This window comes from Conger conger, chromosome 4, assembly GCF_963514075.1.
Source record: "Conger conger chromosome 4, fConCon1.1, whole genome shotgun sequence".
Lineage (NCBI taxonomy): Eukaryota > Metazoa > Chordata > Actinopteri > Anguilliformes > Congridae > Conger > Conger conger.
The window spans coordinates 35,367,273-35,511,451 of NC_083763.1; the positions used below are offsets into that span (position 1 = coordinate 35,367,273).

Here is a 144,179-nt window from a genome sequence, read left to right on the forward strand (position 1 = left end):
ACTAATGTTCTCCCAGCAACGCCAGAAGGACAAGCACGCAAAACCCCCTTCGGCCCCCGCTAAATTCCGTCATTGGGTTAGCTGTGGGGTTTTACACTTCCAATGGATACATAAACCCAGGGCTGAGCCGGTGTGGGTTTTTTTGCATTAATTCCGTTTTTAACGCAGCAATTTTCAATCATTATAACATGGTATACCACTTGAAAGAGTTACAACTCATCTAATTTAAGATGCCATTGCTTTAGCGACAGCAGTTCCTTATTTGATGGGTGGCAAAACAAACATGAGGGGACCTCACTGCATTTCTGCATTTTGGAAATCCATATACTACACAAAATAAGGTAATGTCAGTGTCCTTTTCACAGCAAGGGTCCAGCAAACCAAATGCATAATGATGCAAATCTAAAAACTTGGAGAAATGTCAATAGAAAATCCATTGTTTACTTAAGATTTATCTGGAGGAATTATTATTGTAGTCTGTTTCGCTGCTGCATACTTCTATAAAAGTACTTGTACATATGAATGCTATTATCTGTTTTGTATAGGCTCTCTGGAACAAGAAGAGCCCTCGTACGAACTTCTCTTGTATAGCAGTATCATGTCAAAGTCTTTTTGTAAGAGACCTGTGTAAACAAACTGCCAAACAAGGAGCCCTTCCAACTGCATCGCCAAGTAAAATGTATTCTCGCCCTTGAGACGACATAATTTGGACATTGAGTCTTAACATTTCAAAGACGAGAGCCGTAGTGGTGCAACAGGCTAAGATGCAGCGGACTTGCGGTTGCAGTTGCACACCTGCCAAAAGCTGTAATAATTGGCTTGCAGCTCCAGAGCGAGGGACTTAGCAGGGTTAGTGAATCGCCACGTACAACACCACCCTGGGTGCCTCGGAATCATGGTCACGAGCATGAGGCAAGACGGCCTTTCATTTAAAATTTTAATTAAAAATACAACCTTTTAATGCATTCAGTTCTGATTATCTGCTTATACAAGTACACATATCACAATGAAATATTACATTTATGCAGTTTAAAGCATTTTTAATCAGGAAGAACCTGGTGTTAGGTTGATATTACCCTATACATTTTTTTTAGATAAACTACCTTGATATATTCTAACAATTAGGGAGAAACTAGAATTATTTTATTTCAAACCATGTATGGATTTGCTAATTATATTATTTCCATAATACCTTAATGGTCCTATCATGTGTACATACAAGGCTATGTCGCATAAATGTTTTGGTCACTTATGAGTACCACCATTTCTAGTAATCGTATACCTCGGAAAAACATCAGGCAGGATTAATAGCCGTCCATAAGCACAATTAGCACTTAAAATTATCAAAATGAAATGTTTTCTTTACACCAGTTTTTTCATCACGTGTGGGATTTCTTGTTTTCAGCTTGTGTGAGGTCCACTTTTTTGTATATATATACAAGGACTAATGGTTGTTCTCGGGACAGTAGACAGAACTAACTGAAGGAATACAGGCTTGCTATGTTAGCCCATCACTTAGCAGTCAGAGAGCATGGGCATATTCTATAAAGGTATAACATTTAACAAGGCCCTGTTAGTACCATTTAAAAATGTTGGCCTGTGGTAGTTTACTAGTGCTGTTATATTGTTCAACCCTGCATCTGATAAGAAAGCAGAGGTACAAGACATGTATCACCCTGCTGTGAATGGTTCACAGACATACCATTCACCCATCCATTATCTAACCCACTTATTCCTGGTCAGGGTCATGGGGGCTACTGGAGTGAGCTACTGGATCTGAATGAGAGGACACCCCCAGGACAGGTCGCCAATCCATGGCAGGGAACACACACTCAAACACTCTCACATAGGAGCAATTTAGACTCTCCAATTAGCATAAGCTGCATGTCTTTGGACTGTGGGAGGAACAAGGGGAGAACATGCAAACTCCATGCAAAAGGCCTCAACAGTGCTTCCCATTTGCACCACATTCCTCATCTGGCATGTCTGTATCGATATGAATCATCTCTGATTTTAAGTGTTGGTTTGATAGAACAAGATTATTACCTCTATCTGGCAAGTACAAACATGTATACAGACCTAGTTTAAATGACTAAGATTATTAGCAGTTAAAGTGAAGCAGTATATTTCCAGAAAACTCCTCCACATACATTGGCAAGCACTGACACCTCATGACATTTCCATTCTGTATGCTGACACAGAAGCAGCTTATAGAGAACCCATGTGTTTGTTCATTACTTTGGATTTAAAAGATTCACATTTACATTCAGATCACCTCTCTTCACAGAGCTTTCATTCGAAAACACGGCATACAAATGTCTGGTTGGTTCTTCCATTGAGACCTTTTGGCCCATTGACTTATAGGCTCACAAAGTTCACAGAGGCGGCACTAGCTCCACTGCGTCAATGGGGTGCAAGCACTGAAATACTCTCAAGAAGTGCAAACCCTACCTTCTGGTCCTCTTGGTTGTTCAATCGAGCACAGAAAATTATTTGAATTCAAACTAATTACTTATTTGACACAGGTCTGATGAGCAGCACAGGTCTTTACTGGGTAACACACAGGATACAAACAGCACAGGTCTTTTCTGGGTAAACATACAGGTTATGAACAGTGCTTAGACAGGTTGGTTTAGAGCCACAACCCTCAGTAACAGGGCATGTTCCTTCCTGTGCATCAGATGTCCCACATGCACCGAGTTACAAAGCTGAAAAGAAGAGAATGGAGAGTGTTCAGGTACTGTCTCTGAGCAGACAATCATTTAAATAATTTTATTCTAAAACTAGACATTCCACATAATGACTTTGAATGTCTAGTCATCTTCATGTGTGGCTTGCTTTTTGGTCCCCATATCAGAATTGTGTAACCAGAACTATTTTATTTATTAGAAATGGCTTGGCACTGAGAAACAGTAAATGGACACACATTTTGCTTCTCCTAAATCATGTCAAGCTGTTCTTTTCTATCTTAGACCACGGATACCCAGCTCCCTACCTCACGCCAGCAATAGAAAAATATTCTCTTCCAATGACTGCATGTAAGCCCTTTTGCTTTAATACACTGTCACGAACAGTTCTGTTATACAGTCAGGTCCGTATTTTATATGAGCTATATTTTATGTCCAAACATATGGGAAAACTATATACTTTTATCCTAATACATCCATCCATCCATCCATTATCTGAACCCGCTTATCCTGATCAGGGTCGCAGGGGGGCTGGAGCCTATCCCAGCATACATTGGGCGAAAGGCAGGAATACACCCTGGACAGGTCGCCAGTCCATCGCAGGGCACACGCACCATTCACTCACACACTCATGCCTACGGGCAATTTAGACTCTCCAATCGGCCTAACCTGCATGTCTTTGGACTGTGGGAGGAAACCGGAGTACCCGGAGGAAACCCACGCAGACACGGGGAGAACATGCAAACTCCGCACAGAGAGGCCCCGGCCGACGGGGATTCGAACCCAGGACCTCCTTGCTGTGAGGCGGCAGTGCCACCCACTGCACCATCCGTGCCGCCTATCCTAATACAATTAATCTATTTATTATTTTATTTTTATTGAGTAATACAATTTTTTATGAAAAATGTAGGTATAAAAATTATTGGCACCCTTAAAGATTATTTTAAATAAAACCAAAATTAAGTTAAATCTGCAGTAAAATTCTACTTATTTAACTTAATCTCACTCTTAAGGAACTGTATTGTGGCCTTCCATCACTTCCTGTAACCCTAGGGCAGGGGTCGGCAACCCTGGTCCTGGAGAGCCGCAGGGTGTGCTGGCTTTTGTCGTTACACAGGACCAGGGTTGCCGACCCCTGCCCTAGGGTATAGAAATTAGGTAACACACATGTAAAATCCCTTTGCCTTCCATCACTATGGGGAAAGTCAAAGAACTGTCAAATCAAAAGAGACAGATGGTGGTTGACCTACACAAGTCAGGTAATGGGTACAAAAAAAATACATAAAGGGTTGTAGGGTCCTCGCACGGGCCGCCAAATAACGTTGGGATTTTACTCTCTACGAAACCGGGGCGCCAATTAATGTAGTGTAGCAGTATAACTGCAAAAAGTAATCAGTCTCATGACATTACTGTCATCAGAAATATCTAACCACAAATTTAGTATTTTAATTAAGGTTGGAAGTTCTTTGAAAGACTGCTTTAACTCGACGCCAAAACAGACACCGGATTTAATAAAGTATATTTATTAAACAAACATACAAACACAGAACAGATAAACTAACGGGAAGTTAGTAGGGTAAGTTAGTAGGGTGTGTGTCAGTGTTGGGGTTAGCTGTGAGAAGAGACTACTTAGTAGTAGTTTGTAGTTTACTCTATATATGCGCGAAAGACGGCAAATCAATTCATGTACATATATATAGCTAACAAATACATTCCAATGAATGAGTCTCGGAGCAGTTGAACTGAAGCGAATGGCCAAAAAGGGTGCGTCGAAAAGTTGGGGATAAGAAAGAAGAGGAGGGATCCCGAGAACATGTCTTGCTCTTATACGGGAAAGTTTATTGCTCCCGCCATTACGGGATTGGCTGAACCGAGCTGGACGTCATGCGGGGTGCGGAACTGTCCTGTGGGACTGTGGGAAATGTGGATCCGACACGGTTAAACATACCACTAACCACAATAATCAAAAAGTTTCAAACATCTGGAACAGTTGCAACCTTGCCAGGAAGAGGACACAAGTGCACGTTGCCCCCACGCACAGTGAGGAAGATGGTGAGGGAGGCAAAGAAGAACCCAAGGACCACAGTTCAAGAACTGCAGACTTTAGTTTCATCTTGGGGTCACAAAGTCTCAAAATCAACCATAAGACGCCACCTCCGTACCAACAGGCTCTTTGAAAGGGTTGCATGAAGGAAGCCCTTACTGAGAGCAACCAACAAATTCAAGCGTCTGGAGTTTGCGAAACGTCATTGGAACTATAACTGGAACAGGGTGCTATGGTCAGATGAGACCAAAATTGAACTTTTTGGCCATGTACACCGTCGTCATGTTTGGCGTCAAAAAAGAGATGCATACAAGAAAAAGCGCAGTCCATAAGCGCAAACCTAAGGATATGAATGGTCTTTTTAGCTCATTTTCATCAAGGGTGCCAATAATTCTGGACGTGACTGTACACCAACAGTGGGAATGTGTAAATCAGAGATTTTTTAGAGTGAGACTCACAGAGAACGTGCTTTTCATCCGCAGACTGGCAGAAACCTGCAAAATAAAGCCTGTCAACCAGAAACCTGAAAAATATTGCTTTCAACAGTGTTATCAGCATTTTGGCAAGTTTGGAGACGGAGGCATGTGGAATGATCTCAGCTCTAAAACAGGTCCAGAATGACAGCAGTTGAGCAGTAAATGTTAAGTTACTGACAGGAGTATCCTGCTGTAGTTAGTGTTCACACAGACTGTGAACAATAACTACTGTTTATTCACTTCACTGTAACTCATTTATTTTTGCTCTTCCTCCCTAGCTGATTTCACTACCAAAACTAATTACATCATTCAGCAAATTATAAGAAATAGACACTTGACATTGGACAACATACACAGGCATTTTCCCAGCAATCTTTGGATATCAGAAAGGTAGAAAATACTACTTTCAAAGACAGAGATAATTACCAGATAATTTCATTCATATTGTTGGCAATACCATACTCTGCACATTTAAATAGTGAGTAAACAAGGTTTGTCGAATTGATGGTATATAATAAGCTTGTTAAGCATGTAGACACTGTTCACATGTGCCTGTCTCTCATACATTGACATACTAAAAGAGACTATTAAACAAAATAACAAACTTTTGACTTTTCTGTGTATTTTTTACTTAAACTTACTTTTGGACTTAAAATTCCACAAAAAAATTGTGCTCCACAAATTAAACAAAATGGCATGTCTAAGACTTAATGATCTGCACAGCTTACTGCAAAGTACAACCCAACTTCCCACAGGATTGTCTGTTACAGTCAGCTTCGATCTACCTGTTTACAAACCCCGACTATATATTTAAAATTCTTCATTTTCTCATGCTGTGTTCGCATTTGGTTGTGAATGTCGAGACGTTTGATCTCTGCAGTTTGGGGGAAAAGGGGCACAGCACTCTGCATCTGGTCCAGTCTCAATGTAGTTTCATGTCCTCTGTGGGAATTACACCTATGTGTAGGGTCCTTGTGCTGAGGCCAGCCAAGTTAACCTTGTTTTCTAAGTGAAATGACACAATAGAGCTGTGTAAAATTGCATTCCTGTGTTCCTCATTTACCCAGGATGATAGTGTATTTTCTGTAAGATGCACAAACATTCATAGGTATGTGTGACACATTAGCACAGGTGTGAGGGCATTCATTCCCAGTAACTTTTTTACAGCGTGGAAACTGAATAAAATAGAGCTCACCATATTTGGGAAAGGGGAAAACAAAGTCAATTCCTAAGTTCTGCTTTTCGGCAAGCTGCTCAAACTTGTCAAGGATGTGGTCCTCAAGTCTCTCAGACCTTCCTGCACAAACAATAAACTTAACTCAGTCACAGCAAAAGGAAAAGAATACACAGAACAGAAGTGATATATTATGGGGCTTGATTCATGCAAAAAATCTGATGTATGAGATGCCGAGGGCAGCTACTCGCAAACAGCAACTGATGAGCAAGCATTGGCAAATGACACAGTGCAAGCAGCACTCACTTGCCTGAACTAGCAACTCACCCTCCAAGACTAACAACTCCCAATCAAAGACTAGTCATCCCACCGTCCTAGACTAGCTACCTAGCCTGCTATGCTGGCTGCTCCCTATCCTAGGCACGCAACCTAGCCTCCTAGGTTGGCTAATCCCTAGCAAAGTGCACAGGACCCTATTGCTTTTCTAAGGATTATTTATGAGGGCCCAAGCACCAAGGGTGTGCAGGACCCTATTGTAATTTTAAGGATTATTTATTATTATTAGGACCCAAGCACCAAGGAACCTATTGTAATAGTAAGGTTTTTTTTTCCAGGTAAATATGCATTTCTGAGGTGCTTGGCATACGTGAACAAAATTTTGCACACATTAGAAGTGATGGTCATCAGGATCATGCCATGGCCTAGGGAATCCACAGCGCCCCCTATCGCGTTTGTTTTATACTATGGGCATATACTTTCACAGGGCTTAAAGCAAGAAAAAAGTCTGTGCCTGAAATGTATTGTCCACAATAAGCTGGTCTTGCTTATTGACTGAATTGAAATACTATAAATAGACGCTAATCTACTTATAAATGTTGACAAACAGACGTACAGAAGTCATAGTTTTGCATCACCATGACAAAACAATTAGGTTAATAATTAGCTAAATCTTAGACAAGTTATGCTGGTATTTTATGGAGTTACGATTAGTCAATTTCCAATTTCATAACGATTCAATGACAAACTGCACAATGTTATTTTAAACCACCAAATGCCGCTGTCCGATGTCGGATTTCTTATTTCGGATTTTTCTTTTTAATCTATAAGAATTTTTTTAATCCAACATTAGTTAAGGCGGGGCTGTTTTTTGTTAAGGCGGCCCTCCTTAACTATAAATCACTGCGGGAAACACTGAATATGCTAGATTCTGTGTTATAACTCTGCCAAGATCATCATCATAATAGCTAACTAGGACATTAAGAATTCTATCCATGTTCAGGCTTGTAGACTCATCACCATTTAAGGAAAACATTCCTTTTTTCAGCTTGTTAGATAAACATGGCTGCTGCCGTGTATAAGTTTCCTGTCACACATCATGCAGAAACAACAAGCAGCTTAACGGAGTTTCTTGCCCCAAGTGTTAAGCGGTTGCCCGTCAACTTTGCTTCCATGTTTCAGCGAATAATTTGAATTTCATGCACAGCACAAATACTGACACGGTACTGACAGTAGCTCCCTACTCATTTGATGAAAAATGCCTTACTCACACACCATTGGTAATTGAAGAATAAATGCTTGCAAGACTGAACATGATTGGATAGGAAGCATCCAGAACAAAAACAAAGACATGCATTTATACACATACATACACAACCATTTTAATACTCCTTCTAGTAGGTTCATCGCATTCACACCAAATGAATGTAATCATATACCAATAAAATAATCACAACCATATACCAATAACGGCTCACAGTCATGGCACCACCAACTGGCAACAGGAAATGTGGGTTATATAATTATATTGAGCGTGGGAGTTGTATCACCTCGTTTCAATTTGAATAAGATGGGCCAGAATTTGCACTGAGCAAAACTCACATATTAATGAGTAAAAATTAAGAAATTGCAGTGAAAGATCCCTAGATCATATTAGTGGTTATCACACGTCCTGTGGGTAATTTTCACTTCTTGGTCGCGTCTGGTTCTCCATCCCCTTTATATTTTGTGGTAGGAAAAGGCGAGTTCGCCATTATGTTATGTCATATTATGTTATAATCTGACTTGGTAGTACACCCCCTGGAAAAGTCACTAAATCTCATTACAAAGTTATATCATATCACCAAGTTGGTAACTCACTCACAGCAGAAGTGAGCAGAACACACAGAACTCAATCAGTCTGTACCAGGGTATTTCGGGCAGGTGGGAATTTAAAGTGGAATTGCACTGTAAAATGAACATGTGCTTGTAAGCGAGTAGATGTCCTCCTGATTAAAATGCGTTAGTTCTACCTGTAGCTAGTGCAGAGATGTAGCCCCAAACAACTGTGCATGTACCACGTACCTGCTTTACTAAGGACTAATGGTTTACAGATAGGCTTCCACATGTTTCAAGAACTGGTTCATATGATGTGTTGTCTGACCACGTCGGACAGTGTAGTTCCAATGTTTTCCAAAATAGCTAAACTCGAAGGTGGGGCGAGATGCTGTCCATCTTCTAAACTGTCCATAAATTCAAATTACATGGCCAACTGTAGGTCTTCAAAAATGAGGAAGGGTAGAGGTATTCATTATTATGAGGTACAGTCATAGCAGGAGTGAGCAGAACACACACATAAATCAGATTGAACTGGATACTAACAGAGCTCAGACAGACTGAAAAATGATTTAGTGGAATCTGGAATCTGAAAAACACATCCAAAAAAGATTTTTTAGGAACCTAAAAGAAAATATTTACACGGCAAATCTGGAGTTACTGTACAAATGATATGCAATAAAAGTACCTTCTAATTTAATGTTTATTTGAGGAAACAGGTGTTGCTTGGATCACTAATGTCCTCAATGAGCTTCAGCAACAGGGAGACTTGATGTTAAGTTTTAATAAAGCGAATGGCCTCATTGAGCTTGTAAACATACCGTACAGTTTAATGGAGATCTTCCCACGTTTCTGGTAGTACAAGATGGAATATGAGTTGTAATCCGTCTCTCCAATGACGACATCAATGTCATTTTTCTTATTTCCTTGACGACAAGAGATTACATTATGGTATGACAGAGCATATTCCCATAACATTCATAGCATTTGCTTTAAGTTCTTAGAATGTTACAGTAGAATGTTTTGATGGCAATTTTCTTAGAGCTTTTAGGGTAGAGGACATAGTTACAGTACACTTTTTAAAAGAATGTCTAAGATAGTATACATTCTGACTGCAACATTTTTGCAACATTGATGATGGCTGGTTACAAAACGGTTCTGAAGAATGTTTCAGTAACATCAAACATTAAAAAAAAAATGTATGAATACAATCTAAGTTGGCTTTGCTTTAATCACAAGGATGTCAGAAGTTCATGGTACAAGGACACAGTCAAAGCAAAAAGTAACCATCATGGAGTCCTCCTTACTCTCTCCTATCTCCTCCTAATTAAACCAACATATTTTTTCTGGTGGTGACAGTCATATGAACAGTGTAGATGCTGCTAAAGATAAGTATTCTTGCCCCCGCTCCCCTGAAACATAACTCTCTCGTATAAAAATGTAGTTTTCTTTCCATGCTGACTACAACCAGAGACTGTTGTTCCAATAATACATCTGCCTAATTTGTGAACTTGGCTGTCACCACCTTGAATTTCACTCGTCTCAAAACACTGAAAAGCTACAGCGTGCAATGCGTAATATCCATATCTACATCTACCAATCTACAAATATTTACATCAGTATAGATGTAGTTAGCCTACACAGAAGTTGCCATCATTGAGTTGCAGGTTGGCAATTGTTTTTTTCTTGAATCCATCAAACTTTGACAACGTGCCTACTTTTTCTGCAGGTGCGTCTTCTCTACAGATCCACTTTTGTGTTTTAAGGCATTTTAATTTGCTTCACTGTAGGCTACTAACTGCATATAAGACCATTTAAATTGATCTCAGAAGAAATTGATAAGAGCGAGTGCTAAATCAAACTGAATGAATGAATACCTGGAATATACAATGTTGCATTAAAGGCTATTGTGGCTGATGCATTTATAACAGGTGGGGCATGTTGGAACACCCCGGATGCGCTAGTTGTACTCACGATACTGTGGATATTGTCACTGAATTGTAAGCGGCTGGCCAAGTTTGTAGCATATTCCCTAAAGTAGTATCTATTTGTGTTCCATACTGATTCAAGTGAAACAATTGAGATTTTGCAATTATTTTGTTTTTTTATAAATTTATTTAAGATTTTCCATTTTTCTCCCAATTTGGTAGCCAATCTTCAAGCCGTCTCATGACCGTGATTCCGAGGCGCTTGGGGTGCTGTTGTGCACAGCGATCCGCTAACCCTGCCAAGTCCCTCCCTCTAGAGCAGTGAGCCAATTATTCCACTCCATGAGAGCCAGCTTTTGGCAGGACTGAGAATCGAATCCTGGTCCTCGGTGTGCAACTGCAAAGAACCGCAAGTCCGCTGCATCTTAGCCTGTTGCGCCACCACGGTTCCCATCACAGTGCACTTTTCAATCACTATGGTAACACGACATACCATACTCAAAAGGGAATATGGTTCTGGACAAAAAGTGATCACATTACCTCATCCCTTGTTGGTCAAATTGATTACAATGAACTGATTGTATCAAATGTCCATGGTCTCTAAAAACAGACTGAAACAGTAGTATTGTTAAGGAATGTGTTACACTTACGACTTTTGAGTAGAAAGCGACCACTGGTCTTGGTGGAAAGATACTTCTGCCTAATTTCCCAACACTGCATATTACTGTGTGCAAGAGAGAGAGAGAGATAAAGAGAAAGAGAGTTATGTGGCACATTCGCTACCAAAATAGGGCTCATTCCCTACGTATAGGGATTCGCTACACTGATGAGGCACATTCGCTACATATAGGGCACACTGGCTCCCTTTGTTAAGAAAAGGGCACATCTGCTACCTAATACTTACTACACTGCTCAAAGAAATTAAGGGAACACTTAAGGGACAGATCTTGATGAACGATTTATTCAAGTTTACTGATGTACATTGTATAATTTGTTGAGAAAAAAATGACGTAAAATGCCAATGCCTTCCTCATCCAGGAACTGCCTCATCTGTGAAGAGAACAGGGCGCCAATGGTGGACCTGCCAATTCTGGTGGCCGTCATGCCACCCTCATTGAGTCTGTTTCTGACAGGTTGGTCAGAAACATGCACACCAGTAGCCTGCTGGAGGTCATTTTGTAGGGCTCTGGCAGTGCTCCTCCTGTTCCTTCTCGCACAATGGAGCACATAGGAGCAACCCTGCTGCTGGGTTGATGCCCTTCTACGGCCCTATCCAGCTCTCCTTGTGTAACGGCCAGTCTCCTGGTATCTCCTCCATGCTCTTGAGACTGTGCTGGGAGAAACAGCAAACCTTCTTGCGACCACACATATGGATGCACCATCCTGGAGGAGCTGGACTACCTACCTACTCATGCTACTCAGTATTGACAAGGACACTAGCAGAACACAAAACTAGAGAGGAATCATCATAATTCAACTGTATAATTGGATATTCATGTACTTTTATTAATCCGGTTTTCTGTTTAAAACCATTCTTTCTACAAACCGGTGTCAACCAGCAGCAGATGGGTTCCCCTACTGAGTCATTTCATTTCATTTTCATTTTAGTCATTTGGCAGACGCTTTTAATCCAAAGCGATTTACAAGTGCATAGGTTCTACCATAAGTCAGAGCATCACATCCAGAAACTAGCAAAATACACAGGAAATGCTGTTCTAAACATAGTTGTCATCAGAAGTTTTTTTTTTTTTTTGGGGGGGGGGGGGGGTTAGACAAGAATAGGGATATCAGAAAGGAGGGGCAGGGGAAATCAGGAGGGAGGACTAAGGTAGAGTTTGAAAAGGTGGGTTTTGAGTCTGTGTCGAAATAGGGGGAGGGATTCTGCTGTTCTGACAGTGGTAGGCAGGTCACTCCACCACTGAGGAACCAGAACGGAAACCAGGCGTGAACATGCAGCTCGACCGCCAGGTGCACGTAGAGAGGGAACCGTAAGGCGACCAGAGCTGGCAGACCGGAGTCAGGTTCTGCTCAAGGTTTCTTCCTGTTGCCAGGGAGTTTTTCCTTGCCACTGTTGCCCTAGGCATACTCTTGTGGCCCACATTCTCTGTAAAGCTGCTTTGTGACTTTTGTAAAAAGCACTATATAAATAAAAATTGAATTGAATTGAATCAGTCAGGAAGGATAAGGAGAAAGAAATTGTCTGTGGCAACCACATGCAAAACCATTAGCTTTTGGGGGGTTGTCTTGCTTTTGCATCTCCATTACATCTGTTGTCACTTTCATTTGCACCAAAGCAGGTGAAAGTGATTCACAATCACTTGTGCATCTTAAATGGACAGATTGACATCCCTGAAGTTTAACTTACTTGGTGTTACACTGTGATGATTAAGTGTTCCCTTAATTTTTTTGAGCAGTGTACTTTTGAGCAGTGTCCAGTATAATGGCTTGGTTTTCTCAGCTTATGATCAAGGCAGAGTCTTACCATTTAACATACACCATCAGAGTCCGACTAATGGTAAAATATAGCAAGGTGACCTCTATGTCCAACCCAACCAACATTTAAAACGGGGATGAGAGGTCACCCCCATGCGATTTATTTTTTATCTTCTATGCAGCAATGAAAGCATAGTTATTCAGAACGCATCCTCCTTTTATCAGACAGCTGAAGTGCACTGAAATAAAGGGTGCTTTACAGATGTGTACCCCCCTGCTATTTTAGATTTTAGATTATTTGATGATCTGGGGTCTTTTTATTTATCTTAGTGGATACAGGGGGGAAAGTGGAATAGTTCTGAGACTTGTCACTATGGTCTCCTGCATGCTGTAGGGACAATAGGACTACAAGTCCCTGCATTCCACAGAACATTCAACTACAACACCCATGATGCAAGATAACAGCCAGCTGCAACTTCCTGTTGTACTGTAATTCCATACTGTGCTAAGGACGGGTGTAGTTGGCATTCCAGTTATAAAAGGGTGAAACATACGCCACTCTCTCTTCTTCCTCAAACATTCTTCCTAAAACACTCCTCTGCAAACCCGCGTCCTGAAATTAACAAACTTTCCCTGGACCAGCGTCTCGCATAGAGCACTGGGAAGGCCGCAAGACTGAGCAACACATGCTCGCACAGGCCTAGTAATGTTGCAACTATGGGCATATATAGCTAGCTTAAACTCAGCCGTAACTCCTGTGATTGAATGTAGAGATGCTCCGATTCCATTTTTTCCTTCCCGATACCAATTGCGACACCTGAACTTGTGTATCTGCCGATACCGAGTACTGATCCGATACCTGTGCATTAATTTAAAAAAATGAAGGACTTAATTAGCCAAATTGCAGTGTAGCATCACAGTTGCAGAAATCTGTAGTTAATCTCTGTGTCATTTATTTTTAAATGCATCAGTTAAAATGATAATTCTTTATGTTTTCATCCCTCTTCCCTATGGCTTCTGCCTGATAGACTTAATTGGCATGAAATCTGTTAATGTTCTACAGCGTAGTGGAAAGCTGCGTTTAGTTTGCCGGTAGTTTGAATTTGCATGTCAACGAATTAACAGGGATCTTTGTTTATAAACCAACAGCTTCATAAATCCTTTGATTACTATAATACTGTAGCATTAAATTCCCTGTGGTGCTTGCATTTTAAATCCCCTGAAATTGCCAGATTGCTTCCTAGAAGCTTGTTGATTATTCATTCATTCATTATCCTAACCCGCTTATCCTGAACAGGGTCGCAGGAGCCTATCCCAGCATACGTTGGGCGAAAGGAATACACCCTGGACAGGTCGCCAGTCCATCGCAGGGCGCACACACACCAATCACTCACACACTCATACCTACGGGCAATTTAGACTCTCCAATCAGCCTAACCTGCATGTCTTTGGACTGTGGGAGGAAACCGGAGTACCCGGAGGAAACCCATGCAGACACGGGGAGAACATGCAAACTCCGCACAGAGAGGCCCCGGCCAACGGGGATTCGAACCCAGGACCTCCTTGCTGTGAGGCGGCAGTGCTACCCACTGCACCATCCGTGCCGCCAGCTTGTCGATTATAATATAATAAACCTTTATTATTATTGATTAATTTGTCCTCTGCATTTGACCCATCCTAGTCAAATGCTACTTGAATATAGGATTGTTTAGGTGATTGTTTGAAAAGGCCTAATTTCAAATCAGAGGACAACAAATGACTTCAACAAAATCAAGGTTCCATAACTATTGGCACCCCTGGTTTAGTACTTTGTGCATCCACCTCTCGCAAGGATAACAGCATGGAGTCTGTAATGCTTGAAGGTTAAGGAACACATTTTGGATGGATTTTGGACCATTCCTCTATGTAGATCCTTCCTTGAAAGATCCTTCACATTATTGGGTTTGAGTTTATCAACTACCCCACAGGTTTTCAGTTGGATTGATGTCTGGTGCGTGAGATGGCCACTGCAGAACAATCCTTTTGTTGTCACAGAACCATTTTTTGTGTGGTTTTTGTGGTATGCTTTGGGTCATTGTCTTAATGGAAAGTCCACACCTACAGCCAAGTCTCAGTCTTGTGGTAGAGGCAACCAAATTGTCAGACAAAATTACCTGATACTTTGTGTAATCCATTATACTGTTGATTTTGACCAGTGCCCCTGGACCTTTGGAATTAAAGACTTAACTCCCGAAACATCAGTAACCCACCATATTTCACCGTGGGTATGATGCTCATCTCCTTTTATGCATCTATGCTTCAATGCCAAACATGCCGATGCTGTTTCTGGCCAGAACGTTCAATTTGGTCTCATCAAGACGGTTGCTGTGCTCAGTCTTGCCATGGTGTATGACTTCAGACATTAAACTGTCTTCAGCACCCTCACTTTGGAAGCAGAGTTTGGCTGTTCCTCACCCAATTTTAACCCTCCTACACAGCTGTTTCTGTTTCAGTTAATGATTGTGTTTCAACCAACATATTAAATTGATAATCATTAGCTCCTGTTCGGTATAATTTGTTAATCACACACCGGACTATATGCCTACAAAATCCCTGACTTTGTGCAAGTGTACCTAGAAGAATTGATGCTGGTTTGAAGGCAAAGGGTGGTAACACCAAATATTTTTATATTTTTATATCTTTCTTCTGTTCACTCAATTAGCATTTTGTTAATTGATCAAAATGAACTATTAACATTTCTATTTTTGAAAGCATTCTTACTTTTTTCAGAATTTTTTCCACACCTGCCTAAAACTTTTGCACAGTACTGTATAACAGGAGAGGCTTGTGGGTCAGTGATGTTTTGGGACCGCTGTTTAAGAATTGCAGAGATTGGTTGCGTCTTGGGGTCACCAAATCCCAAAAAGAACCATAAAATGACACCTCCATACCAACAAATTATTAGAAAGGGTTGCTCAAAGACAGTTCTTACTGAGAACAATAAACAAAACCAAGCATCGTCAGTTTACCAAACCTCAGTGGAGTTATGGCTGGAAGAGAGTGCTATGGTTAGATGAGACCAAAATTGAATGTTCAGACCAACATGTTTGGTGGCAAAATGGAATGCATTCAAAGAGAAACACCTCATACCTACTGTCAAATATGGCGGTGGGACATGGGTGTTTGAGATGTATTGCTGCCAGCGGTCCAGGGGCACTATTTAAGAATGTACATCAAAAAACAAAGTACCAGGAAATACTGACAGATAATCTGGTTGCCTCTGCTAGGAAACTGAGATTTGCTCATGGATGGATTGTCCAGGAGGAGAAAGACTCCAAACATACATCAAAATCCACACAGAAATGGTGAGAAACCAGGAGACACACTCACACACGCATGGATGCAGACACATGTACGTGCACACACACACACGGATGGTGTTGCTGTTTATGTAAGAGAAAATCTTAGTGTGCAAGAGATTCCAGAAATTGACCAACACATGCCTAGTGAGGATATTTGGATTAAGTTTATTTGGGAGTGTGTTACCGAGTGTGTTACCGACCACCAGCTTCAGATAGTAGTGTAAATATAATGCTCTTTAAAAATATAAAAGAAGCTTGCCAGGGAGGCGAGACAATTATCATGGGAGACTTCAATTACCTACATATTAACTGGAATTTGGTGACTGGACAAGGAAAAAGGAGGAATTTTGGGATGTTGTAAATGACCTTTTTTTGAAACAGTATGTCAGTCAGCCTACAAGAGGGCAATCGATTTTAGATGAGGTAATATATAATGATTCAGACAGAATTTGCAGGATAGAGGCAAGTAAGTTTTGATGTATTTTGGCAAATTAAGAGGGGTTCCTCCAAGTCCAGGATTTTTATTTTTATTTTAGGCAGGCCAACTTTAAAAAGATGCGATCAAATTTAAGTAATGTAGACTGGGAGCAAGTTCTTGATTGCAGGACTGTGAATGACAAGTGGAGCATGTTCAAAGGATTATACTTGATGCAGTGTAAATTTATTCCTAAAGTGCAAAAATGTAAATTGAGAAAATCTCCACAGTGGATGAATACAGCTATACGTAAGTTTTGCGAAGTTGCGAGTTTGCGAAAAAAATAATAAACTTTGTCAGATATATAAAAATGACAGCACTAAGAGTAATAAAGCTGAATATTGTAATATGCGGAATAAGGTTAAAAAAGAACTAAGGTAAGCCGAAAGGCAAATTGCAGATGATGCTAAATGCAATCCAAAACGCTTCTTTCAATACTGCAGTAGGAAAAGGAAAATTAAAGAGGAGGTCAAATATATTGGATAAATTACATAAACTAAAGACAAATAAGGCAGTAGGCCCAGATGGCATATTCCCAAGGGTACTCAAAGAGTTAAGTGAGATCATTTCTAAACCACCGGCAAGTATTTTTAGACAGTCCTTAGAAACTGGAGAAATACCGGATGACTGGAAACAAGGTAATACAATACTAATATATAAGAAAGGGGACCGTACCGATCTAGGAAACTACAGGCCTGTCAGTCTAAATTGTATCACATGTAAAATACTGGAAATTATTAATGAACCTTTTGGCATTCTTTGAGGAAGCTACCAAGTGTTTTGATGATAGCAGGGCTTATGATATTGTATACCTAGATTTCCAAAAAGCATTTCATAAGGTACCACATGACTAACTCATTATCAAAATGAGGACGGTAAGAATTGTAGGAGCTATTTCGAAATGGGTTCGGCATTGGCTATGGGAAAGGACACAAAGAGTAGTAGTAAGACGGGCCTTATCCGAGTGGGGTACTATGGGAAGTGGAGTCCCACAGGGATTGGTTCTGGGGCCACTGCTCTTCCTCATTTACATAAATGACCCAGACATGGGCAATAAAGTAAATTAGTTAAATTTGCAGATGATAAAAAAACTCTGAGGTTTAGCTAATAGTACAGACTCTACTAAAATAATCCAGGAAGATTTAAGCAGAATCTAGAAGTGGGCGGAAAACTGGCAAATTAAATTAAATACAACTAAATGTAAACTGCTACCTGTGGGAAATAAAAATATAAAGCAGGATTACTTTCAGGCTCTAGTCAATGTGCAGTAGCAGAAGGCTAATAGGATGTTAGGATACATAGCCAGGAGTATTGTATTGGAAGTTATACTCACCTTATACAATACTCTTGTTAGACCACAGTACTCTTTGCAGTCCTGGGACCGCACTATAAGAAGGACATAGAGGCACTAGAAAAGGTTCAGAGAAGGGCAAACAGATTGATTCCATGTATAAAAGATAAGAGTTATGAGGATAGACTTAATCTCTTTAAGCTTAGTAAAAGGAGGCTAAGGGGGATTTGATTGAGGCTTTTCAATTCATTAAATGGATTAAGAAAGTGAAGTATAGGGGATTCTTCAGGTTGAGTTCGGTTAGCAGAACAAGAGGACACAATGTGTGGAATAGTCAATGTGGTCAATGTGTGGAATAGCTTGCCAACGCATGTAGTGGAGGCAGTAACACTGGGGGTTTTCAAGACCAGTCTTGATACGGTGTTAGATTTTACTTCGCTTTTAGGCAATTTAGGCAGTAGGTACACTTAGGGGTAGGAAAAGGCAAGCATTGCTGGGCTGATCGGCCTTATGTTATGTTAATGATCATGTTAATGAATTCATTTTTAGCTCTTAAAATGGTGAAGTAGGTGAATTGAAATAAGCCGGCTTATTGTAACGTTAACCTTCGGTGGTGGTTGGTAGCCTAGCTGGGTGACTGTACTGTAGCGTTTGTCAAACGTCACCCGATAGCAAGGTATGGGGCAGTTTAGTTCCAACATTACTTATTTTGAAACGTACCAATAATCCATGAGAGTCCAGTGTATTGAATGAGGTATGTTGCCTCTGTGACAGATTGCTGTGAGAGTTCAGGTTAGTGATCCGAGCATCTGGACAGGAGTGTGGTTGGTCACAAGTGTTATTTGTGACTTGTGGTATGTTATTTGAGTGATTTTTATCTGTATTTTTAAATTATGTAACAAACTGTGATGGATGTGTTGCTGAAGAGTATAGTGCTTTAAAAGTAAGTGACAGCAACGGGAATAGCCAAAAGTGTTCCTTGTACAACTGTTCATGCACATATGTCACTATATAGATGGTTCCTTTTTTAAATTTGAGTTAAGATTAACAAGATAAAGATTTAATAGAGATTTACCTGCATAACAGTGCAAAATTGTAGTAGTTGTGCCTCAGGTGAAAATCTTGGTTTCAATGTACTGCAAATCGCAATGTAGTACAGGGGCTTGTTTAAACACCATTTCTCGGTTACGCCACGCCCACTTCCGAGTATCAGTGACAAATGCGTAACAAAGTTAACACTTTTGATAGGCCAGTTCCTCCCCCTTAGATCATGAAAAATGACTGCCAGCTACTATTTTCCTCACTTCTCTCTTGTGCATGTCAAAAAGGTAGAACAGAAATGGCCACCAACGGGGAAAACGCAGAGAGAACGAAAGTTTGGCTCAATTATTTGGCTCTTATAATACACTTCAATTAATGTAATATTTGTTCCTACCTTCAAAAATAAATCACAGATAAGCAACAAATCAGCTAGCTGGCATTGTTATATCTAAGTCACATCCATTTGTATTCAAAATGCATTGGTGGCAAACTAAATGGAATATTCCTTTAAAATCGTTCAACAGTAACAGTTTGCTGCTAACATACCGTATATCCTCAAATTGTGTCCAGGATTCTATTTGAAGCCGGGCCTCGGATAATAGCCAGGGGCGTGGTCGATTGGGACAAATAAAGGCCGGCCCCCAAATACAAGCCGGGGTAATATTGCCAGTAGGGATATCAGTCCATGAGCACTAGAAGACATTGTTTCAATTTAACTCAATGAAATAAAAGAGCTCTTCTTAATATTTTATATTGTTGGTTGGCTTAATACTGTTGCCAATGAAAAGTCGTTGTCCTACACCATGGGTCTCCAACACGTTGCTCTCAAGCTACCAGTCGCTCCCTTCTGAGTAGCTTGCCAAAGGCTGAAGCAGTATACATTTAAACACAATTATTGTAATTTTCAACAGGCCTATTTTCAAATCAAGGGTCAAGTATTGCTTTTGCTAGTTGCTAGTTATCTGCTAATGAAACTAGTGAGCTTCAGTTTAGTTCTAGCACATAATCAAATGCATTTACATTACCAGCAAGCATAGCAATGAAAGAAAAATAACAATCGTGAAGATAACATTCACAGATAGTATTCACAGTTCAGCAATTCAAGAATAACATTCAGCCGTAGTAAATGCATTCGAGCTTAAATTCAAGTTCAAGTTACACTGTAGTCGGTGCAATCAACCTATGCTAACAGCTGACCACGTTGTGCAGTCCATCCGTGTATTGAGTGAATGAGTCCACCCTTACCGCGATATATCTCAAAAGAAAAATAATTTCGTTCGTAGTCGAGATAATGATGATGGCATCTAGCAGTCCTACCACAACTTTTATTTGAACAGTGTGTGTGTCCTTCTCCGGAATGCAGATGAAGCTGGGAGATGCCAACGATTGTCCGTGGTTCTTCTCCTACTGGGAATAGGGAGGACAACCGAAAAATGTATTTCCGGAAATCAACATGAATATTATGATTATTATCTCAGTTTAACCTTAAATTAACGTGTGGTGGACAATAATTCTGCTTAGGTTGAATTTTATAAAATGACCAGCATTTTACCAGCATTCCATCAATGTTAAATGCTGGACCCCGACGGCACCGAAAAACAGCCAGATTTCACTGCCATTCCATTCTTTACGTACATGGAGCTCGAAAATGGTGACACAACAATAGCTTTTGCTGGTTTACTTCACGCGCTCATACATGGCAGTTGGTGGCAGTTCGAACTGTCAAAAGTGTGACTGTAGCCAGGTCAATATTTTTGCTGGGTACTCGGTATGTCCAGCCTTATAAGTCCAAAGTCCCTGGTTACTTTTTCATAGTTTCAGTGGATTTTGACAATAGACATGTCAGACTTGTTAACACTCTCGAGCCTGCGTCAAAGTTTAGGTAGCAAATAACAGTGCTGTATCCTTCTGACGTCATTTACATAGCTACAGAACTGTCCGATCACGCCGAATCACTGATAGAAACAAGATGAATTAATGACGATTCAGAAAATGTATAACTTTTAAAGATTTAAATAAATCCTATGGTGGGACTTTTGCCATTTATGGACGGTACGACAGAAAATTCCGGTGCCGTCAAACTTAATCGAATGCTTTTATTTATATCGTTCTAATGACCAAGTGCCGTTAAAAAGCAAATTGTATGGCTTTGTGCTATTCGCGTATGCTAGCTACATCATGCTAACATCGTACAGGGACCAGTAAAGGCTTAGAACACACTAGCACTTAGTTATTGTAAGTTTGATCACCTCTACTGTAAAGTAAAAAAGTGGACAAATTACGTTTTCTGTGAGAAATCTATTGGCGAGCTCACGTGCACACACAGCGGTCTACATTCTAAAGCTCCACTTTGCCCTCCCTACTGGGAAAGGCTCGCCATCTTCTCTCGTTGAGCACAACGCGGCTTCAGCAATTCTAGGCTACTCAACGATTCTTCAGTCAAACAAACAATATCGTAATTCAAATAAAACACGGTCTACCTCTATAGACGGAACTGTATCGTGAAACACTTCCAAAAATGGAAAATAAAGGTTTACAACAATCAGGTTCTTTTCAGGTCTTAACTTTTTGTTGCTCACTGGTTCGACTTCAATGGCGTCTTTCTTTTTTACCAAAGATCTCGTCAGTTTTTGAATTCACGCGAACATTACAGCCATTCTGATTGGCTGGGACAATTGCACTTTGTTAAAGTGACAGGATATCTATTTTAACATGGTAACGTCCAGGTTGAACTAATAAAAATGAAATATTTATTTTAATCCTATTTATCTGACGGAATTAACTTTGCAGTCAATATAATGAAATTTGTTCAGATGTATTTTATTATTATTAGTTCAAGTATGTATTTATTTAACCTATTTTCACCTAGGTTACAAAGGCGTGTCTGTTAAGACTGACGCTATGACTTACCAAACGGTGTTCCTGATTAGCCTACAATAATTGATTTCGGAATGGATACAGGAAGTGTTGAACAGTGTTGGCCCACTTTAAGTGTAGCCTTTTACTTTATTTCTAAGAATAAAATTCTACAACAGAAGCCTAATAAGAAATAAAGGCCTGCCTTGAATACAAGCCTGCCCCAAATAAAAGCCTGTGCTTTGTGCAGCCTAATAAAATAAAATAAAATAAAATAAAAGACCCCGGCCACAATTTGAGGATTTACGGTGGTTTAGCGTGAACATTCGCTATCTTGAACGCACCTCTGGTAGGACTATAGTCACTGGGTGTTCCTGACCAAACATTATCAGCCCCAACAAAATATAGCTAAATGTTTATTCAACCCTTGTGTATTCTTAACATTCTGTATACTCCCCTTGTCCTCAAGGACAGGGTTTCACCCGCCTTCACTAAGCCCATAAAATAAAGCAGCTTAATTCAATTTTAACCCACAAATGTGATCTAATTCGCTACAACATGGAATGGAAAATGGCTATTGTTTTTAATATCTTAGCTAGATGCAACATGTTACATATAGCTAAGCAGTATTTAGCCTATTTAGTTGAAAAAAATATTAGCGTAGGCCTATCTATCGCTAGATTAAAAATGACACTGCATGCTTGCCTTCTGGCTTCACTATCCCGATAGCCTGTATGTTGTGATATATTATTGTGAAATTACGTGTTATGTTTTTGGTTATTGTTATTCAGCTTGGTAGCTAGCTTATAAATAAGGAGCTGACCCATAATATAATTTAGTTTCCATCTAAACGTCCTTTTTGGAAAACTCCCTAGACATACAGTGGTGTGGAAAAGTGTTTGCCCCCTTCCTGATTTCTTATTTTTTTGCATGTTTGTCACTCTTCACGTTTCAGATCATCAAACAAATTTAAATATTAGTCAGACAACACAAGTAAACACAAAATGCAGTTTTTAAATGAAGGTTTTCATTATTAAGGGAGAAAAAAAATCCAAACCTACATGGCCCTGTCTGAAAAAGTGATTGCACCCTAAACCTAATAACTGGTTGGGCCACCCTTAGCAGCAACAACTGCAATCAAGCGTTTGCGATAACTTGCAATGAGTCTTATAGCGCTGTGGAGGAATTTTGGCCTACTCATCTTTGCAGAATTGTTGTAATTCAGCCACATTGGAGGGTTTTCGAGCATGAACCGCCTTTTTAAGGTCATGCCACAGCATCTCAATAGGATTCAGGTCAGGACTTTGACTAGGCCACTCCAGAGTCTTCATTTTGTTTTTCTTCAGCCATTCAGAGGTGGACTTGCTGGTGTGTTTTGGATCATTGTCCTGCTGCAGAACCCAAGTTCGTTTCAGCTTGAGGTCATGAACAGATGGCCGGACATTCTCCTTCAGGATTTTTTGGTAGACAGCAGAATTCATGGTTCCATTTATCACAGCAAGTCTTCCAGGTCCTGAAGCAGCAAAACAGCCCCAGACCATCACACTACCACCACCATATTTTACTGTTGGTATGATGTTCTTTTTCTGAAATGCGGTGTTACTTTTACGCCAGATGTAATGGGACACACACCTTCCAAAAAGTTCAACTTTTGTCTCGTCAGACCACAGAGTATTTCCCCAAAAGTCTTGGGGAACATCAAGATGTTTTCTGGCAAAATTGAGACGAGCCTTAATGTTCTTTTTGCTCAGCAGTGGTTTTCGTCTTGGAACTCTGCCATGCAGGCCATTTTTGCCCAGTCTCTTTCTTATGGTGGAGTCATGAACACTGACCTTAACTGAGGCAAGTGAGGCCTGCAGTTCTTTGGATGTTGTTGTGGGGTCTTTTGTGACCTCTTGGATGAGTCGTCGCTGCGCTCTTGGGGTAATTTTGGTCGGCCGGCCACTCCTGGGAAGGTTCACCACTATTCCATGTTTTCGCCATTTGTGGCATCCCAAAGCTTTAGAAATGGCTTTATAGCCTTTTCCAGACTGATAGATCTCAATTACTTTCTTTCTCATTTGTTCCTGAATTTCTTTAGATCTCGGCATGATGTCTAGCTTTTGAGGATAATTTGGTTTACTTCACTTTGTCAGGCAGGTCCTATTTAAGTGATTTCTTGATTGAGAACAGGTGTCGCAGTAATCAGGCCTGGGTGTGGCTAGAGAAATTGAACTCAGGTTTGATAAGCCACAGTTAAGTTATGTTTTAACAGGGGGGGCAATCACTTTTTCACACAGGGTCATGTAGGTTTGGATTTTCTTTCTCCCTTAATAATAAAAACCTTCATTTTAAAACTGCATTTTGTGTTTACTTGTGATGTCTTTGACTAATATTTAAATTTGTTTGATGATCTGAAACATTTAAGTGTGACAAACATGCAAAAAAAATAAGAAATCAGGAAGGGGGCAAACACTTTTTCACACCACTGTAGATAAGAAAAAACTTTCTCATTAATTTTGACTTGGCTCCATTGTGTTTCTAAGTGCATCAGCCATAGCTACATTAATCTGTATCCAGTCAAACACAGAACACTGGGGAAAAAAACGTTAAACTTTCACTGTGTTAGAGCTTCTGTAACTTAGTAATATTTTGAGTAATTCTGACTCTTGGGAAACAACCCCCAAATGGTTACCTTTCAGAGGAGATTATGGATTATGCATGTAGTCAAAAGGGTTCAAGAATAGTAACCAATTTAGGCCAGGATATGATATGGATTAGTTGGTAGGTGCTATTGCTTGAGAAAAATATTATTCGCAATATAAAAAATAGGTGAAATTATATAATTTAATGTTTTCATTAAAATATTAACATTGCTTTTCAGTGTAGTTTTTGTTCTTGGGAAATGTGTACTGTATATTTCATGAGCAGAGATAAAAACCTTAGCCAAGGCTTTGTTGTCTTATGTCCTGTATTGCAAATTCAAAATTTAATTTGGATGCTATTTTCTGAATGTTTGAAAGTGGTGAAAAAGGAACAATATGGTGACATAGTGTACTATTAGCAAAATTCCATTAGGTTGCACATGTCATAAGGTTGCACTGGTGCTACAGCTCTCTAATGTTTCCATCTGATAACAGCTAAACAATTGCTAAAGCAACCACACATGTATAGTTATTATTATACTCACAGCTTCCTTAGTGTGCTGACAGATAGTGGGGAGGTAGGGGAGGGGTCAACAGTCAGGATAATAGTGGTGCCCTCCAACCGCAAGTTGTTCTCTCGGAGATACTGGCACTTGGATGCAACACTCACAAGGAACCACTTTCCATTCATCTGGGGAGAAAAAAATGTGTACTGAATTATCTTTAAATCCATACTAAGTAGGGTATTTTAATTGAGGTATCAGGTGGTCAGTTTTCCAAGTAAAATTCATTATTGACGGTGTTGGGCAGATTACTTTTCACAGAATGCTACACAAAAAGATCTACAGAGGCTACGCTGCGAGATGTAAACCGCTATTTGGCTGCAAAAATATGATGGCCAGGTTACAGTTACCAAGATTGACTTGTATCAGAGTGATGGCAAGAGCAATGGGCATGCAAGAACAATTTCGTCTTCTAATCATAAATATCTCATACAAGTGTGCTCCATCAGATTCAACAAATCCTCCTAACTTCAGAAAACTCACACACTCACCTCCAACCTTTATAATATAATATAATTACAAATGAAAGAAAACAATGCCAATACTATATACACAAATATTATTTTAACAATGTTAATATCGGAGGCTTAATAAACTGTATTGGGTTAATAAAAATAATCCAGAGCAACTCACAATAAGTACAATGCAAGTTCATCTGAATATAGCCGTCTAATGCATTTGCTAACATTCCCTGGCCAGTGTGTAAGGAAGGGGAGCAGTGTTAAAACAGTTGCAGGTTAGCTACAGTAACAAACAAAGAACCAAAGAACAGATTCCTAATATACACCCATTATATGGATTATATTTTGCACTGAAGGATACTGGTTTTGTGAAGCTATGCGTATTATCATTGCTTTGGTGCTTTTTATAATAGATTTTTTATTATTAACAATGCATAAGAACTTCATTAGGACTGTGTTTCTAAAGCCTAATAAAAATGGGACGACAGTAGATCAGGAGGTAAGAATGGTCGTCTGGCAGTCAGAAGGTTGCCAGTTCACTTGCTTGCTCTGGGTGTGTCCAAGTATCCCTGAGCAAGACAACTAACCCCCAATTGCTCCCGACAAGCTGATTGGTATCTTGCATGGCAGCCTATGACCGTTGATGTCTGTGAGTGGGTGAATGAGAGACATCAATTGTAGAGCGCTTTGGATAAAAGCACTATATCAATGCAGTCTGTAATGCAGTCCAAAATAGTTTGACCTGCTCATAAGGTTGAAGCTTGTTTTTGGTACCTAAAAACGAAACTAAAAATGCTTACAGGTTGTGGAAAATAAACGTGTTATATGTATGCTACAGTACGCTACAAGAGTGCAAGATCTAACATTAGCTATTCTGGTCTTTTTCTTTTTCTTATTTAATGGTTTCTTATATTGTTTCTTATTTAATTGTGTATTTTGTTGTTTTTACTGGGTTTTCCTCCAGGGGGCAAGGGATTGCCATTCTCAGAGAAGCTTGCATGCTCCGGCGCCAAAAAGCAAATTTCCCCATTGAAGTTAATTGAAAACTCTAAAATATTTGTCAGACTCTGACTCTTCCCAGGCCATGTCAGACAACAATGCTCTGCTAAGCTCCTCTCAGAGACTCGGAACTAATGTTGTTTATTAGGGCATGGGCTTCTTCCTCCTCTATCTCTGCACTGCATGGAGGCTCTCTGTGAGGCTGGTATTGGGGCACTCTGTGGGCCTGTCTGTGAGGCTGATTGGGGACTGACTGGCTCTGGTGTGGAGGCTGAAAATAATTTACTTGTTGATGTAGTAGTGTAATAGAAAAAAGGCTCACTATGGGACAGTACCAAAAAAATATGTTGGATCGACTCATCTTGGCATAATCTACAAGCTGGAGAATATTCAATACCCCATCTATGTAGCATTTCTTTGGTGGCTAAAATTCTATACAATAGTTTCAACTGGAAGGCTTGCATAAAGGAATCAATAGTTATTTTATAAAAAGATTCATATATTATATTCCATGGGAGGGGTTCATTAAAAAGCTGTTCCCATTTGTACTGAATTTTATATGGTATATCAAAAGCGCCTTTACTTTTTAAATAAAATAGACATATTTCTTTATTAATATTACTCGTTTTTGTCCATTTATTATTTTTTATACAGGGTCTGCAGACCATTAGTTTCCCAGACACCTTAACCAGTTCCCATTTCCAAATCTGTGGTAGGGATGCGAGTAATTGATTAACTTTGCATGGAACCAACCTGTCCATACACTTTAGTAGTTTGTTCATATTACATAATTTGACCTTCTTCAGTAAAAATATCATTTACAAGGATAATTCTACTCTCAAACAATTGTTTCATAAATATAGGTTTATTACCTATTACTATACTTGAATTGAACCATATAATCTGAGCATTTGTTTTTTTAAACCATTTGAAATGGACAGGATTAAGCTGTAAATATGCCAGAAGGCCACCCTTAAACAAGGGATGAGCCCGTCCAAGTAACCTACTACTGAACCAGTATTTGAGCACAGTTTCCCAATTAGTGAGGATTTCAAATAAGAATTTAATACTTTAATATTCAATAATTCTACTCCTCCACAGTCATATGCATTATATAGGTATGTCCGCTTGATTTTATCTGGTTTCCCATTGCAGATAAACTTAGATATCTAGGTCTTCTAAAAGTCTCTTTAGGGAGTTTGGACATGGAGAGAGAAGGAAGCTTGTGTCATCTGAATACATGGATATCTTGGTGCGTATGCCACAGATATCAAGACCATTAATTTCTGTATTGTCTCTGATCTTAATTGCTAACATTTCAATGGCAATTATGAATACACTGCGTTCCAAATTATTATGCAAATTATATTTTTCACTGATTTTCCTAAATAGTCGATGCAAATGACAGTCAGCATAATTTTAAAGTCATCAACTGTTAGGGTATAATTCGAATGTTATTGAACAAACCTCCCAATGATAACAGTATTTTTTTCAAAAATAAAAAACTTAAAATGCACTGTTCCAAATTATTACGCACAACAGAGTTTCAAAACATTTTATAGGTTGTAAAGAACTGAAAATGGTAATTTGTTGAATTTGCAGCATTTGGAGGTCATATTTAGTGAAATCAAAAGCTATTTCAATCAAAAACATCTTAACAGGTCAAGTTACATTTTAACATAGGACCCCTTATTTGATAGCAGCTTCACAATTCTTGCATCCATTGAACTTGTGAGTTTTTGGAGAGTTTCTGCTTGAATTTCTTTGCAGGATGTCAGAATAGCCTCCCAGAGCTGCTGTTTGGATGTGAACTGCCTCCCACCCTCATAGATCTTTTGCTTGAGGATACTCCAAAGGTTCTCAATCGGGTTGAGGTCAGGGGAGGATGGGGGCCACACTATGAGTTTCTCTCCTTTTATGCCCATAGCAGCCAATGATGCAGAGGTATTCCTTGCAGCATGAGATGGTGCATTGTCATGCATGAAGATGATTTTGTTACGGAAAGCACGGTTCTTCTTTTTGTACCATGGAAAAAAGTGGTCAGTCACAAACTCCACATACTCTTCAGTGGTCATTTTCACACCTTCAGGGACCCTAAAGGGGCCGACCAGCTCTCTCCCCATGATTCCGGCCCAAAACATGACTCCGCCACCTCCTTCCTGACGTCACAGCCTTGTTGGGACATGGTGGCCGTCCACCAACCATCCACTACTCCATCCATCTGGACCATCCAGGGTTGCACGGCACTCATCAGTGAACAAGACTTGAAAATTAGTCTTCATGTATCTCTGGGCCCACTGCAGCCGTTTCTACTTGTGAGCATTGGTTAGGAGTGGCAGAATATAAGGTTTATGCATAACTGCAAGCCTCTGGAGGATCCTACACCTTGATGTTCGCGGGACTCCAGAGGCACCAGCAGCTTCAAATACCTGTTTGCTGCTTTGTAATGGCATTTTAACAGCTGCTCTCTTAATCCGATGTTTTTGTCTGGTAGAAACATTCCTCATTGTGCCTTTATCTGCACGAACCCATGTGTGCTCTGAATCAGCCACAAATCTCTTAACAGTATGATGATCACGCTTAAGTTTTCGTGAAATATCTAAGGTTTTCATACCTTGTCCAAGGCATTGAACTATTTCACGTTTTTCGGCAGCAGAGAGATCCTTTTTCTTTCCCATATTACTTGAAAATGGTGGTCTGCTTAATAATGTGGAACGTCCTTCTTAAGTTGTTTCCCTTTGCTTGATACGTACCTCTCATCTAGTGGTGACTTTGACAGAGCACCAACAGCGCAAGCAGTAGTCAGCCATTTAGTGAAGTTAAGAACTAAATTCAGTGTGTACATCCCCGATATTGAGAATAAATCAGCTAGGCTTGAGTGGGTGCGGAATCTGTTTGTGAACAATATTAGTGACAGGAAGCTACCTGCCAATCTGGACACATGGGCCCCCATGATGTTGAAGCGCACAAATTTCACACTGATGCTAAGACGTATCTAGTTTACCAGCTAGTTTAATACCCGAACTGTTACCATCTCAACTATAATCAGTAGTTGATTATAACCTATTATCAGGTACCTCCCGAGATTCCTTTCTGGCCACTGTTTTTCTCCCACGTTTCTCATTTACCTCATATGCTATTTGGGGCTTTAGGGCTGGTATTTCCCATCCTTCCCAAATCAATTTTGGGACAGTCTTCTGTGAAAAGTGCTATACATTTAAAATTGAATTGAATTGAATCATTTAATAAAAGCTTTTTACAATAACCAAGCAAAACACACTCAGATAAGAGTCAGGTTTTTTTGTATTGATTCTTAGCAAGAGAAATCACTGTGCCTACCCGGTTTGATTTGTTTGGTGCGTTGAAACAAGTGAAATGTCATCAATTGAAGAAATTGGTTCACATTCAAAAAAGCGCTACAAAGCTTCCTTACATCTTTTTTTTGCTTTGTTTTCTTCAACGCGGGATCATGCACAAATGTTTAGGTATCATTGTGAGACAATTAAGGCTGAAGGGCAATCATTGTAAAACAAATAAATACATAGTTAAACAATCAAGAAGAATAGTAGAATGCTGAATGTATCCACGAGTAACCACAATGGAAGATATCAGGCCAGACTGTTCATAAGTCACCCCCATACGCAGAGATCTACAGAGGCAACAAATAAGGTCCAGCTCCTCATTAAGGCCCCCTGGTGACAACGATTTTAGTCTGTATATCCAGAAGGCCTGTCTTTGAAGTATTTTCCTCTCAAAGTCCCCTCCCCTGTGGGCTGGTATTACCTTTTCAATCCCCATACACTGAAGGTCTTTAATTGAGTTTTCCGGTTCTATAAAGTGCCTTGCCACTGGTGAGATGATAGCACATGTTCTTACAGATTAAAGTACAGTACTGTGCAAAAGTCTTAGGCACCTGTATAATATTCTGTACAGATAAGATTCTTTCAAAAATAATTCAATGAAAGGTAATTTGGCAAAATAGTTAAAAACTAAATCAAATAAATATTTTTTGTGGCCACCTTTCGGCGTTAAAACTGCATCACTTCTCTGAGATATAGAACTACAGGACACCGTTGGCTAAGACAATCAGCAGGGAGGTTGCTCCAAGCATGTTGGAGAACTCCGCACAGTAGTTGGGTGTACCTGGGTCCCACTGGTTTCTGCCAATTCTGAGCACTGCTGGACATCTTCCAATTGTGAAGGGAAGTAAGCATGATGTGTCTTTCATCCCTGTCTGCCTTGAAATTTCTGCCTGGGAGAGACCTTGCTGATGCAGTATAACTACCTTGTGTCTTTTTGCTGTGCTCAGTCTTGCCATGGTGTATGACTTCTGATATTAAACTGTCTTCAGCAACCTCACCTTGGAAGCAGAATTTGGCTGTTCCTCACCCAGTGTTAACCCTCCTACACAGCTGTTTCTGATCATTAGCTCCTGTTTGGTATAATTGGTTGTCACGCACCTTATTATATGCCTACAAAATCCCAGACTTTGTGCAAGTATACCAAGAAGAATTGATGCTGGTTTGAAGGCAAGGGGTGGTCACACCAAATATTGATTTGATTTAGATTTTTCTTCTGTTCACTCACTTTGCATTTAGTTAATTGATTTAAAAAAAAGCATTCTTACTTTACAGCATTTTTTCACACCTGCCTAAAACTTTTGCACAGTACTGTATATACACTCACCGAGCACTTTATTAGGTATTTATTACGCTACAGCAGTAGAAGCCTAAAAAATAAGTCCATCTAACTTAGAGTTATGATGCGTTGTGTGTTCAGAGATGCTCTTCTGCACACCACTGTTGAAATGTGTGGTTATTTGCGTTGCAGTCACCTTCCTGTAAGCTTTGACCAGTCTGGCCATTCTCCTCTGACGTCTCTCATTAACAAGGTGTTTTTTGCAGCATTCATTGCAAAATCTAGAGACTAGTGTGCGTGAAAATCCTAGGAGATCAGCAGTTTCTGAGATACTCAAACCTGCCACCAACAATCATTCCACGGTCAAAGTCACTTAGATCACATTTTTTTTCCACATTCTGATGTGAACATTAACTGAAGCTCCTGACCCATATTTTCATGATTGTATGCATTGTACTGCTACCACACAATTGGCTGATTAGATAATGGCATGAATAAGTAGGTGTAATAAAGTAAAAATGTTCCTAATAAAGTGCTCAGGGAGTGTACATATGTAAAACTAAATGTACATTAAAACAATGGCTTGAGAAACATAAATCGCTATATGTGATATCACCTCAACAATGGCAAGGCACTTTATAGAACAGGAACACTCTATTAAAGACCTTCAGTGTATTGGGGATAGAAAGGTAAAGCCAGCACGCACAACTTTGAGAAGAAAATACTCCAAAGAGAGGCCTTCTGGATATACAGACTTGAATGTCTGCCAGGGGTGATATAAGGAGGGGATAATAAGGAGATGACAAGGAGAAAGGAGCCCCCCAGTTCACATCATTTTTTAGATTCCTAGTTGTGGTGGTCTGCGCCCAGGTCTCTAGAAGCTATAGCTTCAGCTTCTGATAGACACAGTCCGAATGCCGTCGCCAGACACACCCATCCTTTCTCTGTTCAGACCCCTCTCAGAGCACAGACCCTCTCTCCTTTAACATGTCTGTCCTCTGCTGTCTCCTTCAATCTTCAATCTCTCTGTATTGGATTGCACCATTTCCTCCTGCTGTATGTCTCACACTGCAAGCAGATAACTTTGCCACACAGACAGTGGTTCAGGGGTTGGTGTCTGCTCAGTGAGTATATGATTAATCCTGTCACTTTACTTGAAGTGAGTTCAGATCTTCCTTACCTATTTGGATTGTTTTTACAATGTCTGTCAGCAGTATTTACACACTTCATATGATCCTGAAAATTATGTTACAGTGCTGTGAAAAAGTATCTGCCCCCTTCCTAATTTCCTCTGTTATTGCATATTTGTCATGCTGAATGGTTTCAGAGCTATAGACAACGTAATATGTGACCTGTTCAATCAAAATCAGTCGTAGTGACCCCAAAACATATTTAGATTTTTAGAAACTAATGGAAAGAGGAGAGAATGTAAGCTTTCTTAAGATACCGTTTTATTTGGAGTGCCACCACAGTGATAAAAACGGCTTCAAAGTTTCATCGCAGGGGTTACGTGAGACTGGAAGACTATCGGCACTGGGCTAAAGAAACTCCGGGGCTACAACTATTCTGTATTCTTATGTATAAACCCTTTTAAACTATACTTTTATACTACATTTACTCTTCACATAAAGACAAACTGACCATGAAAGCAAATGAACATGTAGTGACGGATGCAGCTGATATGGTTATTTGTGACAAGCTCCAAACAAAATACAACTCTGGTGTTACTTTCACTTTGATATCTTTAATAGCTTAAAAACTATATTTTACTCTGAATTTGGCATTAAGACATTCATATAATGAAAGCCAAGATATTGTTCTACAAAATGATGACTAAAGCTTAAAAGAGTACATTTTAACTAAACATTGATCTATATGAATTTGAATGACATAGCTGATTATGATAGAGCGGGTCATCACAGAATGACACAGGTTTCTTATTTATTTTGTGATTGGATTTTTTTGAACTTGCTGTGAGAAGGCCTTAAAAGTTTTAGACAGGTGAATTTTACCTAAACACAATGGTTAATATTTTTTAACAGCAGTCAACAAGTTACAGTACCCACCAAAAGTATAAAAGCAAGGGTAAGTATTTTGTTTTTGTTGTACACTGAAGACAATTGAGTTTGAGTTCAAAAGATGTAGAATATTTAACCTTTTGTATCAGATCACCCAATTTATAGGTGAGAAAAAGTATTGGACATGTGACTGACCGGTGATTTTTGTTTCCCAGATGTATCCTGTTAGATTGAATGGATAAACAATAAATAGTTCTGAATATTGTAACGGTCCGGTTTAAACGGAGGCAGAAACGTGAGCTTGTGGTTATCTTTTTAAACTTTATTGTCGAGAGCCACACAAATAAGCGCACACTGAAGATCACCCAGAACAACAACAACTCGACTTACGCCGACCTGGAAATACCTCCCCTTGGCTGGCAGTGCTTATGCAAGTCCCAACCAGGGACACTACACTACCCCCCGCCGTACAAAGTTCCTCGTCCTCGAGGAATAGCCCATAACAGGAATTATTATTATTATTATTATTATTATTGTTTATATACAACAGACAGAAGGACAGAAAACCCTGAGATGATGCAGTGAACCAGAAAACCACCAAATCACAATCCCACACCCCAATACAATTTTTTTTTTCCACATAGTTTCTTCCAGTCCAGCACCCCAGAGGGACACCACAAAGTCTCCTAAACGGGCCGGGGGCCTCCTCCGCCTCCTCGATTGGGGCCCCCTGGGAGACAGGGGCAACGGGACAGGGGCAGAGGAGGCGGACCCCGGGGCAGGGCCAGAGGGAGCATGGGGCAGGGGTGATGGGGAATGGGAGGGGGACCCGGGTATACACACCCCTTGTGGCACACGCAGAGAATCGGATGGGGGCGGTGCGCCCTGAGGGGAGGGAGAGGCTACCTGTGCACCCATGTCAGGGAGAGGGGGGGCCCCCCGGTAGGGGGCCAGTCTGTCCCTATGGAGCGCCACCTTCCTTCCCCGAGGAGGCATCTGCACACGGTATACGACCTCTCCCAGTTTCTCCAGTACCTTGCAGGGCCCCGTCCACTTGCTGTCGAGTCTAGGGGACCGACCCTTCTTTAGTTTTTGGTCGTAGACCCAGACCAGTTCTCCCGGTGCAAGGTTCCGGCCCCGAGTCTTAACGTCGTAGTTGCGTTTTTGCTTCATGCCGGCCTCCTCCAACCGACCCCGGGCGAAGCTGTGGGCTGAGTCGAGGCGGTCCTGCAGCTTCCTGGCGTAGGCCGGCCCTGCAGGGGCAGTCGGGGCATCGGGCGGCCGACCAAAAGCCAGCTCTGCCGGGGTGCGCAGCTCCCTTCCAAGCATGAGGAGAGCTGGCGTGCACTCTGTGGACTCCTGTACAGCAGAGCGGCACACCATAAGCACCATGGGCAGGTGTTGGTCCCAATCCCACTGGTGTTGGGAGGTGACAATGGCCAGCTGATCCTCCAGGTTGCGGTGGAACCTCTCCACCAATCCGTCACTCTGTGGGTGTAAGGGGGTGGTGCGGGTCTTATGTACACCTAGGCGCTCACACATGGCGGAGAACACCCGGGACTCGAAGTTCGTACCTCGGTCACTGTGGATGGACTCAGGCACCCCGAAACGGCTGATCATGCCCCCCACTAGGGCATCGACAATCGTCTCGGCCTCCTGGTCTGGGATGGCATATGCCTCCGGCCACTTTGTAAAGTAGTCGATGGCAGAAAGGACGAAGCGGTTACCCCCGTCGGAACGCGGGTACGGCCCCACAATGTCCACCCCGACCCTTTCCATGGGGCACCCTACGGGGAACTGTTGCAGTGGGGCATGTGAGCGCCCGGTTGGGCCTTTGCGCGCCACACAGACGTTGCAGCGGCAGCAGAAGTCGTTGACGTCTCTCTTTTGACGCCCCCAGTAAAAGCTTTGTCGGAGGCGGCGAAGAGTCTTAGTAACCCCGAAGTGCCCCGACCCTTCTACCCCATGCATGGCTTTCAGCACCGCCTCCTGAAGGCCCTTTGGGACCACCACCTGCCACTGTTCCTCCCCGGTAGCTGATACCTTGAATGCCCGCTGCAACACCCCTTCGGTCAGCCGCAGCGAGTCAAACATGGCATCTCCGATGTCTGAATAGACCTAGCGGGGGGCAAGGGGCTGGGGCGTGCAGCTAGGGGGCCCATGGCAACGGTAGGACCCCCCGGAAAGCTAAGCGTACCCCTTCCCATGTCAAGCAGGCACCCTATGTCCTGGAGGAAGTCCAACCCCAATATGCAGGGGTCTTGCACATCTGCCACCCACACCAGGTGGCGAACACTCCTGCCCCCCACGCACAACCACAGCAGCCCCTTCCCCACCATAGGAGCCAGCTCGCCTGTCACTGTACGGGTGTGGGCTGCAGTTGTGTCCAGCTGGGCAGAATGTCCGGCCTCACCAGCGTCACTGAGGACCCAGTATCCACCAGGCCTGCATTGGGCACCCCCTGGACAGAAACAGGCATGCGGCAGGAGCCCCCACCCCCGGCGCTCCCGCGGACCCACCCTACTACTACAGGTGGTGTAGCGCCATCATCAACTTCTGGGGGGGACAGAGCCCCTCCCCCCTGGCTGTGCTGCTGGCCTCCACATGCCAGGGGACAGGCCTGGGCTGGTGCAGCCGGGGCAGCAGGGATGGGGGTCCACACATCCCCAACTATGCGGACCCCAGGGCATTTCCCTGAGCCTGGTGTAAAGCAGGGCACCTCCTACGTATGTGCCCAGGCTGGCCGCACTCCCAGCAGACCACAGGGCCTGAGTGTGGCCCCCGTGGCCCCTGCAGATTCGCCGCTCTCAGCAGCTGCTCTCAGCAGCTGAACTCCGCCGCCCATGCCGGCACCTCCTCCCCGACTGGACGTCCTGACGCAGCCCTCACTGCATGGGGACCCGCCACATGACCATCCTTGGCAGCCACGCTTTCCAGGCTCTCCCTCTCTATGGCTGCCTCTAGCGCCTCCTGTAGCGACTTCGGGTGTAGAAGTTGAACTTGCACACACAGACCAGGGGGAGAGATGGCCCCGATGAACAGATCAGTAGCCAACTCACTCCGTGCATCGGCAGGCAGGTGACCGTATGCCCGCCGCACCTGGCTCTCAATGTCGTTAGCCAGCCCCCTGAGCGACTCATCAGGTTTCCTGCATCTGCCTCTCAATTCATTTTTCACCAGTGCTGGCTGTGACCACGTTCCAAACCGTCTTTTAAGCGCCCCCACCAGGGCATCATAGCAACGCCTCTGCTCAGAGTCCAGCAACAGGAGACATGACAGGGCATCTCCCTCTAGGCACAGAGCTAGCTGCAGTGCTCTGTCCCCCACTGACCAACTCTTAGCATCTGCTAGCAGTTCGAATTGAGCATGAAATGCCTCCCAGTTTGACCCACCAGAGTATCTGGGCGTCTTCATAGAAGCCGTGGTCGCTGGAGCGGTGTAGGCGTTGCCATGGTTACTCCCTGACGCGGCAAAAGTGGTGGGAGAGGGGGACTGCAATGGCTGCGTGCTGCCCGTGGCTACAGCAGTATGTCCGCGCTGGCGGTCATCATTCGGCCCCGAAACGAACTGTAACTGTGGCATGGCCCTCTCATCCACAGGGATGTCTTCCGTCTCACCCCGCAGCTCAAATTTTATCTTCGGTACAACGCCGTTGTCCATTGTACTCGCCTAAGCTATCTAACTAACACTGAAACTAAACTAACTAGCTAACGTTATCATCCGACCAAAACCCCGTCTCCTTACCGCAATTGTTTCTTCTGACACCAGTGTAACGGTCCGGTTTAAACGGAGGCAGAGACGTGAGCTTGTGGTTATCTTTCTAAACTTTATTGTTGAGAGCCACACAAATAAGCGCACACTGAAGATCACCCAGAACAACAACAACTCGACTTACGCCGACCCGGAAACACATCCCCTTGGCTGGCAGCGCTTATGCTGCAAGTCCCAACCAGGGACGCTACAATATCTATAATATTTTAGCCTTGTGTTAGAAAAGATAAACCAAAATTAAGACCAGAGAGCTGTCTTTGAGAGAAAAGCAAGGAGCTCAGAGAAGAGGGGAAATCCATTGCACAAGCTTTAGGGATAGCTTGTACTACAATGTCCTGAAAAATAAAGAAACCGCTGGTGTACTGAGCAACAGACATCAAAGAGACATCGACCAAGGAAAACAACAGCAGTTGATGACAGAAACATTGTGAGAGCTGTGAAGAACAAACCCAAAACATTAGTCAGTGACATAACAAACAAACAGGGCAGGGGTGAAGGTATCTCAGTCAACCGTTCAAAGAAGACTTAGAGAGCAGCCATATAGAGGCTGTACCACAAGATGCAAACCACTCAGACCCTAGAGGGAAGTACAGTTTCAAGTGCTAATAGTACAGCAAGGATAAGGACTAGGGCCTATTTGATAAATCTGACAATGGATTATATATAAAACTATTTCAGCACAACGCAATAGAACAATAAACACTTCCATTGGAAAAATTAAAAGCTTACATCGCAAAACTAGCAAAAATATAATCATAGCAAACAAGCTATTACACAAGTAATGACACACTATTGAGAAGTGAAAAACAACAACTACCAATCAGTTAAAAATTACAGGGAGGTAGGTAGGGGTGGGGAGAGGTGCATCTTGAAGAGGTGAGCTTCAGTCTCTGCTGTTCTGACCTCCATGCGGAGGTTGTTCCACCACCTTGGAGCCAGAACAGACAGTAGTCGTGACCGGGAGGCAGAAGTGTAGAGAGGGGGAGGCGCCAAGCATCCTGTCATCGCTGAACAAAGAGGTTTGGTAGGCGTGTAGGGTCTAATGATCTTTTGGAGGTAGGCTGGGGCTGACCCCTTAACTGCTTGGAAAGCTAGAACCAATGTTTTGAATTTGATGCAAGCCATGACAGGCAGCCAGTGGAGGGAAGTAAGCAGGAGGGTGACGTGAGAGTGTCTGGGAAGGTTGAAGACCAGACGAGCTGCTGCATTTTGGATGAGTTTGAGGGGTCTGGTGGCAGATACCAGAAGACCAGCCAAGAGAGAGTTGCAGTAGTTGCGGGGCAGCCTGCAGTGTAGTGGTTAAGGTACATGACTGGGACACGCAAGGTTGGTAGCTCTAATCCCGGTGTAGCCACAATAAGATCTGCACAGCTGTTGAGTCCTTGAGCAAGGCCCTTAACCCTGCATTGCTCCAGGGGAGGATTGTCTCCTGCTTAGTCTAATCAACTGTACGTCGTTCTGGATAAGAGCGTCTGCCAAAATGCCAATAATGTAATGTAATGTAGTTCAGGCGGGACAAAACTATCGCTTCTACCAGGAGCTGGGTCGAGTAGGGGGTGAGAAAGGGGCGGATTCTCCGGATATTGAATAGTTTGGTGATGTGAATGGGTCACATACTACAAAATACACTACAAAATATTAAGTGTTATTTACGTAAACACTCTCTGTTCACATACTTTTGCTCACCTCAAAATTAGGTGGTCTGATACCAAATGTGTTATGTAGTTTAACACATCTAGGTGTAAATACCAGGAAATAAAAGCTGAAAAATCAGAACTCTTGTCTCAACCCCAAATGTATTCTCTGTATTGTAAAAAGCTTCTTCTTTTTTGTTGTTTTTCTTTATATCATTGTTGGAATATAAATGTGTTGGTGACAGTAGGTACATGAATTAGGTTGGTGAATTAGGTCAGTTATACGTGAACTGTTGGAAACCCTGTGTACAGTATGGTTTAGACCAGTTATGTGTGAGGTGTTGGTCACAATGCTTCTAATATGAATTAAATCAGTTGTGTCTGAGGAATTGTTGATAGTACATATACCTTGGGCAGGTCAATGTCCAATACCGCTGGAATCTTGTCAATAGGGTTTTCAGCTTCTGATAGACACAGTCCTAGTGCCATCGCCATGCAGACCCAGAGCCACACCCGTCCCATCTCTGTTCAGAAGTCTCAGGGCACAGACCCTCTCTCCTTTAACACCTCCTGTGTCCTCTTCTTGACTACTTCAGTCCTTCTCTTAATGCCCCAACCTTCTCTCTTTATTTATCTTTCTGTTACTCCGTCAAGCCTTTCCTCTCACTCACGCCTTCTGTCTGTCCCAATCTTTCCCTCTGTATTGGATTGCGACTTTTGTTCCTGCTGTATGTCTCACATTAGAAGCAGACAGCTTTGCCACACAGGCAGGGGCTGATGTCCACTGTGTGAGTATATCATTAACCCTGGAACTTTACTGGAAATGAGCAGGTAAGTGGATATTGGATATTTCGACATTTGGATCGCCTATTTGGATTGTTTCACAATGTCTGTAGGCAGTATTTACACACTCCACATGATCCTGAAAATTATGTTACGGTGCCATGAAAAAGTAATTGCCCCCTTCATAATTTCCTCTATTATGGCATATTTGTCAAACTGCATGTTTTCAGATCTTTAGACAACATGTGATATTAGACAAAGGAAAACTGAGTAAACACAAAACAGATTTTTTTAATTATTGGCCCATATTTTCTGGAAACAACTTCACACAGCACATTTGCGCAGTCACCTGCCGAGGTATGTGGCATACTGGGCATGGCTACTGAATCTTGCCTTTTTCTAAAGACAAAAGTACCCAGTACCCCTCGCCGGGTGACTGCGCCAATGTGCCATGTGAAGTTGATTCGTGGAAAAAGGGCAGGTGGAAAATGGGCTGGATTATGCTCACTATATTATTAGTGAGTGTGATAATATTGCCTACATGTAGCTCAATGTAGCTCAATACTTTAAACACGCTATAACTAAGAAATACCACATTTTCCAAGTATTTCTTGAGATTTACTTAACAAAATTAATGTATGATCTTCCCTGGTTTTATTACATATTACTTAATATCGACTTTAGAGAAGTTTAGAAATGCGGTCTATCCTAAATTTATGCCAGTAAGCGCTAATGTAGCTATCATTTTAACTACGGTCATGTAATTAAAATGAAAAGATTGTTCAAGTTGTGTTATGCCAATCTTCTCATTATAGACGGGTGTAAGAAAAACAATGAAATACCATACCCAAGCGATCACAGTCTACAATGAAAATAGCCACAATTCATTAAAAACAGAAATAAATACCGGAATTAAAATTATAAAGAAGATGATTGCAATAAATAACTATAATAAATAAATAACTGATCCTTTTCCTGCTTGTGGGATTAAGCAATATCAATGACAAACTGAACAGCATACTATCGACTGTTAATTACTGGTTAACGGTTGTGGAAAAAGGATGAAATGACCAGAAAATTGCATTAAGCTACACCAAATTGGCAATTAGCTGCTCACTCTTGACTGACACACCCCAAACAGTGGATTTCCTCCCACTTTGTGTCCCGAAATGACCAGAGGCACGTAGATTGTCAGAAAAATGCTAATCATGCCAGCTCACAACATGCCAGAGAATTTTGTTTCTTTTCAGCCATTCGTATGTGCACTTGCTTTTGTGCTTTGGATCATTGTCTTACTGCATAATGCAATTACAGGTATTTTTCAGCTTCAGCTCATGGACAGATGACTGAACATTCTCCTTCAGAATTTTCTGGCACAGAACAGAATTGATAGTTCCTTAAATAATTCTCCAGGTCCCAAGGCAGCAAAGCATTCCTGCAACATCACATCCCAAAGCATCCCCACTACCACCACCATATTTGAGTGTTGGTATGATGTTCTTATTATGTCTGGCATAAAGCAAATACAGCATTTTACAATGAGACCCATGTCATCCAAAAAGTACCAATTTGACTAATTTACTGTTTGGTAAATTACCACACAATTCCTCAAAAACTTTTCCTGAATTTTCCCCGATCTTTACAACCCTAATTCTCAGCACAATAAATTTTAGGAAGGAATTGGAGTTTTACATAGTATGAGATTTGCACTGTGCTTTACTCAAATGAATAGAATATATGAAAAGGAAGACATCAATCATAATTCAAATTCAATATTGATTCAGTGGTAAAAATTAGCACATTCTATTCCTCTGCCAATCTTTGTATGTCCTTTCAGCATTCTATGACTTCAACATAGAGAGTTGCTCTCTCTATTGTTTTATATCAAAGGTAGTATCGATAATGTAATAAGTTTCATCCTCACATACTCGACTGACAAGTTACCATTTGCATTTGAAAGTCTGGAGGACTAATGTAAGGTAAATCCTTCGTATTGTTCTTAGAGAATGGTGTGGGGTATATTTACATTACACGAATGTGTCAGGTTAATGTGTTTCGACCTGTTTTGTTTTAGACCTCCGTCTTGTGTTTGGACTGTGTTTGGTTATTCTGTTTTTGATTTTGGAATCTTGGTGCAGTGTGTAGCACTGCCGCCTCACAGCAAGGAGGTCCTTGATTCGAATCCCCGTTGGCCGGGGCCTCTCTGTGCAGAGTTTGCATGTTCTCCCTGTGTCTGCGTGGGTTTCCTCCGGGTACTCCGGTTTCCTCCCACAGTCCAAAGACATGCAGGTTAGGCTGATTGGAGAGTCTAAATCGCCCGTAGGTATGAGTGTGTGAGTGAATGGTGTGTGTGCCCTGCGATGGACTGGCAACCTGTCCAGGGTGTATTCCTGCCTTTCGCCCAATGTATGCTGGGATAGGCTCCAGCCCCCTGTGACCCTGTTCAGGATAAGCGGGTTTGGATAATGAATGAATGAATTAATGAATTTTGGAATCTCCTTTTGTTTGGACTGCCTGTGTTATTGACCCTTTGCTTGTTTCATCGACCACTTATTGGATTATCCCTGACATATCTGTTTGCTGGTGTTCTGACCCATTGCCTGGACTTTAATTTACAAACTGCCTGTTCTCTGCTGATTCTGTTTGCTGGTTATCGACCCATGCCTGTTTACTCTGCTGCAAGTTTAATAAAGACTTTAAACTTACTCCTGTGGTCTTGCAACTGGGTCTATTGTTCTGGACTCTGACAGAATGGTTGGAGGAGTAACTGGAAGGACTACATGGAGAAAGGTGGAGGGATTTACCATGCCTAGTTAAAATGTAATCAAAGAATGCTTAAAAAAGCAAAAAAATTTTGAAAATGTGTGACTGTTGACTGTTTGAAATTGCAGTATAATTCTAAACTTACTATCACTTACTATAAAATAATTTCTGGTCATGGGACAGAATATTTATTCTACTTAGCCTTTGTTAGAGGAGATTTAGCCCATTCCTATAATGCCATGTGTATTACTTACGGGGATGTTGGTGTCCAGACGGTTCTTCGCCTGGTTGCGAGTGATGGTCATATGCGATTTTGTTTTTTCCTGTATGTCAAATTGTGATGCAAGATGGGTGTCTCTGGGAAGAGGGATATGGCAACTGCGGGGGTGGGTTTTGGGCTTCGGCTGCAGATTCTTATTTTGGAATCATACAGGGAGGCAGATTGTCAGTATTAAAAACAATTATACATGGTGAAAATCTTGCTTTTGCCTTGGTATATGCTCCTACTTGATGCCAATTTTCACAGCTTGACGAACCTCATACTAGAACTAACCAATTTCACTTTAATAATTGGTAATACATGAATGCCGTCATAATTCAACTATGGACCAGTTGACCGCGCTTGGAACGGGATCACAGACACTCGTCAGTCCCATTACAACATTTTGTTGCTGACAAAAGTTCTAATGGTGCAATTTTAACCCATCCTTTTTAACCCAAGTACAAAGAATGTACTTTCTCACTTAGACACAAAACCTATTCAAGCATAGACTATATATTTACATCTAAAGTGCTCTGTTATGAAATGAGCAATGCTGGGATCTGGCCAAATGTGATCTCAGACTATTCAGTTGCATACTGCAAACTTACCACCTCCGCCATACCATGTAGACCCAACAAACCGGTGTCAACCAGGGGCAGATGGGTTCCCCCATTGAGTCGGGTTCTGCTCAAGGTTTCTTCCTATAAGCCAGGGAGTTTTTCCTTGCCGCTGTTGCCATAGGTGTACTCTTTTGGGGCCAGTTCTCTGTAAAGCTGCTTTGAGACAAAGCCCCTTTCTTAAAAGCGCTTTTTGTCACTTTGTTAGAAAAGAGTTTTGCACCATGTAAATGATCCTCAGATACTGTGGAATATAGACTTCACAAAGGACATTTCTGCTTGTTATTTTAATAATTGGCTCAGGCGGTAAGAGCAGTTGCCCGTACGATCCCACCCTGGGTGTCGAAGTGTCCCTGAGCAAGTCACCTAACCCCAAAATGCACCTGACGAGCTGGTTCATGCCTTGCATGGAAGCGAATCGCCGTTGGTGTGTGTGTGTATGAATGGGTGAATGAGAAGCACAAATTGTACAGCACTTTGGATAAAGGCGCTGTATAAATTCCAACCATTTACCATAAAACCAGAATGGGGAAAATTGAGGCACTGGAAGCCAATTTTAGAACATAACATTTACATTTTTACATTTTAGTCATTTGGCAGACGCTTTTAATCCAAAGCGACTTACAAGTGCATAGGTTCTACCACAAGTCAAAGCATCACATCCAGAACTAGAAAAATACACCTGGACTGCTGTTCTAAACATATAGTCGTCATCATAAGTGCAGTTTTAAATTTTTTTTTTATTTTTTTATTTTTTATTTTTTATTTTTATTAATCAACAGATTTATTTCTCTGGTTCTATTGCACATGATATGGATGAAGTAGAAACTTAGAAGCAGAGCAACATGGCTCAGGCAGTAAGAGCAGTCGTCTGGCAGTCGGAGGGTTGCCGGTTCGATCCCCCGCCCGGGCTGTGTCGAAGTGAGCAAGATACCTAACTCCGAAATGCTCCTGACGAGCTGGTCGGCACCTTGCATGGCAGCCAATCGCCGTTGGTGTGTGTGTGTGTGTGTGTGTGTGTGTGTGTGTGTGTGTGTGTGTGTGTGTGTGTGTGTGTGTGTGTGTGTGTGTGTGTGTGTGTGTGTGTGTGTGTGTGTGTGTGTGAATGAGAAGCATCAATTGTACAGCACTTTGGATAAAGGCGCTATATAAATGCCTACCATTTAGAGCCTAATTTTTTGCTCCTGGCTCTCAAGCTCTGTGGAAATACAGCTTCGTCAATATAGCTTCAATTAGATCACCACAGGACAACCTATTCATGTGAAACTTTTTTTGCGAAACTACACAATTTTGAAATTCCGTTTTGATAACAACAAATGTAAATCCCTCCTTTGCAATCTGAATCTCCCTGCTCTCTCCGACGAGGGCAATTCACCTTAAACACCGCACCTGGAAGGGATGGTATCCATCCTGAACTTTCTTAAATTTGGAATAAAGGGGCTAAATTGGGCCCCTTCCTTCTTGATCAAATTGATTAATTTCATGATGACTCAAATTTGGCCATAAATAAAGATTCCACATTCTGTGCAAACTACAGACCAATTTCAGAGGTTATTGCTAATCGCATTGATAAATGTATGACTAAACTTATACATCATGACCAAATAGGTTTCATAAAATCCCACATATCTGACAATATCCAAATACTTTTTGCTCTGTCCATCAAACCGATAAATGTTAACAACACCCAACATAAAATATCCTTGTATGGTGATGATGCCCTGTTATTTGTTAATGTTGTAACCGCTTTACCCCCACATATTCTATCCACTTTTAATGAGTTTTGTGCTGTATCGGGATCAAAAAATATTTGGAAAAAATCTGCAATCCCCTTAACACAGGAATAAGTAAAAATGCCTTGCCCTCACATACAATCCCTTCAAAAAGTATTGGAACAGCAAGGTAAATTTCTTTGTTTTTTCTGTACACTGAAGACAACTGAGTTTGAGGTCAAAAGATGTATATGAGATGACACATTTCAGCTTTTATTTCCTGGTATTTTTATAGACTTGTTAAAAAAACTTAGAACATATCACCTTTTGTATCAGACCACCCAATTTTTAGGTGAGCCAAAGTAGTGGAACATGTGACGGACAGGTGTTTGTTGCCCAGATGTGTCCGGTTATATTGATTGGTTAAACAATGAATAGTTCTGAATATTGTAATAGAAATAGTATGTACGACGTCCACCATGCATAACGTCTAGCTCGGTTCAGCCAATCTCGTAATGGCGGGAGCAATAGACTTTCCCGTATAAGAGCAAGACATGTTCTCGGGATCCCGCTCTTCTTCTCTTCTTCCCACTTATTTTCGACGCACCCCTTTTGGCCATTCACTTCAGCTCATCTGCTCCGAGACTCGGACAGAGGCTGAATGCTGCACAGCGCACTACCAGGCCTACGGACACACCTAGCTCACCAACGAACAACAGCAACAAACTTTTCCACCTGGAAAAAGGACCAGCGAACACCCTTCCAGCAACCGAGCCGACCAGACGACAACGCGCGGCTAAGACGGGGAACACCCCAGCTTATAATATTAAAATTAAAAACAAAGTTTGAAATGCAGATATTTAGAAATCTGGGTTTTCAGAATAGTGTGCAATCACAACTTAAGTTTACATGTTGTATTTTATTACATATCAGAGTAACTAAACACTATTACAACATACTTCAGAACTTTAGATTCTTGTTGGACTGGAAGAATTAAAATTGTATACATTTTAGTGTGTCTGACGGAGTTGACACAAATCAAGTTCTAAAGGGAAACATGTTTATTTGTTCAAAATTTGTTTTTATTTAGAACCTGTTCCTTTACATGGTTAAATAGCTAAGACCTTTCTCTACAGAAACACATAACTCTAATGAATATAGTGTGCATTTAAAAAAAAAGACTTTTAAAACATGTTTTGTCCCAACTCTCAAGAATCAGTGATATATGTACGTGAATTGATTCGCCGTCTTTTGCGCATATATAGAGTAAACTACGCAAGTAGTCTTCTCACAGCTAACAATAACTAACACGCCCACTTTTACTTTCCTTTGTTCAAGGGACACGTGCGCACACACACACACACACACACACACACACTCCTAACTTACCCTACTAACTTCCTGTTAGTTTATCTGTTCTGTGTTTGTACGTTTGTTTAATAAATATATTTTATTAAACCCCTTGTCTGTTTTGGCGTCACAAAGACATGAGAGCCGAGTTAAAGCAGTCTTTCGAATAACTTCCAACCTTCAGGTTATCGGTATGTTTAATCATTAATATTGGTTATTTTAATTTAATAATTAATTAAAATACTAAATTTGTGGTTAGATATTTCTGATAACAGTAATTTTATGAGACTGATTACTTTTTGCAGTTATACTGCTACATAACATTAATTGGCGCCCCGGTTTCGTAGAGTAAAATCCCTACGTTATTTGGCGGCCCGTGCGAGGACCCTACACTATTATCAGTTAATCACTATGTATTAATTATTCATTCATTAATTATATTTATTTGCTGGTGTGTATCAATATATGTAAAACACATGCTGAAAAGTTGTGTACTTGCAGAAAACGTATCCAAAAGCCTGTCAAAATTACTGCCAGTGTCAAATGGTCATGGCTTCTCCTGATTAAAAACAGCTGTGTGTGTGTGTACCCACACAAATACCTGCAGGCTGATTCATTAGAAAGCCAAAGTTAAATTAGAACACCAAATAATTTTGCAACATGGCCCTGACCATTTTGCTCAAAATATTGACTACTGCCTTGCCCATTGATATCCAATTTCAAGACTGCCTCTAAAAACCTGGGTGTTATTTTTGATCCACATATTAAGTTTGACCAACATGTCACTAGTTCAGTAATGTTTTGCCCTACTGTGAACCATTGCCAAAATTAAATCTTCATTGTCATTAAAGGACATGGAGCGTATCATCCATACTCTTATTAAGTCATGCCTGGACTATTGTAACACATGATTTTCTTGTCTCAGACAAGAAGCTTTGGCACAGCTGCAACTGGTTCAGAATGCAGCCGCAAGGCTCCTAACCAAGACCAGGCATAGATCTCATGTCACACCAGTTTCGGCCTCCCTGCATTGGTTGCTGGGGGCCCATTGGATAGGATTTTAATATGCTTTTAAGAGCATTGATTTCAATGGGACTAATATATCAATTTCAGCATACACCGCTTCGTATTAGATCACCGCCGGCAGAATCCCTACGCAAACAGTGCTCTTACCACTGCGCTTGTCGCACCAACTACTTTCAAACAAAGAGTGGCTGCCCGGCATACTATTCTACCTGCATTACTTCTGGTCACATGAGGAGAAAGCATCAGGTGACTCATTAAACCTGATCATGTGAAATGAAACCAGGTGCATCTCTGGCTTATCCCCCTCCCACCCGTCACACATGTTATAGTGTCACATTGTATCAGGCAAATATTGCACTCCCAAGGGAGTGCATAACACCGTCTGTAAGTTCTTACAGCAGCAGATTTCATGCCAATCAAGTCTGTCTGGCAGAAGCCATAGGGAAGAGTGATGTAAACATGAGGAATTCTTATTTTAACTGATGTATTTAAAAAAAAAAGACACCTGATCGACCAGCATGCCTGGATCGAACTAGCCTAGACTGCTGTAACTGTGAGGTTACACTGCACCATGTCAATGCACATGTAAATCTTTAATTTGGCAATTAGGGTATTATCTAACTGACAATGTGGACGTGTAACTATTCAGATGGCCCAAAATAAAGTTGAAATTCAATTAAATTTCTCAGTACAGTTTTTGAAAAAAGGAAAAGATAAAACTGGCATTTGGAAGACGCTCTTATCCAGAGCGACGTACAGTTGATTAGACAAAGCAGGAGACAATCCTCCCCTGGAGCAATGCAGGGTTTAGGGCCTTGCTCAAGGGCCCAACGGCTGTGCCATTGGGGCTACACCAAGATTAGAACCACTGGCCTTGTGTGTCCTAGTCATTTACCTTAACCACTACGCTACAGGCCGCAATGGTATCTCCTCATAAAAATCAAGAAGAAGATATAAATATTTTTAAAATGGCTATTTTTATGTATTAGAATTGAGAAAGTTTTATCAATGGAAAAAAAGTGTATAGTCTCCCCAAAATACCTGTCTTTTTGCTTCACATCCATAACGCAAGTTATTTGCCACATTTTCTCTGGCCTAACATGATTTTTTTGGCCCTCCCCCTGAGTGCTATGATAATATGCATTAAGATTTTTTATCATGTAAGAAGAATTATTTTTCTGAGGGATTTAGTTTTTTCTGTTTTGTGTCGAAATGTTGCATCCATAACGCTAGAATTGCTCATATGCAACACATTAGAAAGCGTTGATCTTCCGGTGGCTAATATTTAAACTAAGTCTGGGAAAGTCTGGATGTTGATTTTAGAGTTTATTTTCAATGTTGCTGTGATGTGTTTGTTTTATGTGAAGCAGTGCAAGTGTGAGAGATTATATCGTTAATTCGGTTGTTGTTCTGAGTATTAATTTATAAATGAATCGATGCTATCGGCCAATGCAGGCTATGGTTTGCAATGCTGATAATCCAAGTTCACATTTTAAATGCGATTTATCGGCTCGCGCATTTTCAATGGTCGGATACTTTCGCCTCCAGAACAGGATACCTTGAGCAGGCTCCGAGTCATTCCGACAGGCACTTGCCACTCAGGGTCACCTGTTTCGCAGCTGGATTCCCTCGGCTTCATTTCTGACGTTTAAATAGACATGTGGGCAGCTTTTTGAAGTGAAAACTTAAAAGCTAACTGTGGTCCGTTGATGATTTAATTTGTGAACGGCTGTATACTACTGGCTGTCATGGACAACGAGCGCGGCTGCCCAGGCACAAATGAAGCCGAGAACGGAGGCGCGAATGTAAGTACCGTATTACGCGTCTCCCACTAGCCTAGCCCTTTTTAGTCTACATTTAATAATAGCCTATGCACGTAGAATTTTATTCGGGTAGGCTATAGCATATGCCATAAGACGATGTTTAAGTTTAATTAAAACAATTCATGTTGAAAACTTACGGTGCTTTTCAAATTGATGTATCTAATTTATACTTCTGCTTAGGAATTACACGGCATTAAAACGGCGGCTCTGTGCGGAATATGCGGCTTTTGCTATGGTTGCAGACCACTCCGCATTTATGTGGCCTACCTCCTCAAAAAATGTAAAGCGCGTACTTAGCAACGACTGTCCGCATACGCCGCACGGGTGATGATTAGTTAACTGGTGATGTAACTTGGTATAACGGTCATTCGTATATTATAAACAACATACTGTATTTGGAGCAATTTAATTTGTCAAGTTTTTATTTTATATCAGATAAGCGGCGTGATGCACACGTATAAATGCCCTCTCTGCATGTTCGCAAAAAGGCACAAACTCTTGTTTGTTTGCTCACGGTAGCTTGGCTAACTAGCTAGCGAGTTTAGCAGAACAACGTTAGTTGTTTACTAAGTTTACTAAGGTTGCATAGCAACCACCTGGCACTACTTTCAAGCATACTTCCTTGTAAATTATTATTGTAATGAAGCTGTTAATAAAAAAACTGTTTTAATAAGATTGTGTCAATAATATCTTTATTATTATGTTTGGTAACTGTTTTATAAAAGCAATAACTCACTCCAGGCCATGGTATATAGAAATCTTATCAGACCTAAGGGGTATTGTTCAGCTTGAAGTACATCTGAGCTATTCTATTTTTTTTGTTCACCCCAGAATTTTAACAAGCTGTTTATTTTTCTTTATTACTTTTTTTCATGTTTTGAGAGATGGTTACCCAAAGCCACATTATGTATACGAAGAAGAATTGGGACGACTGGGATTTGTAGACAGAGGCAAATCAATAGGCTCTCAATTAGTGAAAGTGTGGGCAACTGGCCATTAATAGAACCAGTTGGTTTGAAGGATTCCTCCCACAGTCCAAATACATGGTTGTTCGGTAAATTGGAGAGTCCCCTAGGACTGTGCGAGTGACTGCAACCTATCAAGGGTGTATTCCTCCTTCTCACCCACTGCATGCTCTAGCACCCCCACTACCCTGACCAGGAATAAGCAGGTTAGAAAATGGATGAAAGATTAAAAGACAAAAATGTTAGCAAGCCAAACTTGCATCGTGTTAGCCTGGATTTCTTAAGAAAAAAAAACTGCATACACAACCAATTTTGAGAACCACTGCTGTGGAGTCCACTATGTACACTCCCAAGTTATGTTACATTGGAATAGATTAACTACAGCAAACTGGATGGACTGCCAAAACATGCATTATTTATGTCAGTGTAACTCAAAATAGCTCCAATTGCAGAGAAGCAGGTTAAGGTTACAGCATTGTCAAATGTCCCGCAATGACCACATATAGGCAGGCCCAGGCGGAATCTGCTGTCTTTTTTGGGATTTCTGCGGAAATTTCTGATTTCTGTAAAATCTGCGGAAAATCTGCGGTGTGAATTTTCACTATAGAACATTCACTACATTAATTAACGTGTTTTGAGCACATTTGGGCATGCATGCAGTGTTAATTCAAGCTGAGAGGACCACAGTGTTACTGGAAGGAAACAAATTTAAATAAATTATATACCACAAATTGCACATGTGTGAAAATGTCAAAGATTGGGACACACATAAAACTATAATTGAACTTGAAAACTGACTGAAAAAATGCACATGGAGTCAGCCATGAACATATTAAGAATAAATGTGCCCAGAGATGGTTACAAACAGCTGGCAGTTTAACACTAGAAAGGCCATCGGGCATTTTTGCTCAATTTAGTCAATTCTTCATGACCATACGAACTGTATGTATTCCAAAAGTATATAGTATAGTATATATTCCAAAAACATAATAACACTGTAATACTTGTGTATTTTCACACTAATGTTTTTCCATCAACTTTCGGGAAGACAAGATTTTACAAGATTTGGCATCATTGTGTACCAGCGGGCGTGTATTTAGTTGAAATTAATATAAATTTTCCGTTCCTCTCCAATCAATGTCCTTTCATGCAGTGGGGCGTATATTAAAATTAGTCCAATACAGTCAATGCAATATGCTCTTCTTTCCATGACTTTTCCTAAAATCTGTATGGAATTGAAATTCCCATTAGGTATTTGACAGTGTGATCTTGCCAATCGCACAATATGGGTGTGAAGCATACTGAGTCCACTCAGTAAACTCGAGTACACTATATGGGATAAACACCCAACAGAGACCTAATTCTGTAGAAATAGTCTATATTGGAAATCTTCCCCAATAGTCTATATTGGAAAAAACCCCAATAAAGCACGACAGAATTAGGCTCACTGTATTAATTGCAACAGCCTCTTGCAGCTGGTTCTGAAATTACCCAACCTTCAGGTTGAGACAGAGATGCACTTTTTCCTCAAAACAACCAGAGAAAATTATTTTGAGAAATTTGAGACTACATGCCCTAATCCAGTGGTTCCCAATCTTTAGTACGATGGTTTTCATTCCAAGCATAGAATTTGTATCCTTTATTTATTTTCTTAATGCTTATTTTTTAAATATTTTTCTTAATTTGAAGCTTTTCATGCCTAGAGGGTCTTTTTAACCCTCTTAAGCCATGTCACGTAAGAAATATCCAAGCACTCCATGAAGGATAAGAGTTTGATGTCCATGTTGTTCTCATTATGCTATATTGCAAACAATTACTACTTAGAGGTAACAACATCAAATGAAAGACTAGGTTGAATCAATGGGCTACACTAATAATTTGGTAGAGCCAAATATGCATTGTTTTAATAGGTTTAAGGAAAAATATGATCAGACTGAAACAAGTGTTGAACAACTTAATTAGGAGCCTATTAATTATTCTAATTTAATCAGTTCATTGTGTTACCCTTCTTAGATAATTGTTTGCAATATTGCACAATAAGCACAGCATAGGATATGTATTCTTCATGCCACACATAGCTATTTCTGACATATGTTTTAAGAGGGTAAATAATCCAAGTAACACTAGGGATTGCAACTTTGTTTGGAACATAAACTAGCATAAACAGGACCAAGGTTGGGAACCACTGCCCTAATCTACCCCAAACACACTCTATAAGGTTCTATTTACTTGTGTTTTTCCTTTTGATCATTTTGTTTTATTAATCTTCCTTTCTGAATTCCTTTGACATGTCTTATTGTTATGCTTAATGCTTAATTAATAACAGCTGGTAATCCTAACCCCCCCCCCCCCCCCCCAATCTTTATACAGGTAAGAAAACTGTTTACAACTTTAAAGACTAAGTTGTGTCACGTTATTATAAGACAATGGTCTCTAGGGCTTTTTATCCATTAAAGTTTTAAAATTGTATTACACAAAGAAGCAATCATTTTAATAACAACATCAAAGGCTTGGCTCAATGCTGTTATACCTTAAGAGATGTGTGTGGCCTATGTGATAAAATCATGGTGTGCATATACACTCAGTGAGCACTTTCATGTATTTATTAGACTTATTTCTTAGACTTCTACTGCTGTGGCTCATCCACTTAGAGTTATGATGTGTTGTGGGTTCAGAGATGCTCTTCTGCATACCACTGTTGTAATGTGTTCTTTTTGCGTTACTGTCAGCTTCCTGTCAACTTTGAACAGTCTGGTCATTCTCCTCTGACGTCTCTCATTAACAAGGTGTTTCTATCTGCAGAACTGCTGCTCACTTTTTTTATGTTCAGAACAATTTCTTCTGCACAGTATTGGCCTTATCGGCAAATAACATAGGGATTTTACTCTCTACGAAAACGGGGCGCCAATTAACGTTATGTAGAAGTATAACTGCAAAAAGTAATCAATCTCATAAAATTACTGTTATCTGAAATATCTAACCACAAAATTGTATTTTAATGAATAATTAAAATAACCAATATCAATGATTGAACATAGAGATAACCTGAAAGTTGGAAGTTCTTAGAAAGACTGATTTGACTTTGCTCTCATGTCTATGTGACACCAAAACAGACACCAGGTCTAATAAAATAAATGTATTAAACAGACATACAAACACAGAACATAAATGTGGTGATGAGCTAACGGGAAGTATAAGGTAGGTATATGTGTGGGTGTGTGTCTGTGTGTGTGTGCGCCATAAGCACACGCGTCCCTTGAACAAAGGAAAGGTGAAAGTAGGAGTGTTAGAGTGTTAGCTGTGGAAAGAGAGGGACTATTTGCATAGTTTTACTCTATAATTACATAAGCGAAAGACAGCGAATCTCACGTACATATACGGCTAACAGAATGCATTCAAACGATAACACAAAGACAAATAGAAAACCACAGATTCACAATTTCAGTTAAGACTAAGCTAAACACTGGCTATGCCTGAATTTTTGTTGTCTTACTGAGTCCATATGCATTGCTGGATCCAAAAGACGTGCTGTCCTTGTAGGAGCGGCGATGGTAATGTGAATGATGTACTGGAGAGATGCGCAGAGCTGCGATGTTCCCGTGGGCTGCACATCTGTTCGGTTCTGGAGAAAATGTTCGCTGGTCCTTTTTCCGGGTGGAAAAGTTTGTTGCTGTGGTTTGCAATGGTAAACTGATGTAGCGTTCCGCGTACACCAGTTTCCACTCGCTATAGGCCACTAAGTTACCGCAAGGTAAACTAGGTGTGTCCGTAGGCCTGAAGCGAATGGCTAAAAAGGGTGTGTCGAAGTGGGAAGTGGGAAGAAGGGAGAAGAGGGGGGATTCTGAGAACATGTCTCGCTCTTATACGGGAAAGTTTATTGCTCCCGCCATTACGGGATTGGCTGAATCGAGCTAGACGTCATGCGGGGTGGATGTCACGGAATTGTCCTGTGGGATTGTGGGAAATGTGGATCCTACACTTGGCTGCAATCATTAATTAATATTTACTATTAATAATCTGTTTTACGATTTCTTGCTCAGGGAGTTTGAACTAGTGTTATTTTAGTGCATCTTCAGAGCCTACACCTCTGTCACTGTCTCACTTATGCCTGCTTCTTAGCGGAGGAGAAATTTCATGCACAAAGTTTAGTTCACTGCTCACCCAATATGGATGTTTTGGCTAGCCATTGTTTTATTTCAAATTCAATGTGCTGGAGTACAGTGCAACAACAAAGAATGTGTCACTGTCCAAATACTTACGGACTGCACTGTGCATGAAAAATATACTGGCAAAATATGTTTTCTGGAAAATCTTGTTGCTATGAAGGAATACACATTTTTGTTGGTGAAGTGTTCATATGTATTGAGTTTATGCTCCAAATTAGACACCATTGTCCAATGTGTCACACTATGTGACAATGGTGGAAGCCATTTGATTTAGTTGTAGTTGACAGATTTTTGACGTAGTATTTGATTTAGCTGAATATATGTAGCTGTCCGTATATGTGACAGTGCTCTGATCTCATTTGACAATATTGCAGGTTGCTGACATCTCTGTAGAGGTGGCCACTGTGGATGCCATACTGGACAAGCTCTGCAGGAAGTACAGTCGAAGGAGACAGAGGGACCGGAAAAAAGAGAAAAAAAAGAGAGATCCTCTGTGGAACCTGCAGAACTTGGCCATTCTCATCATTGTGGTGATTTTCATTATAGTGGTGATCATGTGGTCATTGCTGTGGATTTTCATATGTAAGTTCAATACAGGCTCTACACACACCCCCCACACCCCCCCGCCCACATTAATTTAATCAACATCAGGCTGCGACATCAGTGCTGGCCATAGATGGATTTAACACACCTCAGGTGTTGAAACATTGAAATTAAATTGCATGTCCCAATATTCAAGAAAACTATCAGGGTTCTGATTTTGGCTGGCACAATGCATGTGTGTGGTGGTTAATGTTAATGTTCATGTTAATGTTTTCTCGGCCTATTTTTGACATACTATATATCAAACATATTTAGCAGTGGCGTGGTAGAAAAACCTGATTGCCTGCTTCCTTCCAATTTTGATTATCAGTCAAGCAATTAAATAACTGAAAAATATCAATAAATATAGTGATTTGTGTACTAGGGATGTGGCATATCAGCAGTTTTTGTAAACATTTACCAATTCCATTTTGTAAATGTCTAACTGTGTAACCGATACTGCTTATGACCGCTAGGGACTGTATCTTAGTTTGCATTTATTATATTTCAACATTGTAAGTCAGGTAAGTGCTAAGAACTATCAGGCGCTAATGTTAAATCAAGAATTGCCTTAGCCTTGCTGCTTAACATAGTACTGATTGACTCATACCAACATAGTCACAAGGAAACATATCCATCTTATCACTGAAAAGGTGTCAGTAACATGACCACTGAAACCATGGTGAGCGGCTATGGCAAGTGCAATGGTACATGGTGAAGACCAGGTAGCTGCAGTGCATGTTTCAGTGGTACATCATCCAAGTCCCGGGGGTAGATATACCCTGGTCAGAATGGCCTGTAATTCTCTCAGGTTCAGGATGGCCTTACATGTAGGCATGTGCGGGGGGGGGGCTAGGGGGGCTGGGGTCAAGGGCCGCAAGTCCAATCTAAATACCACGTGGTTGGAGGCAGATTCTGCTGTTGAGCCCCTTTAGGATACGAGAGACCTGATCACTGTCTGGTTGCCCACTTTGCGTGATGTACCAAAATGGCAGCCATTACACCATAACATTCAGCAGGAACTGCAGAAACTAGCACTGAATTGAGCTCTGGACTTCACTACGTGACTCACAACGTTTGAGTAGAGAGTGGTGTCAGAGAGTTCAGGGTGGTCTGAACAACTGCCTAATCACATGTTGTAGTAGTGGTTCTGGTGCTACAAAGGCCAAGCACAGAGCCACAGGCGACCTTCGTCCAGATGTTATGAGTGGGCTGGATGTCTACACTAAGGAGAGCCATAGGGAGCAATGCAATCTTCTCTGAGGCAAACTAATCTGAATTGGCTGTGCCAGATCACCTCTGGGTGGAGTCACTCCCCCAGGGAACACTTTTGATGGGACAGAAAGACTTCCACCTGATTGAGTACACCAGGTAAGTGCATGGCTCTGAGGCTCAAGGGATGATGAAAGCGTGTACAGCCTTGGTGGTTGACCTGATAAACAGCAGAGGTATCTGTCCATAAAAAACCTGCTTGGCCTCCAGGACTTTGGCAACTTGTTTTAGCACTATGTACACTGAGTTCCACACATGTATGTGTTCTGCTTCCTGTTGTCTGCACTGCAGCCTTCTGGCCGCCCTGTGTTGCCAGACTGGTCCCCACTGCAAAAGGGAAGCATCTGCATGCACCAGTTCCCAACAGAATGGAATCATCCCCAACACACTGGCTCAATATATGCAACCATCTATTCTGACCCACAAAAATTTCTGTGCCACATTGGGTCCAAGTGCAGACTGCTCAGCTATGCCGGCATGGGATGCAAGGAGAGAAAGCTCAATGGTATTACTGCTGATGCCGCAGCCAGTTGGAGCAGTTGGAGGAAGAAACTGAGCTGAACACCTTGTGCCTCTGAAAACAAGGGATCAGGTGGAGTACAGCCTCAACACGTCCTTACGACAGGGAAGCTTCCATAAGCTGGGAGTCCAGTGACCTCCCCAGAAAGACTTGATGTGAGGGAACTCATAATTCATGTTAGGCCCTGTGAGCGTGCAATTGCTGTATCCGTCACCACCTGTTCTATGGTTGGGGATAATCAACCTGTCACCCAGATGTGGCAGGATTATTACCGATCTGGCTTGTTATTGTGCATAGGCTGCTTCCATGTCCCTGGTGAAACTACAAGGGGCTAAGAGAGACCAAAGGGAAGAACTTGAATTGAAAAGTTTGGCCCATGAAGGCAAACACAGAAATATTCAGAGATAGCGTAGTGGTTAAGTTACATGACTGGGACACGCTCGGTCGGTGGTTCGATCCCCTGTATAGCCACAATAAGATCCGCACAGCCGTTGGGCCCCTGAGCAAGGCCCTCAACCCTGCATTGCTCCAGGGGAGGATTGTCTCCTGCTTAGTCTAAATCAACTGTACGTCGCTCTGGATAACAGCATCTGACAAATGCCATTAATGTAATGTAATGAAAATATGCCTCCCCTTTGCATGTGAACCACTCACCCCCTGCATAGCATATGAAAATTTTAGACTTTTATAACTCTGCCATGTGCTAAACGGATGAAGACACATGAATATGCTGCGATGATGCACTCGGAGAATCAATGCAACTATTTGAACGATTGTTGACATAACAAAAAGGGAGACGACACAGCAAGGTATATTTAAACCAGCAAGTCATTTATTAAAAACAGTAAAGCAAAATGTTGTGTAGCGTATATAAAAAATGGATACGCGAATGAAAGTGGGATGTGAATAGTCAGTGTAAATGAGTACAAAAAGGTGAAAAAAACCACCCAGCTTGGTGCAGGAGGAGAGCAAAAAGAAGAGAGTGAGTGAGACGGCTCCGTGGGGGGTTTAAACGGGTTTAATGAAGTTCCGTCAGGGCTTTATTCAGGAAATGTCCAGTGAGCGTAGTCAAAAAACAAGCAATGTTCATACACGTAAAATCCAGCCTAAACCAAAGTACCAAAGCTGTCAGCGGGGCAGAAGTACAGGCGGACGGTAGGCAGGCTCACGGTCGATGACGGCGCAAGAGTCAAGACCGAAGTCTGCTCCGCGGGGCAAAAGCACAAAGACAGCAGGCAAAGTCGTGATACTGGCAGGCAATGGTCAACAAAACAGAAGTCAATAACAATGGTCAATAAACAGGGGCTTGGATCTTAACAGGTAGACAATAGCTTGACAAACCGCTTTCGCAAACAATTTCGCAAAGACATGACATGAAACTGAGCTTTATATTGCAGGTGTAGACAGGTGTAGACAATTAGCTTGAGAGCAGCATGAGAAATCAGGTCTGGAGAATTGACAAGTTAACGAGATAATTAGTCATCGTTAGAAATAAACCTATCCTGCCCTAGCGTTAGTAAATTAGTAAATGACATGCACAAGAAACGTAAGGTAACATGAACACATGGTTAGAATGTTAGTATTACCCAATCCTGATCTAAAGTTAGTAGATTAGTAAGTAGACAAGGGAAATTGAAACAATTAGGGTGTGAGTGACAGAAAGGGAGAGAGAGAAAGCAGGAATGCAAGGTTTGCAGAAAGACATGAAAAAGTGTATGCTAAACAATGAACAGAACCACATAACATGAAACAAACATAAATCATGACATAACAAGTTTGCAACTGTGACATGGAAAAAACTACATAATGTGACATGACAAGACAAAAAAACAATAAAATCGTAACAACTAAACATGAAACATAACATGACATGAAAATTAAATGTCACAAGAAATAAAGCATAACAACATGGCGAGACTAGACTAACATAATACGTGACATGACAATAACGTAACTAAGACAATGACTAAACATGAAACATGACATGACAAACATGAAATGTGACAGTGAGCCCCCAGAAACCGGAAGAGGTCCAACACAGATCCAAAATTAAATAAGAAAATGGAGTTTCCAATGCTGGTTGAGGATAAAGAGAGCCACAAGCACCCTCTGATTAGGTTTACTTGTAAGCTGAAATGTGTGACTTGATGTATGTAGGGACTACAACTTCCACATTCCCACAGGAGAATTCTGCGACGTCCACCACGAATGACGTCTAACTTGGTTCAGCCAATCCCGTAATGGCGGGAGCAATAAACGGTCCCGTATAAGAGCAAGACACGTTCTTGGGATCTCTCTTCTGCTTCTTCTGTTCTTCTGCTTCTTCTCTTCGACGCACCCCTTTTGGCCAGTCGCTTCAGCTCATCTGCTCCGAGACTCGGACAGAGGCTGAATGCTGCACAGCGCACTACCAGGCCTACGGACACACCCAGTTACCTCGCGGTAACTACGTGGCCTATAGTGAGTGGAAATTGTTGTACGCGGAACGCTACATCAGTTTACCCCAGTAAAGCTCACAACAACGAAACAGCAACGAACTTTTACACCTGGAAAAGGACCAGCGGATCAGACGACAACGCGCTGCTAAGACGGGAACACCCCAGCCTGCGCATCTCTCCCGGACACCATTCACAGCACCATCGCCGCTTCTACAAGGACAGCATGTCTTTTGGATCCAGCAATGCGTATGGACTCAGTAAGAAAACAAACATTCAGGCATAGCCAGTGTTTAGTTTAGTCTTAACTGTTTTTGTGAATCTGTGTTTCAATATTTACCATCCAACCATTGTAATGTGTTTGGTTAGCTACATATATATGTACGTGAATTGATTCGCCGTCTTTTGCGCATATATAGAGTAAAACTACGCAAGTAGTCCCTTCTCACAGCTAACTCTAACTCATTACCACACCCAGAACTCTAGCGACACGCGCGCTTGCGCGCGCCACACACACGCACACACACATACCAAACTAAATTTCCTTACTAACTTCCCGTTAGTTTATCTGTTATGTGTTTGTATGTTTGTTTAATAAATATATTTTATTAAACCCCGGTGTCCGTTTTGGAATCGCATAGACATGAGAGCCGAGTTAAAGCAGTCTTTCGAAGAACTTCCAACCTTCAGGTTATCGGTATGTTCAATCATTAATATTGGTTATTTTAATTAATTGAAATACTATATTTGTGGTTGGATATTTCTGATAACAGTAATTTTATGAGACTGATTACTTTTCGCAGTTATACTGCAACACAACGTTTAACTGGCGCCCCGGTTTCGTAGAGAGTAAAATCCCTGCGTTATTTGGCGGCCCGTGCAAGGACCCTACATAATTTGGAGTCCCGTGAAAGGACCCCTACATATTTTGGCGCCCCGTGTGAGGAAGACTAGCTTTGGCTCAAATTTCATGTCTGGTGACTTCATAACGAATTCCCCATCCTAATTTGGAGCTCTGCGTGAGAAAGACGAGCTTTGGCTCATGTCACGTGCCTCCAGAACGAATTCTCGGCATTCTTTCTCAGCTAAATTGCCACCAGTGCAATTTTTTGAAAATACCGCTAGATGTCACCCTTGTACCATTTTTGAAAGCCTGCATGAGCCGCTTTCTCAATATACTGCCCCCTCGTGTAACATTGTGGCATTACATTCGTAATCTTACACGGTAGTTTGTTGATTGGCATTTACCTTCCGGTATAATACGTATTATCAATAATAGTATTATTAGCCGCACTGTATTATTAATTATAATTACTTGGTCAAAGTAATTTTAATAATTAATTGAATTTTACATTTAAATCCAAATTTAATTGTAATTTCAACCAATCACATTCTGGTATTTAGGATTAATGTGATCAGCATCACAGTTCCTATTTTACGGTCTGAATATCCGCCATATGTTTGTTCATTTTGCTGTTGTTGCATTGCAGTACCGCTAGTGCAACTCGAGTCCCTGTGTGATGCTATAGCTACCTTGTACTATAGTTATAGAGAATATTCAAAGAGCGTTTTAAATTCTTTATCCTTCATCACAACTTGTATGTTGGATTGTGATATTGGGAAACAATTCATTGCCAACTGTTAGGAGCTCAAGGCCCTTGTCAAATTGTTAACTTCAAGAGTACCCTCTTAAGTTACTGATTTTAGCTTTTAGCTTTATTTGGCTTGAGATATGGAACCCATATCTATTGATGAGTACCTTTCCTTTTTAGCCCAAGGTTTAGCACCTGGCTACATAGCTTTCCTGAATCAGATGAACCTCACTGATTGTAGGAAAGAAATGTTCTCATTAATCAACGAGAAAGGTCACTCCCCCAACCATTCAAAAGACCCAATTCTAAGTTGTCTGGTCTTGAATTTTGCCAGACAGATTAGTCTTGCTCTTCAGAGCAACAAAAACTTAGACTCAGAGATGGCATACCTCAGAGGACAACACACCAGTGTTTTACTTGAGCTTCAAACTGTTGGCAAGAAAGCAGTACAATACTTGCGTGATCTGCATTCAGCCGAATCAGATCTTTGTTCCTACAGAGAGGAATTATTTCAGTTGAAGAGTGGATGCCACAAGCTACCACATCCACTCTCTTCTGTAAGCCTGCTTTCTCAGGCTTGCCCAACTCCAACTTCTCCTGCTTCCTCCTTACACCACAAGGCAGGGGAAGGGGGGTCACAAATTGATTCGGGTTTGTCAGATCCCGGTTCCACAGCTTGCTCTGATGGAGACTCGTCAGTCTCCTCAGATTGCAGTGCTGTTGACCACCCATGCAATGGTTTGCCCACCTCTTCCCTGGAGAGGGAAAGGGGGGACTCCGTCCCAACGGTGGTCCATCTCCGCAAGGGAGAAACAGTCAGGCAAGTACAGGACTGCCCCTTCCATGCCCACCCCTCTCATGAGGAGGTCAGGGAACCCTCCCGTGGACACGGTAGAGGAGATCTAACGTTATTAATTGGGCACACAAAAAGCAACGCTAATCCCGCTAGCTTTCCCTTTATAACTGAGAGGATAGGTGACAGCTCTGTACAGTACACTGACAGCGACAATTCATCTTCTGCCAACCATTGTGAGAATGACAGTTTTGTAGCTCCACCCCCTAAACCAAACCGAGGACGTCGAGCTCTGCATGAAACGCATTCACATTCAAATGTGATTTCAGTCTCTCCTTCTCCAAACAGGCAGACTAGTGCAACTTCACATGGTCTTCGCTTTGAGGAGCTAGAGGCCATGGCGAAGTATGTCCACACATTTGACCCGAAGGACTCCGAATTTAACATTCAGAGTTACTTGAGGGAAGTTGACTACTGTCTCTCGGATCTGCCCAGGGCAACCGATCGAGAAAAGGTACGACTTGTATGGAAAACCTCAACCAGAGAGATCCATACATTTATGGAACAACTTCCACCACAGGTTCGTTCCCGCTATCCCAAGGTTTGTGAAGCGTTGGTAGCTGAGTACCTGCCACGGTTTGATCAGGCCACAGCCATGATCAAATCTGTGGAGGTTAAACACAGCCGTACAGAAAGACCAAAAGACTTTTACCAACGTCTTAAACATGCTTTTTTCCAGGGCAGAAACGGACCAGGCTTAGATGAAGATCAAGCCTTCAAATCCCTTTTTGTGCACAACCTGCACCCCTGTGTCCGAACTCATGTTTCACTGTTTTCAAGGGGCCAGCACTCAGCCCTTGAATTAAGAAATGAAGCCCAAATGGTCTGGGACACTTTAAGGATTGTGCCCAGGAACGAGGTATTGGAAACAGCTGAGCACGTTGTTCCAACCAAGCCCGCCGGCACTTCCCAAGTTGCCCCATTAAAATCTAATGGCTCAAAACAACGGCATGTGAGTAAGTTCCCGGTTAAGAGCCACCGTGGTCGCTTCTCACACTCTGATTCCAGCCGGAATTGGAGAGAAGACCGACCCGGTAGGCCCAAGCCTCAGAGTCACCAGCATGACTCTGATAGGGAAGATACCTTGTCTGAAGAGAGCTTCTTCAGTTCCTCTGAGGACAACTAAAGCCTCTAACCTTTGTTCAGTAGTGTGTATGCCTTGAGTAACCACTCCAAAGAGCTATCTGGTCTTGTTCAACCTCCATCAAAAGACGTTGAATAAGACTGATCTATAGCCGTGGTCTCTTCACAGGCAGACTCCCAGCTGAAGCTTTGACCACTTTCTTTTGCACACCTTTCCTACCAAAGGGGGGTGGCAAAATAAACTGGTAGTTTATAGCAGCCACTTAGATTTGCATGTAGCAGCAGCAAACGCAGATCGTAAGTAGGTACTGTAGAGTTAAATCCGACACCTGTTATAACTCGTAAACGTTCATTGCTTCTTTCTACACCTACTGAACCATCGTAAAGTATTGCATGTAGAAACTACAGTGTAATCTTTACAAGTATATTGCCACACCCCAGTGTGCCTTACTCCACCTCTTCCCCAAGCAAGACAAGACCACTTGTGAGCTTACCACATCATTTAGAAATGAGACCACCTCTCCATTTCCTTCCTGATGACACAGCCATAAGGTTAAGCTTGGATACAGAAAGCTGCCCTAATTTGAAAATGCCCCCACATATTTCAGATGACAACCCTCATCAGCAACCTGACTGTAGGGACTAGAACAATTGGTCAGTCTGAACAAGACTTCCAAAAAGGCTACAGCCTCTCCATCCTAGACCCCTACATCATCTGAACATTTTCATGGCTGGGTCATTCCTGTTGGTGCTCCACCTTCTGGACACCATCCAATAACTAACAAAACACCTGAACTAACAAAACGACTAACCCTTTCACCAAGGTTTCTCATGTTTTGTGACAATGTATTCACTGTTCGACCTTAGTGTTTCACATTGTTTGTATCATGTGTTTTAGACCAGTTTAGTTAATTGTTGATAAATGCCTGGATGTTTGTCAGTCAATTGTGAACTGTGTTACCGACCCAATGTACTTGACCTGTGGACTGTGAACTGACTTTTGTGCTCTCGAGGAACACTGGCTTCAGCCGCATCCTGAGACCACAGGGGGGATGTAGGGACTACAACTTCCACATTCCCACAGGAGAATTCTGCGACGTCCACCACGAATGACGTCTAACTTGGTTCAGCCAATCCCGTAATGGCGGGAGCAATAAACGGTCCCGTATAAGAGCAAGACACGTTCTTGGGATCTCTCTTCTGCTTCTTCTGTTCTTCTGCTTCTTCTCTTCGACGCACCCCTTTTGGCCAGTCGCTTCAGCTCATCTGCTCCGAGACTCGGACAGAGGCTGAATGCTGCACAGCGCACTACCAGGCCTACGGACACACCCAGTTACCTCGCGGTAACTACGTGGCCTATAGTGAGTGGAAATTGTTGTACGCGGAACGCTACATCAGTTTACCCCAGTAAAGCTCACAACAACGAAACAGCAACGAACTTTTACACCTGGAAAAGGACCAGCGGATCAGACGACAACGCGCTGCTAAGACGGGAACACCCCAGCCTGCGCATCTCTCCCGGACACCATTCACAGCACCATCGCCGCTTCTACAAGGACAGCATGTCTTTTGGATCCAGCAATGCGTATGGACTCAGTAAGAAAACAAACATTCAGGCATAGCCAGTGTTTAGTTTAGTCTTAACTGTTTTTGTGAATCTGTGTTTCAATATTTACCATCCAACCATTGTAATGTGTTTGGTTAGCTACATATATATGTACGTGAATTGATTCGCCGTCTTTTGCGCATATATAGAGTAAAACTACGCAAGTAGTCCCTTCTCACAGCTAACTCTAACTCATTACCACACCCAGAACTCTAGCGACACGCGCGCTTGCGCGCGCCACACACACGCACACACACATACCAAACTAAATTTCCTTACTAACTTCCCGTTAGTTTATCTGTTATGTGTTTGTATGTTTGTTTAATAAATATATTTTATTAAACCCCGGTGTCCGTTTTGGAATCGCATAGACATGAGAGCCGAGTTAAAGCAGTCTTTCGAAGAACTTCCAACCTTCAGGTTATCGGTATGTTCAATCATTAATATTGGTTATTTTAATTAATTGAAATACTATATTTGTGGTTGGATATTTCTGATAACAGTAATTTTATGAGACTGATTACTTTTCGCAGTTATACTGCAACACAACGTTTAACTGGCGCCCCGGTTTCGTAGAGAGTAAAATCCCTGCGTTATTTGGCGGCCCGTGCAAGGACCCTACATAATTTGGAGTCCCGTGCGAGGACCCCTACATGTATCTGGCTCCATCTTTCTTCACAACAGGCTGGAAAAACCGATGCAGAATCATTTTTTATCTGGTCTTTTTATTCCCAAATGTTTTGTAGTTTCATTATGGGAAAGTTTAAGTACAGCTTCCCTGTATTTTGCAGGAATAATAACCTGCGTAGTCTCACCCACAAATGACTCGTTTACCCACATATTCTGTAACAAGTCCTCTTCAATAAAATAACTTAGGCTTTCCAGGTACGCTACCAGCTTCTGGGTCCAATACATTCAGCCTAACATCACCAGGACCAGGACATGCATACTCCAACAATGAGAACTAACTCAACATGAGAGACATTTAATAGAGGCCCAAAAGAGACATCTGGGTTATTTTTAAAAACCAATTAGTGTAGTTACAGACGAGCTAATTGAATCAGGGCCCATTTTTGCAAAGGAATGTATCACCCAAATCATACTGATGAGAACTCTTTTTCCCTGGAGGATCTTTAGAGGGAATATTTATGTGCATCATAGAACGGGTTACTGCAAAAGCCCTAAAAATATCAGCAAAGGCCATCGCCACCCTGTCCTGTCCTTCTCCACAGAAGAAGTCAGAGCAGAGAACAATGTGGTGCCTAGGCACAACACATTACCTGTGAAACCATGAATTACAACATTGTCTCCACTGAATGACTTGGGAGAAAACAGCAACAAATCAGTGAGTATCGGATAATGTGAAGTGCAGAAGTGAAGTCTTTACTGGAACCACATTGTCATCTCCTAGGAGAGACACAAAACCATCATAAATAAAAGGAGTGGATTTGCCCTCTTTTGTACTGATTCTTTTATGAATTCATCTGCCAGAACCGCAGCTTTGGACACCATATTTGATTTCCGCTCAGTAATATAAGTAGTAACAGAACTCAGTAACAGAAATTTAGAATTGCTCCAACTCTAATTGCACAATTTTTAAAATGTATCCAAGCACTGAGCCACCATAAAAAGGTACATGCATTTCCCAAATAAAATCATGGGACTGTTTATCTCCCTTTTTCAAATTTTAGAAACGCTGTCAATAGGCTTCAGGTACCAATTCATACGCTTTTAACATGGCAGCTTTAACCTGTACGTATGTAACCTCAGAGCTCCTTCACCTGTCTCTTGTGGGTCGAACATTTTTGTTCCTACATTTTCTGCTAGCTGTTTTAAATATTTTAAATAAACAAACCTGTTTTCAGAATCTGTCACTTCTTCTGAAATGTCCCAATGTTTCGCCAGCAATAACAATTCAGCTTTAGTAGTTTAAGTAGCTGTAAACTAGTCAATTTAGAAATTAATTAATTTAGAAACTAATTTACTTTAGGGGAGTTATGTAGGAAAATAAGACCCTGTACCATAAATATCATGTACAAGCACCACAACCCAATATATCTCTTGGTAACACAGACAACAAATTGCACTGCACAACCCGAGCGCCTCTGTTACGCCATGTCACTGGAGTCTCCCTCCGCTCCTTTTTTGGCATGGTTTCTAAAAGTAATGATGTTGTGAATGTTCAGTGGGTTCGATCCTGCCCTTTACTGTACTTTCGATTCTCTATGAAGTGTGGGTTATATACTGACTATATTTTTACTTCTTTATAGGTACACTCCCTGAGCACTGTATTAGGTAGACCTGTACACCAGCTTATTAATGCAAATATTTAATGAGTCAATCATCTGGCAGCAACTAAAGTCAGAAACTGCTGATCTCCTGGGATTTTCACGCACAACAGTCAAAAAAGAAAAAAAACATCCAGTGATAGCCATATGTATGCAGAGGAGAATCTCTGAACACACCGTGCATCAAACCTCTTAAGTGGATAGGCTACAGCACCAATAAGTCTAAAAATAAGTGCTCACTAATACTGGGTAGGGTCTCCCTTTGTTCTGTCATTGTCATGTTCATGAAACAAATTTGAGACGACTTTTGCTTTGTGACATGGTGCATTATTATGCTGGAAGTGGCCATTAGAAAATGGGTGGCCATGAAGGGATGCACATGGTCAACAGCAATACTCAAATAGGCTGTGGCATTAATTGGTATTAACGGCTCCGAAGTGTTTCAAGAAAACATTCCCCACACCATTACACCACTGCCACTACCATGGCCTGTTCACACAAGGCAGGTTGGGTCCATGGATTCATACTGTTGGTGCCAAATTCTGACTCTACCATCTGTATGCCTCAGCAGAAATCGAGATTCATCAGACCAACTGTCAAGTTTTATTGAGCCTGTGCCCACGCACCCTCAGCTTTCTGTACTTGGCCGACAGAAGTAGAACTGGACGTGGTCTTCTGCTGTTGTATCTCATCTGCCTCAAGGTTTAATGTGTTCTCCTTGTAATGCTCCTGTTTCCCACAACTGCATCTGCTGAGATCTGAGCTGCACGGCCACAGCCACGGTGTCATCAGACATGAATACATCACAAACTGTGACGTATTCCTTTTTGGAACCGCTCAGCCAAATTTCCTCTCATGATTACAATGGCACGCCCATTCCCGTAATTTGCTGACATCAATTTCATCAATGAAGTCCCACAAAAAGTACTCGGCACTCTCAGAAGTGTATTGTGTTCTCCTACCCTTAATTCTAAAGGCTCTGACCACTCCTGATGCTCCTATTTTAGATGAAGTTTTCCCTGACAATTTTACATCTCTCAATTCTACTGCTTTAATTACACTATGGGTACACTACGGGAAGCCTCCTCCCTGGCTGCAGCAACAGGACAATGAACACACCCCCCTTGTCGGGCCCCTTCCGCCAGCTTTACCCTCAACATCTCTTTAAACCCTGGCCAATCCTGCCCCAAAATCAGTGGAAGGGGGGTGCGGGTGCTAATCCCAGCCACCATGCTATACTTTTGGGTCGCAGGTCCGCTCTGCGGATTCTTCCTCCCTGTGTCTTCTCAGAGGGAATGGTCTCCACGGAGCCCCATCATGAACTGCTCCAGCGCCACAGAGAGGGAGAGGACGCTGGCATTGGCGTTTGTTTGTTCGCCACTTCTCCGTCCGTCCAAACAACTAACTATTTTTTGAAGCTAGTGCAATCTAAAAGCTTTTTAAAAGGTCTAGGTTGCAGAGCTATTTTCTGAAATTTTTGGCATTTGTCAAGCTCTATCTTTTGGGCATTTTTTTTCACGGACCGCTACGAAATTGACGGCTGTCTACTCACCCACTGTCATCTCCAACATCGGCTCCGTCTGTCAAAGGGTGAACACCCGGACTTCCCCATCTATCCAGCACTACTACTGCGAGGTATACTCCCGGGCAGCCCCTCAGCAGTCCTGGTGCGGTTTGGCTTCGAGCCTAGGACCGCTGCCTTGCAGTTAGCTAGCTAGCTAGCTAGCTAGCTGTCTTCCTCCCACGGTCAATTTGACACTTTGCCATCTATCCAGCGCTGCGAGGTATACTCCTGGAGCAGCCCCTCAACTGTCCCGGTGCAGTTTGGCTTTGAGCCCAGGACCGCTAAAAGTTACCTCTGCAGTTAGCTAGCTAGCTACCGAGCAACTAGCCGACCTCAGACATCAAGCGGCTAGAAGCTACATCAGCTGCCCGACAATCTCCAGCCAGTCTCCGTGCTTCATGCACCCTACCGCCATGCTATGGTCCATCTTCCCGTTATGCCTGACAGTGTTTGGCTAAACGGCTAGCCCCAGGCTAACACTTTTGGCGTCCGGCATGAGTTTCAGATACTCCATCTCGCAACTACTGAATCTTAACACCTGCGCCATTCCAACGTGTATCTCGGCTATTGCAGAGCTTGGAACTCTGCGCCGACCCCGTTATATCCATAGAAGTTCCCGTCGAAAGTTTATCTACCACCAGCCTAGCCTTTCTGCTCCAACCATTCCATCCATCTGGTCCACTGTCGCACGCCTCACGCGTCATCAGAGCATTGTCGCACTCTGTGTTTATACGGGAAACACCGCGAGATCTCTGCACACCAGCACAGGAAACACCGCAAGATCTCTGCATACCCAGCATGACAGACAACGTGGAGTGGATTCCAGTGTGCGTGGAGTGGATTTTAATGTATTACGACCCCTACAGAGATTCACCTCCTCATTGATGGTCAAACTAGGGAGGACAACCAAAAAATTTAAACCAACATGAATATTATGATTATTATCTCAGTTTAACCTTAAATTAACGTGTGGTGGACAATAATTCTGCTTAGGTTGAATTTTAATGTGACAAAATGACTGTTTTTGTGGCTTTTAAGCGCTCATTTTACCAGCATTCCATCAATGTTAAATGCTGGACCCCGACGGCACCGGAAAACAGGCAGATTTCACTGCCATTCCATTCTTTACGTATATGGAGCTCGAAAATGGTGACACAACAATAGCTTTTGCTGGTTTACTTCACGCGCTCATACATGGCAGTTGGTGGCAGTTCGAACTGTCAAAAGTGTGACTGTAGCCAGGTCAATATTTTTGCTGGGTACTCGGTATGTCCAGCCTTATAAGTCCAAAGTCCCTGGTTACTTTTTCATAGTTTCAATGGATTTTGACAATAGACATGTCAGACTTGTTAACACTCTCGAGCGTGCGTCAAAGTTTAGGTAGCAAATAACAGTGCTGTATCCTTCTGACGTCATTTACATAGCTACAGAACTGTCCGATCACGCCGAATCACTGATAGAAACAAGATGAATTAATGACGATTCAGAAAATGTATAACTTTTAAAGATTTAAATAAATCCTATGGTGGGACTTTTGCCATTTATGGACGGTACGACAGAAAATTCCGGTGCCGTCAAACTTAATCGAATGCTTTTATTTATATCGTTCGAATGACCAAGTGCCGTTAAAAAGCAAATTGTATGGCTTTGTGCTATTCGCGTATGCTAGCTACATCATGCTAACATCGTACAGGGACCAGTAAAGGCTTAGAACACACTAGCACTTAGTTATTGTAAGTTTGATCACCTCTACTGTAAAGTAAAAAAGTGGACAAATTACGTTTTCTGTGAGAAATCTATTGGCGAGCTCACGTGCACACACAGCGGTCTACATTCTAAAGCTCCACTTTGCCCTCCCTAGTCAAACTGGAACTTTTTAATGCACAGTCCATCAATAACAAATCCTCCTACATTCAAGACCATATCATGGACAAGGGCCTAGACTTCATGTGCCTTACAGAAACATGGCACCAGCCAGAGGTTTACTCTGTCCTAAATGAAGCCTGTCCTCCTGGTTACAGCTATTTGGAGAAAGCCCGCAGCACTGGTCGTGGTGGTGGCCTAGCTGTTATACACCAACAGAAACTGGAGCTGTCCCCCATCCCTCTGCTTACACAGTCTTCATTTGAATGTCTTGCAGTTAAATGTAAGCCCCCCTTCCCCATGACCATACTTCTCATCTACCGGCCTCCCAAACCCAACTCAGCTTTCATCCCAGAGATGCACAACCTTCTCACTACACTCTGTACAACCTCTGCTAATATCATAATTCTTGGAGATATAAATATTCATGTCGACACCCCCTCCTGTCACTCTGCAGCCGAGTTCCTTCAACTACTGGATTGTCTCAACCTCAGCAGCATGTCGACGTCCCCACACACTCCAGGGGACACACCCTCGACCTGGTCATCACAAACTCCGCCCCCATTAGCAATTTACAGGTCTACGATCTGGGTGTGTCTGACCACAAGACCATCTCAATGGAGCTGCTGTTTCCCTCCCCCTACACCAAGCCCAAGCGGCAAATCCATTTCAGGAGCCTGAAAAACATCAACCCAGACGCCCTGACCCTGGACCTCCAATATCTCTCCTCTGGCTCTGCTGACCTCCCCTCAGTCACTGAGTCAGTGGACTTCTATAACCAATCTCTGAGCAGTCTCCTGGATCTCCACGCCCCTCTCAAATCCCGAACAGTCTCCTTCTCGCGCTCAGCCCCCTGGTACACCTGCGAGCTGCGGAAGATGAAGACGGCTGGGCGTGTCCTTGAGCGGCGTCTCAAGGCTTCAGGACTGACTGTTCATAAACAAGCCTACAGAGAACATCAAAAGGCCTACGCTAAGTTCCTCAGAGATGCACGGTCAAAATTCTATTCCAACATCATAAAAAATAGCCCTGGCAACTCCAAGCAACTTTTCTCTACCATAAATCACCTTCTCAAACCACCAACTGTCTCGCACTCAGAGGCAACAGAGGAGAGGTGCAACAACTACATCACTTTTTTCACAAAAAAAGTAGATGACATCCACTCCCTCCTCTCCAGCTCCGCCGTCCTACCTGTCCCGACTGCTGACCCACAGCCTGGAATTGCCCAACCTCTCTGCTGTTTTTTTGACCTCACACAGCGAGAGATTGAGGACATAATTAGGAAGATGAAGCCGTCCACCTGCGCCCTGGACCCCTTCCCCACAGCCCTGGTAAAGTCCAACCTCTTCGCCATAAGCCCCCTCATCACCAAGGTCATCAACCACTCCCTCCAAGCCGGTCATGTTCCATCTGCGTTGAAAACTGCTGTCATCAAACCACTCCTCAAAAAACCCACCTTAGATCCAGAAGTTCTCAGCAACTACAGGCCCATCTCCAACCTTCCATTTCTGTCCAAGGTACTGGAAAAAGCAGTTGCCGCTCAACTTCAAGTTCATCTAAAAAATAACAATCTGTTTGAGACATTTCAGTCTGGTTTCCGCCCTGGCCACAGCACGGAAACGGCTCTGGTCAGGGTCACCAACGACCTCCTGATGACAGCAGACACTGGCTCCCCATCCCTCCTCATCCTCCTGGATCTAACAGCAGCATTCGACACTGTGGACCACAACATCCTCCTCCACTGTCTGCACTCCACCATTGGCCTTTCTGACACTGTCCACAACTGGTTCACTTCACACCTCACTGGCAGAACTGAGCACGTAGCCTTGGGAAAGGCAAAATCCCACACCCACAATGTCACCTGTGGTGTCCCCCAGGGTTCGGTGCTGGGCCCCACTCTGTTCACGCTTTACATGCTCCCTCTTCGCCGTGTCATCAGCAGACATGGAATGTCTTTCCATTGCTATGCTGATGACACACAGCTCTATCTAAAAACAGACCCCATCCCATCTGCACTCCTGCCATTATCCACACTAACCACCTGCCTGGAGGAGATAGAGGCGTGGATGAAGCTCAACTTCTTACAGCTGAACAGCTCCAAGACTGAAGCCATCCTAGTCGGCACACCACACCAGGTACGGTCATCCACCATCACCAGCATCACCTTCTCTGGCCAGAACATCCCCCTCTCCACATCAGTCACAAACCTGGGTGTTAGAATGGACTCTCGCCTCACCTTCGAGACCCACATCAAACATCTGTGCAAAACGTCTTTCTATCACCTTAGGAACATTGCCAAACTCCGTCCCACACTCACCCTGACAGATGCAGAGAAGCTCGCCCACGCCTTTGTCTCTTCCAGGCTTGACTACTGTAATGCACTCCTCATCGGGATTCCTAGTAACGGCCTCCAGAAACTGCAGTATGTCCAAAACAGCGCTGCTAGGATCCTGATGAGGGTGCGCAAATATGATCACATCACCCCCATCCTCAAATCACTTCACTGGCTCCCCATCTCACTTAGGATTGAGTTCAAGGTCTCCCTCCTCACCCACCAGTGCATACACGAAAATGCCCCCCGCTACCTCAAGGAACTCCTTACCCCTCAGACCTCCTCACGTACCCTCCGCTCTGCAACCACCAACCTCCTCAAACCCCCCAGGACCAAGCTCCGCACAATGGGGGAACGGGCATTCTGCTCGGCCGCTCCCAGTCTGTGGAATGCTCTCCCCGACCACCTGAGGGCACCACAGACTGTGGATATTTTTAAACGAGGTCTAAAAACCTACCTTTTTTCTAGAGCCTTCTGCTAGATTTTAAATTTTTCTCATGTTTAGTATTTCTTTTTTAGCACTTCTGCTTTTTAATCTGTAGCACTTTGAGATTTTTTTTTTTTTAAATATAAAGTGCAATACAAATAAAATGTATTATTATTATTATTATTATCTGCTCCATGATTTCCTGTGGATCTCGAGTTGTAGCCAGCAGCAGCAGGCAGTTGCACGCCTTTTTTACAATACAGAGCATATGGGTAGCCTGCATCGCCTGGTGTTGTCCAATAGGCTGCGGAGGGCTTGATGCTGGGACTCCTGCATCTGGGCGATCTGTATCACTAGCTGAACTAGTGGAGACATTTCCATCCTCGAAGACTCTTCTGTACCGGGTTTTGGCACCAAATTGTCATATGCTGTGACACATCCTTGGGCAGACAGAAGAGATTGACATAGGGAGGTAGCAAAAGACTGGATTTCACCGGCGATTTATTCCATCAGTCTTTGTGTGGGGCAAGTGAGAGAGAGAGAGAGAGAAAGAGCGAGAGAGAGAATCAAAACAAAACAGAATGTTTTCTTCCCGTCGCCCCCACGGGAGTGGGGCCAAACAATAAATGAAAACATGGGAAAGGGAAATAAAATCGCTTTTCAGCGTCCGTTGCAGTTTTCCCGGACACAGCTCTCTCCTGTACGTTGGTTTGTCTCAGCACCTCTGTCCCCAGGCTCAGACATGTGCTGCGTGAAAGAGCACACATTTAATAGCCTGGACTAAATCTACTACTACTATCAGGAATTGTGCTTGCTAAAGAATAAAAACCTCATAAAAGAATGTTTAACTGATCTAATCTAAAATAACATTAAACAAATTTCAATGTAAGAAAATGTTGCCCTCTCTCCCCTAATTTCAGCATTTCATATCCCTAGCAATTAAAAAGTTTACTTTTAAATGTACTTAAGTATTAAAAATGAAAAAGTAGAGACTTTTTTACTTTCATTTTTGAAAAGATTTTTACTTTCACTCTGACTTTTAATTGAGTAAGATATAAAACCCAAACTTAAACTTAAGTAAAATCTCTGGGTACTTTTTCCACCCCTGTCCTCATTTTCAATTGCAGTGGTAAACCATGGAAATTGGCTGTATGTTGGGATTTAATGCGCACAGCTCTTAAAAGGTATGAAAAGGTCATTTAACTGGCAATGAAAACTTTGGAGTTTGTGCGATCCTCATCTCTGGTCATGAACATACAAACCCTCAGTGACACCCAGTCAGTCTGTTTTCCCATCTGTTCAAGCTCCTTCAGTCTTGATGACATGGCTAAGACTGAAAATGATATTCATCCCTGCCATTACCTCTCCCCACCTGGATCTCTCCATTTCCCTAGGGGATAGCACACTTACGCCATCACCCAGTGCAAGGAACTTCAGCGTGGTGATGGACAGTAGACTGTCCCTCTCCGAGAACATTGCGGCGGTGACCCGGACATGCAGGTTCTTCCTATACAATATACGGAGAATCCGCCCCTTTCTCACCCCCTACTCGACCCAGCTCCTGGTCCAAGCGATGGTTCTGTCCCGCCTGGACTACTGCAATTCCCTCTTGGCTGGCCTCCCAGCGTCCGCCATCAGACCCCTCCAACTTATCTAGAATGCAGCAGCTCGTCTGGTCTTCAACCTTCCCAAATACTCACATGTCACCCCCCTGCTTACTTCCCTCCACTGGCTGCCTGTCATGGCTCGCATCAAAACATTGGTGCTAGCCTTCCAAGCAATTAAGGGGTCTTCCCCAGCTTACCTACAAAAAAACATCAGACCCTACACCCCTGCCAGACCTCTTCGTTCAGCCCCCACAGGCCGCTTGGCACCTCCCCCTCCCCGAACTTCCACCTCGACACGACTACTGTCTGTTCAGGCTCCACGGTGGTGGAACAAACTCCCCGTTGAGGTCAGAACTGTAGAATCTCTTCCAATATTCAAGCGCAAACTGAAGACACACCTCTTCAAACAGCACCTCTCCCCGCCCCTCCCTACTTCCCTGTGAACCTTAATTGTTGTCTTTCTGTGATGTACTTTTTTGTGTATCAGTAGTTTTTTAGTTTGGCTAGGTAAGCAGTGTTTGGCTAGTTAAGGGGTTTGTTCATACTTGCATTTGTTTGTTTGTTTGTTAAATAAAAAAATAGGCCCTGGTCCTTATCTTTGTTGTGCAGGTAGCAGTTGAAATTGTACTTCCCTCTAGGCTCTTTCAATGCACTTATCCCTGATTATGGGTATGCACTTTGTTGTACGTCGCTCTGGATAAGAGCGTCTGCCAAATGCCATTAATGTAATGTAATGACCATTAATGAAGCTTCTCTAAAGATGTTTGAAACTGGGTGGTATACACTCCTGCTCACTTTAAATCGCCTGTGAAAGCAGCACAATTGTAAAGTAACGCAGCACTTAACCTCAATCTCTTCTTTTTTGACAGTCCGGAGGGAAAGCGGCAGTGGTGCTTATTTTGCGGGGATGTTCCAAGTTGCCAATGTGGAGTTTATTCCAGAATACCGACACACTGGATCCAGTGAGTTCCTGTCTATGGCAAACAGGATTCAATATGTGGTGAGATAATCTATTCACACCCACACAATACATACATACTCTCTCTCACTTACACTTACACGCACACATACACACTGCATACATGCACTGGTTATGTATACAGTTCCATGAAAGTATTTGCCTCCTTCTTAATTTCCTCTATTATTGCATTTTTGCTACACTGTATGGTTTCTGATCTTGAGAAATGTAATATTAGACAACGGGAACCTGGGGAAACACAAAACTGGCTCCAACATTTCATTTGAAAATATGCCATTTCGAATATGCCATTTAATGAATGGGTTTATCCAAAGCACCTTACAATAGCATCAGTGTATAGATTTTCCAGTATGGCTGGCACTAGTGGGAATTGAATCCATCTAGGCCTCTACACTGTTACAGCAATACAACTATGAAACCAGCCTTGCTATAGTAGTTGCACTAAAGAGAAATCTCCATAACTGAACCAACCTAATTTTGCCTTTGATATTTCATCAACCAGTTATATCATGCCACAAACAGTGAACATATAGTCAAGCAGCTCATTTTGACTTACCATAGTGTGTTAGACAAGTGATCAGCTAACTGGCTATCAAAAAAAAGAGAAATGGTCAACCAATTCTAGAAAGATGTCCCGGTATAATTATATGGTTGTTTGATCCTACCCATGGCAGAGCTAACTTGTGTCATTCACAAAGTTTATTATGTTTATGTTTATTAGTCGACCACTACACAAGATTATTATCTGTGTTTATTGAATGTTGCATTTTGTCTTTTATAAAAGGTGCCAGTAATTCTGGAGCTGACTGTATTGTTTACTAAATGTTTTCCTCTTGTGCTCAAATACACTGGCAGTGTCAATTCTGTAAATAAGCAGCTTGCTCTCTTGTTCCTCTACCCTATATGCTATATGCTCATTCATCATGAAAGTTGCACTGGAACATGGTGAGCTAACTTGGTGTTCAGAACACTGTCAGTTTGCGTTACCTTCGTTCAGTTGCAGCACAAGAGTGCCTGACCTGCGAATCTAGTATACACATGTGTTTACACACCGGGCGTTGTATCGAGTAATGCCGTTTTTTGAAAAAAAGAAGACTATAGTCACCCATTTAGATCAAACTTTTTATCAAAAGAAAAAAAAAAATAACTTTGAGACTCCAGCACTTCATGTTCACGCTCTCCTTCTTACCGTGCAGAGTGCCCTACCCATAGCGTACACATAAGCTATTGTCTCCGGAATTGTGGATTTGCAACAAGAGTGACATTATTGATCCACACTGTTTATTTACAGGCCACTATTAAACAAACAACCTTTTTATAGTCACTCTGATGTTCACTCAGTTAGGTTAGCCTGCGTGTTATCAGGGTCATGCTACATTAGCTTCAGATCAGTCGTATGAACACAGAACTGGGGAAAGCAGCTTCTTTACACAGCTCCTAACTGGAACCATGTAAAGGACACCTCAAAGGCGTTCAAGACTTATTTTAAATGAGTTCTTACTGGATGCATGCCTTTGTTTCTTGTAATGTATAGGTGCATCTCAAAAAACTAGAATATCATGAAAAAGTTCATTTTTTTCCATAATTTAATTCAAAAAGTGAAACTTTCTTATATTCTAGATTCATTACACAAAGTGAAATATTTCAAGCCTTTTTTTGTTTTAATTTTGATGATGACGGCTTACAGCTCATGAAAATAAAAAAAATCAGTATATCAAAATATTCAAATATTATAAAAAAGGATTTATTATACAGAAATGTTGACCTTCTGGAAAGTATGTTCATTTATGCCCTCAATACTTGGTCGGGGCTCCTTTTGCACAAATTACTGCATCAATGTGGCGTGGCATGGAGGCAATCAGCCTGTAGCACTGCTGAGGTGTTATGGAAGCCCAGGTTGCTTTGATAGCAGCCTTCAGCATGTCTGTATTGTTGAGTCTGGTGTCTCTCATCTTCCTCTTGACAAGTTCAGGTCAGGCGGTTTTGGCTGGCCAATCAAGCACAGTAATACCATGGTCAGCAAAGCAGTTACTAGTCCAGTTCTTTTTCTCCTTAGCCCAGGTAAGATGCTTCTGACGTCGTCTCTGGTTCAGGAGTGGCTTAACACTAGGAATGCGACACTTGTAGCCCATTTCCTGGACACATCTGTGCATGGTGGGTGTCAATGAGTGTCTTCTGGACAACTGTCAAGTAAGCAGTCTTCCCCATCATTGCCCGACCAAGTATTGAGTGCATAAATTAACATACTTTTCAGAAGGTCAACATTTCTGTATTATAAATCCCCTTTTTTGATTGGCCTTATATAATATTCAAATATTCTGATATACTGGATTTTCATGAGCTGTAAGCCGTTATCATCAAGATTAAAACAAAAAATGGCTTGAAATATTTCACTTCATGTGTAATATATGAATTTAGAATATATAGTTTCACTTTCACATCCAAAATTCTGTTTTTCTTTCCATTATTTTCCACTTTTTGTTATAATAATAATAATAATAATAATAATAATAATAATAAATAATAATAATAAATAATAATATATCAAATGTATTAAGTGCTTTTCATTGAGTGAACTATCTCAATTATTATATAAAATATAATATTAAAGCAGAGCAAGATATTTTATACAAATTTACAGTCAGGTCCATAAATATTGGGACATCGACACAATTCTCATCTTTTTGGCTCTATACACCACCACAATGGATTTGACTTTCAGCTTTAATTTGAGGGTATTTACATTCAAATCAGGTGAACGGTGTAGGAATTACAACAGTTTCTATATGTGCCTCCCACTTTTTAAGGGACCAAAAGTAATGGGACAACTGGCTGGTCAGGTGTGTGTTATTCCCTCATTATCTCATTTACAAGGAGCAGATAAAAGGTCTAGAGTTCATTTCAAGTGTGCTATTTGCATTTGGGATCTGTTGCTGTCAACTCTCAAAATGAGATCCAAAGAGCTGTCACTATCAGTGAAGCAAGCCATCATTAGGCTGAAAAATCAAAACAAACCCTTCAGAGAGATAGTGTTACGTCCCGAATTTCCACCAATGTTTCGACAACAAAGTGAATCAATGGGTTGTAACACTAGACCGCAACGATCACGATTTCACAGAAAGAGTTGAGCACACAGTGGTAGTTAGAAAAGGAAAAGTAGTTTAATATTTACAAGAGTATTGTTAAGCCTGAATGTTGCTAAGTATTCAGACTAATACGTTGAGTATGCAAGTTTCTCACCGATTAATCTGGCGTGTCCAAAATCCAGAGAGACGGTGGTTTCACCTCTCAGCAGTTGACAATGGTTATTCGAAGCACACAGAATATTATCTAGTCTATGGTCGGTGACAGTCTGTGTATCGGATGCAGTTAATAGTATCTAGCATAGAGCGGCCTTCTTGAAAGTTAAGCGGAGCGGCGTGGAGTCTAGAGCAGGTAGTCAGCAGGTCTCCTTACGATGACGGTGTGCGGCGCTTATATAGTTCCGCATTAATTTAAAAAGATGCCATTCCATGATGGTGCCGCTGTCCCCGGTAACCGCATTCTCTCGTCCGGTTTCCGGACGATCACAAGTAGTGAATTGTCAGAGCTGGCAAAAATGGTGGCACTTAACTTCCCACAGTGAAGGCTGGAAGGCACCAGTTTCACGTCTGCCAACCACAGGTCATGATTACACATTATTACTTCACAGGCAGCTTTTCTTTAATGTATTTTTATGAAATGTATCTGTATCTATGTGACTGAGCTAGCTAGTTTGCTAAATCCATCACGATTAGTTTACTAGTTCTACAAGCTGCTGCCTTCCAGGCTTCAGGGAAGGGAAGGAAAAGTACAGGTGTAGCTGGAGGAATGCATTGACAAATTATAGGAGAGATGTCGCTATCTGAAATCCCTTCGGAGGGTGACAGCCTCACTGTCCTTGCAGAGAGGTCAACCATAGAAAGGGCCTCCACATGGATTTTGGTGATCCAGTTTTGAGGTGTCCTGTACATGGTTCAAGTTATGAGCAGTGTGATGAAGCTTCTTTCCCCAATTCTGTATTCATAAGACTCATCTGAAGTAATGTAGCATGACCCTGTGAACAAGTAGGCTAAGCTAACTGATCTAAAACAGGAGTTGGGAATTATTTCCGCTTTTTCCTCGAACGTGGATACAGTATGCTAATATCAATTGTGCGAGGACACCCAGTTTTAGAATCCTGGCTACGCCACTACATCACGTATGTATTATTTTGAGATGCAATGGTTAGAGTGTGGGGATTTACAAATCCACATAGCTGAATATTGAAACGAAGCTAGAGAAGTTGACATGGAAGAAATGCATGACGTCCAGTCATTCGTGCCACTTTCCGTAATGAAACGTGTTCCGTGATGAAAAATGTTTACCTCAAAAGAAGTAAATGGCCTATGTTTCTGTATGTTATTGTATCATGCTTTACAGTTGCCGTTCTCGCACATGGCATCCCCTTCCCCTGCCAGAGGATAATTATCACCTTGTTTCAATTTTAATTAAATGGGAAGGAATTTGCACGGGGCGAATCTCACATATTAATGAGTAAAGATTAAGAAATCGCAGTGGTCTTATTCATGTAAATGTTAATATTAATTAAAACGATTAATATTATGTGTCAATTGCGAAATTCTGATTGCTCATTAAAATTTGCAGAAATATGTCATGTTTACGACACATACAGTATCCTCTCTATCTTTCTCTCACTCATACACAAAACATATTTTTTCTCCATTGCAGGTGAGCAGTGTGTACAAGAAATCATCTATATCCAGACTCTACAGGCATTCTGTGATAACAGACCTAAGGCATGTACAGCCTGTACCCGCACTCTATGCACTATTTCTGCTCTGGTGTTCTGCTAGTCAGGGTATGGGATGTGCTGTCACCATGTTAACAATATGAAAATATTGTGTGCATTATTCTGTGGTTTTGTTTCAATGCGTATAATTATTCATTCTGGTTGTATGTATGTATGTATCGTAACTGTCTTGAGATACAGGCACTAAACTAGAATTTCTGTTGAAGTTTTTATGTTTTTTTCCCCGACATACATCCTGGCTTGGGTGATTTAAGTGTGAATAGGATAGATCTGTGCTTGGGGTAGAGTCTCAATAAAAGGTGCATCCCTGCATTGAAAACACTTAGGAGCCAGCTGTGGAATTACAGCCAAGTGTATTTTTTTTCCAAGTAAACTTCAACGCTTTTACATTACATTACATTATTGGCATTTGGCAGATGCTCTTATCCAGAACGACGTACAGTTGATTAGACTAAGCAGGAGACAATCCAGCTGCGCGGATCTTATTGTGGCTGCACCGTGATTAGAACCACCAACCTTGCGTGTCCCAGTCATTTACCTTAACCACTACGCTACAGGCCGCCCCACTTTTACATTCAATACATGCGAAATAGATTAAACCAATGTAATTTTATTGCAATTTGGACTTTCATACTCAAATGAATGATATGAAGACAAGTTAAAATGGCATACATATTTTGATAAGTATACATTACTTTGTCACTTTATAAGATACATCTATCTAGTACTAGGTAGGACACCTTTTTGCCTGCACAACAGCCTAAATTCTTCATGGCATGGAAAAAACAAGGTGCTGGAAACGTTCCTTCGAGATTTTGGTTCATGCGTATTCAATAGCATTATCACAGCTAACAATTTTAGTTTAACATTACCGTTATTAGTTTGAAATGTTCCAGTGCGTTTTTAGTGGCAAGTTTGCTCCTGGAGTGTTTTTTCCCCAAGTCATCAGAATGTTTTTTTTAAACATTTGGAAACAACATTCTTAGATGTTTTAGTGTGGCAAGTTTAAAAAAATGTTTGTAGATGTTTTTTTCAAAATTTTTGGAAGCATTGTTGGAACATTTGGACAATTCATAGGTTTTTCGGGGCATATTTTTTAAAATGTTCCTGGAATGTTCCAAAGTTCTAAGAGTGTTTTTTGAAAACATTTATAGATTTTCTTGTAACAACGTTCGTAGAAGGTTTTTTACAAAACTTTGCTAGTACCAGCAACCAAGGCTCCACAAAATTAATTGCAATTAATGCCTCTTATACATACATTCACCCACAGCAATGCTAAGGCAGCCAGTCAACTCACCAGGGTCAATAAGGCATTAGGTCACTTTGGTTAAAGAGACTTCCTGAACGGCCAGAAATCAAACCAGGAACTTTGCGATTACCAGACAATTGCTCTACCAGTGTGCCACCATACTATTGTAATACTACTGCAAAGGAGCTTCTTGTTCTTTTAATCTGTGCAACTGTAATTTGTACTTTAGCGTGGCATATTGTCACACTTTTCACTCTTTCTTACATTTCTCGGTCACAATACATCACAAGTGCCAAAAAAAATGAAAGAATGACGTCTCAGGCACATATTTCATATTCATGACATGTTCATATCTTATTTCAGTCCAGAAACAGTTAAGTAGAGAGTGTGCACTTGCCCCATCACTGGGTAAATTGTCACACATTGGATAGGAGGCAGTCTGTAGCATAGTGGTTAAGGTGCTTGACTGGGACCCGCAAGGTAGATGGTTGATCCCCAGTGTATCCACAATAAGATCCGCACAGCTGTTGGGCCCTTGAGGCCCCTAACCCTGCATTGCTCCAGGAAAGGATTGTTCCCTGCTGTACGTCACTCTGGATAAGAGCATCTGCCAAATGCCATGAATACAATTTAATGAAAAAATGAAAAAAAAAAAAACTAAGACCTACAAGGCAGACTTGCCAGAAAGAATGACCTTAACACAAAATTAAGCATCTGAAGTATGCAAAATTAAACATTGAGAAGCTGGAAGCTTTTTAGAGCAATTTGCTTTGGACTGATGAAAATTAAACTTTTTGGCCACCACCAAAGAAGGTATGTTTTGAGAAAAATTGGTGAAGCCGTTGTAGAGAAGAACACCTTGCCAACCATGAAGCATGGAGGTGGATCCATTATGCTTTGGGTTTATGTGGCAGCTGGGAACACTCAAATATTGTGCGAGTGGAAGAAAGAAAGAATGGATTCCAGCAAATATCACAAAATTCTAGAGGTCAGTCCAGACCTTGAAGTTGAAGAGAGGTTGGGTATTCCAGCAAGACAATGATCCAAAGTATATCTTGAAATCAACCATGAATTACCTCCAGGAAAGACAGACGAAAGTTTTGATGAAAAAGTAATGGCCACAGTCCCCAGAATTGAATGTTATTGAAAATCTGTGGAGAGATCTCAAACATTCTGCACGTGCAGAAGGATATTTCTGAGCTAGAAGTGTTGTGGCAGGAAAAATTGTGAAAAAGCGAGAATTGAAAGACTCTTAGCTGGCTACAGAAAGCGTTTACAAGTTGTTATAGCCCTGTACCAACAATGAAATCTTGCTTTAAAATTTTAAGAAATATTTCATGTTTAACATTGTAACATTTCAAGGTCAGGTTTGCTTCTGTTTTGGTGTTTTGCTTCTCATTTGGTGTGAATGTGATGAACCCCCTAGGAGGAGTATTTCAGAGTTTGGTACGTGTAAAAACACTTAAAAACACACAAAATCCAGAATAGCTCACTTCCTGTTTGGAAAAGTTAAGGGATGCAAATGAGTGTGTGTGTCTTGAGGAGACCCATATGCAAACCATATTCGGTGAATTTACGTGAAAGTATATGTCCACAATATTAGAAAAGAACCATAGGGGGCGCTGCGTAGCCACGCCCAGATGTATGTGGATATGGATGTGATTGCACTCCAACAGTGAATATATCTGTAAAATATCAGCCCGATCAGACGATGTAGAACGGAATTAAGCCCACTTCCTGTTTTCGCTCGTAACGTGTGTATTGTACGCCTCGCCATTGCCAAACCGTTTGAGATATCAAAAATTCGTTTGGCTTTTAGGGGCAGGACTATCCTAAGATCATGCTGACTACATTTGGTGTGAATGTGATGAATACCCTAGCAGGAACGCATACAAATATGATAAAAACCTCACTTCCTGCTGCCAGATGGTGGCGCTATAACATTGACTTCTTCTTGGGACATGGATGTGAGTATACTCACACAATGAACATATTTGTAAAATATCAGCCAGATCAGACGATGTAAACCACAAAATTATGGCCACTTCCTTTTGGCGCGGCGTGACATAAAAATTGTACGCCTCGCCATGACCATACCGTTTGAGATATCAAAAATACCCTGGCAATTTAGAATCATGACTATCTTGAGACCATTCGTACCACATTTGGTGTGAATGTGATGAACCGCCTAGGAGGAGTACTTAAAAGTGTAGTACATGTGAAAACGCACAAAATTCAAAATGGCTGACTTCCTGTTCGCATATTTGCATCAATGCGAATGAGAAATGTGTTTCAATTGAGGAGCCACACATGCATACCAAATTAGGTTCATGTAGCTCAAAGTGCCTGCCCACAATAGACAACAATGCAATGGGGGGGGGGGGCAGCGCAATAGGGGGCGCTGTGGAGTCCCTCGGCCACACCCAGGTCTGAGCATCTGATAGATCCTGACGGCCACCACTTCTGATGTGTCTGCAAAATTTCAAGACTTTTTTGCCATGGCAAAACTCTCAAAAATGCCCATTTGATGGAAGACTAAGAATAAATATAGCTGCAAGCAGCAATGAACGGGCCCAAGCACCATGGGCGCAACCGCCTTGGTGGCATAGTTGTGCCAATGACATGTTTCACAATGTTACACACTTTGGAAATAATCACCTTCCTGGACAACGTATAGTGTGCACAGGAATTCCCCTTTGATCAATGAAGATGTTGCTGCTGCTATTGAAATGCATCAATGATATAAACCTCACTTCCTGTTGCCAGATGGTGGCGCTATAATATTGAGCCGTGTATGGTTCATGGATTTGATTACACTCCAATAATTAACATATTTGTACATTTTCAGCCAAATTGGAAGATGTCAAGTAAAATTTAAGCCACTTCCTTTTGCCAGATGGTGGCGCTATGCCATTGTGCCTTTCTTGGTATATGGATGAGATTACACTCCAAAAATGAACATGTGTGAAGTTTCTGCCACATCAGACAATGTAGAATGAAACAAAAATTACTTCTTGCTTGCACATTGTAATAATATGCTCCAGTCCTGTATGGAGAGCAGAGATTAATTAATTTCAATAGATTTTACAGCGGGAGGCACAATTTACGCTTGAGAAGTCATTCGGTTATAAATATGCACTCAAAATAAAACCATTGGCGTAAAGAAACTATTCAACTTTATTGTGGCCGCACCGGGGATGGAATCGCGGACCTTGCATGTCTTAATCCACTGTCTGAACCATTAAGCTATACTGCCCTCTTATACACGTACGCCATCTATTGGCCAAAAGTTGTATGTTTCCTTTTATCCTGGTTAAATAATTTCTCTCCGAAGTGTCAGATAATATTGCATTAAACGTCGAGTTAGCCAGCATCATTCTTTTCCATTTCACCGGTAATTATGCTGCCTGAAACGCATTTGTTCAGCCAAATCTAAAGGAGATGCCAAGTCTCTGCCCTCAATCCGGTATTTTCATATTAAGTCAAAAATTCCTAGCGAAATTGTATGTTCTCTTAATTCGTGTTTAATGACAAGCAAAATAAACTAACATATCTGGCGATTTAACTGAAAGTTTTCTATTCATGTAAACAAACGTAGCTGACCTGTTTTTTTGACTCACACAGACAGTGGACAGGCTGGCTGCTGTTAGCCAATCCGCGTCATCTCGCAACGACCTGCATGCCATACCTTTGTTGAACATAACGGTCTCATGTTAACACAGAGTTCGACCAGAGCCATCTCAAACGTTAACGTTTCTTTTTAAGTTTTGACTCTTTTAAATATATGCTAATCTCCTGCCAGTTAAAGACAGTCATTAAATGTCTTTAATAGCTACTCTCCTGCCAGTTAAAGACAGTCATTAAATGTCTTTAATATTTATTTCAGATATTCTATTCATATAATGAAAATAGATGCAAAGAAACGTCGGGCTGGGTGTTGTCAATACATTTTGTCACGTAGGCTGCAGCTGTAAATCATACATCGTTATGCCTACTGGCTCGCTAGAAAAAAAACAAAAACCTATCGTTGAAAAATCAGTTGAAGGAAGAAAAATATAAAAGTTCCACTTTCTGCCAATAAATGGAATCCCCGTATCAGAAATGGGGGGAAGTTACAGCGACGCAGTTAGTCTGTGAGTAGAATAGATTGTGTAGACAACTTCACTGTTTCCACAAAGGAACCAAAAATGTGCTTTTTAACAGGACTTGGTCAGTCTAATGATATAAATGCTAGCATTCGATTCTGGTCAACGGTACCGAAAATGCGCGTTGCACCAGCCATCATAGCAAATGTCCCAATATAGGATCGATTTAAACCTCTATATATTTTTATTTCACCTTGACAGTGTAGGCTATTCTGTGTATTCCGACGCGAATTACATTTAATTGGGTTACGGCATTCACTTCAATCGAATGAAGTCAAATAGAAACGGCTCGAATTCCTTAATAAGGCTTCTTGGTTTTCAAGCTAACTTTCCGAACAGCTGTTTTGTATTGAGTCCTTAAAATGCTACAACACAGTTTTTTTAAAACCAAATAACATTGAACGTCATTGCAAGATATATACAATACCAACTTTTGCCAGTAGATGGCAGTCGCGTATTAGAAATGGGAGAGTCATTTGCGACTTGCGTTGAAGTTTTAAGACTGGATATAATGAGTCTCCAGCGAAAATAGTGAACTATTATTGCTTAATGGATGTGATGACACTCCAACAATGAACATATATGAAAAGTTGTAGCCTCAAAATCAGGCAATGTAGAATTTAATACCTTTTTGAAATTATTTAATACATAATTGTATTAAAACATGAACTGTTTGGGCAGCATTACAAGTTAATTTTAAGGCTGACCATAGCCATACCATTCCAAGATATTAAAAATCAGTTCATAGTTGTGTGTCAGGGCTATAATATCATGCTGACCACATTTTGTGTGAATGTGATGAACCCCCTAGGAAGAGTATTTCAAAGTTTGGTACGTGAAAAAACACTTAAAAACACACAAAATCCAAAATAGCTCACTTCCTGTTGGGAAAAGTTAAGGGATGCAAATGAGAAATGTGTGTGTCTTGAGGAGACCCTTATGCCAACCAGACGTGGTGCATTTACGTGAAAGTGTATGTCCACAATATTAGAAAAAAGCCATAGGGGGCGCTGTGTAGCCACGCCCAGATGAATGTGGATATGGATGTGATTGCACTCCAAAAGTGAATATATTTGTAAAATATCAGCCCGATCAGATGATGTAGAACGGAATTAAGCCCACTTCCTGTTTTTGGGCGTAACGTGTGTATTATACGCCTCGCCATTGCCAAACCGTTGGAGATATCAAAAATCCTTTCGTCATTTAGGGTCAGGACTATTCTAAGATCATGATGACTACATTTGGTGTGAATGTGATGAATACCCTAGCAGGAATGCATACAAACATGATAAAAACCTCACTTCCGTTGCCAGATGGTGGCGCTATAACATTGATTTCTTCTTGGTATATGGATGTGATTACACTCTAACAGTGAACATATTTGTAAAATATCAGCCAGATCAGACAATGTAGACCATGAATTTATGGCTACTTCCTGTTGGCGCGGCGTGACATGAAAATTGTACGCCTCGCCATGACCATACCGTTTGAGATATCAGAAATATCCTTTGGAATTAGTATCATGACTATCCTGAGACCGCTTTGACCACATTTCGTGTGAATGCAATGAACCCCCTAGGAGGAGTACTTAAAAGTGTAGTACGTGTAAAATGCACAAAATTCAAAATGGCTGACTTCCTGTTCACATATTTGATTCGATGCGAATGAGAAATGTGTTTGTCCAGAGGAGGCCCACATGCCTACCAAATTAGGTGATGGTAGCTCAAAGTGCCTGTCCACAATAGAAGACAAAGCATTAGGGGGCGCTGTGGAGTCCCTCGGCCACGCCAAGGTCTGAGCATCTGATAGTTCCTGAAAGCCAACACTTGTCATGTGTGTGCAAAATTCCGTGAGTTTTCATCAATGGCAAGCACCTCAAAAATGCAAAATACATTGAAAAAAAAGAGAATAATAATTATAGGGGGCGCTGTCTAGCCACGCCCCGATTGATATGTATATATTTCATATTGTACTCCAACAGTGAACATATCTGTAAAATATCAGCCAGATCGGACGATGTCGAAAAAAAAGTCATTTTTTTGCACGCAATATGTGTACTGTACGACTCGCCATTTCCATACCGTTTGAGATATCAAAAATCCCTTCACAGCTTATGGTCATGACTATCCTAAGATCATGCGGACCACATTTCGTGTGAATGTGATGAATGCCCTAGCAGGAAGGCATACAAATATGATAAAGACCTCACTTCCTGTTGCCAGATGGTGGCGCTATAACATTGACCCGTTCTTGGGATATGGATGTGATTATACTCCAACAATAAACGTATTTCTAAAATATCAGCCAGATCAGACGATGTAGACCATGAAATTACGGCCACTTCCTGTTGGCGTGGCGTGACATTAAAATTCTACGCCTCCCCAGGACCGTCCCGTTTGAGCTATCAAAAATATCCTGGCAATTTAGCATCATGAATATCCTGAGACCATTCTGACTAAAGGTGGTGTGAATGCAATGAACCCCCTAGGAGGAGTACTTAAAAGTGTAGTACGTGTAAAATGCACAAAATTCAAAATGGCTGACTTCCTGTTTACATATTTGATTTGATGCGAATGAGAAATGTGTTTGTCCAGAGGAGCCCCACATGCATACCAAATTAGGTGAAGGTAGCTCAAAGTGCCTGTCCACAATAGAAGACAAAGCATTAGGGGGCGCTGTGGAGTCCCTTGGCCACGCCCAGGTCTGAGCATCTGAGACAACCTGACAGCCACCACTTCTGATGTGTGTGCAAAATTCTGTGAGTTTCCATCCATGGCAAGCACCTCAAAAATGCAAAATACATTGAAAAAAAAGAGAATAATAATTATAGGGGGCGCTGTCTAGCCACGCCTCGATTGATATGTATATATTTCATATTGTATTCCAACAGTGAACATATTTGTAAAATATCAGCCAGATCGGACGATATCGAAAAAAAAGTCATTTTTTTGCACGCAATATGTGTACTGTACGACTCGCCATTTCCATACTGTTTGAGATATCAAAAATCCCTAAACAGTTTATGGTCATGACTATCCTAAGATCATGCTGACCACATTTCGTGTGAATGTGATGAATGCCCTAGCAGGAAGGCATACAAATATGATGAAGACCACACTTCCTGTTGCCAGATGGTGGCGCTATAACATTGACCCGTTCTTGGGATATGGATGTGATTATACTCCAACAATAAACGTATTTCTAAAATATCAGCCAGATCAGACGATGTCGACCATGAAATTACGGCCACTTCCTGTTGGCGTGGCGTGACATAAAAAGTCTACGCCTCCCCAGGACCGTCCCGTTTGAGCTATCAAAAATATCCTGGCAATTTAGCATCATGAATATCTTCAGACCATTCTGACCACAGGTGGTGTGAATGTGATGAACCCCCTAGGAGGAGTACTTAAAAGTGCAGTACGTGTAAAACGCACAAAATCCAAAATGGCTGACTTCCTGTTTGTATATTTGATTAGATGCGAATGAGAAATGTGTTTGGACCGAGGAGTGCTATATGCGTACTAAATTTTGTGAAGGTAGCTCAAAGTGCCTACCCACAATAGATGACAATGCGATAGGGGGCGCTGTGGAGTCCCTCAGCCACGCCCAGGTCTGAGCATCTGAGACAAACTGACAGCCACCACTTCTGATGTGTCTGCAAAATTCTGTGAGTTTTCATCCATGGCAAGCACCTCAAAAATGCACAAAACATTGAAAAAAAAAGAATAATAATAATAAATATAGCTGCAAGCAGCAATGAACGGGCCCAAGCACCATGGGCGCAACCGCCTTGGTGGCATAGTTGTGTCAATGACATGTTTAACAATATGTACACACTTTGGAAATAATCACCTTCCTTGGCAATGTGTAGTATGCACAGGAATTCCCCTTTGATCAATGAAGATGGTGGTGTTGTTATTGGAATGCATCAATGATATGAGACTCACTTCCTGTTGTCAGATGGTGGCGCTATGATATTGAGCCGTGTATGGTTTTTGAATTTGATTACACTCCAATAATAAACCTATTTCTAAATTTTCAGCCACATCGGAAGATGTTGAGTGAAATTAAAGCCACTTCCTTTTGCCAGATGGTGGCGCTATGCCATTGAGCCTTTCTTGGTATATGGATGAGATTACACTCCAAAAATGAACATGTGTGAAGTTTCTGCCACATCAGACAATGTAGAATGAAACAAAAATTACTTCTTGCTTGCACATTGTAATAATATGCTCCAGTCCTGTATGGAGAGCACAGATGAATTAATTTCCATAGATTTTACAGCGGGAGGCAAAATTTACGCTTGAGAAGTCATTCGGTTATAAATATGCACTCAAAATAAAACCATTGGCGTAAAGAAACTATTCAACTTTATTGTAGCCGCACCGGGGATGGAACCGCGGACCTTGCATGTCTTAATCCACTGTCTGAACCATTAAGTTATACTGCCCTCTTATACACGTACGCCATCTATTGGCCAAAAGTTGTATGTTTCCTTTTATCCTGGTTAAATAATTTCTCTCCGAAGTGTCGGATAATATTGCATTAAACGTCTCGTTAGCCAGCATCATTCTTTTCCATTTCACCGGTAATTATGCTGCCTGAAACGCATTTGTTCAGCCAAATCTAAAGGAGGTGCCAAGTCTCTGCCCTCAATCCGGTACTTTCATATTAAGTCAAAAATTCCTAGCGAAATTGTATGTTCTCTTAATTCGTGTTTAATGACAAGCAAAATAAACTAAAATTATCTGGCGATTTAACTGAAAGTTTTCTATTCATGTAAATAAACGTAGCTGACCTGTTTTTTGACTCACACAGACAGTGGACAGGCTGGCTGCTGTTAGCCAATCCGCGTCATCTCGCAACGACCTGCATGCCATACCTTTGTTGAACATAACGGTCTCATGTTAACACAGAGTTCGACCAGAGCCATCTCAAACGTTAACGTTTCTTTTTGACTTTTGACTCTTTTAAATATATGGTACTCTCCTGCCAGTTAAAGACAGTCATTAAATGTCTTTAATATTTATTTCAGATATCCATCCATCCATCCATTATCTTAACCCGCTTATCCTGAACAGGGTCGCAGGGGGGCTGGAGCCTATCCCAGCATACATTGGGCGAAAGGCAGGAATACACCCTGGACAGGTCGCCAGTCCATCGCAGGGCACACGCACCATTCACTCACACACTCATACCTACGGGCAATTTAGACTCTCCAATCAGCCTAACCTGCATGTCTTTGGACTGTGGGAGGAAACCGGAGTACCCGGAGGAAACCCACGCAGACACGGGGAGAACATGCAAACTCCGCACAGAGAGGCCCCGGCCGACGGGGATTCGAACCCAGGACCTCCTTGCTGTGAGGCGGCAGTGCTACCCACTGCACCATCCGTGCCGCCCTATTTCAGATATTCTATTCATATAATGAAAATAGATGCAAAGAAACGTCGGGCTGGGTGTTGTCAATACATTTTGTCACGTAGGCTGCAGCTGTAAATCATACATCGTTATGCCTACTGGCTCGCTAGAAAAAAAAAAAAAACCTATCGTTGAAAAATCAGTTGAAGGAAGAAAAATATAAAAGTTCCACTTTCTGCCAATAAATGGAATCCCCGTATCAGAAATGGGGGGAAGTTACAGCGACGCAGTTAGTCTGTGAGTAGAATAGATTGTGTAGACAACTTCACTGTTTCCACAAAGGAACCAAAAATGTGCTTTTTAACAGGACTTGGTCAGTGTAATGATATAAATGCTAGCATTCGATTATGGTCAACGGTACCGAAAATGCCCGTTGCACCAGCCATCATAACAAATGTCCCAATATAGGATCGATTTAAACCTCTATATATTTTTATTTCACGTTGACAGTGTAGGCTATTATGTGTATTCCGACGCGAATTACATTTAATTGGGTTACGGCATTCACTTCAACCGAATGAAGTCAAATAGAAACGGCTCGAAATCCTTAATAAGGCTTCTTGGTTTTCAAGCTAACTTTCCGAACAGCTGTTTTGTATTGAGTCCTTAAAATGCTACAACACGGTTTTTTATAAACCAAATAACATTGAACGTCATTGCAAGATATGCATTATATGTGTTAATCTTTGAAATATATGATACTTTCCTGCCAGTAAAAGCCTGTCTTTTATTTTAGTTATTCAATCCATAAAATTAAGGTGGATGAGAAAAAACGTTGCTGTGGGCTGGGTGTTGTCAGTACATTTTGTCACGTAGGCTGCCGCTGTTACTCATACATCGTTATGGTTACTGGCTCGCAAAAAGAAACAAAACTTGTATTTGAGAAATCACTTGAGAAACAATACCAAGTTTTGCCAGTAGATGGCAGTCGCGTATTAGAAATGGGAGAGTCATTTGCGACTTGCCTTGAAGTTTTAAGACTGGATATAATGAGTCTCCAGCGAAAATAGTGAACTATTATTGCTTAATGGATGTGATGACACTCCAACAATGAACATATATGAAAAGTTGTAGCCTCAAAATCAGGCAATGTAGAATTTAATACCTTTTTGAAATTATTTAATACATAATTGTATTAAAACATGAACTGTTTGGGCAGCATTACAAGTTAATTTTAAGGCTGACCATAGCCATACCATTCCAAGATATTAAAAATCAGTTCATAGTTGTGTGTCAGGGCTATAATATCATGCTGACCACATTTTGTGTGAATGTGATGAACCCCCTAGGAAGAGTATTTCAAAGTTTGGTACGTGAAAAAACACATAAAAACACACAAAATCCAAAATAGCTCACTTCCTGTTGGGAAAAGTTAAGGGATGCAAATGAGAAACGTGTGTGTCTTGAGGAGACCCTTATGCCTACCAGACGTGGTGCATTTACGTGAAAGTATATGTCCACAATATTAGAAAAAAGCCATAGGGGGCGCTGTGTAGCCACGCCCAGATGAATGTGGATATGGATGTGATTGCACTCCAAAAGTGAATATATTTGTAAAATATCAGCCCGATCAGATGATGTAGAACGGAATTAAGCCCACTTCCTGTTTTTGGGCGTAACGTGTGTATTATACGCCTCGCCATTGCCAAACCGTTTGAGATATCAAAAATCCTTTCGTCATTTAGGGTCAGGACTACTCTAAGATCATGATGACTACATTTGGTGTGAATGTGATGAATACCCTAGCAGGAACGCATACAAACATGATAAAAACCTCACTTCCGTTGCCAGATGGTGGCGCTATAACATTGATTTCTTCTTGGTATTTGGATGTGATTACACTCTAACAGTGAACATATTTGTAAAATATCAGCCAGATCAGACAATGTAGAGCATGAATTTATGGCTACTTCCTGTTGGCGCGGCGTGACATGAAAATTGTACGCCTCGCCATGACCATACCGTTTGAGATATCAAAAATATCCTTTGGAATTAGTATCATGAATATCCTGAGACCACTTTGACCACATTTCGTGTGAATGCAATGAACCCCCTAGGAGGAGTACTTAAAAGTGTAGTACGTGTAAAATGCACAAAATTCAAAATGGCTGACTTCCTGTTCACATATTTGATTCGATGCGAAAGAGAAATGTGTTTGTCCAGAGGAGCCCCACATGCATACCAAATTAGGTGAAGGTAGCTCAAAGTGCCTGTCCACAATAGAAGACAAAGCATTAGGGGGCGCTGTGGAGTCCCTCAGCCACGCCCAGGTCTGAGCATCTGATACATCCTGACAGCCAACACTTCTCATGTGTGTGCAAAATTCCGTGAGTTTCCATCTATGGCAAGCACCTCAAAAATGCAAAATACATTGAAAAAAAAGAGAATAATAATTATAGGGGGCGCTGTCTAGCCACGCCCCGATTGATATGTATATATTTCATATTGTACTCCAACAGTGAACATATTTGTAAAATATCAGCCAGATCGGACGATGTCGAAAAAAAAGTCATTTTTTTGCACGAAATTTGTGTACTGTACGACTCGCCATTTCCATACCGTTTGAGATATCAAAAATCCCTTCACAGCTTATGGTCATGACTATCCTAAGATCATGCTGACCACATTCCGTGTGAATGTGATGAATGCCCTAGCAGGAAGGCATACAAATATGATAAAGACCTCACTTCCTGTTGCCAGATGGTGGCGCTATAACATTGACCCGTTCTTGGGATATGGATGTGATTATACTCCAACACTAAACATATTTCTAAAATATCAGCCAGATCAGACGATGGAGACCATGAAATTATGACCACTTCCTGTTGGCGCGGCGTGACATAAAAATTGCACGCCTCGCCATGACCATCCCGTTTGAGCTATCAAAAATATCCTGGCAATTTAGCATCATGAATATCCTGAGACCATTCTGACTAAAGGTGGTGTGAATGCGATGAACCCCCTAGGAGGAGTACGTAAAAGTGTAGTACGTGTGAAACACACAAAATCCAAAATAGCTCACTTCCTGTTCGCATATTTGCATCAATGCGAATGAGAAATGTGTTTGAATTGAGGAGCCACACATGGTTACCAAATTAGTTTCATGTAGTTCAAAGTGCCTGCCCACAATAGACAACAATGCAATGGGGGGGGGGGGGGTCAGCGCAATAGGGGGCGCTGTGGAGTTCCTCGGCCACACCCAGGTCTGAGCATCTGATAGATCTTGACGGCCACCACTTCTGATGTGTCTGCAAAATTTCAAGACTTTTTAGCCATGGCAAGGCCCTCAAAAATGCCCATTTGACGGAAGAGAAAGAATAATAATAATAATAATAATAATAATAATAATAATAATAATAATAATAATAATAATAATCCTTCCAATAACAATAGGGTCCTTCGCACCCTACGGTGCTTGGGCCCTAAATATAGCTGCAAGCAGCAATGAACGGGCCCAAGCACCATGGGCGCAACCGCCTTGGTGGCACAGTTGTGCCAATGACATTTTTCACAATATGTACACACTTTGGAAATAATCACCTTCCTGGACAACGAATAGTGTGCACAGGAATTCCCCTTTGATCAATGAAGATGTTGCTGCTGCTATTGGAATGCATCAATGATATAAGCCTCACTTCCTATTGCCAGATGGTGGCGCTATAATATTGAGCTGTGTATGGTTTATGGATTTGATTTCACTCCAAAAATGAACATATTTGTACATTTTAAGCCAAATTGGAAGATGTCGAGTAAAATTAAAGCCACTTCCTGTTGCCAGATGCTGGCGCTATAATATTGAGCCGTGTATGGTTTATGGATTTGATCACACTCCAATAATTAACATATTTGTACATTTTCAGCCAAATTGGAAGATGTCAAGTAAAATTAAAGCCACTTCCTGTTGCCAGATGGTGGCGCTATGCCATTGAGCCTGTCTTGGTATATTGATGAGATTACACTCCAAAAATGAACATGTGTGAAGTTTTTGCCACATCAGACAATGCAGAATGAAACAAAAATTACTTCTTGCTTGCACATTGTGATAACATGCTACAGTCCTGTATGGAGAGCAGAGATTAATTAATTTCCATAGTTTTTACACGGGGAGGCACAATTTACGCTTGAGAAGTCATTCGGCCATAAATATGCACTCAAAATGAAAACAATTGGCTTCAAGAACCTATTCAAATTCATTGTGGCTGCAGCGGGGATCGAACGGCTGAATTTGCGTGCCTTAATCCACCGCCCTAACCATTACGCTATACTGCCCGCTTATACACGGGTGCCATCTATTGGCCAAATGTCTCTTTTTATCTTGGTTTAATAATTTCTCTACGAAGTGTCGGATAATATTGCACGAAACGTCTAGTTAACCAGCATCATTCTTTTCCATTTCACTGGTAATTATGCTGCCTGAAACGCATTTGTTCAGCCAAATCTAAAAGAGATGCCAACTCTCTGCCCTCAATACAGTATTTTCATATTAATTTACCATTCCTAGCGAAATTGTATGTTCTCTTAATTCGTGTTTAATGACAAGCCTAATAAACTAACATAGCTGGCGATTTAACTGAAAGTTTTCTATTCATGTAAACCAACGTAGCTGACCTGTTTTTTGACTCACACAGACAGTGGACTGGCTGGCTGCTGTTAGCCCGTGCGTGTCATCTCGCAACGACCTGCATGTGATACCTTTGTTGAACAAAACGGTCTCTTGTTAACACAGCGTTCGAGCAGAGCCACCTCAGACGCTAAAGTTTCTTTTTGACTTCATGTGTTAATCTTTTAAAAATATGATACTCTCCTGCCAGTTAAAGCCTGTCTTTAAGTCTTTAAATGTCTTTCATATTTATTTTAGTTATTCAATTCATGTAATGAAAATAGATGCAAAGAAACGTCGGGCTGGGTGTTGTCAATACATTTTGTCACGTAGGCTGCAGCTGTAAATCATACATCGTTATGCCTACTGGCTCGCTAGAAAAAAACAAAAACCTATCGTTGAAAAATCACTTGAAGGAAGAAAAAAATGAAAGTACCACTTTCTGCCAATTAATTGAATCGCCGTATCAGAAATGGGGGGAAGTTACAGCGACGCAGTTAGTCTGTGAGTAGAACAGATTGTGTAGACAACTTCACTGTTTCCACAAAGGAACCAAAAATGTGCTTTTTAACAGGACTTGGTCAGTGTAATGATATAAATGCTAGCATTCGATTATGGTCAACGGTACCGAAAATGCCCGTTGCACCAGCCATCATAACAAATGTCCCAATACAGGATCGATTTAAACCTCTATATATTTTTATTTCACGTTGACAGTGTAGGCTATTATGTGTATTCCGACGCGAATTACATTTAATTGGGTTACGGCATTCACTTCAATCGAATGAAGTCAAATAGAAACGGCTCGAATTCCTTAATAAGGCTTCTTGGTTTTCAAGCCAACTTTCCGAACAGCTGTTTTGTATTGAGTCCTTAAAATGCTACAATACGGTTTTTTAAAAATCCAAATAACATTGAACGTCAAAGCAATATATGCATTATATGTATTAATCTTTTAAATATATGATACTTTCCTGCCAGCAAAAGCCTGTTTTTTATTTTAGTTATTCAATCGAGTTAATTAAGATAGATGAGAAAAAACGTTGCTGTGGGCTGGGTGTTTTCAGTACATTTTGTCATGTAGGCTGCCGCTGTTACTCATACATCGTTATGGTTACTGGCTCGCAAAAAGAAACAAAACTTGTCGTTGAGAAATCACTTTATCCAAGAAAGAGAAACCATACCGAAAATTAGAAAGAATACTAACCTTTGCCACTAGATGGCAGTCGCGTATTAGAAATGGGAGAGTCAGTTGCGACTTGAGTTGAAGTTTTAAGACTGGAGATAATGAGTCTCCAGCGAAAATAGTAAACTATTATTGCTTAATGGATGTGATGACACTCCAACAATGAACATATGTGAAAAGATGTAGCCTCAAAATCAGGCAATGTAGAATTTAATACCTTTTTGAAATTATTTAATATATAATTTTCCTATTTGGGCAGCATTACAAGTTAATTTTAAGGCTGACCATAGCCATACCATTCCAAGATATTAAAAATCAGTTCATAGTTGTGTGTCAGGGCTATAATATCATGCTGACCACATTTTGTGTGAATGTGATGAACCCCCTAGGAAGAGTATTTCAAAGTTTGGTACGTGAAAAAACACTTAAAAACACACAAAATCCAAAATAGCTCACTTCCTGTTGGGAAAAGTTAAGGGATGCAAATGAGAAATGTGTGTGTCTTGAGGAGACCCTTATGCCTACCAGACGTGGTGCATTTACGTGAAAGTATATGTCCACAATATTAGAAAAAAGCCATAGGGGGCGCTGTGTAGCCACGCCCAGATGAATGTGGATATGGATGTGATTGCACTCCAAAAGTGAATATATTTGTAAAATATCAGCCCGATCAGATGATGTAGAACGGAATTAAGCCCACTTCCTGTTTTTGGGCGTAACGTGTGTATTATACGCCTCGCCATTGCCAAACCGTTTGAGATATCAAAAATCCTTTTGTCATTTAGGGTCAGGACTATTCTAAGATCATGATGACTACATTTGGTGTGAATGTGATGAATACCTTAGCAGGAACGCATACAAACATGATAAAAACCTCACGTCCGTTGCCAGATGGTGGCGCTATAACATTGATTTCTTCTTGGTATTTGGATGTGATTACACTCTAACAGTGAACATATTTGTAAAATATCAGCCAGATCAGACAATGTAGACCATGAATTTATGGCAACTTCCTGTTGGCGCGGCGTGACATGAAAATTGTACACCTCGCCATGACCATACCGTTTGAGATATCAAAAATATCCTTTGGAATTAGTATCATGACTATCCTGAGACCACTTTGACCACATTTCGTGTGAATGCAGTGAACCCCCTAGGAGGAGTACTTAAAAGTGTAGTACGTGTAAAATGCACAAAATTCAAAATGGCTGACTTCCTGTTTACATATTTGATTCGATACGAATGAGAAATGTGTTTGTCCAGAGGAGCCCCACATGCATACCAAATTAGGTGAAGGTAGCTCAAAGTGCCTGTCCACAATAGAAGACAAAGCATTAGGGGGCGCTGTGGAGTCCCTTGGCCACGCCCAGGTCTGAGCATCTGATACATCCTGAGAGCCAACACTTCTCATGTGTGTGCAAAATTCTGTGAGTTTCCATCCATGGCAAGAACCTCAAAAATGCAAAATACATTGAAAAAAAAGAGAATAATAATTATAGGGGGCGCTGTCTAGCCACGCCCCGATTGATATGTATATATCTGATATTGTACTGCTACAGTGAACATATTTGTAAAATATCAGCCAGATCGGACGATGTCGAAAAAAAAGTCATTTTTTTGCACGCAATATGTGTACTGTACGACTCGCCATTTCCATACCGTTTGAGATATCAAAAATCCCTTCACAACTTAGCGTAAGGACTATCTTAAGATCATGCTGACCACATTTGGTGTGAATGTGCTGAATGCCCTAGCAGGAATGCATACAAATATGTTAAAGACCTCACTTCCTGTTGCCAGATGGTGGCGCTATAACATTGACCTGTTCTTGGGATATGGATGTGATTGTAGTCCAACAATAAACAAAGTTCTAAAATATCAGCCAGATCAGACAATGTAGACCATGAAATTATGGCCACTTCCTGTTGGCGCGGCGTGACATAAAAATTGTACTCCTCCCCATGACCGTCCCGTTTGAGCTATCAAAAATATCCTGGCAATTTAGCATCATGACTATCCTGAGACCATTCTGACCACAGGTGGTGTGAATGCGATGAACCCCCTAGGAGGAGTACTTAAAAGTGTAGTACGTGTAAAACTCAGAAAATCCAAAATGGCTGACTTCCTGTTTGGATATTTGATTAGATCCGAATGAGAAATGTGTTTGGACCGAGGAGCGCTATATGGCCACCAAATTAGGTGCAGGTAGCTCAAAGTGCCTGCCCACAATAGAAGACAATGCGATAGGGGGCGCTGTGGAGTCCCTCGACCACGCCCAGGTCTGAGCATCTGAGAGCTCCTGACAGCAACCACTTCTGATGTGTGTGCAAAATGTCAAGACTTTTTACGCATGGCAAGGCCCTCAAAAAAGCCCATTTGCCTGAAGAAAAAGAATAATAATAATAATAATAATAATAATAATAATAATAATAATAATCCTTCCAATAACAATAGGGTCCTTCGCACCCTACGGTGCTTGGGCCCTAATAATAATCCTTCCAATAACAATAGGGTCCTTCGCACCCTACGGTGCTTGGGCCCTAAATATAGCTGCAAGCAGCAATGAACGGGCCCAAGCACCATGGGCGCAACCGCCTTGGTGGCATAGTTGTGCCAATGACATGTTTCACAATATGTACACACTTTGGAAATAATCACCTTCCTGGACAACGTATAGTGTGCACAGGAATTCCCCTTTGATCAATGAAGATGTTGCTGCTGCTATTGGAATGCATCAATGATATAAGCCTCACTTCCTATTGCCAGATGGTGGCGCTATAATATTGAGCCGTGTATGGTTCATGGATTTGATTACACTCCAATAATTAACATATTTGTACATTTTCAGCCAAATTGGAAGATGTCAAGTAAAATTTAAGCCACTTCCTGTTGCCAGACGGTGGCGGTATAATATTGAGCCGTGTATGGTTTATGGATTTGATTACACTCCAATAATTAACATATTTGTACATTTTCAGCCAAATTGGAAGATGTCAAGTAAAATTAAAGCCACTTCCTGTCGCCAGATGGTGGCGCTATGCCATTGAGCCTTTCTTGGTATATGGATGAGATTACACTCCAAAAATGAACATGTGTGAAGTTTCTGCCACATCAGACAATGTAGAATGAAACAAAAATTACTTCTTGCTTGCACATTGTAATAATATGCTCCAGTCCTGTATGGAGAGCAGAGATTAATTAATTTCAATAGATTTTACAGCGGGAGGCACAATTTACGCTTGAGAAGTCATTCGGTTATAAATATACACTCAAAATAAAACCATTGGCGTAAAGAAACTATTCAACTTTATTGTGGCCGCACCGGGGATGGAACCGCGGACCTTGCATGTCTTAATCCACTGTCTGAACCATTAAGCTATACTGCCCTCTTATACACGTACGCCATCTATTGGCCAAAAGTTGTATCTTTCCTTTTATCCTGGTTAAATAATTTCTCTCCGAAGTGTCGGATAATATTGCATTAAACGTCGAGTTAGCCAGCATCATTCTTTTCCATTTCACCGGTAATTATGCTGCCTGAAACGCATTTGTTCAGCCAAATCTAAAGGAGATGCCAAGTCTCTGCCCTCAATCCGGTATTTTCATATTAAGTCAAAAATTCCTAGCGAAATTGTATGTTCTCTTAATTCGTGTGTAATGACAAGCAAAATAAACTAACATATGTGGCGATTTAACTGAAAGTTTTCTATTCATGTAAACAAACGTAGCTGACCTGTTTTTTGACTCACACAGACAGTGGACAGGCTGGCTGCTGTTAGCCAACGACCTGCATGCCATACCTTTTTTGAACATAACGGTCTCATGTTAACACAGAGTTCGACCAGAGCCATCTCAAACGTTAACGTTTCTTTTTGACTTTTGACTCTTTTAAATATATGCTACTCTCCTTCCGCCAGTTAAAGACAGTCATTAAATGTCTTTAATATTTATTTCAGATATTCTATTCATATAATGAAAATAGATGCAAAGAAACGTCGGGCTGGGTGTTGTCAATACATTGTGTCACGTAGGCTGCAGCTGTAAATCATACATCGTTATGCGTACTGGCTCGCTAGAAAAAAAACAAAAACCTATCGTTGAAAAATCACTTGAAGGAAGAAATATATAAAAGTACCACTTTCTGCCAATAAATGGATTCCCCGTATCAGAAATGGGGGGAAGTTACAGCGACGCAGTTAGTCTGTGAGTAGAATAGATTGTGTAGACAACTTCACTGTTTCCACAAAGGAACCAAAAATGTGCTTTTTAACAGGACTTGGTCAGTGTAATGATATAAATGCTAGCATTCGATTATGGTCAACGGTACCGAAAATGCACGTTGCACCAGCCATCATAACAAATGTCCCAATATAGGATCGATTTAAACCTCTATATATTTTTATTTCACGTTGACAGTGTAGGCGATTGTGTGTATTCCGACGCGAATTACATTTAATTGGGTTACGGCATTCACTTCAATCGAATGAAGTCAAATAGAAACGGCTCGAATTCCTTAATAAGGCTTCTTGGTTTTCAAGCTAACTTTCCGAACAGCTGTTTTGTATTGAGTCCTTAAAATGCTACAACACGGTTTTTTTTAAACCAAATAACATTGAACGTCATTGCAAGATATATACAATACTAACTTTTGCCAGTAGATAACAGTCGCGTATTAGAAATGGGAGAGTCATTTGCGACTTGCGTTGAAGTTTTAAGACTGGATATAATGAGTCTCCAGCGAAAATAGTGAACTATTATTGCTTAATGGATGTGATGACACTCCAACAATGAACATATGTGAAAAGTTGTAGCCTCAAAATCAGGCAATGTAGAATTTAATACCTTTTTGAAATTATTTAATACATAATTGTATTAAAACATGAACTGTTTGGGCAGCATTACAAGTTAATTTTAAGGCTGACCTTAGCCATACCATTCCAAGATATTAAAAATCAGTTCATAGTTGTGTGTCAGGGCTATAATATCATGCTGACCACATTTTGTGTGAATGTGATGAACCCCCTAGGAAGAGTATTTCCAAGTTTGGTACGTGAAAAAACACTTAAAAACACACAAAATCCAAAATAGCTCACTTCCTGTTGGGAAAAGTTAAGGGATGCAAATGAGAAATCTGTGTGTCTTGAGGAGACCCTTATGTCTACCAGACGTGGTGCATTTACGTGAAAGTATATGTCCACAATATTAGAAAAAAGCCATAGGGGGTGCTGTGTAGCCACGCCCAGATGAATGTGGATATGGATGTGATTGCACTCCAAAAGTGAATATATTTGTAAAATATCAGCCCGATCAGATGATGTAGAACGGAATTAAGCGCACTTCCTGTTTTTGGGCGTAACGTGTGTATTATACGCCTCGCCATTGCCAAACCGTTTGAGATATCAAAAGTCCTTTCGTCATTTAGGGTCAGGACTATTCTAAGATCATGATGACTACATTTGGTGTGAATGTGATGAATACCCTAGCAGGAACGCATACAAACATGATAAAAACCTCACTTCCGTTGCCAGATGGTGGCGCTATAACATTGATTTCTTCTTGGTATTTGGATGTGATTAGACTCTAACAGTGAACATATTTGTAAAATATCAGCCAGATCAGACAATGTAGACCATGAATTTATGGCTACTTCCTGTTGGCGTGGCGTGACATGAAAATTGTACGCCTCGCCATGACCATACCGTTTGAGATATCAAAAATATCCTTCAGGATTAGTATCATGACTATCCTGAGACCACTTTGACCACATTTGGTGTGAATGCAATGAACCCCCTAGGAGGAGTACTTAAAAGTGTAGTACGTGTAAAACGCACAAAATTCAAAATGGCTGACTTCCTGTTCACATATTTGATTCGATGCGAATGAGAAATGTGTTTGGGCAGAGGAGCCCCACAACCCTACAAAATTAGGTGAAGGTAGCTCAAAGTGCCTGTCCACAATAGAAGACAAAGCAATAGGGGGCGCTGTGGAGTCCCTTGGCCACGCCCAGGTCTGAGCATCTGACAGTTCTTGAGAGACACCACTTCTCATGTGTGTGCAAAATTCCGTGAGTTTTCATCCATGGCAAGCACCTCAAAAATGCACAAAACATAGAAAAAAAAGATTATAATAATTATAGGGGGCGCTGTCTAGCCACGCCTTGATTGATATGTATATATTTGATATTGTATTCCAACAGTGAACATATTTCTAAAATATCAGCCAGATCGGACGATATCGAAAAAAAAGTCATTTTTTTGCACGCACTATGTCTACTCTACGACTCGCCATTTCCATACCGTTTGAGATATCAAAAATCCCTTCGCAATTTAGTGTAAGGACTATCTTAAGATCATGCTGACCACATGTGGTGTGAATGTGATGAATGCCCTAGCAGGAATGCATACAAATATGATGAAGACCACACTTCCTGTTGCCAGATGGTGGCGCTATAACATTGACCCGTTCTTGGGATATGGATGTGTTTATACTCCAACAATAAACGTATTTCTAAAATATCAGCCAGATCAGACGATGTCGACCATGAAATTACGGCCACTTCCTGTTGGCATGGCGTGACATAAAAATTGTAATCCTCCCCGTGACTGTCCCGTTTGAGCTATCAAAAATATCCTGCCAATTTAGTATCATGACTATCCTGAGACCATTCTGACCACAGTTGGTGTGAATGCGATGAACCCCCTAGGAGGAGTACTTAAAAGTGTAGAACGTGTAAAACGCACAAAATCCAAAATGGCTGACTTCCTGTTTGCATATTTGATTAGATTCGAATTTGAAATGTGTTTGGCCTGAGGAGTGCTATATGCATACTAAATATGGTGCAGGTAGCTCAAAGTGCCTGCCCACAATAGAAGACAATGCGATAGGGGGCGCTGTGGAGTCCCTCAGCGACGCCCAGGTCTGAGCATCTGAGAGATCCTGACAGCCACCACTTCTGATGTGTGTGCAAAATTCCGTGAGTTTTCATTCATGGCAAGCACCTCAAAAATGCACAAAACATTGAAAAAAAAAGAATAATAATAATAAATATAGCTGCAAGCAGCAATGAACGGGCCCAAGCCCCATGGGGGCAACCGCCTTGGTGGCATAGTTGTGCCAATGACATGTTTCACAACATGTACACACTTTGGAAATAATCACCTTCCTGGACAACGTATAGTGTGCACAGGAATTTCCCTTTGATCAATGAAGATGTTGGCGCTGCTATTGGAATGCATCAATGATATAAGCCTCACTTCCTGTTGCCAGATGGTGGCGCTATATTATTGATCCGTGTATGTTTTTTGAATTTGATTACACTCCAGAAATAAACATATTTGTACATTTTCAGCCACATCGGAAGATGTTCAGCGAAATTAAGGTCAATTCCTGTTTCCAGATGATGCTGCTATAACATTGAGTCGTTTTTGGAATATGGATTTGATTACACTCCAACACTGAGCATCTGTGTAAAGTTGCAGTCACATCAGACATTGGAGAATTTAAGTATGACCACTTCCTGTTTGTCTGGCATGATGTGTTTATCTGCCTGACCATAGCTATATCATCCCAGTAAATCAAAAATCTGTTTTGTCAGGACCATCCTAGCATCATGCTGACCACATTTACCGTGAATGTCATGAACCCATTGAAAAATAATGCTTAAGAATGCAATATAAGGCTCACTTCCTGTTGCCAGCGGGTGGCGCTTTGCCATTTAGCCTTTATTGGAAAATGGATGAGATTACACTCCAAAAATGAACGTGTGAAGTTTCAGCCACAACAGACAATGTAGAATGAAATAAAAATAACGTCTTGCTTGCACATTGTGATAACATGCTACAGTCCTGTATGGAGAGCAGAGATTAATTAATTTCCATAGTTTTTACACGGGGAGGCACAATTTATGCTTGAAAAGTTATTAGGCCATAAACATGCACTCAAAATGAAAACAATTGGCTTCAAGAAACTATTCAAATTCATTGTGGCTGCAGCGGGGATCGAATGGCTGAATTTGCGTGCCTTAATCCACCGCCCTAACCATTACGCTATACTGCCCGCTTATACACGGGTGCCATCTATTGGCCAAATGTCTCCTTTTATCTTGGTTTAATAATTTCTCTACGAAGTGTCGGATAATACTGCACGAAACGTCTAGTTAACCAGCATCATTCTTTTCCATTTCACTGGTAATTATGCTGCCTGAAACGTATTTGTTCAGCCAAATCTAAAAGAGATGCCAAACTCTCTGCCCTCAATACAGTATTTTCATATTAATTTACCATTCCTAGCGAAATTGTATGTTCTCTTAATTCGTGTTTAATGACAAGCAAAATAAACTAACATAGCTGGCGATTTAACTGAAAGTTTTCTATTCATGTAAACCAACGTAGCTGACCTGTTTTTTGACTCACACAGACAGTGGACTGGCTGGCTGCTGTTAGCCCGTGCGTGTCATCTCGCACGACCTGCATGTGATACCTTTGTTGAACAAAACGGTCTCATGTTAACACAGCGTTCGAGCAGAGCCACCTCAGACGCTAAAGTTTCTTTTTGACTTCATGTGTTAATCTTTTAAAAATATGATACTCTCCTGCCAGTTAAAGCCTGTCTTTAAGTCTTTAAATGTCTTTAATATTTATTTTAGTTATTCAATTCATGTAATGAAAATAGATGCAAAGAAACGTCGGGCTGGGTGTTGTCAATACATTTTGTCACGTAGGCTGCAGCTGTAAATCATACATCGTTATGCCTACTGGCTCGCTAGAAAAAAACAAAAACCTATCGTTGAAAAATCACTTGAAGGAAGAAAAAAATGAAAGTACCACTTTCTGCCAATAAATTGAATCGCCGTATCAGAAATGGGGGGAAGTTACAGCGACGCAGTTAGTCTGTGAGTAGAACAGATTGTGTAGACAACTTCACTGTTTCCACAAAGGAACCAAAAATGTGCTTTTTAACAGGACTTGGTCAGTGTAATGATATAAATGCTAGCATTCGATTATGGCCAACGGTACCGAAAATGCCCGTTGCACCAGCCATCATAACAAATGTCCCAATACAGGATCGATTTAAACCTCTATATATTTTTATTTCACGTTGACAGTGTAGGCTATTATGTGTATTCCGACGCGAATTACATTTAATTGGGTTACGGCATTCACTTCAATCGAATGAAGTCAAATAGAAACGGCTCGAATTCCTTAATAAGGCTTCTTGGTTTTCAAGCCAACTTTCCGAACAGCTGTTTTGTATTGAGTCCTTAAAATGCTACAATACGGTTTTTTTAAAATCCAAATAACATTGAACGTCAAAGCAATTTTTGCATTATATGTGTTAATCTTTTAAATATATGATACTTTCCTGCCAGTAAAAGCCTGTTTTTTATTTTAGTTATTCAATCGAGTTAATTAAGATAGATGAGAAAAAACGTTGCTGTGGGCTGGGTGTTTTCAGTACATTTTGTCATGTAGGCTGCCGCTGTTACTCATACATCGTTATGGTTACTGGCTCGCAAAAAGAAACAAAACTTGTCGTTGAGAAATCACTTTATCCAAGAAAAAGAGAAAATTAGAAAGAATACTAACCTTTGCCACTAGATGGCAGTCGCGTATTAGAAATGGGAGAGTCAGTTGCGACTTGAGTTGAAGTTTTAAGACTGGAGATAATGAGTCTCCAGCGAAAATAGTAAACTATTATTGCTTAATGGATGTGATGACACTCCAACAATGAACATATGTGAAAAGATGTAGCCTCAAAATCAGGCAATGTAGAATTCAATACCTTTTTGAAATTATTTAATATATAATTTTTCTATTTGGGCAGCATTACAAGTTAATTTTAAGGCTGACCATAGCCATACCATTCCAAGATATTAAAAATCAGTTCATAGTTGTGTGTCAGTGCTATAATATCATGCTGACCACATTTTGTGTGAATGTGATGAACCCCCTAGGAAGAGTATTTCAAAGTTTGGTACGTGAAAAAACACTTAAAAACACACAAAATCCAAAATAGCTCACTTCCTGTTGGGAAAAGTTAAGGGATGCAAATGAGAAATGTGTGTGTCTTGAGGAGACCCTTATGCCTACCAGACGTGGTGCATTTACGTGAAAGTATATGTCCACAATATTAGAAAAAAGCCATAGGGGGCGCTGTGTAGCCACGCCCAGATGAATGTGGATATGGATGTGATTGCACTCCAAAAGTGAATATATTTGTAAAATATCAGCCCGATCAGATGATGTTGAACGGAATTAAGCCCACTTCCTGTTTTTGGGCGTAATGTGTGTATTATACGCCTCGCCATTGCCAAACCGTTTGAGATATCAAAAATCCTTTCGTCATTTAGGGTCAGGACTATTCTAAGATCATGATGACTACATTTGGTGTGAATGTGATGAATACCCTAGCAGGAACGCATACAAACATGATAAAAACCTCACTTCCGTTGCCAGATGGTGGCGCTATAACATTGATTTCTTCTTGGTATATGGATGTGATTACACTCTAACAGTGAACATATTTGTAAAATATCAGCCAGATCAGACAATGTAGACCATGAATTTATGGCTACTTCCTGTTGGCGCGGCGTGACATGAAAATTTTACGCCTCGCCATGACCATACCGTTTGAGATATCAAAAATATCCTTTGGAATTAGTATCATGACTATCCTGAGACCACTTTGACCATATTTCGTGTGAATGCAATGAACTCCCTAGGAGGAGTACTTAAAAGTGTAGTACGTGTAAAACGCACAAGATTCAAAATGGCTGACTTCCTGTTCACATATTTGATTCGATGCGAATAAGAAATGTGTTTGTCCACAGGAGTCCCACATGCATACCAAATTAGGTGAAGGTAGCTCAAAGTGCCTGTCCACAATAGAAGACAAAGCATTAGGGGGCGCTGTGGAGTCCCTCGGCCACGCCCAGGTCTGAGCATCTGATACATCCTGAAAGCCAAAACTTCTCATGTGTGTGCAAAATTCTGTGAGTTTTCATCCATGGCAAGCACCTCAAAAATGCAAAATACATTGAAAAAAAAGAGAATAATAATTATAGGGGGCGCTCTCTAGCCACGCCCCGATTGATATGTATATATTTGATATTGTACTCCAACAGTGAACATATTTGTAAAATATGAGCCAGATCGGACGATGTCGAAAAAAAAGTCATTTTTTTGCACGCAATATGTGTACTGTACGACTCGCCATTTCCATACCGTTTGAGATATCAAAAATCCCTTCACAGCTTATGGTCATGACTATCCTAAGATCATGCTGACCACATTTCGTGTGAATGTGATGAATGCCCTAGCAGGAAGGCATACAAATATGATAAAGACCTCACTTCCTGTTGCCAGATGGTGGCGCTATAACATTGACCCGTTCTTGGGATATGAATGTGATTATACTCCAACAGTAAACGTATTTCTAAAATATCAGCCAGATCAGACAATGTAGACCATGAAATTACGGCCACTTCCTGTTGGCGCGGCGTGACATAAAAATTCTACGCCTCCCCAGGACCGTCCCGTTTGAGCTATCAAAAATATCCTGGCAATTTAGCATCAAGAATATCCTGAGACCATTCTGACCACAGGTGGTGTGAATGTGATGAACCCCCTAGGAGGAGTACTTAAAAGTGCAGTACATGTAAAACGCACAAAATCCAAAATGGCTGACTTCCTGTTTGTATATTTGATTAGATGCAAATTATAAATGTTTTTGGTCCGAGGAGTGCTATATGCGGACAAAATTTTGTGAAGGTAGCTCAAAGTGCCTGCCCACAATAGATGACAATGCGATAGGGGGCGCTGTGGAGTCTCTCGGCCACGCCCAGGTCTGAGCATCTAATCGATCCTGAAGGTCCTCATTTCTGATGTGTGTGCAAAATTCCCAGACTTTTTATGCATGGCAAGCACCTCAAAAAGGCCCATTTGCATATAGAAAAAAGAATAATAATAATAAATATAGCTGCAAGCAGCAATGAACGGGCCCAAGCACCATGGGCGCAACCGCCTTGGTGGCATAGTTGTGCCAATGACATGTTTCACAATATGTACACACTTTGGAAATAATCACCTTCCTGGACAACGTATAGTGTGCACAGGAATTCCCCTTTGATCAATGAAGATGTTGCTGCTGCTATTGGAATGCATCAATGATATAAGCCTCACTTCCTATTGCCAGATGGTGGCGCTATAATATTGAGCCGTGTATGGTTCATGGATTTGATTACACTCCAATAATTAACATATTTCTACATTTTCAGCCAAATTGGAAGATGTCGAGTAAAATCAAAGCCACTTCTTGTTGCCAGATGGTGGCGCTATGCCATTGAGCCTTTATTGGTATATGGATGAGATTACTCTCCAAAAATGAACACGTGTGAAGTTTCAGCCACATCAGACAATGTAGAATGAAACAAAAATAACTTCTTGCTTGCACATTGTGTTAACATGCTCCAGTCCTGTATGGACAGCAGAGATGAATTAATTTCCATAGATTTTACAGCGGGAAGCACAATTTATGATTGAGAAGTCATTCGGTTATACATATGCACTCAAAATAAAACCAATGGGCTTCAAGAAACTATTCAACTTTATTGTGGCCGCACCGGGGATGGAACCGCGGACCTTGCATGTCTTAATCCACTGCCTGAACCATTAAGCTATAGTGCCCTCTTATACACGTACGCCGTCTATTGGCCAAAAGTTGTATGTTTCCTTTTATTTTGGTTAAATAATTTCTCTCCGAAGTGTCGAATAATATTGCATTAAACATCTAGTTAGCCAGCATCATTCTTTTCCATTTCACCGGTAATTATGCTGCCTGAAACGCATTTGTTCAGCCAAATCTAAAGGAGATGCCAAGTCTCCGCCCTCAATCCGGTATTTTCATATTAAGTCAAAAATTCCTAGCGAAATTGTATGTTCTCTTAATTCGTGTTTAATGACAAGCAAAATAAACTAACATAGCTGGCGATTTAACTGAAAGTTTTCTATTCTTGTAAACCAACGTAGCTGACCTGTTTTTTGACTCACACAGACAGTGGACAGGCTGGCTGCTGTTAGCCCATGCCTGTCATCTCGCAACGACCTGCATGCGATACCTTTATTGAACATAACGGTCTCATGTTAACACAGAGTTCGACCAGAGCCACCTCAAACGCTCACGTTTCTTTTTGACTTCATGTGTTAATCTTTTAAATATATGATACTCTCCTGCCAGTTAAAGACAGTCATTAAATGTCTTTAATATTTATTTCAGATATTCAATTCATATAATGAAAATAGATGCAAAGAAACGTCGGGCTGGGTGTTGTCAATACATTTTGTCACGTAGGCTGCAGCTGTAAATCATACATCGTTATGCCTACTGCTGCTAGAAAAAAACAAAAACCTATCGTTGAAAAATCACTTGAAGGAATAAAAAAAAAAAAAGAACCACTTTCTACCAATAAATGGAATCCCCGTATCAGAAATGGGGGGAAGTTACAGCGACGCAGTTAGTCTGTGAATAGAATAGATTGTGTAGACAACTTCACTGTTTCCACAAATGAACCAAAAATGTGCTTTTTAACAGGACTTGGTCAGTGTAATGATATAAATGCTAGCATTCGATTATGGTCAACGGTACCGAAAATGCCCGTTGCACCAGCCATCATAACAAATGTCCCAATATAGGATCGATTTAAAACTCTATATATTTTTATTTCACGTTGACAGTGTAGGCTATTATGTGTATTCCGACGCGAATTACATTTAATTGGGTTACGGCATTCACTTCAATCGAATGAAGTCAAATAGAAACGGCTCGAATTCCTTAATAAGGCTTCTTGGTTTTCAAGCCAACTTTCCGAACAGCTGTTTTGTATTGAGTCCTTAAAATGCTACAACACGGTTTTTTATAAACCAAATAACATTGAACGTCATTGCAAGATATGCATTATATGTGTTAATCTTTGAAATATATGATACTTTCCTGCCAGTAAAAGCCTGTCTTTTATTTTAGTTATTCAATCCATATAATTAAGGTGGATGAGAAAAAACGTTGCTGTGGGCTGGGTGTTGTCAGTACATTTTGTCACGTAGGCTGCCGCTGTTACTCATACATCGTTATGGTTACTGGCTCGCAAAAAGAAACAAAACTTGTCATTGAGAAATCACTTGAGAAACAATACCAACTTTTGCCGGTAGATGGCAGTCGCGTATTAGAAATGGGAGAGTCATTTGCGACTTGCGTTGAAGTTTTAAGACTGGATATAATGAGTCTCCAGCGAAAATCGTGAACTATTATTGCTTAATGGATGTGATGACACTCCAACAATGAACATATGTGAAAAGTTGTAGCCTCAAAATCAGGCAATGTAGAATTTAATACCTTTTTGAAATGATTTAATACATAATTGTATTAAAACATGAACTGTTTGGGCAGCATTACAAGTTAATTTTAAGGCTGACCATAGCCATACCATTCCAAGATATTAAAAATCAGTTCATAGTTGTGTGCCAGGGCTATAATATCATGCTGACCACATTTTGTGGGAATGTGATGAACCCCCTAGGAAGAGTATTTCAAAGTTTGGTACGTGAAAAAACACTTAAAAACACACAAAATCCAAAATAGCTCACTTCCTGTTGGGAAAAGTTAAGGGATGCAAATGAGAAATGTGTGTGTCTTGAGGAGACCCTTATGCCTACCAGACGTGGTGCATTTACGTGAAAGTATATGTCCACAATATTAGAAAAAAGCCATAGGGGGCGCTGTGTAGCCACGCCCAGATGAATGTGGATATGGATGTGATTGCACTCCAAAAGTGAATATATTTGTAAAATATCAGCCCGATCAGATGATGTAGAACGGAATTAAGCCCACTTCCTGTTTTTGGGCGTAACGTGTGTATTATACGCCTCGCCATTGCCAAACCGTTTGAGATATCAAAAATCCTTTCGTCATTTAGGATCAGGACTATTCTCAGATCATGATGACTACATTTGGTGTGAATGTGATGAATACTCTAGCAGGAACGCATACAAACATGATAAAAACCTCACTTCCGTTGCCAGATGGTGGCGCTATAACATTGATTTCTTCTTGGTATATGGATGTGATTAGACTCTAACAGTGAACATATTTGTAAAATATCAGCCAGATCAGACAATGTAGACCATGAATTTATGGCTACTTCCTGTTGGCGCGGCGTGACATGAAAATTTTACGCCTCGCCATGACCATACCGTTTGAGATATCAAAAATATCCTTTGCAATTAGTATCATGATTATGCTGAGACCACTTTGACCACATTTCGTGTGAATGCAATGAACCCCCTAGGAGGAGTACTTAAAAGTGTAGTACGTGTAAAATGCACAAAATTCAAAATGGCTGACTTCCTGTTCACATATTTGATTCGAAGCGAATGAGAAATGTGTTTGTCCAGAGGAGGCCCACATGCATACCAAATTAGGTGAAGGTAGCTCAAAGTGCCTGTCCACAATAGAAGACAAAGCATTAGGGGGCGCTGTGGAGTCCCTCGGCCACGCCCAGGTCTGAGCATCTAATACATCTTGACAGCCAACACTTCTCATGTGTGTGCAAAATTCCGTGAGTTTTCATCTATGGCAAGCACCTCAAAAATGCAAAATACATTGAAAAAAAAGAGAATAATAATTATAGGGGGCGCTGTCTAGCCACGCCCCGATTGATCTGTATATATTTCATATTGTACTCCAACAGTGAACATATTTGTAAAATATCAGCCAGATCAGACGATGTCGGAAAAAAAGTCATTTTTTTGCACGCAATATGTGTACTGTACGACTCGCCATTTCCATACCGTTTGAGATATCAAAAATCCCTTCACAGCTTATGGTCATGACTATCCTAAGATCATGCGGACCACATTTCGTGTGAATGTGATGAATGCCCTAGCAGGAAGGCATACAAATATGATAAAGACCTCACTTCCTGTTGCCAGATGGTGGCGCTATGACATTGACCCGTTCTTGGGATATGGATGTGATTATACTCCAACAATAAACGTATTGCTAAAATATCAGCCAGATCAGACGATGTAAACCATGAAATTACGGCCACTTCCTGTTGGCGTGGCGTGACATAAAAATTCTACGCCTCCCCAGGACCGTCCCGTTTGAGCTATCAAAAATATCCTGGCAATTTGGCATCATGAATATCCTGAGACCATTCTGACCACAGGTGGTGTGAATGTGATGAACCCCCTAGGAGGAGTACTTAAAAGTGCAGTACGTGTAAAACGCACAAAATCCAAAATGGCTGACTTCCTGTTTGTATATTTGATTAGATGCGAATGAGAAATGTGTTTGGACCGAGGAGTGCTATATGCGTACTAAATTTTGTGAAGGTAGCTCAAAGTGCCTGCCCACAATAGATGACAATGCGATAGGGGGCGCTGTGGAGTCCCTCAGCCACGCCCAGGTCTGAGCATCTGAGACAACCTGACAGCCACCACTTCTGATGTGTGTGCAAAATTCTGTGAGTTTTCATCTATGGCAAGCACCTCAAAAATGCACAAAACATTGAAAAAAAAAGAATAATAATAATAAATATAGCTGCAAGCAGCAATGAACGGGCCCAAGCCCCATGGGGGCAACCGCCTTGGTGGCATAGTTCTGCCAATGACATGTTTCACAACATGTACACACTTTGGAAATAATCACCTTCCTGGACAACGTATAGTGTGCACAGGAATTTCCATTTGATCAATGAAGATGTTGGCGCTGCTATTGGAATGCATCAATGATATAAGCCTCACTTCCTGTTGCCAGATGGTGGCGCTATATTATTGATCCGTGTATGTTTTTTTAATTTGATTACACTCCAGAAATAAACATATTTGTACATTTTCAGCCACATCGGAAGATGTTCAGCGAAATTGAGGTCAATTCCTGTTTCCAGATGATGCTGCTATAACATTGAGTCGTTTTTGGAATATGGATTTGATTACACTCCAACACTGAGCATCTGTGTAAAGTTGCAGTCACATCAGACAATGGAAAATTTAAGTATGACCACTTCCTGTTTGTCTGGCATGATGTGTTTTTTATGTGCCTGACCATAGCTATATCATCCCAGTAAATCAAAAATCTGTTTTGTCAGGACCATCCTAGCATCATGCTGACCACATTTACCGTGAATGTCATGAACCCATTGAAAAATAATGCTTAAGAATGCAATATAAGGCTCACTTCCTGTTGCCAGCGGGTGGCGCTTTGCCATTTAGCCTTTATTGGAAAATGGATGAGATTACACTCCAAAAATGAACGTGTGAAGTTTCAGCCACATCAGACAATGTAGAATGAAATAAAAATAACGTCTTGCTTGCACATTGTGATAACATGCTACAGTCCTGTATGGAGAGCAGAGATTAATTAATTTCCATAGTTTTTACACGGGGAGGCACAATTTATGCTTGAAAAGTCATTAGGCCATAAATATGCACTCAAAATGAAAACAATTGGCTTCAAGAAACTATTCAAATTCATTGTGGCTGCAGCGGGGATCGAATGGCTGAATTTGCGTGCCTTAATCCACCGCCCTAACCATTACGCTATACTGCCCGCTTATACACGGGTGCCATCTATTGGCCAAATGTCTCCTTTTATCTTGGTTTAATAATTTCTCTACGAAGTGTCGGATAATACTGCACGAAACGTCTAGTTAACCAGCATCATTCTTTTCCATTTCACTGGTAATTATGCTGCCTGAAACGTATTTGTTCAGCCAAATCTAAAAGAGATGCCAAACTCTCTGCCCTCAATACAGTATTTTCATATTAATTTACCATTCCTAGCGAAATTGTATGTTCTCTTAATTCGTGTTTAATGACAAGCAAAATAAACTAACATAGCTGGCGATTTAACTGAAAGTTTTCTATTCATGTAAACCAACGTAGCTGACCTGTTTTTTGACTCACACAGACAGTGGACTGGCTGGCTGCTGTTAGCCCGTGCGTGTCATCTCGCACGACCTGCATGTGATACCTTTGTTGAACAAAACGGTCTCATGTTAACACAGCGTTCGAGCAGAGCCACCTCAGACGCTAAAGTTTCTTTTTGACTTCATGTGTTAATCTTTTAAAAATATGATACTCTCCTGCCAGTTAAAGCCTGTCTTTAAGTCTTTAAATGTCTTTAATATTTATTTTAGTTATTCAATTCATGTAATGAAAATAGATGCAAAGAAACGTCGGGCTGGGTGTTGTCAATACATTTTGTCACGTAGGCTGCAGCTGTAAATCATACATCGTTATGCCTACTGGCTCGCTAGAAAAAAACAAAAACCTATCGTTGAAAAATCACTTGAAGGAAGAAAAAAATGAAAGTACCACTTTCTGCCAATAAATTGAATCGCCGTATCAGAAATGGGGGGAAGTTACAGCGACGCAGTTAGTCTGTGAGTAGAACAGATTGTGTAGACAACTTCACTGTTTCCACAAAGGAACCAAAAATGTGCTTTTTAACAGGACTTGGTCAGTGTAATGATATAAATGCTAGCATTCGATTATGGCCAACGGTACCGAAAATGCCCGTTGCACCAGCCATCATAACAAATGTCCCAATACAGGATCGATTTAAACCTCTATATATTTTTATTTCACGTTGACAGTGTAGGCTATTATGTGTATTCCGACGCGAATTACATTTAATTGGGTTACGGCATTCACTTCAATCGAATGAAGTCAAATAGAAACGGCTCGAATTCCTTAATAAGGCTTCTTGGTTTTCAAGCCAACTTTCCGAACAGCTGTTTTGTATTGAGTCCTTAAAATGCTACAATACGGTTTTTTAAAAATCCAAATAACATTGAACGTCAAACCAATATATGCATTATATGTATTAATCTTTTAAATATATGATACTTTCCTGCCAGTAAAAGCCTGTTTTTTATTTTAGTTATTCAATCGAGTTAATTAAGATAGATGAGAAAAAACGTTGCTGTGGGCTGGGTGTTTTCAGTACATTTTGTCATGTAGGCTGCCGCTGTTACTCATACATCGTTATGGTTACTGGCTCGCAAAAAGAAACAAAACTTGTCGTTGAGAAATCACTTTATCCAAGAAAGAGAAACCATACCGAAAATTAGAAAGAATACTAACCTTTGCCACTAGATGGCAGTCGCGTATTAGAAATGGGAGAGTCAGTTGCGACTTGAGTTGAAGTTTTAAGACTGGAGATAATGAGTCTCCAGCGAAAATAGTAAACTATTATTGCTTAATGGATGTGATGACACTCCAACAATGAACATATGTGAAAAGATGTAGCCTCAAAATCAGGCAATGTAGAATTTAATACCTTTTTGAAATTATTTAATATATAATTTTCCTATTTGGGCAGCATTACAAGTTTGACCATAGCCATACCATTCCAAGATATTAAAAATCAGTTCATAGTTGTGTGTCAGGGCTATAATATCATGCTGACCACATTTTGTGTGAATGTGATGAACCCCCTAGGAAGAGTATTTCAAAGTTTGGTACGTGAAAAAACACTTAAAAACACACAAAATCCAAAATAGCTCACTTCCTGTTGGGAAAAGTTAAGGGATGCAAATGAGAAATGTGTGTGTCTTGAGGAGACCCTTATGTCTACCAGACGTGGTGCATTTACGTGAAAGTATATGTCCACAATATTAGAAAAAAGCCATAGGGGGCGCTGTGTAGCCACGCCCAGATGAATGTGGATATGGATGTGATTGTACTCCAAAAGTGAATATATTTGTAAAATATCAGCCCGATCAGATGATGTAGAACGGAATTAAGCCCACTTCCTGTTTTTGGGCGTAACGTGTGTATTATACGCCTCGCCATTGCCAAACCGTTTGAGATATCAAAAATCCTTTCGTCATTTAGGGTCAGGACTATTCTAAGATCATGATGACTACATTTGGTGTGAATGTGATGAATACCCTAGCAGGAACGCATACAAACATGATAAAAACCTCACTTCCGTTGCCAGATGGTGGCGCTATAACATTGATTTCTTCTTGGTATTTGGATGTGATTACACTCTAACAGTGAACATATTTGTAAAATATCAGCCAGATCAGACAATGTAGAGCATGAATTTATGGCTACTTCCTGTTGGCGCGGCGTGACATGAAAATTGTACGCCTCGCCATGACCATACCGTTTGAGATATCAAAAATATCCTTTGGAATTAGTATCATGACTATCCTGAGACCACTTTGACCACATTTCGTGTGAATGCAATGAACCCCCTAGGAGGAGTACTTAAAAGTGTAGTACGTGTAAAATGCACAAAATTCAAAATGGCTGACTTCCTGTTCACATATTTGATTCGATGCGAAAGAGAAATGTGTTTGTCCAGAGAAGCCCCACATGCATACCAAATTAGGTGAAGGTAGCTCAAAGTGCCTGTCCACAATAGAAGACAAAGCATTAGGGGGCGCTGTGGAGTCCCTCGGCCACGCCCAGGTCTGAGCATCTGGTACGTCCTGACAGCCAACACTTCTCATGTGTGTGCAAAATTCCTGAGTTTCCATCCATGGCAAGCACCTCAAAAATGCTAAATACATTGAAAAAAAAGAGAATAATAATTATAGGGGGCGCTGTCTAGCCACGCCTCGATTGATATGTATATATTTCATATTGTACTCCAACAATGAACATATTTGTAAAATATCAGCCAGATCGGACGATGTCGAAAAAAAAGTCATTTTTTTGCACGAAATATGTGTACTGTACGACTCGCCATTTCCATACCGTTTGAGATATCAAAAATCCCTTCGCAGCTTATGGTCATGACTATCCTAAGATCATGCTGACCACATTTTGTGTGAATGTGATGAATGCCCTAGCAGGAAGGCATACAAATATGATAAAGACCTCACTTCCTGTTGCCAGATGGTGGCGCTATAACATTGACCCGTTCTTGGGATATGGTTGTGATTATACTCCAACACTAAACATATTTCTAAAATATCAGCCAGATCAGACGATGTAGACTATGAAATTCTGACCACTTCCTGTTGGCGCGGCGTGACATAAAAATTGCACGCCTCGCCATGACCATCCCGTTTGAGCTATCAAAAATATCCTGGCAATTTAGCATCATGAATATCCTGAGACCATTCTGACCACAGTTGGTGTGAATGCGATAAACCCCCTAGGAGGAGTACGTAAAAGTGTAGTACGTGTAAAACACACAAAATCCAAAATAGCTCACTTCCTGTTCGCATATTTGCATCAATGCGAATGAGAAATGTGTTTGAATTGAGGAGCCACACATGGTTACCAAATAAGTTTCATGTAGTTCAAAGTGCCTGCCCACAATAGACTACAATGCAATGGGGGGGGGGGGTCAGCGCAATAGGGGGCGCTGTGGAGTCCCTCGGCCACACCCAAGTCTGAGCATCTGATAGATCCTGACGGCCACCACTTCTGATGTGTCTGCAAAATTTCAAGACTTTTTAGCCATGGCAAGGCCCTCAAAAATGCCCATTTGACGGAAGAGAAAGAATAATAATAATAATAATAATAATAATAATAATAATAATAATAATAATAATAATAATAATCCTTCCAATAACAATAGGGTCCTTCGCACCCTACGGTGCTTGGGCCCTAATAATAATAATAATAATAATAATAATAATAATAATAATAATAATAATAATAATCCTTCCAATAACAATAGGGTCCTTCGCACCCTACGGTGCTTGGGCCCTAATAATAATAATAATAATAATAATCCTTCCAATAACAATAGGGTCCTTCGCACCCTACGGTGCTTGGGCCCTAATAAATATAGCTGCAAGCAGCAATGAACGGGCCCAAGCACCATGGGCGCAACCGCCTTGGTGGCATAGTTGTGCCAATGACATGTTTCACAATATGTACACACTTTGGAAATAATCACCTTCCTGGACAACGTATAGTGTGCACAGGAATTCCCCTTTGATCAATGAAGATGTTGCTGCTGCTATTGGAATGCATCAATGATATAAGCCTCACTTCCTATTGCCAGATGGTGGCGCTATAATATTGAGCTGTGTATGGTTTATGGATTTGATTTCACTCCTTAAATGAACATATTTGTACATTTTCAGCCAAATTGGAAGATGTCAAGTAAAATTTAAGCCACTTCCTTTTGCCAGATGGTGGCACTATGCCATTGAGCCTTTCTTGGTATATGGATGAGATTACACTCCAAAATGAACATGTGTGAAGTTTCTGCCACATCAGACAATGTAGAATGAAACAAAAATTACTTCTTGCTTGCACATTGTAATAATATGCTCCAGTCCTGTATGGAGAGCAGAGATGAATTAATTTCAATAGATTTTACAGCGGGAGGCACAATTTACGCTTGAGAAGTCATTCGGTTATAATTAAGCACTCAAAATAAAACCATTGGCGTAAAGAAACTATTCAACTTTATTGTGGCCACACCGGGGATGGAACCGCGGACCTTGCATGTCTTAATCCACTGTCTGAACCATTAAACTATACTGCCCTCTTATACACGTACGCCATCTATTGGCCAAAAGTTGTATGTTTCCTTTCATCTTGGTTAAATAATTTCTCTCCTAAGTGTCGGATAATATTGCATTAAACGTCTAGTTAGCCAGCATCATTCTTTTCCATTTCACCGGTAATTATGCTGCCTGAAACGCATTTGTTCAGCCAAATCTAAAGGAGATGCCAAGTCTCTGCCCTCAATCCGGTATTTTCATATTAAGTCAAAAATTCCTAGCGAAATTGTATGTTCTCTTAATTCGTGTTTAATAACAAGCATAATAAACTAACATATCTGGCGATTTAACTGAAAGTTTTCTATTCATGTAAACAAACGTAGCTGACCTGTTTTTTGACTGACACAGACAGTGGACAGGCTGGCTGCTGTTAGCCAATGCGCGTCATCTCGCAACGACCTGCATGCCATACCTTTGTTGAACATAACGGTCTCATGTTAACACAGAGTTCGACCAGAGCCATCTCAAACGTTAACGTTTCTTTTTGACTTTTGACTCTTTTAAATACATGCTACTCTCCTGCCAGTTAAAGACAGTCATTAAATGTCTTTAATATTTATTTCAGATATTCTATTCATATAATGAAAATAGATGCAAAGAAACGTCGGGCTGGGTGTTGTCAATACATTTTGTCACGTAGGCTGCAGCTGTAAATCATACATCGTTATGCCTACTGGCTCGCTAGAAAAAAAACAAAAACCTATCGTTGAAAAATCACTTGAAGGAAGAAAAATATAAAAGTACCATTTTCTGCCAATAAATGGAATCCCCGTATCAGAAATGGGGGGAAGTTACAACGACGCAGTTAGTCTGTGAGTAGAATAGATTGAGTAGACAACTTCACTGTTTCCACAAAGGAACCAAAAATGTGCTTTTTAACAGGACTTGGTCAGTGTAATGATATAAATGCTAGCATTCGATTATGGTCAACGGTACCGAAAATGCCCGTTGCACCAGCCATCATAACAAATGTCCCAATATAGGATCGATTTAAACCTCTATATATTTTTATTTCACGTTGACAGTGTAGGCTATTATGTGTATTCCGACGCGAATTACATTTAATTGGGTTACGGCATTCACTTCAATCGAATGAAGTCAAATAGAAACGGCTCGAATTCCTGAATAAGGCTTCTTGGTTTTCAAGCTAACTTTCCGAACAGCTGTTTTGTATTGAGAACTTAAAATGCTACAATACATTTTTTTTTAAACCTAATAACATTCAACGTCAATGCAAGATATGCATTATATGTGTTAATCTTTTAAATATATGATACTTTCCTGCCAGTTAAAGCCTGTCTTTAAGTCTTTAAATGTCTTTAATATTTATTTTAGTTATTCAATTCATATAATGAAAATAGATGCAAAGAAACGTCGGGCTGGGTGTTGTCAATACATTTTGTCACGTAGGGTGCAGCTGTAAATCATACATCAATATGCCTATTGGTTCGCTAGAAAAAAACAAAAACCTATCGTTGAAAAATCACTTGAAGGAAGAAAAAAATCAAAGTACCACTTTTCGCAGATAAATGGAATCCCCGTATCAGAAATGGGGGGGAGTTACAGCGACGCAGTTAGTCTGTGAGTAGAATAGATTGTGTAGACAAATTCACTGTTTCCACAAATGAACCAAAAATGTACTTTTTAACAGGAATTGGTCAGTGTAATGATATAAATGCTAGCATTCGATTATGGTCAACGGTACCGAAAATGCCCGTTGCCCCAGCCATCATAACAGATGTCCTAATATAGGATCGATTTAAACATCTATATATTTTTATTTCACGTTGACAGTGTAGGCTATTATGTGTATTCCGACGCGAATTACATTTAATTGGGTTACGGCATTCACTTCAATCGAATGAAGTCAAATAGAAACGGCTCGAATTCCTTTATAAGGCTTCTTGGTTTTCAAGCCAACTTTCCGAACAGCTGTTTTGTGTTGAGTCCTTAAAATGCTGCACTACGTTTTTTTTTAAACCAAATAACATTGAACGTCAATGCAAGATATGCATTATATGTGTTAATCTTTTAAATATATAATTCTTTCCTGCCAGTAAAAGCCTGTCTTTTATTTTAGTTATTCAATCCATATAATTAAGGTAGATGAGAAAAAACGTTGCTGTGGGCTGGGTGTTGTCAGTACATTTTGTCACGTAGGCTGCCGCTGTTACTCATACATCGTTATGGTTACTGGCTCGCAAAAAGAAACAATCACTTTATCCAAGAAAAAGAGAAACAATACCAACCTTTGGCAGTAGATGGCAGTCGCGTATTAGAAATGGGAGAGTCAGTTGCGACTTGCGTTAAAGTTTTAAGACTGGATATAATGGGTCTCCAGCGAAAATAGTGAACTATTATTGCTTAATGCATGTGATGACACTCCAACAATGAACATATGTGAAAAGTTGTAGCCTCAAAATCAGGCAATGTAGAATTCAATACCTTTTTGATATGATTTAATACATAATTTTCCTGTTTGGGCAGCATTACAAGTTAATTTTAAGGCTGACCATAGCCATACCATTCCAAGATATTAAAAATCAGTTCATAGTTGTGTGTCAGGGCTATAATATCATGCTGACCACATTTTGTGTGAATGTGATGAACCCCCTAGGAAGAGTATTTCAAAGTTTGGTACGTGAAAAAACACTTAAAAACACACAAAATCCAAAATAGCTCACTTCCTGTTGGGAAAAGTTAAGGGATGCAAATGAGAAATGTGTGTGTCTTGAGGAGACCCTTATGCCAACCAGACGTGGTGCATTTACGTGAAAGTATATGTCCACAATATTAGAAAAAAGCCATAGGGGGCGCTGTGTAGCCACGCCCAGATGAATGTGGATATGGATGTGATTGCACTCCAAAAGTGAATATATTTGTAAAATATCAGCCCGATCAGATGATGTAGAACGGAATTAAGCCCACTTCCTGTTTTTGGGCGTAACGTGTGTATTATACGCCTCGCCATTGCCAAACCGTTTGAGATATCAAAAATCCTTTCGTCATTTAGGGTCAGGACTATTCTAAGATCATGATGACTACATTTGGTGTGAATGTGATGAATACCTTAGCAGGAACGCATACAAACATGATAAAAACCTCACGTCCATTGCCAGATGGTGGCGCTATAACATTGATTTCTTCTTGGTATTTGGATGTGATTACACTCTAACAGTGAACATATTTGTAAAATATCAGCCAGATCAGACAATGTAGACCATGAATTTATGGCAACTTCCTGTTGGCGCGGCGTGACATGAAAATTTTACACCTTGCCATGACCATACCGTTTGAGATATCAAAAATATCCTTTGGAATTAGTATCATGAGTATCCTGAGACCACTTTGACCACATTTCGTGTGAATGCAATGAACCCCCTAGGAGGAGTACTTAAAAGTGTAGTACGTGTAAAATGCACAAAATTCAAAATGGCTGACTTCCTGTTTACATATTTGATTCGATGCGAATAAGAAATGTGTTTGTCCAGAGGAGCCCCACATGCATACCAAATTAGGTGAAGGTAGCTCAAAGTGCCTGTCCACAATAGAAGACAAAGCATTAGGGGGCGCTGTAGAGTCCCTTGGCCACGCCCAGGTCTGAGCATCTGATACATCCTGAAAGCCAACACTTCTCATGTGTGTGCAAAATTCTGTGAGTTTCCATCCATGGCAAGCACCTCAAAAATGCAAAATACATTGAAAAAAAAGAGAATAATAATTATAGGGGGCGCTGTCTAGCCACGCCCCGATTGATATGTATATATCTGATATTGTACTGCTACAGTGAACATATTTGTAAAATATCAGCCAGATCGGACGATGTCGAAAAAAAAGTGATTTTTTTGCACGCAATATGTGTACTGTACGACTCGCCATATCCATACCGTTTGAGACATCAAAAATCCCTTCACAGCTTATGGTCATGACTATCCTAAGATCATGCTGACCGCATTTGGTGTGAATGTGATGAATGCCCTAGCAGGAAGGCATACAAATATGATAAAGACCTCACTTCCTGTTGCCAGATGGTGGCGCTATAACATTGACCCGTTCTTGGGATATGCATGTGATTATACTCCAACATTAAACGTATTTCTAAAATATCAGCCAGATCAGACAATGTAGACCATGAAATTACGGCCACTTCCTGTTGGCGGGGCGTGACATAAAAATTCTACGCCTCCCCAGGACCGTCCCGTTTGAGCTATCAAAAATATCCTGGCAATTTAGCATCATGAATAGCCTGAGACCATTCTGACCACAGGTGGTGTGAATGTGATGAACCCCCTAGGAGGAGTACTTAAAAGTGCAGTACATGTAAAACGCACAAAATCCAAAATTGCTGACTTCCTGTTTGTATATTTGATTAGATGCAAATTATAAATGTTTTTGGTCCGAGCAGTGCTATATGCGTACTAAATTTTGTGAAGGTAGCTCAAAGTGCCTGCCCACAATAGATGACAATGCGATAGGGGGCGCTGTGGAGTCTCTCGGCCACGCCCAGGTCTGAGCATCTAATCAATCCTGAAGGTCCTCATTTCTGATGTGTGTGCAAAATTCCCAGACTTTTTATGCATGGCAAGCACCTCAAAAAGGCCCATTTGCATATAGAAAAAAGAATAATAATAATAAATATAGCTGCAAGCAGCAATGAACGGGCCCAAGCACCATGGGCGCAACCGCCTTGGTGGCATAGTTGTGTCAATGACATGTTTAACAATATGTACACACTTTGGAAATAATCACCTTCCTTTGCAATGTATAGTGTGCACAGGAATTCCCCTTTTATCAATGAAGATGTTGGTGTTGCTATTGGAATGCATCAATGACATAAGACTCACTTCCTGTTGCCAGATGGTGGCGCTATAATATTGAGCCGTGTATTATTTGATTACACTCCAATAATAAATCTATTTCAAAATTTTCAGCCACATCGGAAAATGTTGAGTGAAATTAAGGTCAATTCAATGTTCTAGTTTCCAGATGGTGGCGTTATAACATTGAGTCATTTTTGGAATATGGATTTAATTCCACTCCAACAATATACATATTTCTAAATTTTCGGCCACATCGGAAGATGTCGAGTGAAATTAAAGCCACTTCCTGTTGCCAGATGGTGGCGCTATAACATTGAGTCATTTTTGGGATATGGATTAGATTATACTCCCACAACGAACATATCTGTGTAATATCAACCAGATCAGACCATCTAGAATGAAATTACGAACACTTCCTGTTGCCACGGCGAGACCTCAAATTGTACGCCTCGCCATAGCCGTACCGTTTGACATATCAGAAATATCCTTTCAATTTAGCATCAGGCTTATCCTGAGACCATTCTCACCACATTTGGTGTGAATGTGATGAACTCCCTAGGAGGAGTATTTCAGAGTTTGGTACGTGTAAAAACACTTAAAAACACACAAAATCCAGAATAGCTCACTTCCTGTTTAGAAACGTTTAGGGATGCAAATGAGAAATGTGTGTGTCTTGAGGAGACCCATATGCATACCATATTCGGTGAATTTACGTGAAAGTATATGTCCACAATATTAGAAAAGAACCATAGGGGGCGCTGCGTAGCCACGCCCAGATGTATGTGGATATGGATGTGATTGGACTCCAACAGTGAATATATCTGTAAAATTTCAGCCCAATCAGACAATGTAGAACGGAATTAAGCCCACTTCCTGTTTTCGCTCGTAACGTGTGTATTGTACGCCTCGCCATTGCCAAACCATTTGAGATATCAAAAATCCGTTTGGCTTTTAGGGTCAGGACTATCCTAAGATCATGCTGACTTCATTTGGTGTGAATGTGATGAATACCCTAGCAGGAACACATACAAATATGATAAAAACCTCACTTCCTGTTGCCAGATGGTGGCGCTATAACATTGACTTCTTCTTGGGACAGGAATGTGAGTATACTCACACAATGAACATATTTGTAAAATATCAGCCAGATCAGTCGATGTAAACCACAAAATTATGGCCACTTCCTTTTGGCGCGGCGTGACATAAAAATTGTACGCCTCGCCATGACCATACTGTTTGAGATATCAAAAATATCCTGGCAATTTAGAATCATGACTATGTTCAGACCATTCTTACCCCATTTGGTGTGAATGCGATGAACCGCCTAGGAGGAGTACTTAAAAGTGTAGTACATGTGAAAACGCACAAAATTCAAAATGGCTGACTTCCTGTTTGCATATTTGCATCAATGCGAATTAGAAATGTGTTTGGTCCGAGGAGTGCTATATGCGAACTAAATTTGGTGAAGGTAGCTCAAAGTGCCTGCCCACAATAGACAACAATGCAGGGGGGGGGGGGGGGTCAGCGCAATAGGGGGCGCTGTGGAGTCCCTCGGCCAAACCCAGGTCTGAGCATCTGATACATCCTGACGGCCACCACTTCTGATGTGTCTGCAAAATATCAAGACTTTTTACCCAGGGCAAGGCCCTCAAAAATGCCCATTTGACGGAAGAGAAAGAATAATAATAATAATAATAATAATAATAATAATAAATATAGCTGCAAGCAGCAATGAACGGGCCCAAGCACCATGGGCGCAACCGCCTTGGTGGCACAGTTGTGCCAATGACATGTTTCACAATATGTACACACTTTGGAAATAATCACCTTCCTGGACAACGAATAGTGTGCACAGGAATTCCCCTTTGATCAATGAAGATGTTGCTGCTGCTATTGGAATGCATCAATGATATAAGCCTCACTTCCTATTGCCAGATGGTGGCGCTATAATATTGAGCTGAGTATGGTTTCTGGATTTGATTTCACTCCAAAAATTAACATATTTGTACATTTTCAGCCAAATTGGAAGATGTCGAGTAAAATTAAAGCCACTTCCTGTTGCCGGATGGTGGCGCTATAATATTGAGCCGTGTGTGGTTTATGGATTTGATTACACTCCAATAATTAACATATTTCTACATTTTCAGCCAAATTGGAAGATGTCAAGTAAGATTAAAGCCACTTCCTTTTGCCAGATGGTGGCGCTATGCCATTGAGCCTTTCTTGGTATATGGATGAGATTACACTCCAAAAATGAACATGTGTGAAGTTTCTGCCACATCAGACAATGTAGAATGAAACAAAAATTATTTCTTGCTTGCACATTGTAATAATATGCTCCAGTCCTGTACGGAGAGCAGAGATGAATTCATTTCAATAGATTTTACAGCGGGAGGCACAATTTACGCTTGAGAAGTCATTCGGTTATAAATATGCACTCAAAATAAAACCATTGGCGTAAAGAAACTATTCAACTTTATTGTGGCCGCACCGGGGATGGAACCGCGGACCTTGTATGTCTTAATCCACTGTCTGAACCATTAAGCTATACTGCCCTCTTATACACGTACGCCATCTATTGGCCCAAAGTTGTATGTTTCCTTTTATCCTGGTTAAATAATTTCTCTCCGAAGTGTCAGATAATATTGCATTAAACGTCGAGTTAGCCAGCATCATTCTTTTCCATTTCACCGGTAATTATGCTGCCTGAAACGCATTTGTTCAGCCAAATCTAAAGGAGATGCCAAGTCTCTGCCCTCAATCCGGTATTTTCATATTAAGTCAAAAATTCCTAGCGAAATTGTATGTTCTCTTAATTCGTGTTTAATGACAAGCAAAATAAACTAACATATCTGGCGATTTAACTGAAAGTTTTCTATTCATGTAAACAAACGTAGCTGACCGGTTTTTTGACTCACACAGACAGTGGACAGGCTGGCTGCTGTTAGCCAATGCGCGTCATCTCGCAACGACCTGCATGCCATACCTTTGTTGAACATAACGGTCTCATGTTAACACAGAGTTCGACCAGAGCCATCTCAAACGTTAACGTTTCTTTTTGAGTTTTGACTCTTTTAAATATATGCTAATCTCCTGCCAGTTAAAGACAGTCATTAAATGTCTTTAATATTTATTTCAGATATTCTATTCATATAATGAAAATAGATGCAAAGAAACGTCGGGCTGGGTGTTGTCAATACATTTTGTCACGTAGGCTGCAGCTGTAAATCATACATCGTTATGCCTACTGGCTCGCTAGAAAAAAAACAAAAACCTATCGTTGAAAAATCACTTGAAGGAAGAAAAATATAAAAGTCCCACTTTCTGCCAATAAATGGAATCCCCGTATCAGAAATGGGGGGAAGTTACAGCGACGCAGTTAGTCTGTGAGTAGAATAGATTGTGTAGACAACTTCACTGTTTCCACAAAGGAACCAAAAATGTGCTTTTTAACAGGTCAGTGTAATGATATAAATGCTAGCATTCGATTATGGTCAACGGTACCGAAAATGCGCGTTGCACCAGCCATCAAAACAAATGTCACAATATAGGATCGATTTAAACCTCTATATATTTTTATTTCACGTTGACAGTGTAGGCTATTATGTGTATTCCGACGCGAATTACATTTAATTGGGTTACGGCATTCACTTCAATCGAATGAAGTCAAATAGAAACGGCTCGAATTCCTTAATAAGGCTTCTTGGTTTTCAAGCTACCTTTCCGAACAGCTGTTTTGTATTGAGTCCTTAAAATGCTACAACACGGTTTTTTTTAAACCAAATAACATTGAACGTCATTGCAAGATACGCATTATATGTGTTAATCTTTGAAATATATGCTACTTTCCTACCAGTAAAAGCCTGTCTTTTATTTTAGTTATTCAATCCATATAATTAAGGTAGATGAGAAAAAACGTTGCTGTGGGCTGGGTGTTGTCAGTACATTTTGTCACGTAGGCTGCCGCTGTTACTCATACATCCTTATGGTTACTGGCTCGCAAAAAGAAACAAAACTTGTCATTGAGGAATTACTTGAGAAACAATACCAACTTTTGCCAGTAGATGGCAGTCGCGTATTAGAAATGGGAGAGTCATTTGCGACTTGCGTTGAAGTTTTAAGACTGGATATAATGAGTCTACAGCGAAAATAGTGAACTATTATTGCTTAATGGATGTGATGACACTCCAACAATGAACATATGTGAAAAGTTGTTGCCTCAGAATCAGGCAATGTAGAATTTAATACCTTTTTGAAATTATTTAAGACATAATTGTATTAAAACATGAACTGTTTGGGCAGCATTACAAGTTAATTTTAAGGCTGACCATAGCCATACCATTCCAAGATATTAAAAATCAGTTCATAGTTGTGTGTCAGGGCTATAATATCATGCTGACCACATTTTGTGTGAATGTGATGAACCCCCTAGGAAGAGTATTTCAAAGTTTGGTACGTGAAAAAAAACACTTAAAAACACACAAAATCCAAAATAGCTCACTTCCTGTTGGGAAAAGTTAAGGGATGCAAATGAGAAATGTGTGTGTCTTGAGGAGACCCTTATGCCTACCAGACGTGGTGCATTTACGTGAAAGTATGTGTCCACAATATTAGAAAAAAGCCATAGGGGGCGCTGTGTAGCCACGCCCAGATGAATGTGGATATGGATGTGATTGCACTCCAAAAGTGAATATATTTGCAAAATATCAGCCCGATCAGATGATGTAGAACGGAATTAAGCCCACTTCCTGTTTTTGGGTGTAACGGGTGTATTATACGCCTCGCCATTGCCAAACCGTTTGAGATATCAAAAATCCTTTCGTCATTTAGGGTCAGGACTATTCTAAGATCATGATGACTACATTTGGTGTGAATGTGATCAATACCCTAGCAGGAACGAATACAAACATGATAAAAACCTCACTTCCGTTGCCAGATGGTGGCGCTATAACATTGACTTCTTCTTGGTATATGGATGTGATTACACTCTAACAGTGAACATATTTGTAAAATATCAGCCAGATCAGACAATGTAGAGCATGAATTTATGGCTACTTCCTGTTGGCGCGGCGTGACATGAAAATTGTACGCCTCGCCATGACCATACCGTTTGAGATATCAAAAATATCCTTTGGAATTAGTATCATGCCTATCCTGAGACCGGTTTGACCACATTTCGTGTGAATGCAATGAACCCCCTAGGAGGAGTACTTAAAAGTGTAGTACGTGTAAAATGCACAAAATTCAAAATGGCTGACTTCCTGTTCACATATTTTATTGGATGCGAATGAGAAATGTGTTTGTCCAGAGGAGCGCCACATGCATACCAAATTAGGTGAAGGTTGCTCAAAGTGCCTGTCCACAATAGAAGAAAAAGCATTAGGGGGCGCTGTGGAGTCCCTCGGCCACGCCCAGGTCTGAGCATCTGATACATCCTGACAGCCAACAATTCTCATGTGTGTGCAAAATTCTGTGAGTTTTCATCCATGGCAAGCACCTCAAAAATGCAAAATACATTGAAAAAAAAGAGAATAATAATTATAGGGGGCGCTGTCTAGCCACGCCCCGATTGATATGTATATATTTCATATTGTACTCCAACAGTGAACATATTTGTAAAATATCAGCCAGATCGGACGATGTCGAAACAAAAGTCATTTTTTTGCACGCAATATGTGTACTGTACGACTTGCCATTTTCATACCGTTTGAGATATCAAAAATCCCTTCACAGCTTATGGTCATGACTATCCTAAGATCATGCTGACCACATTTCGTGTGAATGTGATGAATGCCCTAGCAGAAAGGCATACAAATATGATAAAGACCTCACTTCCTGTTGCCAGATGGTGGCGCTATAACATTGACCCGTTCTTGGGATATGGATGTGATTATACTCCAACAATAAACGTATTTCTAAAATATCAGCCAGATCAGACAATGTAGACCATGAAATTACGGCCACTTCCTGTTGGCGCGGCGTGACATAAAAATTCTACGCCTCCCCAGGACCGTCCCGTTTGAGCTATCAAAAATATCCTGGCAATTTAGCATCATGAATATCCTGAGACCATTCTGACCACAGGTGGTGTGAATGTGATGAACCCCCTAGGAGGAGTACGTAAAAGTGTAGTACGTGTAAAACACACAAAATCCAAAATAGCTCACTTCCTGTTCGCATATTTGCATCAATGCGAATGAGAAATGTGTTTCAACTGAGGAGCCACACAGGCATACCAAATTAGGTTTATGTAGCTCAAAGTGCCTGCCCACAATAGACAACAATGCGGGGGGGGGGGGGGGGGCAGCGCAATAGGGGGCGCTGTGGAGTCCCTCGGCCACACCCAGGTCTGAGCATCTGATAGATCCTGACGGCCACCACTTCTGATGTGTCTGCAAAATTTCAAGACTTTTTAGCCATGGCAAGGCCCTCAAAAATGCCCATTTGACGGAAGAGAAAGAATAATAATAATAATAATAATAATAATAATAATAATAATAATCTTTACACTAACAATAGGGTCCTTCGCACCCTACGGTGCTTGGGCCCTAATAATAATCCTTCCAATAACAATAGGGTCCTTCGCACCCTACGGTGCTTGGGCCCTAAATATAGCTGCAAGCAGCAATGAACGGGCCCAAGCACCATGGGCGCAACCGCCTTGGTGGCATAGTTGTGCCAATGACATGTTTCACAATATGTACACACTTTGGAAATAATCACCTTCCTGGACAACGTATAGTGTGCACAGGAATTCCCCTTTGATCAATGAAGATGTTTCTGCTGCTATTGGAATGCATCAATGATATAAGCCTCACTTCCTATTGCCAGATGGTGGCGCTATAATATTGAGCCGTGTATGGTTTATGGATTTGATTTCACTCCAATAATTAACATATTTGTACATTTTCAGCCAAATTGGAAGATGTCACGTAAAATTTAAGCCACTTCCTGTTGCCAGATGGTGGCGGTATAATATTGAGCCGTGTATGGTTCATGGATTTGATTACACTCCAATAATAAACATATTTGTCCATTTTCAGCAAAATTGGAAGATGTCAAGTAAAATTAAAGCCACTTCCTGTTGCCAGATGGTGGCGCTATGCCATTGAGCCTTTCTTGGTATATGGATGAGATTACACTCCAAAAATGAACATGTGTGAAGTTTCTGCCACATCAGACAATGTAGAATGAAACAAAAATTACTTCTTGCTTGCACAGTGTAATAATATGCTCCAGTCCTGTATGGAGAGCAGAGATTAATTAATTTCAATAGATTTTACAGCGGGAGGCACAATTTACGCTTGAGAAGTCATTCGGTTATAAATATGCACTCAAAATAGAACCATTGGCGTAAAGAAACTATTCATCTTTATTGTGGCCGCACCGGGGATGGAACCGCGGACCTTGCATGTCTTAATCCACTGTCTGAACCATTAAGCTATACTGCCCTCTTATACACGTACGTTATCTATTGGCCAAAAGTTGTATGTTTCCTTTAATCCTGGTTAAATAATTTTTCTCCGAAGTGTCGGATAATATTGCATTAAACGTCGAGTTAGCCAGCATCATTCTTTTCCATTTCACCGGTAATTATGCTGCCTGAAACGCATTTGTTCAGCCAAATCTAAAGGTCTCTGCCCTCAATCCGGTATTTTCATATTAAGTCAAAAATTCCTAGCGAAATTGTATGTTCTCTTAATTCGTGTTTAATGACAAGCAAAATAAACTAACATATCTGGCGATTTAACTGAAAGTTTTCTATTCATGTAAACAAACGTAGCTGACCTGTTTTTTTGACTCACACAGACAGTGGACAGGCTGGCTGCTGTTAGCCAATGCGCGTCATCTCGCAACGACCTGCATGCCATACCTTTGTTGAACATAACGGTCTCATGTTAACACAGAGTTCGACCACAGCCATCTCAAACCTTAACGTTTCTTTTTGACTTTTGACTCTTTTAAATATATGCTACTCTCCTGCCAGTTAAAGACAGTCATTAAATGTCTTTAATATTTATTTCAGATATTCTATTCAAAAATGAAAATAGATGAAAAGAAACGTCGGGCTGGGTGTTGTCAATACATTTTGTCACGTAGGCTGCAGCTGTAAATCATACATCGTTATGCCTACTGGCTCGCTAGAAAAAAAACAAAAACCTATCGTTGAAAAATCACTTGAAGGAAGAAAAATATAAAAGTTCCACTTTCTGCCAATAAATGGAATCCCCGTATCAGAAATGGGGGGAAGTTACAGCGACGCAGTTAGTCTGTGAGTAGAATAGATTGTGTAGACAACTTCACTGTTTCCACAAAGGTGATGTGCTTTTTAACAGGACTTGGTCAGTGTAATGATATAAATGCTAGCATTCGATTATGGTCAACGGTACCGAAAATGCCCGTTGCACCAGCCATCATAACAAATGTCCCAATATAGGATCGATTTAAACCTCTATATATTTTTATTTCACGTTGACAGTGTAGGCTATTATGTGTATTCCGACGCGAATTACATTTAATTGGGTTACGGCATTCACTTCAATCGAATGAAGTCAAATAGAAACGGCTCGAAATCCTTAATAAGGCTTCTTGGTTTTCAAGCTAACTTTCCGAACATCTGTTTTGTATTGAGTCCTTAAAATGCTACAACACGGTTTTTTATGAACCAAATAACATTGAACGTCATTGCAAGATATGCATTATATGTGTTAATCTTTGAAATATATGATACTTTCCTGCCAGTAAAAGCCTGTCTTTTATTTTAGTTATTCAATCCATATAATTAAGGTGGATGAGAAAAAACTTTGCTGTGGGCTGGGTGTTGTCAGTACATTTAGTCACGTAGGCTGCCGCTGTTACTCATACATCGTTATGGTTACTGGCTCGCAAAAAGAAACAAAACTTGTATTTGAGAAATCACTTGAGAAACAATACCAAGTTTTGCCAGTAGATGGCAGTCGCGTATTAGAAATGGGAGAGTCATTTGCGACTTGCCTTGAAGTTTTAAGACTGGATATAATGAGTCTCCAGCGAAAATAGTGAACTATTATTGCTTAATGGATGTGATGACACTCCAACAATGAACATATATGAAAATTTGTAGCCTCAAAATCAGGCAATGTAGAATTGAATACCTTTTTGAAATTATTTAATACATAATTGTATTAAAACATGAACTGTTTGGGCAGCATTACAAGTTAATTTTAAGGCTGACCATAGCCATACCATTCCAAGATATTAAAAATCAGTTCATAGTTGTGTGTCAGGGCTATAATATCATGCTGACCACATTTTGTGTGAATGTGATGAACCCCCTAGGAAGAGTATTTCAAAGTTTGGTACGTGAAAAAACACTTAAAAACACACAAAATCCAAAATAGCTCACTTCCTGTTGGGAAAAGTTAAGGGATGCAAATGAGAAATGTGTGTGTCTTGAGGAGACCCTTATGCCTACCAGACGTGGTGCATTTACGTGAAAGTATATGTCCACAATATTAGAAAAAAGCCATAGGGGGCGCTGTGTAGCCACGCCCAGATGAATGTGGATATGGATGTGATTGCACTCTAAAAGTGAATATATTTGTAAAATATCAGCCGGATCAGATGATGTAGAACGGAATTAAGCCCACTTCCTGTTTTTGGGCGTAACGTGTGTATTATACGCCTCGCCATTGCCAAACCGTTTGAGATATCAAAAATCCTTTCGTCATTTAGGGTCAGGACTATTCTAAGATCATGATGACTACATTTGGTGTGAATGTGATGAATACCCTAGCAGGAACGCATACAAACATGATAAAAACCTCACTTCCGTTGCCAGATGGTGGCGCTATAACATTGATTTCTTCTTGGTATATGGATGTGATTACACTCTAACAGTGAACATATTTGTTAAATATCAGCCAGATCAGACAATGTAGACCATGAATTTATGGCTACTTCCTGTTGGCGCGGCGTGACATGAAAATTTTACGCCTCGCCATGACCATACCGTTTGAGATATCAAAAATATCCTTTGGAATTAGTATCATGACTATCCTGAGACCACTTTGACCACATTTCGTGTGAATGCAATGAACCCCCTAGGAGGAGTACTTAAAAGTGTAGTACGTGTAAAATGCACAAAATTCAAAATGGCTGACTTCCTGTTTACATATTTGATTCGATGCGAATGAGAAATGTGTTTGTCCAGAGGAGGCCCACATGCCTACCAAATTAGGTGAAGGTAGCTCAAAGTGCCTGTCCACAATAAAAGACAAAGCATTAGGGGGCGCTGTGGAGTCCCTCGGCCACGCCCAGGTCTGTGCATCTGATACATCCTGACAGCCAACAATTCTCATGTGTGTGCAAAATTCCGTGAGTTTTCATCCATGGCAAGAACCTCAAAAATGCAAAATACATTGAAAAAAAAGAGAATAATAATTATAGGGGGCGCTGTCTAGCCACGCCCCGATTGATATGTATATATTTCATATTGTACTCCAACAGTGAACATATTTGTAAAATATCAGCAAGATCGGACGATGTCGAAAAAAAAGTCATTTTTTTGCACGCAATATGTGTACTGTACGACTCGCCATTTCCATACCGTTTTAGATATCAAAAATCCCTTCACAGCTTATGGTCATGACTATCCTAAGATCATGCTGACCACATTTCGTGTGAATGTGATGAATGCCCTAGCAGGAAGGCATACAAATATGATAAAGACCTCACTTCCTGTTGCCAGATGGTGGCGCTATAACATTGACCCGTTCTTGGGATATGGATGTGATTATACTCCAACAATAAACGTACTTCTAAAATATCAGCCAGATCAGACAATGTAGACCATGAAATTACGGCCACTTCCTGTTGGCGCGGCGTGACATAAAAATTCTACGCCTCCCCAGGACCGTCCCGTTTGAGCTATCAAAAATATCCTGGCAATTTAGCATCATGAATAGCCTGAGACCATTCTGACCACAGGTGGTGTGAATGTGATGAACCCCCTAGGAGGAGTACTTAAAAGTGCAGTACATGTAAAACGCACAAAATCCAAAATGGCTGACTTCCTGTTTGTATATTTGATTAGATGCAAATTATAAATGTTTTTGGTCCGAGGAGTGCTATATGCTTACTAAATTTTGTGAAGGTAGCTCAAAGTGCCTGCCCACAATAGATGACAATGCGATAGGGGGCGCTGTGGAGTCTCTCGGCCACGCCCAGGTCTGAGCATCTAATCAATCCTGAAGGTCCTCATTTCTGATGTGTGTGCAAAATTCCCAGACTTTTTATGCATGGCAAGCACCTCAAAAAGGCCCATTTGCATATAGAAAAAAGAATAATAATAATAATAATAATAATAAATATAGCTGCAAGCAGCAATGAACGGGCCCAAGCACCAGGGGCGCAACCGCCTTGGTGTCATAGTTGTGCCAATGACATGTTTCACAATATGTACACACTTTGGAAATAATCACCTTCCTGGACAACGTATAGTGTGCACAGGAATTCCCCTTTGATCAATGAAGATGTTGGTGTTGCTATTGGAATGCATCAATGATATAAGCCTCACTTCCTGTTGCCAGATGGTGGCGCTATAATATTGAGCCGTGGATGGTTTATGGATTTGATTACACTCCAATAATTAACATGTTTGTACATTTTCAGCCAAATTGGAAGATGTCGAGTAAAATTAAAGTCACTTCCTTTTGCCAGATGGTGGCGCTATAACATTGAGCCATTTTTGGTATATGGATTTAATTACACTCCAATAATAAAAATATTTCTACATTTTCAGCCACATCGGAAGATGTCGAGTGAAATTAAGGCCACTTCCTGTTGCCAGATGGTGGCGCTATGCCATTGAGCCTTTATTGGTATATGGATGAGATTACACTCCAAAAATGAACATGTGTGAAGTTTCAGCCACATCAGACAATGTAGAATGAAACAAAAACAACAAACACATTGTGATAACGTGCTACAGTCCTGTATGGAGAGCAGAGATGAATTAATTTCCATAGATTTTACAGCGAGAGGCACATTTTATGCTTGAAAAGTCATTCGGTTATAAATATGCACTCAAAATAAAACCATTGGCTTAAACAAACTATTCAACTTCATTGTGACCGCACTGGGGATAGAACCGCCGACCTTGCATGTCTTCATCCACTGCCTAAACCATTAAGGTATACTGCCCTCTTATACACGGGCACCATCTATTGGCCAAATGTTGTATGTTTCCTTTCATCTTGGTTAAATAATTTCTCGCCGAAGTGTCGGATAATATTGCATTAAAAGTCTAGTTAGCCAGCATCATTCTTTTCCATTTCACCGGTAATTATGCTGCCTGAAACGCATTTTTTCAGCCAAATATAAAGGAGATGCCAAGTCTCTGCCCTCAATCCGGTATTTTCATATTAAGTCAAAAATTCCTAGCGAAATTGTATGTTCTCTTAATTCGTGTTTAATGACAAGCAAAATAAACTAACATAGCTGGCGATTTAACTGAAAGTTTTCTATTCATGTAAACCAACGAAGCTGACCTGTTTTTTGACTCACACAGACAGTGGACAGGCTACGCAACGACGTGCATGCGATACCATTGTTGAACATAACGGTCTCTTGTTAACACAGCGTTCGAGCAGAGCCACCTCAAACGCTACCGTTTCTTTTTGACTTCATGTGTTACTCTTTTAAATATATGACACTCTCCTGCCAGTTAAAGACAGTCATTAAATGTCTTTAATATTTATTTTAGATATTCAATTCAAATAATGAAAATAGATGCAAAGAAACGTCGGGCTGGGTGTTGTCATTTTGTCACGTAGGCTGCAGCTGTAAATCATACATCGTTATGCCTACTGGCTCGATATAAAAAACGAAAACCTATCGTTGAAAAATCACTTGAAGGAAGAAAAAAATCAAAGTACCACTTTTTGCCAATAAATGGAATCCCCGTTTCAGAAATGGGGGGAAGTTACAGCGACGCAGTTAGTCTGTGAGTAGAATATATTGTGTAGACAACTTCACTGTTTCCACAAAGGAGTCTAAAATGTGCTTTTTAACAGGACTTGGTCAGTTTAATGATATAAATGCTAGCATTCGATTATGGTCAATGGTACCGAAAATGCCCGTTGCACCAGCCATGATAACAAAAGTCCCAATATAGGATCGATTTAAACCTCTATATATTTTTATTTCACGTTGACAATGTAGGCTATTATGTGTATTCCGACGCGAATTCCATTTAATTGGGTTACGGCATTCACTTCAATCGAATGAAGTCAAATAGAAACGGCGCGAATTCCTAAATAAGGCTTCTTGGTTTTCAAGCTAACTTTCCGAACAGCAGTTTTGTATTGAGTCCTGAAAATGCTACAATACGTTTTTTTTTTTTAACAAAATACCATTTAACGTCAATGCACGATATGCATTATATGTTAATCTTTTAAATATATGATACTCTCCTGCCAGTTAAAACCTGTCTTTAAGTCTTTAAATGTCTTTAATATTTATTTTAGATATTCAATTCATATAATGAAAATAGATGCAAAGAAACGTCGGGCTGGGTGTTGTCAATACATTTTGTCACGTAGGCTGCAGCTGTAAATCATACATCGTTATGCCTTCTGGCTCGCTAGAAAAAAACAAAAACCTATCGTTGAAAAATCACTTGAAGGAAGAAAAAAATAAAAGTACCAATTTCTGCCAATAAATGGAATCCCCGTATCAGAAATGGGGGGAAGTTACAGCGACGCAGTTAGTCTGTGAGTAGAATAGATTATGTAGACAACTTCACTGTTTCCACAAAGGAACCAAAAATGTGTTTTTTAACAGGACTTGGTCAGTGTAATGATATAATTGCTAGCATTCGATTATGGTCAACGGTACCGAAAATGCCCGTTGCACCAGCCATCATAACAAATGTCCCAATATAGGATCGATTTAAACCTCTATATATTTTTATTTCACGTTGACAGTGTAGGCGATTGTGTGTATTGCGACGCGAATTACATTTAATTGGGTTACGGCATTCACTTCAATCGAATGAAGTCAAATAGAAACGGCTCGAATTCCTTAATAAGGCTTCTTGGTTTTCAACCCAACTTTCCGAACAGCTGTTTTGTGTTGAGTCCTTAAAATGCTACACTACGTTTTTTTTTAAACCAAATAACATTGAACGTCAATGCAAGATCTGCATTATATGTGTTAATCTTTTAAATATATGATACTTTCCTGCCAGTAAAAGCCTGTCTTTTATTTTAGTTATTCAATCCATATAATTAAGGTAGATGAAAAAAACGTTGCTATGGGCTGGGTGTTGTCAGTACATTTTGTCACGTAGGCTGCCGCTGTTACTCATACATCGTTATGGTTACTGGCTCGCAAAAAGAAACAAAACTTGTCATTGAGAAATCACTTTATCCAAGAAAATTAGAAAGAATACTAACCTTTGCCACTAGCTGGCAGTCGCGTATTAGAAATGGGAGAGTCAGTTGCGACTTGCGTTGAAGTTTTAAGACTGGATATAATGAGTCTCCAGCGAAAATAGTGAACTATTATTGCTTAATGGATGTGATGAAACTCCAACAATGAACATATGTGAAAAGTTGTAGCCTCAAAATCAGGCAATGTAGAATTTAATACCTTTTTGAAATGATTTAATACATAATTTTCCTGTTTGGGCAGCATTACAAGTTCATTTTAAGGCTGACCATAGCCATACCATTCCAAGTTATTAAAAATCAGTTCACAGTTGTGTGTCAGGGCTATAATATCATGCTGACCACATTTTGTGTGAATGTGATGAACCCCCTAGGAAGAGTATTTCAAAGTTTGGTACGTGAAAAAACACTTAAAAACACACAAAATCCAAAATAGCTCACTTCCTGTTTGGAAAAGTTAAGGGATGCAAATGAGAAATGTGTGTGTCTTGAGGAGACCCATATGCCTACCAGACGTGGTGCATTTACGTGAAAGTATATGTCCACAATATTAGAAAAGAGCCATAGGGGGCGCTGTGTAGCCACGCCCAGATGAATGTGGATATGGATGTGATTGCACTCCAAAAGTGAATATATTTGTAAAATATCAGCCCGATCAGATGATGTAGAACGGAATTAAGCCCACTTCCTGTTTTTGGGCGTAACGTGTGTATTATACGCCTCGCCATTGCCAAACCGTTTGAGATATCAAAAATCGTTTTGTCATTTAGGGTCAGGACTATTCTCAGATCATGATGACTCCATTTGGTGTGAATTTGATGAATACCCTAGCAGGAAGGCATACAAATATGATAAAAACCTCACTTCCTGTTGCCAGATGGTGGCGCTATAACATTGACTTCTTCTTGGTATATGGCTGTGATTACACTCTAACAGTGAACATATTTGTAAAATATAAGCCAGATCAGACAATGTAGACCATGAATTTATGGCTACTTCCTGTTGGCGTGGCGTGACATGAAAATTGTCCTCCTCGCCATGACCATACCGTTTGAGATATCAAAAATATCCTTGGGAATTAGTATCATAACTATCCTGAGACCACTTTGACCACATGTGGTGTGAATGCGATGAACCCCCTAGGAGGAGTACTTAAAAGTGTAGTACGTGTAAAACGCACAAAATTCAAAATGGCTGACTTCCTGTTCACATATTTGATTCGATGCGAATGAGAATTGTGTTTGGGCCGAGGAGTCCCACAACCCTACAAAATTAGGTGAAGGTAGCTCAAAGTGCCTGTCCACAATAGAAGACAAAGCAATAGGGGGCGCTGTGGAGTCCCTTGGCCACGCCCAGGTCTGAGCATCTGACAGTTCCTGAGAGACACCACTTCTCATGTGTGTGCAAAATTCCGTGAGTTTTCATCCATGGCAAGCACCTCAAAAATGCACGAAACATAGAAAAAAAAGATTATAATAATTATAGGGGGCGCTGTTTAGCCACGCCCCGATTGATATGTATATATTTGATATTGTATTCCAAGAGTGAACATATTTCTAAAATATCAGCCTGATCGGACGATATTGAAAAAAAAGTCATTTTTTTGCACGCACTATGTCTACTCTACGACTCGCCATTTCCATACCGTTTGAGATATCAAAAATCCCTTCACAATTTAGTGTAAGGACTATCTTAAGATCATGCTGACCACATTTGGTGTGAATGTGATGAATGCCCTAGCAGGAAGGCATACAAATATGATGAAGACCACACTTCCTGTTGCCAGATGGTGGCGCTATAACATTGACCCGTTCTTGGGATATGGATGTGTTTATACTCCAACAATAAACGTATTTCTAAAATATCAGCCAGATCAGACGATGTCGACTATGAAATTACGGCCACTTCCTGTTGGCGTGGCGTGACATAAAAATTGTAATCCTCCCCGTGACTGTCCCGTTTGAGCTATCAAAAATATCCTGGCAATTTAGTATCATGATTATCCTGAGACCATTCTGACCACAGTTGGTGTGAATGCGATGAACCCCCTAGGAGGAGTACTTAAAAGTGTAGAACGTGTAAAACGCACAAAATCCAAAATGGCTGACTTCCTGTTCGCATATTTGATTTGATGCGAATTTGAAATGTGTTTGGCCTGAGGAGTGCTATATGCATACTAAATATGGTGCAGGTAGCTCAAAGTGCCTGCCCACAATAGAAGACAATGCGATAGGGGGCGCTGTGGAGTCCCTCAGCGACGCCCAGGTCTGAGCATCTGAGAGATCCTGACAGCCACCACTTCTGATGTGTGTGCGAAATTCCGTGAGTTTTCATTCATGGCAAGCACCTCAAAAATGCACAAAACATTGAAAAAAAAAGAATAATAATAATAAATATAGCTGCAAGCAGCAATGAACGGGCCCAAGCACCATGGGCGCAACCGCCTTGGTGGCATAGTTGTGCCAATGACATGTTTCACAATATGTACACACTTTGGAAATAATCACCTTCCTGGACAACGTATAGTGTGGACAGGAATTCCCCTTTGATCAATGAAGATGTTTCTGCTGCTATTGGAATGCATCAATGATATAAGCCTCACTTCCTATTGCCAGATGGTGGCGCTATAATATTGAGCTGTGTATGGTTTATGGATTTGATTTCACTCCAATAATTAACATATTTGTACATTTTCAGCCAAATTGGAAGATGTCACGTAAAATTTAAGCCACTTCCTGTTGCCAGATGGTGGCGGTATAATATTGAGCCGTGTATGGTTCATGGATTTGATTACACTCCAATAATTAACATATTTGTCCATTTTCAGCCAAATTGGAAGATGTCAAGTAAAATTAAAGCCACTTCCTGTTGCCAGATGGTGGCGCTATGCCATTGAGCCTTTCTTGGTATATGGATGAGATTACACTCCAAAAATGAACATGTGTGAAGTTTCTGCCACATCAGACAATGTAGAATGAAACAAAAATTACTTCTTGCTTGCACAGTGTAATAATATGCTCCAGTCCTGTATGGAGAGCAGAGATTAATTAATTTCAATAGATTTTACAGCGGGAGGCACAATTTACGCTTGAGAAGTCATTCGGTTATAAATATGCACTCAAAATAGAACCATTGGCGTAAAGAAACTATTCATCTTTATTGTGGCCGCACCGGGGATGGAACCGCGGACCTTGCATGTCTTAATCCACTGTCTGAACCATTAAGCTATACTGCCCTCTTATACACGTACGTTATCTATTGGCCAAAAGTTGTATGTTTCCTTTAATCCTGGTTAAAGAATTTCTCTCCGAAGTGTCGGATAATATTGCATTAAACGTCGAGTTAGCCAGCATCATTCTTTTCCATTTCACCGGTAATTATGCTGCCTGAAACGCATTTGTTCAGCCAAATCTAAAGGAGATGCCAAGTCTCTGCCCTCAATCCGGTATTTTCATATTAAGTCAAAAATTCCTAGCGAAATTGTATGTTCTCTTAATTCGTGTTTAATGACAAGCAAAATAAACTAACTTATCTGGCGATTTAACTGAAAGTTTTCTATTCATGTAAACAAACGTAGCTGACCTGTTTTTTGACTCACACAGACAGTGGACAGGCTGGCTGCTGTTAGCCAATGCGCGTCATCTCGCAACGACCTGCATGCCATACCTTTGTTGAACATAACGGTCTCATGTTAACACAGAGTTCGACCACAGCCATCTCAAACGTTAACGTTTCTTTTTGACTTTTGACTCTTTTAAATATATGCTACTCTCCTGCCAGTTAAAGACAGTCATTGAATGTCTTTAATATTTCTTTTAGTTATTCAATTCATGTAATGAAAATAGATGCAAAGAAACGTCGGGCTGGGTGTTGTCAATACATTTTGTCACGTAGGCTGCAGCTGTAAATCATACATCGTTATGCCTACTGGCTCGCTAGAAAAAAAACAAAAACCTATCGTTGAAAAATCACCTGAAGGAAGAAATATATAAAAGTACCACTTTCTGCCAATAAATGGAATCCCCGTATCAGAAATGGGGGGAAGTTACAGCGACGCAGTTAGTCTGTGAGTAGAATAGATTGTGTAGACAACTTCACTGTTTCCACAAAGGAACCAAAAATGTGCTTTTTAACAGGACATGGTCAGTGTAATGATATAAATGCTAGCATTCGATTATGGTCAACGGTAACGAAAATGCCCGTTGCACCAGCCATCATAACAAATGTCCCAATATAGCATCGATTTAAACGTCTATATATTTTTATTTCACGTTGACAGTGTAGGCGATTGTGTGTATTCCGACGCAAATTACATTTAATTGGGTTACGACATTCACTTCAATCGAATGAAGTCAAATAGAAACGGCTCGAATTCCTTAATAAGGCTTCTTCGTTTTCAAGCTAACTTTCCGAACAGCTGTTTTGTATTGAGTCCTTAAAATGGTACAACACGGTTTTTTTTAAACCAAATAACATTGAACGTCATTGCAAGATATATACAATACCAACTTTTGCCAGTAGATGGCAGTCGCGTATTAGAAATGGGAGAGTCATTTGCGACTTGCGTTGAAGTTTTAAGACTGGATATAATGAGTCTCCAGCGAAAATAGTGAACTATTATTGCTTAATGGATGTGATGACACTCCAACAATGAACATATGTGAAAAGTTGTAGCCTCAAAATCAGGCAATGTAGAATTTAATACCTTTTTGAAATTATTTAATACATAATTGTATTAAAACATGAACTGTTTGGGCAGCATTACAAGTTAATTTTAAGGCTGACCATAGCCATACCATTCCAAGATATTAAAAATCAGTTCATAGTTGTGTGTCAGGGCTATAATATCATGCTGACCACATTTTGTGTGAATGTGATGAACCCCCTAGGAAGAGTATTTCAAAGTTTGGTACGTGAAAAAACACTTAAAAACACACAAAATCCAAAATAGCTCACTTCCTGTTGGGAAAAGTTAAGGGATGCAAATGAGAAATGTGTGTGTCTTGAGGAGACCCTTATGCCTACCAGACGTGGTGCATTTACGTGAAAGTATATGTCCACAATATTAGAAAAAAGCCATAGGGGGCGCTGTGTAGCCACGCCCAGATGAATGTGGATATGGATGTGATTGCACTCCAAAAGTGAATATATTTGTAAAATATCAGCCCGATCAGATGATGTAGAACGGAATTAAGCCCACTTCCTGTTTTTGGGCGTAACGTGTGTATTATACGCCTCGCCATTGCCAAACCGTTTGAGATATCAAAAATCCTTTCGTCATTTAGGGTCAGGACTATTCTCAGATCATAATGACTACATTTGGTGTGAATGTGATGAATACTCTAGCAGGAATGCATACAAACATGATAAAAACCTCACTTCCGTTGCCAGATGGTGGCGCTATAACATTGATTTCTTCTTGGTATATGGATGTGATTACACTCTAACAGTGAACATATTTGTAAAATATCAGCCAGATCAGACAATGTAGACCATGAATTTAGGGCTACTTCCTGTTGGCGCGGCGTGACATGAAAATTTTACGCCTCGCCATGACCATACCGTTTGAGATATCAAAAATATCCTTTGGAATTAGTATCATGACTATCCTGAGACCACTTTGACCACATTTCGTGTGAATGCAATGAACCCCCTAGGAGGAGTACTTAAAAGTGTAGTACGTGTAAAATGCACATAATTCAAAATGGCTGACTTCCTGTTTACATATTTGACTTGATACGAATGAGAAATGTGTTTGTCCAGAGGAGTCCCACATGCATACCAAATTAGGTGAAGGTAGCTCAAAGTGCCTGTCCACAATAGAAGACAAAGCATTAGGGGGCGCTGTGGAGTCCCTTGGCCACGCCCAGGTCTGAGCATCTGATACATCCTGACAGCCAACACTTCTCATGTGTGTGCAAAATTCTGTGAGTTTCCATCCAT

The 144,179-nt window shown here is 40.8% G+C and overlaps 2 protein-coding genes across 2 annotated transcripts; one reads left to right on the forward strand and one right to left on the reverse strand.

Annotated features, from left to right (window-relative positions):
* Nucleotides 1-2,528: 2,528 nt before the first annotated feature.
* c8g (complement component 8, gamma polypeptide) lies at nt 2,529-39,313 on the reverse strand. The gene is made up of 7 exons (XM_061237530.1): nt 38,954-39,313; nt 25,007-25,152; nt 11,051-11,124; nt 9,294-9,398; nt 6,403-6,504; nt 5,190-5,225; nt 2,529-2,708 (listed from the first exon to the last, which is right to left on the reverse strand). Exons 1-7 carry the CDS (start codon nt 39,065-39,067, stop codon nt 2,701-2,703), a joined length of 585 nt encoding a protein of 194 aa, XP_061093514.1. The 5' UTR covers nt 39,068-39,313; the 3' UTR covers nt 2,529-2,700.
* A 9,265-nt stretch (nt 39,314-48,578) lies between these two features.
* On the forward strand, nt 48,579-80,079 carry LOC133127444 (transmembrane protease serine 7-like). Its single transcript, XM_061240359.1, has 4 exons — nt 48,579-48,863; nt 54,387-54,594; nt 74,906-75,036; nt 79,765-80,079. The coding sequence occupies exons 1-4, from the start codon at nt 48,807-48,809 to the stop codon at nt 79,927-79,929; spliced, it is 561 nt and encodes a 186-aa protein (XP_061096343.1). The 5' UTR covers nt 48,579-48,806; the 3' UTR covers nt 79,930-80,079.
* The last annotated feature ends 64,100 nt before the right edge of the window (nt 80,080-144,179 follow it).

What these genes read in the sequence shown, in the direction of transcription:
- c8g (XM_061237530.1), bottom strand. Translation starts at nt 39,067, where the DNA reads ATGGGACGGGTGTGGCTCTGGGTCTGCATGGCGATGGCACTAGGACTG. An exon ending in TGGACATTGACCTGCCCAAG is followed by an intron (nt 25,153 to 38,953) that starts GTATATGTACTA and finishes TTTTCTCCCCAG; the next exon opens with ATGAATGGAAAGTGGTTCCT. An exon ending in GTCAGCACACTAAGGAAGCT is followed by an intron (nt 11,125 to 25,006) that starts GTGAGTATAATA and finishes TCTTGCACACAG; the next exon opens with TAATATGCAGTGTTGGGAAA.
- LOC133127444 (XM_061240359.1), top strand. Translation starts at nt 48,807, where the DNA reads ATGGACAACGAGCGCGGCTGCCCAGGCACAAATGAAGCCGAGAACGGA. An exon ending in CCGAGAACGGAGGCGCGAAT is followed by an intron (nt 48,864 to 54,386) that starts GTAAGTACCGTA and finishes ACAATATTGCAG; the next exon opens with GTTGCTGACATCTCTGTAGA. An exon ending in CAAACAGGATTCAATATGTG is followed by an intron (nt 75,037 to 79,764) that starts GTGAGATAATCT and finishes TCTCCATTGCAG; the next exon opens with GTGAGCAGTGTGTACAAGAA.